Consider the following 144,179-nt stretch of genomic DNA (forward strand, 5'->3'; position numbering starts at 1 on the left):
ACTTAATTACCCGTGACTCATAGAAGGCGTTGATAACACTGTGCAGCTTCCAAGCGGAATGCAGGCCTCGGTGTGAAAGGGAAGCTGGGTACGAGCGGGCAGTCAGGGATGACCTCCACATGCATGAGCGCCTTTGGCATCACACAAGCGCTGGAATGTAGCAAAGCTTTAAATATTGTACATTTTGAAAATGGATGTTGAAATGAATTAATGGACTTGTCAGTATTTCCCTTTGAGATATGTATTGACCCTTACATAGGGGTGACCGTAAAACCCCAGATGCGCTTAACAAGCAAGTTTGATAGTGGAATGAATGAGGTCGTTTTGTTGTAGAGCCGAAAATAAAACCGTGCTGAAATATTTAGCCACTATTTCCAGAAAAGTCTCTCTCTACAGGACCGGCTGCATTGGGTTACATTACTGAGCTTTATCCAGGTTGACAGCTTTTATCAGCCCAGCGCGAAATTTTTCAATGTGGAATTCTCAGGTAAGTCTCAGAAGAACTGAAGACACGCAACTCCTCTGCTGAAAATTAGAGTATTTGCACAAACTGACTTATTTTGGTGCATTTTGCATCCAGTGAGAATAGACAATGTTTCCATGTGCAATATTATTTTAGACAGAACAATCTAAAGTGGTTCAGAGAACTCGCCAACAATTGTGATTGCTTCAGCGTCCTGTGGGTGCTTTGGTATAGAGAAACGCACCCTGGACCGCAAAGTGCTATTATTCATTTGATTATTCTTGCAATTAATAATAAAATGTTTAGGGCTCAATTCGTGACAGATTTGTAAATACCTACCCGGACTCTTAAGTTTCCCGAACGGGCGCAAGTTTATTCTTGTTTTCGATTCACAGACATTTCATGGAGTACCCGTAAAAGCTGGGCCACTGTCAGGTTTTCAGACACACTCCTGGAAAGGTGATACAACTCACTTTTCTTGCCAAAGGTTTTGAAATGTTCTCAATAGGGAATTATATGCACAATACTGTCACGCAGTGTTGAAAATCTCCGCTACTGATGTACTGATGAAGACATAGGGGCATATTATCAAGAAAGGGCCTAACAGCCGTGGTGTTCGAGCCGCTTGTCTGCCTGCTGTTGGGTTGCTTGTTACTGGATACCGGGAGAGTCTACTATCCCCACTGGATACCGGGAGAGTTTATTAATACCACTGGATACCGGGAGAGTCTACTAACACCGGGGGGGAACACAGATAGTGCCCACTGCTTCACGGGACTGCGAGGACCAGCCTGCCTTGCGGCGTACGATCAGCCGCAGCTGGTCCGCTTCCCGACACATCCCCCTGCAGCTCTTAACGGCTCGCCGCCCCCGCTCCGTGGGAGCCGCTCGCAGCCGTGGTGTTTGTCTGCCTGCTGTTGGGCTGCTTGTTACTGGATACTGGGAGAGTCTACTATCACCACTGGATACCGGGAGAGTCTACTAACACTGGGGGTGAACACAGACAGTGCCTACTGCTTCACAGGACTGCGAGGACCAGCCTGCCTTGCGGCGTACGATCAGCCGCAGCTGGTCCTTTTCCAGACACCCCCCTGCCGCTCTTAACGGCTCGCGGCCCCAGCTCCGCGGGGGCCACTCGCAGCGGTGGTGTTTCTTTGCCTGCTGTTGGGTTGCTTGTTACTGGATACCGGGAGAGTCTACTATCACCACTGGATACCGGGAGAGTCTATTAACACCACTGGATACCGGGAGAGTCTACTAACACCGGGGGTGAACGCAGACAGTGCCTACTGCTTCACGGGACTGCGAGGACCAGCCTGCCTTGTGGCGTACGATCAGCCACAGCTGGTCCTCTTCCCGACACACCCCATTTGACTTTCTATTTATTGTCCCTACTTTCCTGCGACTCGCGCGCGGGCGGAGCCCGGGCCAAGGGCGGGCTTGTTTAAGCCCGTTCAAGCTCGTACAAGTGCGAGGCGGGCCACCCTCAGTAATGTGTGGCTTCTATTGTTTGTACTGTGTACCCCCGTATTTGTATTTGTATTATTGTTTTGATATAATTGTAAATGGCAGACAAGGAAGCTAGTAGTAAGATGTCTAGCACAAACCTAATTGGTTCTATGGATAAATGTATCACCAGGGTGAACTCCGCCATCAACCAGAGTATTACAACTATGAAGATGCGGGTTTCTCAGGATCTGGCACTTGCCAGAAGATCTTCAATGGGTCCAATAGCCAATGTCAGGACTTCGGCCAATCACTACAGCCCTAATAATCCTGATGTACTTTCCTCCTTGGAATCTCTAATTTCTGACCCGCTGGTTTGTGATATTAACAATTTTTCTGAAGGGAACCAAACCACTGCTTCTGATTTGCTTTTGATAACCCCCCACGAACTACCAGCATAGCCTAGTCCGGCCAAAGAGTATAATACTAGACAACTTCGGGAAAGGCGTCAAGGGGCTATCCCAAAAACTAAACAGCGTCTGGTCACTACTAATGCCCAAAAGCTGGATAAAGTAACCAAACGTAAGGGAAAAGCTCCTATTGACAAAGGGCAGGCCACAGAGATCACAAAGGCAATTGTACACACTCCAAAGGTAATCTTGACCCCTGTGAGATTGCCTTTGGAGGTGGAGGGGCCAAACAATGGGGCACTTAATGTGGAGGATTCTTTTATTAATAAAATAGGAGATCTATTCAGACTTCTTCTCCGCCCAGTTGTTGAGAAGTTAACTAAGATCGAGGAAAAACTAGACAGGATTGGTACTGTGTCCTCTGACAAGGTTGATTCACGGAAAATGGCGAAAGTATCTAGGGTTGATGTCCCCTCTACTAACTCTTTGGGAACGGGAGCTGTTAATGATCCCATAACCCCGCTACCCAAGTCCTCAGACACACTGGTTGCAGCTGCTTCCTCTCTTAATATACAAGTAAAGGTTCCAGTTGCAACACAGAGTAAAACATCTCGAACAAATCTGGGAGATGGGACCTCGAAGAAACTATCTGCCAGTGAAGGAATAAATATTGATTTTCCCCCGGAAGTAAGTCCTTATCTGGTAGTTCTAGCAGGAGTACCAGTTTTGGAAAAAGATGACCATGAATCGTATGCATCTCTACGCAACAAGGTTGTAGCCTGGCTTAACAAATTTAGACCGCCACCTATGCATATTGTGAGTAGAATATTGATGGTTAAAAGGGTCTCATGGATGGGACACTCAGACAAGGACATAAGGGGAGATTGTGTTTTAGTCAACTTTGACGACCCCAGGACAGTAGGACACATTTGCAAATGGAAAAGCCATGGTCTGGGATCTTCCATTCTAGCCCTCCCATTGTCCTATTTTTATTCCTCCGGTTTTCTTCCTCCAACAGACGATGGTTGGACTTTAATACAACAGAGAGGTGGGAGATGTAACCTTGGGGGAAACATGAATCGCAGAGGTTTGTCAGGCCCACAGTTAGTTCCATCCTGTATTCCCTGCCAAAACCTTTTACAGCGGACTGGAAGCTGTTGACTGACTTCCGGTACAGGCAGGGGTTCCTCCTGTTTTGATTGCCCCTCCGAGAACTATTGTTAATAGTCCCCCCAGGTTACCAGAACTCCACGGTACTCCTCTCCCAACCCTCGATATTCCATTACATGGGGGTAATAAGGATAATGCCCAAGGCTTAGACCACCCGTTAGGCTTGACGATTTCCCTGGACTCCACTGTTCTGGTAGGAAGTGGTAATGATGGGCCCATGGAGCCTATAGTGCCTGTGGGTGGCGACAAAGGATCTGGCCAGGGGTCTGTCTCGCTACACGATGATGTTGCTCCCACTAATGGTTGCAACAGTAACTTTAATATTATTTCCTGGAATGTAGCGGGCTTGCGTAAAAAACTACCACTCCCTGATTGGACTAACCTTATTGATGAATATGACCTGTGCATTTTTCAGGAAACTTAGTGCCTTTAGCCAATGTACAAGTCTGGTTATTCTTCTTTTTATGTCCCAGCTATATCTTCTGGGCGGGTCATCCATCGGGTGGACTGTTAATTTGGGTCAAAATTGAGCTAAATTGTAAAATGACCCACCATCAAAGTACATCAATGGACCTGATGAGGCTAACGATTAGGGATCCTAAGGCTACTGTGACCCTGGAGCGTTTTAATATTATGCCAGAGGTCTGCAAAGGGGGGCTAAATCTCCGACTATCTCTGCATTGGCAGATTTACTCCTAAGCTGCCCCACTGACTCCCTGTCCTTGATTGCCGGCGATTTTTACTGTACTTTCGAACCGCTGGCAGTGGATGGTGCTGGAGGATTTCATGATGAAGATGTTAGATGGGGCATACCTCAACTGACGAACACGCCAATTAAAAAATGGACACCGATTGTCATACAAATGAATGCCTTAATAATGGAGCATGCCCTAGTAGCTGTTAATGGGCGTACGCCATCTGATTTTTTGGGAGCCCATACATACAACAGGGTTTCCTGCCCAAGCAGAATAGATTACATCTTGGTTGATAAGAGGCTATGGAAATTCGTGAGTGACATGACTGTCATACCATCTATCCATAGCGATCATAAACTCCTGTACCTTTGTATACGGAACCAGTTGCTCAATGGGAAACCTCAGTCTAGTAGTAGACCGAGGATGCTTACCAGGGAGATAATACCTTCTAATTGTAGAAGATTTATCAAATGGCATAAATTCATCCTAGATGAACAAAATATCAGCGCCCTTGGGGAGATCATAAGAGATCAGACTGAGAAGCTTTCCTCAATTTGCATTAATGAATTGGGACCCTGTCAGGCTGATATCATTTATGCTGAAACAATTGATAAGATGGGCGCTCTCCTCCTTGATACTCGGGTCACAAGCCAAGCCAGAAGCAGGAAACCTGCAGCCAAGTGGTATAATCAGGATTGCAGGGGGGCAAAATCAAAACTAATATCTGCCATTAAAACTCGCGATGCCGTTGAGGTTCGCTTAGCCCGATTCCAGTATAGACGAGTATTATTGGTGGCAAAGAGGGCTTGGGACGACACTCATTGGGAGGAGCTGAAGTTGGCTAGTCAATCTAAGACTGGTGAGCGGTTTTGGGCTTTGGTCAGAAGCTCAAATGGTGGCAACACTGATCCAATACCCAATCATATTACTAATGGGGAATGGTTTGACCATTTCAGGAGACTGTATGAAGGGGCCGGGGTAATAGATAAAATTGGGTCCTTTGAATATGACCCTTCACCCATGACAAACATTTTATCCTTCATTGACCCTGTAGGACAAAAAGAGGTCCAGGTAGCCATTAACAAAATTTAATCTGGGAAGGCACCGGGCCAGGACGGCATTCCTGGCAATCTATTCCGTGTCAATATTGACCAATGGGCTAAGTTCTTCTCCCTTATGATCAATGCCCTTCTTCAGGGGTCTCCGGTTCCGAGCTCTTGGAAAGGGGCCAAGGTGAACTAAATTTACAAGAAGGGACCAAGGGGAGACCCTGCAAACTATCGTCCAATCAGCCTAATTGATGCTGGCTAGAAGGTAGTTGGCAGGGTTCTTCTGGAGAGGATCCTTTCATGGGCGGAAGAGAACAACATCATCTCCCAATTCCAGGCAGGCTTTAGGGCGTGCACACGCACTGTTGACCAGGCATTTAGGCTGGTTTTGTTGCACTGGAAGATAGTAACCATTGGCAAGGGCGGTCTGCATTTGGCCTTTATTGACTTAAAGACCGCGTTTGACCTGGTTCCCAGAGAGCGCCTGTGAACGGTTTTGCCGGAGATGGGGTTTCCCTTGCCCATTTTGAATCTGTTGGCCCGTATGCATGATGGAAATTATGCATGCATCCGGTGGGGTACACAGGAGCAGAAAACTGATAAAATCTCGGTAAATAGAGGTGTCTGCCAGGGATGTGTCCTGGCGCCGACCTCTTTTCGTTGTTTGTTAATGGGGTTGTTTCATTTTTATCTGAAATTGACGCTGATGCCCCCACTCTGGCTGGTGTCAAAGTCCCTGCCATGATCTTTGTGAACAATACCTTATTGGTATCTAAAACACCAATGGGGCTCCAGAAGCTCCTAGATTGATTCTAAACATTTTATAAACTAAGGGGCTTGGTAATTAACACAACCAAAACCAAGCTCTTTTGTTTTAACCCTAGCAGGAAAGCCAAATCTACGCTTACGCTTGATGAGGTGCCCCTAGAGCGTGTTAAAATATTTGACTATCTAGGGATAAGAATATCAGATCAATTGAAATGGCATCCACACATTGAGAAAATGGCCATAAATCACAAGCGTGTTCTGGGAGTCATTGGGAGGGAACACAGAGCCTCAATTTCCACACCCATAGCACCTGCATTGGAGATTTATGCTGTAAAAGCAGTAGGTAGTGCATTGTATGGAGCTGGGCTCTGGAGTTTCAACAACTTTGATCCCCTTGTTACGGCTGAAAATAAGTTCAATCCAGTGTGACATGGGACGCCGATCAATTAAAGACCTTTTTACTTTGCGACCACTTCTCTATTGGGCCCGATTGTCGCGCACACCCGAGCTATCTAGTTATGCAGATGGACTAAGAGAAGTCATGAATATGCAGGGGTCCCATACAATTGTTTGGCTTACTAGGGTAAAGAAGTTTTTATTGGCTATCGGTTTAATATTGCATGGGAGTTAGGTGTATCGGTGTCAAAACTGGAAATTATGAGAGCTTATTGGACATGGATTGATGCCCAAGATTTTAGAGCTACCAACCTGGGCAGGTTGACAGATGAGTTCTGCTTACACAAGACAGTGCATCGTCTTGAACCCTACCTGGATTTCATTAGGAAACCCAGAGATAGGGCACTTTACATCCAGTTCAGACTGGGAACTCTTCCGGTCCGTGAACGCACTTGTAATTGGAAACCACCCAACCAAACACCTGTCGATTGCCCGTTTTGTACCGATGTACCCGAAACTATCCCACACTTCTTCTTTGCATGTCGCGCTTATAATAAATCTAGATCAAAATGGTTAAAACCTGTTTGCTGCCAGCTTGAGACCAAGAATCACTCAGAATTTTGCAGACAGACCCTAACACCATCCTAGCTTGTGAGGTGGCCAAATTCCTTAGTTGGGCGTGGGTGATCAGACTGAAAGACTTACGTTAATCTTACAAGGCAACCATTTCTTTTAACTCTGTTCAAATCTGTAATTGGTTTAAAGATTTTTTATTGTTGTACTCTTGTTTAAGTGCTTTTTTTGTCTTTTTTGAAAATGAATTGTATTTTTAACTGCAAATGTGCTTTTTAAGATATTTCATATCGAAATAAAGCTTTGTACTACTACTACTACCTTACATTATCGCCGCTTTTATCGGCAGGAAACTGCAGATAAAAGCGGCGATAATGTAATGCCTTTTCTTGATAATATGCCCCACAATTTGTTGGTTTGTTTTATCCATGTAGGACATCTGTTTTCTCTGATATGAAAGTAACACTGGTACTCACAAATGAGGCTTGTAACACATTTCATTGTTCACCCTTTATTTGGCTGCATCTGCACGTTCTTGACAAAAAACGTCAGAGATAAACCACTGGCAAGTACATTTTGAGTGCTCTCATACAGTGATGCAACGTAAAATGATGGGACCTCCCTAAGAAATGTGAACTTGGGTCCGAGTCTCCCATAGCTCACAGAGATTCATTAGTGTTGACGTAGAAGGTGCCTCCCCCTGATGCCTCCCCCTGAAGGATTTAGGTGAAGAATTTAGGGCCCCCTGAAATGCTGGGGCCCTCTGCACAACAGGGGCTTGCGTATGCCCCTGCTCTCATTCAACAAATATGCTGGTACTTCAATAGATAGATGTTTAATCAATATGATCCCTGTTAATACCACCCTGGCTGCTACTTACAACACTGTAATTCCTTGAAACGAATGCAAGAGCTGTATACATTTTGCTGTCTCTAAATAGCAACCTAAGCTGCTATGTGCAGTATCCCATCTCTGAACAACCACACCGGTTGCTGTGTACATCACCCAACCTGTGTACCCAGGCGATCATTTATGTTCAACAATTGTGCGCATGTAAGTACAACTCTCCTTCTCAATGCCCCCACCCATACTGTCCACAACTCTAACTATGTGTCAATCCCAGCTGCTATGTACCTCACTCACCAATTGCGAACCCAAACTGTTTCTCTGCATAACAGTCTACCTCTGCGTACTCGCCCCAGATGCTGTTACATCCCGCACATCCTAGTGTCAACGGGACGCTAAGTGCATATCATTTTTGCTGCAGCTCTTAAAGACTTAATTTGGAGCGTGACCACAGAAGTGAGGGTCGTCTTGAAAGCTCGGAAATAAATGTGTTTGTCAGCCTAATTACATGTTTGTGCACCTATGTGGAACACACAAATAGTGTGATGTCTGGGTGAAAAAAAGTTCTCATCCATTGTTTACTAGCCGCAATAATGCATGTGTGTTAGGCTGGGGGAACAGGACATATGAGATTTTGTGGCCGCTGTTTTTCCGCCGCGCACAATTATGAATTTGAAATAAAATCCACCACTTGCTGAACATCTTGCAGTTTTACTAAAACTTTATTTCCCAAATAGATCAAAAAGAAAGCGCCGGCTGTGCTTCAGTGTAGGGACATGCCTCTGCAAAGTTTAACTAATCCCTTTTCACTTGCTGACTGCTGTATTCAGATGCTAAACTGACACTAAAATGGTAGAATGTACCATACACTGATTTAATCACAGCTAAAATAGCACAATAAAACTAAATAACCACTGCTACAGATTGTGTCGTTTAATATAAGTCCCCGCACATAGTATGCGCACAACATGACATTCCCTCCTCCCCAAATTTCTTCCCCTTACTGCCCGCTACGCCCAAGAACTCTCAGAATTAGGACATGTTGTCTACAGCGTAGCCTTATATTCACATCAATCCAAGTGAATCATCATAGCTCATTGCTAAATAAAAGTATCCTTCTTGTATATATAAGAGCTATTCACAGTTTTCCACTTTATCTGCATCAACATGTCAACAGAAGTAAGGAAATTAGGTACAACATTACACTTTAACATTTATCTCGGCCATACACTAGAACAACTTGGCCGTACATTTCGAACTTACACTTTAACTTTTAGCTCGGCCGTACATTTGAACTTGGCCGTCTGAGCCCACTGCCATGTGGCGCAAATACATGCCCTTAGGGCATGTATGTGCGGCATATGCGCACACATGTTCATTTCAGGGGTGCATCAGGGTGTTCTTATGACACCCTTGAAATTATTCTCAGTTTACGATTCTCAAATTGCGAATTGCAAATTGAGAATGACTTCCCATTCATTCCTATGGGCCTCCTGGCCCATAGAAATGAATGGTAAAGTATTCCTTTATTGTGATTTCGCAATTTGCTAATTGCAATTAAGGAATACTCAGAAATCGCAAAAAAAATTGCAATTTTTTACATTCATCCTATTTTGCAATTTTCAAATAGCGATTCTCAAAAAATCGCTATTTGAGAATCGCAAACAGGGATTTTCATACATATAATCCAAAGACTGCTATAAAGATTCTTTCAGTGTTGTGAAAAACAGCATTCAGTGCAGTCTTTCCAAACTATTTGCAATTTTAAATGATGAGATCAAACAGGAAAGAATAATTGCTGCTGAGATAGCTAAGGAGAGTTTCCAAAGCAGTCAAAGTTTTGCACCACTGAGTCAAGATCCTCTTGGACAAGCCATTATTGAAAACAAAGCCATAATATCCATGAATGAGGAGAAAACTGCAATGTAACAAGAAAGACAGGAAACTGTTTATTTCAAACAGTTAGTTGGATGACTGAACAATTAACATAAGGAAATGTACATAGATGTAAAATAGAAAATAGAACACCAATTCCTCCATGAGAAGAAAGAATGCAAATGCTCATAATTTAAGCTAATACTAATTTACATCAGTGGTCAAGCTGGTCAGAGAGAAGCTTTTAATTAAAGTTCTCACCACTCACCTACGGCAGACAACAAAATCAAATTCATCTTGTAAAGTAACAGCACTCACTAGATTAGCTGCACACAACATTAAAGGAATTACTCTACATCAACTACTAATTCTACCTGTTGATCACGACAATAAACTGGAATACCAACAGTTATCCGGTGAACCTTGTCATGAGGTGTTAAGAGTATTGAAGAAGCTTAAGCTTTTGATCCTCAATGAGGTGAGCATGGTCTCAAAAATAATGCTTGCCCTCATACACTTGAGGATTTTAAAGCAGAGTATGACATTCTGTTTGGAGGAAAGCATTTAATTGTCTTTAGTGATCTACTGCAACCTACCCAAGTCAAAGGACAGCCTGTTCTGAATGATGAAAATAGGAATTCTTATTAGGAAGGAATAGGAAGTATTGGCAAAGTAAACATTTTGCTAAACTTCCATTACAAGGAACTTCTGAAAAATATGCATTAGGCATCTGACGTCGAATACAGAAATATTCTGAAAGACACTAGAGTAAGAGTACTGACTATGGAGGGGAAACATACCTTAGAACATTGCCTTAACAGGAAACATTTCTCCTCTAAGAGCACAGCTAATGTTCAATTTCATGGAAGAAGGGAAATTCATTGTCTGTTTAATGTCTACACTACCAGAGTATTCCAATTTTAATTAACAATTACTTAAACAGGAGAGACAAAATGGAACACCAGGGAATAACAGTATTGCTAAGTGGAAAGCTACAAGCAAAGTTGGATTCATTAAGGAAATCTGAATCCAGGACTCCAGTATTAGAAAAGTGTTTATGGGTGCGCAAAAACTTTAGAGTAGTTTTGCAGTGCAATTTAGATGTTGAAGAAGGATTAGTAAATGGTGCAATGGTTAAAGTTATTGATTTCATACATTTTCCAAATAGGGATGAGGTTGAATATTTAGCTATAAAATATGATGAAGTAAACTAATGTGTTGTACTTTTTTGCTGGCGAAAGACTTATATGTCAGGCGGCAGAAGTTTCCAGTGTCTCTGCCATACGCTGTAACTATCAATAAATCCCAAGTTTTAAGCGTTTACGCAGCTTTAATTAGCAATGGTGGCACTGTATTTAAAGAAGGTATGTCAGATGTTACATTGTCCTGAGTAAGAACAGTGTCCAGTTTGGTTTTGGTTGATTTTGATAACAGTAAAGTTAGTGCCAATGCCAGCCGTGTCAGAGTGTACAATCTGTTGAGAAATGTATACGTTCCTCATTTCTGAGAGTATCCCATTTATGAACCATTGATAATTTGCCCAAAGCGAAAGCTCACAAAAGAATGTATGTATGTTGCTGAAAAGAATGAATAGAAGGAGACCAAGGAATGTGTTAAGAAGAAAAAACAGAAAAATTAGGGAGATATTATAGGTTACAAGTTGTCAAACACAGCTGCGGTCAACTGCTATGCAAATGTTGTTCTCAATGTACTGTTTCATTTACCACATCTTATAAAAGCAATTAAACAGAAACCACAGAAGAGATTATGCTCTGCACTGTGTGCTTTGCTGCAACATTTACACAGTGATAGGACTGCAATACATTGTGCTTTATGCATTTGAGATCTAGTAGATATATGCAGTGGATCAGTACAGTTTACCCAGAACCTTCAACAAGATGTGCAGGAAATTGTAAGGGCCATACTTGGGGTTTTAGAAGAAGAAATGAATATGGATGACTTATTGAGTGAGTTAAATGTGGAACCATGACTGTGAAGATTGCTCTTTTACGTCTACCAGTCAAATAAGTTCTGAGAGATGTCTACACTTAACACTAGTGGATTCCCAAACAGTGCATTATGACTGATAGATTAAATTGTCTAACCACAATATGACTAGCCAATTTATAAATGATGTACATTCTGTATAAATATAAGTGGAAAATACCTTATATTAATGCTGGAGCGAGGCAGAGCAGACGGATCTAAATTGAAAACTAAAATTACAAGCTTCTAAGCAGACTTATTCTACTATGGCTATCATCATTCATGAAGGGATGAATGTAACATCTGGACACTATACTGTCAATTTAAATAGTGAAAATGGATGGATGGATTGCAATGACAACAATATATTCAAACTAAAACTGTTTTTAAACTACAAAATTCTTATCTTTTGTTTCTTCAAACGAAATTCTAAGGAGAATTACCGTTAAAAAATGGTGTATGGCATTTGTTCTATGCCAATCGTCAGTGTTTAAGACATCATTTGACGTACCAGTGGTGATGTATTTAAAAGGATCTTCAAAATGTAAGTGTGGTTTACATTTATTGATAGTATTATACCAGATGTCATAATAATAGAGATATTTTTAACATGGCTTTATTTAGATTAGTGTAGTAAGTGTAGGTGAAACAACTGATTAACAAATTGCAATGAGTGCAATGCAGTGTTGCTTATTTAGAGTGATATAGTTTATTTTCCACTAGCTTACCCGTCATGCGTTGCTGCGATCTCAGAAGAAAGGAAATTTAAGGAAACTTGTTATGATAATATTCAATTTACATTGTGTCATTTTCATTGAAACCTATTAATTTTAATATGGAAAATATTTTAAAGTATTGTTTTAATTCTGTTTATTTATTCGAGTGCTTGTGAATACATGGTATTTTTAGTTTTTCCGTCTGGTGCGTACACGGATAAATCAGAAGGTTTTCTGACGAATGAGCTGGCCCTATACAGTTGTCCATGTGAGAAGCATGGATTCTCCATATCTAGTCCACACACTTGCAGCAATTGTCCTTGTGCTTTGTTGATGGTCATTGCAAAAGCGAGTCACACCGGAAACTTTAAACGTTCAGGATTGGAAAGATTATGAGGGCCCTGGAGGGCTGAGGGGGCAGATATTTACAAATGTTTATTTATTTTTTGTTTTTTTGCCAGAAACCTTCGCAGGAGTGTACTCAACAACTTCCCAAAGTTTCATGCCGATCGGATGAATGGTGTACTAATGCATAAAGGACAAACAGACAGACATACTTTTGTTTTTATTAAGCGTAGGCGCAAAATCCGTTCCGTTCGTGGAATTTGCGGATATTGGGCAATTTCTTGGTCCGCGAATCACGCCAATTTGCCCAAAAATCCACAAATTCGCAAGCTGGCGGATTTTTTTGCTAGGTCGCGCTTGATAAATACAATATTGTGCGAGCGGCGTTGACTTATCCTGATTCTGAGTTCGAAGAGTTGTTTTCCTCCCTGTTTGCCTGTGCTGCACCATTTTGGACCTTGCTGCGTGATCGTGCGAGAGTTTTTCGACCGCGAGTAAGTAATTGCGGACCGCTATCTTGCACAGCAAGAGTTTGACAAGCTGAGTACGTGATAAGGGCCTGCGAATATGTATCGCGGGAGTAAACAATTGCGAACACATAGATGCGGCGCGCAGCTGACTTCCGGCGGGAGATTTGAACAGCTTGTGTTCCTGAACTAGCAAAAATTGCAATTCTGCGCAAGAAATCCACCGCAGGCAGCTTAAACCTTCTGAAAATCATGATTTTGATCAGAATAACTCCTCAGATTGACATTTGGCTGCACTTTTTTTGTGCAAGGAGTCCATTTTTTTGGGGGGGGGGGTGGGAGGAAGGAAGTGCCCCAGAGTCTCCAACTTTCTGTTCCTATCCAGCAGGCTCCTCCAAGTGCTTTGTCCATGTCCTGGTCACTTTTCATTTGGATCTGGAGCTGGAAGGATTACTTTTTGTGGCTGATTCTGGATATTTATATTTGAGGACTTTTTAGACTTTGGAGTTTGGATCACTTTTGGATTTGAGATTTTACAAGTTGGTTGGGGCATTGCAGTTTCTGCAACTACAATTTTAAAACTTTTTCACAACTTTAAAAAAAATATATCGTTGGGTAGGCACACTATTCAGTAGGCCCAGGGTTAGTCATGGGTGCATGATACAACTGTTTCTGTGAGTTTTGTTGAACTTAAATCTCATTTATGTCATGTAATTTTATCTCACTGTTATGTGTGTTTTTTTTTTTTTTTTATTTTGGGGTTGCCTGTAAAGCCTCACTAGCCAGTAGGCCCAGGGCTAGTGAGTGGTGCATGGACCAAGTCTTTCTGTGGGGTGCCTTTAATTTAAACATAATTGAGGGGATAGATGGCATTGGATTGTGGTGATTTTTGTCTGTTTTTCGACTTTTTGGGGTGTTCTTGGGGCCTGGCCATGTGGGTGGGGGCCATTTTGAGGCGTGGTCCAGGCAGGGCCTGGCCATGTAGCTGGGGGTCAAGGGGCCATTTTGAAGCCAGACAGTGTGCTCAGGCCTGCACGCAGTTTTCCTTTCTTTCATCCTTAATGCCCAGAGGTACGCAGTGGTGCATGGACCAAGTCTTTCTGTGGGGTGTCTTGAATGTAAACATCATTGAGGGCATGGATGGCATTGGATTGTGGTGATTTTTGTGTGGTTTTTTACTTTTTGGGGTGTTCTTGGCGCCTGGCCATGTGGGTGGGGCCATTTTGAGGCCTGGTCCAGGCAGGACCAGGCCATGTGGCTGGGGGTCAAGGGGCCATTTTGAAGCCAGGCAGTGTGCTCAGGCCTGCACGCAGTTTGCCTTGCTTTCATCCTTAATGCCCAGAGGTACTCAGTGGTGCATGGACCAAGTCTTTCTATGTGTCTTTAATTTAAACATCATTGAGGGCATGGATGGCATTGGATTGTGGTGATTTGTGTGTGTTCTTTTAATTTTTGGGGTGTTCTTGGGGCCTGGCCATGTGGGTGGGGCCATTTTGAGGCCTGGTCCAGGCAGGGCCTGGCCATGTGGCTGGGGGTCAATGGGCCATTTTGAAGCCAGGCAGTGTGCTCAGGCCTTCACCCACTTTGCCTTGCTATCATCCATTATGCCCAGGGTTACTCAGTGGAGCATAGACCAAGTCTTTCTGTGGGGTGTCTTGAATGTAAACATCATTAAGGGCATGGATGGCATTGGATTGTGGTGATTTGTGTGTGTTTTTTCTACTTTTTGGGGTGTTGTTGGGGCCTGGCCATGTGGGTCAGGGCCATTTTGAGGCCTGGTCTAGGCAGGGCCCGGCCATGTGGCTCAGGGTCAAGTGGCCATTTTGAAGCCAGGCAGTGTGCTCAGGCCTGCACCCAGTTTGCCTTGCTTCCCTTTCATCCATTATGCCCAGGGGTACTCAGTGATGCATGGACCAACTCTCTATGTGTGGTCTCTCTTCTATTAATTTAAACATCCATTTTGGATTATAATTGCAATTTTTATTTTGTGTCTTTCCGTTTTTGGGTGTGTTGTTGTAATAATAATAAATGCAATGCCTAGTTGCAAATATTAATTGAAGCAGGACATATGAAACATTTATTTAACTGATGTTCCTCTGGCTTCCCTTGCTTTTAGGTGCACAAGAGAATCACATCAGTCATCGTTCATCATCCGTGCCAGGAAAAAGTTCTGCAGCGGTGTGTGCAGCACAACATCAAGTGACGTCACGTGTGGCCACAGACAACTCTGAAACTCATGCAAATGCGGCCTGCTGTTCTGACATGTGAAGAAGATGGGCCCAAAGAAAGGTGGCCGTAGCACCTCTACGAAAAACGTTGCCAGTGCCACTGCCAGTAAGAAGGAGCAGAAGAAGGAGCAGAAGAAGCAAGTGGCACCACCTAAGAAGGGGACTGGTGTGCCCACAGACACCTTTTTTGGGAAAATAAAAACTACGCCTGCAGTAGCAGCGGTGTCCACCGGGGACCAAGCTGGGAGAAGCACCTCCGCTTCATTGGGCTCAGTGCCACCACACCGAGTTAGGTCCAAGCCAATGAGTGCTGAAGCGGCAGCCAATCAACACCGACCAGGGATGTTGGCTCATCGCAAGAAAGTAGCATCCAATCAATGTAGGGTGTAACTCATCTGACGAGTGTTCAACAACCACAGCCACAACGACAACAACAGGTGCAACTAGTACAAGCGCAAGTACAAGCACAAGTACATGCGCAAGGAGAGGAGCAAGTAGAGGCGCAAGTAGAGGTGCAAGTAGAGACACAAGTAGAGGTGCAAGGAGAGGCGCAAGGAGAGACGCATGGAGAGGCACATGGAGAGGCGCATGGAGAGGCGCAACTAGAGGCGCATGGAGCGGCACAACTGACCACAATGCTTGTTCCTCCAGAAGTAGGGGCACATCAGGAAATCGAGATTCAAGCGGAGCTATCATCGGAGGAAGCCACTCCTCCTGATGATGATCCATTCTCTTCCAGATCCCCAGCAAGAAAAAGGTCAAGGAGGGCTACTACAAGTTCTTCTTCAAGCCTCCTTCTTTCTGATGATCTTGATGTTGATTGGAACCCAGCAATGCAGTCTGAGAGGTAGGCACGCCATGAGCCGACAAAGGTAGCTAAGCCTAAAAGGAAGGTTCCCACAAGGCTTTCAATTACGGGTGTCGATGATGACGAACAAGAAGTGGTGTATTCTGCTGCTGACGAACAGTCTGACGACAGTCATCACAGTCGTCACTCCAGCCTCAGCAGGCATGCAGCAGACAGACATTTTGACCCTATCCCGAATTGATGCTCAGCGGTTTGTGGGCGGCGTGGCACTGGTACCACAACCAACTCAGTTAACTACTACACCAACACGACCTACAGCTTCCATATGTTCTCGTTAGAAGGGCCGGCAGGGACCTCCATCCAGCTCTTCCTCCATTACCTCAAGTAGTGGCGCTGTAAGTGCACAACAGAGTCAAATTCAGCCACGCCCATCCTCCACTTCATCTGGCATTGAAACTGAAAGTGGCACCTCCACCACCAGCAGACATCTCCATTCCCCAGTTTGGTACTTCGTCAGGTTAGCAAAAAGGCGGAAAACATGGGTGTTTGTTCGATGTGTAAAATAGTAGTTAGTCGGGGTAAGCTTGGTACCAACTATGGTACCGGAGGCCAGAGAGGTCATCTCCAAAAACACCATACTATTGAGGTTCCGTGACGGTTCCGTGACAACTTGAACCCGTGTTTTCAAGTTCGTCGGAAATACATAAAATTGGTATCAGTGAACCGCAAATGATCCATTTAGTATATCCTAGTGTTTTCGCTACGCTACGAGCAAGAGCACTCCTTCCACCGACACATTTCTGATATACACACGGCATCCATCTTAGATCATGGCCGCCATTTTGTGTTTCCTTGCCCTCACATATGCAATAGCCTCTGATCATTTCATTCACTCCACTTTGATTAAGGACACGTAGCTTTAGCCGGAGATTCACCTCTTACGTGACACGTGCACCTTAAACCAGATCACGCTGTAGCTGCATGACTCGACAAAGGCTGCCTCCTCTGCCCGAGGCCAGTCCTGCCAAACTGGTCTTCGTGTCCATTGTACCTGATCATGATTAGGCGGCCGAAGCCGGTAGCCTTGCCCATTTACAACCCACAAACATCTCTTATCCCGCTTTTCTATCTTCTGCACCTGGCTCTGCTCCTTTCCTTCTGGGCCTTTATTAGGGGGAGGTAACGAACTTTACGATGAGGCGGTCCGGCTCCTGAATACAATATTGACAAGGGATTGTGATGGACTGGTGGGAACCCCTCTTCGTGATGTTTGGTATCAGATATTATCGACAGTTCCTGTGTAACGCCAAATATTTATTGTTTAGAGACACAAAAGGTTTGGGAATGTACCGACATGTGAAATATTTGCCTAGAGCGCAATTTTTGGTATATAAGGAGCAACCCACTTTGTGCAAATCGAACAGGCTCCTAGTCTCTGCCCGTGTGTAGATTCTGTGACTTCTGTGTCCCTGCAGTAATAAACCTTTGGTCTTTGACGCCACCATCGAGAAGCCCGTGTTTCTGTTCATTTGTGCACCAAGGCAGGTGGGACTCCGGGGTCTTTGGGTGTTGTACCCTGACACCTCTGGACGGAACCAAAAAGTCCAGAACTCCAATTGGCGCCCAACGTGGGGCGACGTCATTCGGTACCGGTCCAAAAGCCTGAAGAGTTCGAGAAGCTTCGTGTGAAGATTCCTGAGGGAGGCGCCCCACTTCATCGATCCCGGCATATCGCAAAAGTGGCCCTGAAGTTCTCTTCCACGAGGATTCCCGTTCAGGACGGCTGCAGTGGGCCGTTGCCTTGACCGTCGCCCTGTCTTGGACCCGAAGTGGTGCAGTCCTTAGTACGGCGAAACGTGACGGGTTTCTCCTTGGTGACGTCTTCAGTGACTCAGTTAAGTATTTAGTGATAGCTAGCTGGTTAGTTACTTTTGTGAGGATTGTTAAAAATCCTTGATCGGTTCTTGGTTTGGTTTGGTTTCGTAAGATTATCACTAGTTGTTCTGGGTACGATAATCTATTTGGTTTAGTTTTGGGTATCGATACATCAGTTCGTTTTTGGTAGGCCTAAGTTCTTGGTTCAAGTGCACAAATTTGTTTCGTGTTTGTTTGTTTTGTGTTCCGGACTGAAAATGGTAAGTCGGAAAATGTTGTCTTGTTTTAGTTGCAACAGTGACTCACAATTAGAGGACTCTTGTCTGGTTCCTCCGATTGGGACTCCCCTATATGATTTATACTGTAAGTATGGTGTGGGTCCTATAACTTATAATGAGATATGGGTCCGTTATTGTAAGAAGGATGGTGTCCTTAGTTGGCCACTGCATGGTAGTTTTGAACAAGAGATTCTCGACAACTTAGAAGCGAAATTGTTTAGGAAGAAAGCCCGGCCGGCAATGTTTGACTCTTTTCGTTATTGGCGGAAAGAATCCAAACAGAGAGAAATGAAAAGGTTGAAGAAAGAGCAAAAAGAACAAGAAGAATTAACTCTAGAGCAAGCGACTAAACAGTTGCAGGCTAACGAGTGTGAGAAGGCCATAGATGTAGCCATTAGAGAGCATAACTTAGCGATTGACAAGTGCTATCCTGCCTTGCCATCGAAAATGGCTAAGACACTGGAGGATTCCGAAAACGACCCTCTGCTATCTTATCTGTTACGGTCACCTCCACCGTATGCACAAGGTGCTACGGCTCCACTCATCCCGAATGTTCAATTGCCGGTTGCTGGACAACCTGGTGTTCCTGTTCCTGTTCCTCAGAATCAAGTTCCTATACTTCCTGTGGTGAATGTAAATGTTCCTACAGCTTCTCCTCTTCCCACACTGCCAGCTCCTATACCTACCACTGTACCTACTGGTCCTCAAACTATTTTTCTCGATACTCCTACTGTTTCGTCATCTATTCCTACCTCTACTGCATTCTCTATGTCTGCGAGTGTACTAACTCCACTTTCTGTTCGTCGAAGAATCACTGATTCTGTTACTAATATGCTGTCTCCTATATATAAAACCTTGATTAAGACTCCTACTCCTGACTCTGTTCAGAGACGGAGTCAGCTTCCAAGTACTGAGGAACGGGGAGTTTTAGACTCCATGGCTCTCAGATGGATTACGAAAGTTAGAAGATATAATACGAGAGATGTGTTAGAGACATTTATGCAATGGGGAGAGCCAACGCAACGATACGTCTTCGACGAGATGTGCTCGTTGTTACGTGAGGAAATAGAAGAAGACGATGTCGAATCGGATTTGGAAGATTTAATTAAGGTTCAAAAAGAGTTTGCTGCAGGAATGATAGTGGGTGATAAAATACAGGAAGCGATGGAACTTATTTTGAGTTTTAGAAATGATCCATCTCTTCGTTCGCCGAGAGATTTAGAAAAAGGTAAAGTGAAGCCAAGTCGCCAATATCCTATGAGGGAGGTTCCTCCAATTTGGCGCGAAGCAGTACAACGTGATGATAATGCAGGTATTGCAGCTGCTCCAGCACAGTTCCAGAGAGTATGGATACATATTCCATGGAAGCGAGCGGAAGTGTTAGCAGTGAAACAGGCTTTGCCAGATCCACGTAAGAATCCAGCCGGATATTACAAGGAATTGACACAGACAGTTGAGGCTTGTATAATGAACTTAGCCGACATTGATATGTTGTTTGGTAATGTAGTTCCGCAACCAGTGTGGGCTAAAATTCGTAGAGAGGATCATCAGGCTGCTTTAGGTGGTGATTGGGCAGCTATCACTGCAGCAGATGCTCAACAAATAGGTGGTGCGAAACCCGAACCTTTGATTGCTAATCTGCCAGGTAGAATAATTGATTTAATGAAGACTCTGATGCCAGCATTGCGTGTTAATTGGGACAAGTTGTCAGCGTGTAGACAGAAGAAAGACGAAAGTGTCTCCGACTTCTTCACGAGGTTCGAAGAGACTTTTGTAGATCATAGTGGTCAGGATATGAGCACAGAAGGAGGACAGAGACTCTTTGTCGATAAATTTGTGCATAATTTGTTACCTGAATTATGCAATAAATTGAAAGACTCAGAAAGTGCGTGGGCTGTATCTACGACAGCGCAAATACTTGCGACTGCACAGTACTACGAAAATAGGGATAAAGAGGAAAAGGAGAAATCAGAGAAGAAAACGAAAGATTTAAAAACTAAAGTTCTTTTACAGCAGGCGTATCCGCCTCGTACGAATCAGACTAATACACAGCAAAACTCATATCAAAGGACAGATTATAATACATCAAGGCCTCAATATCAGTGGAATCAGTGCGCGTACTGTAAGAAAGAGGGTCACTATAAAAATGAATGTCCGATCTTAGCGCAAAATAATGCAGCAGCAGCTCAGAGAGGTCGTGGTGGTTTTGCGCAAAATTCTAGAGGTCGAGGGCGAGGTGCTATGCCTCCACAAAACAAATGATCGTCCTTCTAATCACTTTGATCAACGAAATGTACAGTCAGCTCAACAAAATAGATCTCAGCAATATCTTGTTGAGGATTATTGTGAAGTTGATGAGGATTCTCAACAAAATAGGTACTAGGACAGCCATGGACAGAGAGAGGGAGTAGTATCAGTTCCAGTGGATCAGAGTGGGCCTTATGTCGCAGTAGCAACATCAGGTGTAGTCGAACCGTTTCTGTTGGATACTGGTGCCGCAAAAAGTTCTATAATTCATGCGAAACTCCCTGGCGCACCTTTGTCTGGCTCAACAAATGTTTCCGTAGGTTTTTCAGGCGCCCCTGTGTACAACCCGATATCTGGTCCTTTGTCTATTTCTGTTGGACCGTGTCACTTGAAAGCACCCCTGATTTTGACGACAGGTTGTAATGAAAATCTGCTTGGTTTAGATTTGTTAAAACGACTATATGCGACATTGTACTGTTCTCCGGAAGGAGTACAGCTTACTTTGGGTAAAAGACTCACCTCTCCGATGTACTTGTCAATGGACGCACTCCCGCCGGAGCTACGTTCACTCCCTGATTCTCTTTGGGCGACTGGTCCCAATGATGTAGGTCTACTAGAAATTCCACCATATGTAGTAACTTTGAAAGCTAATGTAAAATTTCCAAGAATTCCTCAATATAAAATCTCGAATGAAGGGGAACGTGCACTCTTATTGATTGTGCAAGATTTGATTAAGAAAGGTGTGGTTGAAGAAACGCGAGGAAATGTCTGTAACAGTCCTGTATTACCAATCTTGAAACGAACTGATCCTACAAATCCTCCAGTCTATAGGTTTGTCATAGACCTTAGAGAAGTTAATAAGATTGTAATTCCGCAGTTTCCTGTAGTGCCAGACATTACTGCCTTATTAACATTGATTCCTGCCACAGCTACGTGGTTCTCAGTTATAGACCTCAAGAATGCATTTTTCAGCATTCCAATAGCTGAAGAAAGTAGGGATATTTTCGGCTTCTGTTTAGGAAGTCGAAGTTTCAGATTTAAACGCGCTCCACAAGGCTACTGTGAGAGTCCATCCATTTACAGTCAAGCTTTAAAAAGTCAGCTAGATTCTTTTGTCCTTCCTCCAGGTTCTGCCCTAGTACAGTACGTAGACGATCTTTTAGTGGCTGCCGATGACAAGGAAACTTGCAAAGCAGCTACAATTTCACTATTGCATCATTTGTCTAATTTGAATCATAAGGTGTCACCTTCCAAAATGCAATACTGCTGCCAAGAAGTAACCTACCTAGGTCACCTCTTATCAAAGGAGGGAAGGAAGTTGACCCCAGAAAGAATAAAAGCAATTATGCAGATGAGTGTTCCACGCACACAGAGGGAAGTACGTGCCTTTCTAGGTATTACTTCCTACTGTAGGCAGTGGATTCCAAATTTTTCACTTTTAGCGAAACCATTGGTAGCTTTGACTGGGAAAAATGTTCCGAGTCCGGTGCCATGGTCTGATGAATGTCAAGAGAGTTTTATTGAATTACGAAAAGCACTGTGTTCAGCTCCTGTATTGGGTACACCTGATTATAGCAAGCCATTCACGCTCTACGTTCACGAAAGAGAAGGTTGCGCGTTGAGTGTTCTGACACAGAAGTTTGGTGATAAACAACGCCCCTGTGCGTATTTCTCATCAACATTAGATCCGGTAGCTAGAGCGTTGCCTAGTTGTTTGAGGGCTACAGCGGCAGCTGCAGCTTCCATTCGACAATCTGCTGGTTTGGTGATGAACAATATGCTAGTGGTCATGGTTCCTCATGCAGTGGATACACTCATGAACCGAACGAAGACACAACACCTTACTAGTGCGAGATTATCTGGTTACGAGCTGACGTTATTAGCGAGTCATATTCAGATCAAAAGATGCAATATATTGAATCCAGCAACATTGTTGCCGACTGATCAAGAGTCGAGTGATTCTGAGCCACATGACTGTTATTTTAGAACGGAGGAAGAGACAAAAGGTCGCATCGATTTGAGGGATACTCCTCTATCCGACCCGGAGGGTACGCTGTATGTGGACGGGTCATGTTTTAAATTGGAGAATGGTGATGTGACTGCTGCCTACGCGGTAACGACTTTGAAGACGATTGTGGAGACTGCAAGAGTGAGTCAGAATTCTGCCCAAGCTGCAGAATTAATAGCTCTTACGAGAGCGTGTGTTTTAGCTGAGGGAAAGAGAGTGAATGTGTTTACAGATAGTCAGTACGCATTTGGCGTGGCCCATAGTTTTGGCCGTTTGTGGAGAGAAAGGGGTTTCATTACGTCCCATGGGACTAAGATTCAGCATGGTCAGCTAGTTAACGACTTGTTGGAATCTCTAACCTTACCGACTGAAGTTGCGATTGTGAAGTGCAGTGCTCATAAAGCAATCACGGATGATGTTGGTCGGGGAAATGCTTTTGCTGATGAAACCGCTAAACAAACAGCTAGAGACATGATGAGTAGAATGTATGTTGCTACGTCTGCAAGATGGATTGCTGAGTCTGGAATGTGTGAGGACACAATGGAAAGTGTGAAAGAGATTCAGAAAGAAGCGACTGAGGAAGAGAAACGTGTATGGAGAGAAAGTACGGGCAAATTGGACTCGAATGGATGTTGGATCGATTTGACAGAACAGCAGCGTTGGATGTTGCCTGATGCGTATGTGCTTGCAGTAGTGACGATGGCGCATGGAGTGGCGCACATAAGTTCTAAAGGGATATGTAAGATGTTGGCTCCGGTCTGGAAGAATGAGGGAATCAGTAAGTGTGCAGAGAGAGTGGTGAAAAATTGTATGGTGTGCTTGATGCATAATCCTGGCAAGGGAACTCCAACTCCAGCTGGTCATTTTGCTCCTCCTTCCTGTCCCTTTGAAGTGATTCAGTTAGACTTCATTCACATGGAACGCTGCAACAATTTAAAATACGTCCTGGTGGTAGTTTGTGCTTTTTCCAGGTGGATAGAAGCATACCCACTAAAGGACAACACTGCTCTATCTACTGCCAAAATTCTTCTAAAAGAATTTTTCCCTAGGTACGGAATGCCACGGATTGTATGGTCAGATAACGGAAGTGAGTTTATAGGGAAAGTTATGCAGAGTGTGTGTGCTGGTCTAGGATTGAAACAAAAATTTCATAGTGCGAACCATCCCCAGTCTGCTGGTTTAGTCGAGGGTTACAATGGCACCCTCAAGCTTAAAATAGCCAAAATACAAGCATCCACAGGTTTGGCTTGGCCAGACGCACTTCCCTTGGCTTTGTTATCAACGAGAGCAACAGTGCATTCTAGAATAGGGCTTTCTCCATATGAGATTGTGTTTGGCCGCCCAGCAAATATCTGGGGTGTGCCAAGGCCTAAACAGTTTTGCTCCATTGAATATCCTATGTTGATAGACTACCTTTACGACTTGACTGCTAAATTAAGTCTTATTCATCAACAGGTTTTTGATGCACTACCAAAGCCTCCGGAGAGTCCAGGGCATCAACTGAAACCGGGTGACTTCATTGTGGTCCGGAACTTCGCGAGGACAAAGAATCTTCAGCCTCGCTACATCGGCCCCTTCCAGGTCCTGCTGACGACGAGGACAGCTGTACGTGTTGCTGGTCGCAAGCACTGGATCCACGCTTCTCACGTAAAGCGTGTTCCACTGCCGCTGCCCTACGACGACTGGGTGAAGAAGGGAATTGGTGCCTCCGAATCTGAAATAACTCCGAAATTTGTCCCTTTCAGCGATGCCGATTTGATTATTGACACTTTGAAACTTGACTCTCCTCCTGAAAAGACTGCTTTGAACATTGAACATTTGTCTCCAGCATCAAAAGAAACTTTGCCATCTGCGAACTTAAACTCTACAACAACTGCTAGTGATACACTATTTTCCGATCAAACAGTACCAGCGAAGAAGAGATACAACCTTAGAAGCCATAAAACGGACAAATAAAGCAGGCAACTGCATATTGTGATTTTGACACATATATATATATATATATATTGAACTTTTGCTTTTCAGCCAGGAAGTTTGCTATTGTCTATTGTTTTTTTTAATTGCCTTGCCGTCTGGGTAGCCGTAGGGTCGTGGCTGTGTGCCTAGTTTGAATTTGCAGGGGTCTGACACAAGGTCGATCTTTCTGTTAGTTTTGGGAACTCCCAGGACTGACAGAGGCATTTTCATCTACGTACACATCATCAGTGGTCGCGAGCGGATTGTAGAAGATGGAACTTCCTGCGCTGCAACGAGAAAATGTGATTTACGTTCGCAGAAACAGACTAAATAGAATTCTTCACAGCAAATGTTTCTTGATGCAATGTGCCGTTACATTTTTGATTGTTTTAGCAACATTGGTGGGTGGAATTGTTTTTAGCATAAATTTGATTTTCGTGCCAGTTTCTACAGTGCCTCCCCTTGATCCAGCTATTTCTACTGTTTCTTCTATACACTCTTTTCACTCATTTCCAGAACATGAGCAAGCTCGACGCTCAGAATTCATCAACAACACTTTTGTACAGCTCTTGCACCAACACCAACTGGTAGTTAACACTACAGACTGCTGGGTGTGTGGCTTGATACCCCACACTATGGATAAAGGTATTCCCTATTTGGTTTTGCCTTACAGCTATAATGGATCATTTCAGGCCTTCCAAACCATCTTTGCTTATGCCCTTGAAACCTATCCTCCACGTCCACCACGTTCCACTAAATATAACTCTGCCAACAAAGCCTTAGTCCAGGGAATTATTGACATGGTCAAGGACGTCAATAATACTCCATCTTACCCTAGAGACGAATTGCGAGTATATTTAAGTTGGAATACTTCAGAGTATCGCCTTAGTTTAGGAGAAAGCAAGCGTAAAAGCTCAACCCCAATCTGGGTCGTACCTCACCGAGGTCAGGTCTGTCTGCAAGGTAATGGGAGAAATCCGAGAGCTCAGCTAGGGAGAAGTGAGTGCGTAGAGACTTATGTGTTTTCGGCTAACTCCTCCCCTGCTTTCCTCACTGCTAGGGGTACCTACTTCATTTGTCGAGACAGAGCTTATACATGGTTGCCTGCCGACTTCTCAGGATCATGTTATATTGCTCGATTGTTGCCTCCAACATACACTGCTTCACCGGATTACCACAGAACAAGAGTAACAAGAGGTGTTTTCAGCAAGGAAGATACCGCTGGCCAGGAAGCTGGAGACTTCTTCAAAGGCTTCCTTCCGTTCTGGGGGCCTATGGCCAATAGTAGAAACATACGTCAGCTAACACGGGTATCTACTATTACCGAAACTGCTGGTGCCCTTAGCAATCTGACAGCTGAGCTTCAGGCGGATAGGCTCATGACATTACAGAACCGTATGGTTCTAGATGTTATACTTGCAGATCGAGGTGGGGTATGCAGAATGATCCAATCGAGCTGCTGTGTCTTTATTCCTAATAATGCTCCAACAGTTTACGAGGCGATCTCTAAGTTACACAAGATTTCGGACTCCATACATGTAGACAAGGGAAACTGGTCCTTCATGGAGTGGGTTTGGACTCTGATCTCAGCGTGGGGATGGAAGATTCTAATGGTCATTGGTGTCATCTTAGTATTCCTATTCTCATGTTGTCTGATTATCCAGTGTGGTCCTGCTCTGTGTAGTCTTTGTGCTGCAACTTGTCTCAGAAAACCACCTGCGTTTGGAGAAAAGACACGAGAAAGGATGATGATACAACAGCATGTCACTGACCTGATGAACATAGAACTAGATTCAGACATAGATTGAGTAATTGCCTATGTAAGGGCAAAAGGAGGGTCTGAGGTTCCGTGACGGTTCCGTGACAACTTGAACCCGTGTTTTCAAGTTCGTCGGAAATACATAAAATTGGTATCAGTGAACCGCAAATGATCCATTTAGTATATCCTAGTGTTTTCGCTACGCTACGAGCAAGAGCACTCCTTCCACCGACACATTTCTGATATACACACGGCATCCATCTTAGATCATGGCCGCCATTTTGTGTTTCCTTGCCCTCACATATGCAATAGCCTCTGATCATTTCATTCACTCCACTTTGATTAAGGACACGTAGCTTTAGCCGGAGATTCACCTCTTACGTGACACGTGCACCTTAAACCAGATCACGCTGTAGCTGCATGACTCGACAAAGGCTGCCTCCTCTACCCGAGGCCAGTCCTGCCAAACTGGTCTTCGTGTCCATTGTACCTGATCATGATTAGGCGGCCGAAGCCGGTAGCCTTGCCCATTTACAACCCACAAACATCTCTTATCCCGCTTTTCTATCTTCTGCACCTGGCTCTGCTCCTTTCCTTCTGGGCCTTTATTAGGGGGAGGTAACGAACTTTACGATGAGGCGGTCCGGCTCCTGAATACAATATTGACAAGGGATTGTGATGGACTGGTGGGAACCCCTCTTCGTGATGTTTGGTATCAGATATTATCGACAGTTCCTGTGTAACGCCAAATATTTATTGTTTAGAGACACAAAAGGTTTGGGAATGTACCGACATGTGAAATATTTGCCTAGAGCGCAATTTTTGGTATATAAGGAGCAACCCACTTTGTGCAAATCGAACAGGCTCCTAGTCTCTGCCCGTGTGTAGATTCTGTGACTTCTGTGTCCCTGCAGTAATAAACCTTTGGTCTTTGACGCCACCATCGAGAAGCCCGTGTTTCTGTTCATTTGTGCACCAAGGCAGGTGGGACTCCGGGGTCTTTGGGTGTTGTACCCTGACACCTCTGGACGGAACCAAAAAGTCCAGAACTCCACTATCCAGTGGGAGGTGCACTTAAGGAAGATCCGGGAAGCCAAAGGAAAAACAAATCCTAATGTATTCATTCATATTGCATCTGATGATGACGAGGGGCTGATCATGCAGGAGGGAAGTGAAGAAGCAACAGACATTTTTTCTGGTACACCCAGTACCCCTGACAGCAGCACTGCAGTGATAGCGCCCACACCCTCTACCCCAGCAACATCTATGAGCCACACTAAGAGTCTGAGAGAGACACCAAAGAGAAAAATTACATCAATGAGCCCAACTGGTTTGAAGAAGTCTGCATCATCATCATCATCATCGCCTAAAACGGTGCGGAACACCATTATAAGCATGTTTTGGTCAGATGCGCAATTTGAACGCAACCACCCAATGGCACGTCTGTATAACACAAAGCTGGCTAAAATGCTAGTGCTGGACCTTCTCCCTGTTGCTTTCGTGGAAGGGGTGGGTTTTCTAGAATTTGTGGCAACAGTCTGCCCTAAATGGAAGGTTCCTAGCCGGTCCTATTTTGCCAGAGTTGCGGTTCCAGCACTACATCAAGATATGCTGGAGGTGATTGGGGCAGCTTCGCAGAAGAGTGCTGTTCACACTATCCACCTGACAATAGACATGTGGACCAGTTGCCAAGCCCTTGATTACATGTGCATCACTGCACACTGGGTTTCTTTTGCAGGGGTTAGAGACAAGATAAATGCAGGTGTTCACCCGGACACAATTTTTCAAGCTACTCGGAAAAATGCAACAGTAACCATGTTTGCCATGGAGAAATATCATACTGCACAAAACATTTTGGAGGAGTTTAACAGTAAGGTCTTTCAATGGCTGCAGCCAATAAAGCGCATGATTGGTCATGTTTCCACAGATAATGGCAGTAATATAGTTAAGGCCATGCATGAGGGTGACTATTTCAGAGTGCTGTGTTTGGCGCGCAGTATTAACATTGTTGTGCAAGATTTCTTGAAAAAAGAAAATATAGTCAGCAAGTTACTGACCACCTCCCAAAGAATCTGCACACATTTCAGCCATTCTTTTAACCACATTGCTGCGGCGGTAATTTTTCCGCTGTGCCGCAATTTACAAAAACCCGCGTTACATGACGAGCTCAGCTCGTCATCAGCACACGACCACCGTGGCTGATGACCAGCTGAGCTCGTCATCAGCAGCAAAGGGGTTAAGGACCGGAAGCAGCTGAGGAACATGCAACGTGAACGTAGACTGCCAGTCAGAGAACTTATCCAGGAGGTGGTAACATGTTGGAACTCAACCTTCTACATGCTTGAGCGTCTGTCTGAGCAGTGAGTGGTAATCAATCAGTATGTCTTTGAACTGGGTTCCACTATGAAAGACATGTGCCTAGAGTTGGAGGAATGGAAGCTAGTTAAAGGCCTGACAGACATGCTTCGACATTTTGAGGTCTTCACGCGTAAAGTGAGCAGGGAGGACTGTACTTTGGGCAAAGCTATCCCATTGTTGCGCATGCTAGAGCACCAACTGAAGGCGGTGTCTTCAACGTTCAGAGATGATGCTGAAAAGCAAGACGCATATCAGTTGGCGGAGAGGTTATTAAGCCGCCTAGTTGACAATGGAAGGCTTAAAAAAATACATACAGAACAACATTACATTTGTGCAGCTATTCTGGATCCATGGTACAAAAAGGCTGTGGCCAGCAAAGCATTCATTCCTTTCAATGAAGAAGATGTTTCAAAGTACAAACATTGGCTAGCTCTGTCAGCCACTCGGTTCGAAAAAGAGCGGCAGAAAATTGAAGGAACCAGCATAAGTACTACTGAATCAGCAGGCCATCCGGCTTCAAGGTCCACTTCTGAATCTGTGGCGGAATGGAGTCACTTTCCCTCACAGCTGTTCAGGACACCAGCAACCGTATCTTCATCCTCACCTGCACCAGGCCCAGCCATAATATTGTCGGACGCGGATTGGCTAACTCATCAAGGGTTTGCTTGTTCCAGTGATGCAAATGCCATAGATGGTACGCAAAGTGGAGCAACCCTGTAGAACCTTGAGTCAATGGGGCAGGCCTATCTGGATGACCCATCAGAGGTCTTTGTTAATCAGAACCCATTTCTGTATTGGTATGGGTAAAGGCCTCTATGGCGACTGATCACCATCCTGGCTCTAAATTATTTGTCTTGCCCACTCGCAAGCGTGTGGACGGCTGGTAATACAAACCATGAAGAGGCCAAAGTCGAGGGATCGGCCCAGAACACTCCAAATGACACAACTTGTGAGATATCACAGGAAGTCATGCCACACCATAAGCTGTCTTCTGTCAAACATGAAGACCTGAAAATATTTCTCCACCCCGAATATGTCTCACAGGGCAAGTGGGACATCCCTAATCGATGCAACCTTTTGAAACTCTGCGCCAGTATCCCAGGTCTAGAAACCATAAATACAACAGATATTGAAAGCATCTCCTTTTTGTCCCCAGGCCCAGGCGAGAGCAACAAAATTACTGAGGTGCATTTCTTTAACCTAGACATGGCTCAGGCATTAAAAAGAAGCAAAGAACAACTGGAAAATTGGGGCATAAAGATCACAAGCAGGCCTGTTCCTAAATATCCAATGTTCCTGAAACACAGCTATTCGAAGCAACACACCACCGCGCAGGATTTCGTCTCCCAAAAAAAATCATCATTGAATGACATATTTCACCCTCGGCCACCTGCAGTGTCTATTCTTCATGGAACAATCAGTGAAAAAAAAACAAATCCAGCAGGTGACGGCACAATCAAAGTAACTACAACCCGGGCCAAGGACCTCGGTCCTGCTCATTTGAGAATAATATCAGCCAAGACTGGTCATGGGTGCCAAGGGCCTTAAATTATAACTCCTAATGCCAGCTGTATCAGAAGTAAGAAAACCTTACAGTTCCCGCAAACAGCCCCTTCTAATGTTCAAAGTGTAACAATCATGTCTTGGAACATAGCAGGGATTTTAAAGCTACTACAAAACCAAGCGATACTGTCGTTCCTAGCTGGAGTGGACATAAACTGAGTCCAAGAGACGTGGGCTACCAAACCAACATCAATAAGAGGATTTGCGGAACACTGTAAACCAGCAACAAAGGAGAATATATTTGGTAGACAATCTGGAGGTATCTCGATATACACCAGGATTTCACGGAAAATACAATTTATAGAAATAAAAACATCATCAAACAGTCTTATGGCAGGAATCCTGAAAGGCTTATCGACAAACAAGGGCCCTTTAACGATACTCCTAATTAATGTTTATTACAATCCTCACAGGCCGGGAGACAAGGACCAGTTGCCTGAGTTAGTAAGTCATATAGAAAACCTTCTTCTGCAGTACGCACATATAGAACCAATAATACTTGGGGATTTTAACACACATAACATTGGGGTTAAGGTAGCACTAGGTCCCCGCTCCATGGCCACCGAAGCCTTTAATGCCCTTATTTCCTCCTACCAGCTGTCTACAGCTCACTCTCTCTTCTTGAGGGACACCCCAGGAGCCCTCTTCCCACCAACATACAATAACCAAACTACTATAGATTATATGCTATTAAGCAGCTGGCTACAAAACTTTATGACAGACTACAAAGTTGACCAACGTAACGAAAGCGACCACGCTGCACTAACAATCACGTTAAAACTTACAGTAGACAACTGTTACACTTTACAATGCACTGGGTCATCAAACGGAGATGAACTGTTCACACTGCCGCGAAGGATCAAATGGGACCCAGTATCAATTAATAAGTTCGAGATATGGAAAAAAGAATGGGCAGACGAGCAACAAAGCGACAACCATGGGGGCGCGCGCAATGGAAGAATGGGTTTATTTTGCACGCAAATTGCTAGTGCTACTTCAAGGAGGTTTAACAACTAAAACCCCTCCATATCCTTGGCACAACTTCGGACACACTCCTGCAATTAAAGAGAGTGCAAAACAATTAAGACTCAAATGAAGGTCCTACCCGAAAACTGGCACAACAACTGCTAAGAGGCTATGCCAAGAGGCAGCAAAAATCCACTCGAAGAAAGTTTGGGCAGCAAAACGGTCCTGTATTGAAGCTAAATGGCTAAATATCTTTGAGCTATTGAGACCCGGCAAGTCCCAAGAGTTTTGGCAATACTTAAACTCCTTAAACCAAGGAGTCAACCACAGAGAGAATGTTCTTGATGCTGACACTTGGGCAGTTCACGTGAAAAACTTGTATCAAGAAGAAGGAAGTACAACTCCTCGGAATAAAGACTTGGATGAGGTTGGACGCCCTGTTGTCTGCACCCATTCTTCAATAACTGTGAACCACTCGAATTTTTCAGAAAAAAAGGTGGTTAGCACAATTAAAAAAAAAATTAGGCTCAATGGGGCACCAGGACTATAGGAGCTGCCGGGCTCCCTGTTCAAGAAAGATAGAGACTTTTGGACAGTAAAACTAACCACGCTATACGCTGAATGCCGATTCCTCGGGGACGTACCTGACTCTTGGAGAGGGTCGCAATTGCACCCAATATACAAGAAAGGACCAAAATCAAACCCTCAAAATTACCGCATGATTGCTCTGCTTGACATCGACGGCAAGGCTTATGCAAGCACCCTGTTGGTGGAACTTTCAGAATGGGTCAGCAATGAGGGCCTCTTGCCATTTTATCAAACAGGGTTTAGATCTGGAGCATCAACACTGGATAACATCATAGCACTTTCATACCTCGCACAGAAGGCTGCATCACGAAAAAGTTGACCGCTGTTTGCATGTTTCATTGATTACATGGCAGCCTTCGACAGGGTTGATCGTTTGATTCTCTGGCAGTAGCTTGCAAGCTGGAATATTGAGCCTTCTTTACTACAAGCTATTCGATAACTATATTCAAGAACTTGGGTCAGAATCAAACTTTCAGCAGCCTCGGCCACAGAGAAAATTGATACAGACCGTGGCCTGAAACAAGGATGTGTATTAGCTCCGATGCTGTTTAATTTATACACTGCCGACATGGGCCAAGCCCTGACTGGAGCATCACTAGCAACACAGAGGATCGGTCACACTAAGATCCAACTATTTCAATACGCCGATGATTTGGATCTCCTTGACCACACCAAAATTGGCTTACAAAAAGCTCTATCGGCCCTTGCAATTTACAATGAAAAGAACAAACTGACTGCCAACCAATCTAAATCAAAAATAATAATCTTTGGGCACTACCCGAAAAAAAACTGTCAAAATGGAGGCTAGGACAGCTGACTCTGGACTACATCGCACCTTACAACTACTTGGGAGTTTGGCTCACTGAAACAGGGCGCCCTGGAGTTCACCTTGACAAAATACGCACAAAAGGAAAAAGCATCACCTACGCCCTCGGCAGGCTTTACGCTACGTTACATAGCCCCACTACAGCTGCAATTCAAAGAGTCTTGAGGGCGAAGTTAATACCATCACTTAACTATGCACAACTGGCCTTCCCAGGGAAATTTACAAGTGCTATAGAAAAAATCCATTGCTCGGCATACAAAAAGATATTCCATCTACCCAGCATGCACCAGAAAAAATCTAGTGCGGTTAGAATTTAATCTGAACCAACAAAAACTGGAAGAGATGGCTGCCCTGAGAAAATACTTTTTTCTCATCACGATGGCAACTGAGAACAAAATGAAGTTTATCTTAAAAAGTATCTTTCTGGAGCCAGACAACCCCAGGGCAACTAATCTATCTATCGCCAAAGAAGATCTGAGTCTCGCAGTGGAGAACTGGGACCCCAAGATAACCAAATACACCGCCAGCAAAAGAGCGATAAAAAAACAGGTTCGCCTGTGCTCTCGTACCTCAGACCTGAAGTCACTAGAAGTCAGAGTATTCCACGAAACCCAAAGCCTTCCACATACAGACCACAAGTCTAAATTACATCTTACACAATCAGTGGGAAGACAAGCGCTACAAAGGATCATAGCTTTCAGGTTACATCCTCTCCCCCTTAAAGAACTTTATCCTACAAAGTCGATAAGGACGGGGCACCTGGAGTGTCGGCTATGCAAATATAAACAGGAGAGTTTGGCCCACATTTTACTTTGTTGCCCGGCCTTGGGCTTGGAGCGCAGACTGTACCTTAAGCCAATTTTATTACAACAAGGGATCAGAACAGTAAAGGAGGCTGTACAACATCTGTATACACTGGAAACAGTGAAACACATGGCCACGTTTGGCAAATTTTTTCAACAGACTCGATGGAAACTGATGGACTCTTCCAGCTAAATAATCAGGCCAGTTCTTGGACTGAGGTAATAGCCTGTCGAGACTGCACAGCTCACCCTACTAAGAGCAGGGAAGAGTACGGGCTGAGAACAAACGGACTAATGATTTCAAGATTTTAACGACTCTTCTGTTAACACAGCCTATGGTTTTAACTACTTAATCTTTTTTATTAATGGACTGTGTTTTCTTGTCCTATTTTAATGGTTTTGAGTAACCAGAAATAAATTATTCATTCATTCATTGATTCATTCATTCATTCATTCATTCATTCACTCGCAAGTGTGTCTTCTGAACGTGTGTTTTCAGTGCTGCTGGTGCCATTGTAACTTCAAAAAGGACCCGCCACTCGCCCAAAAATGTGGAGAGGTTAACAATGATCACGATGAATCAGCACTCCATACCACCAGATTACAAAATACATGAATGCACGCAGGAAGAAGAGGACACCGACTTAGGTGACAGAAGTTATTCTCTGTTAGATTACCTACTCCCGTATCAATTTACAGAGTTTGAGGACAAGCTCTACTTCCCTGACACAGAGGCCTGAAAATCAGCAGCACTGTCTTCATCTTATTTCCTTATTGATTTGTAGGTGCCGCAGTCTACATTTCGTTAGGTTCAAAAGTTCACAACTCAATCATGCTCCTCTATCCTCCTCCTCCAGACTCCCCTCTATCCATTTCCCTCAAGGCAGATGGCTGGATTACGCAGAATCAAGAAACTTTGTCTTCGTAGACGAGTCCCCTCAAGTGGGACTGGAATTACTGACTACATGCCGATTGCTGACAGTTACTTCTGAAATTGACAGGAGAGGCTGCCCTGTGGGCCTCCACTTTCTGAAGAAGATGCGGACAAAAAGTGGAACAGGTAATTAATAATGAGAAGATGGCATGCAGTGGACAGCAATGGCTGTCTGGCTCTGATGAAAGCAATTGCTGTTTGTTTGTTGTGCATGAAATGAATCATATGTCTTCTGTTATTATTTAATCTTTTACACACTAAATGTAACTCAAGTCTACTCTGCTTTTTTTTACCTTGTTTAATTCAAATTGTACTTCGACTGCAGGGGCCCTTACGTTGCATTTTTCAATATGCAAAATGTCCTTGGACTCACTGTTTACCAATATACCATGATGATTGATGATGAGTGTTGATGATCAAAGTTAAATAATATATCTTTTTTCTTTACAGTCACTCACTGGGATGGATGGATCATCATCGTCGGTTTACGGAAGATGGCCTATGGCCAATTCGTAAGTGGCAAACAGGTAAACCAGTCTATAACAACTACTACAGCAGAACTACATGTCTGTCTAGTCAGGGTATGGAGTGGTCGAGGCATTGTAGTGTTGTTATGCCAGGCAGAGTCCAGACAGCAGTTCATGTAAAATTGGGGCTATGTGGCTTGCTGCATACAATTAGATTTGCTTTGTCTGTCTGTGTCAAAGAGCCTAGGTATGCTACATCAGGTTGCTTTACTCAGTGGGGCCTGCCTTGACCGTCTGCATGGCCTTGCCGCAAACATGGGCCAAAAATCTGTTCTGCTCGCGAAATTTGCAGATATTCGCCGGCAAATACGCAATCCGCAAATCTCGCGAAATTGCCGAAAATTGCAAATTTGCGAGCGCGCGGATTTAATTTTTTTAGGCCAGCTCAGTGTAGAGTTGAGGGCTAGGTTTGAGGGAATTTGGGTGTTTTTTTAGGGTTTAGGGCTGTTTTGGGCGTTCAGTGCGGTTTACTAGGGTTTTTTAGTTGAATTTGGTAGGGTTCCTGGAGTCTAGGGCTCAGGGCCCAATGCAGGCTCGTTCATAATGATGTTGGGAAGGTTTCAGGGGGGTTTGGCGTTTTTTGGTCCAGAATTGGCCGAATTTCAGACCTTTTAGATATTTTGCAGGCGCGTGTGTTTGGGTGAAAAGTCGTACACCTTCCAGTGGATCGATTTTGTTCTGCCTTGATGAGATTCTCGGGAATTGGTGGAACAAGTGTCCTGGTCAATTTCAAGAGGATCGGAGTAGTGGAAGTGCTGAAAACAACAAGCACTGCTGGGAAGGTCTAATTTTGATTGCAAGTGGTTTGAAGAAAAACCATGGTAGAAAAGGGGTGTTTTGGGCCTAGTTTCTGGGTGCATTTTGGCACGATTTTGAATAGGCCTCTTGGGTATAGCAGTATTGCGTGTTTTTGGGGGGCTATTTGCGGGTGTTCTAGATTTTTGGGAGTGGGTTTAGAGGTCTGGGAGGCCCGGTGGGAAGGTCTAATTTTGATTGCAAGTGGTTTGAAGAAAATCCATGGTGGAAAAGGGGTGCGAGGTAGCAGTATTGCATGTTTTTGAGGGCTATTTTGGGGTGTTCTAGATTTTTGGGAGTGGGATTAGAGGTCTGGGAGCACTGTTGGGAAGGTCTAATTTTGATATTAAGTGGTTTGAAGAATATCCATGGTGAAAAAGGGGTGTTTTGGGACTAGTTTCAGGGAGCGTTTTGGCACGATTTTAACATAGACCTCTTGGGGATAGCAGTATTGCATGTTTTTGGGGGGCTATTTGGTGGTGTTCTAGATTTCTGGGAGTGGGTTTAGGGGTCTGGGAGCACTACTGGGAAGGTCTAATTTTGATTGCAAGTGGTTTGAAGAAAATCCATGGTGGAAAAGGTTTTTTTTGGGCCTAGTTTCAGGGTGCATTTTGGCACGATTTCAACTTAGACCTCTTGGGGGATAGCAGTATTGCATGTTTTTAGGGGGCTATTTGGGGGTGTTCTAGATTTTTGGGAGTGGGTTTAGGGGTCTGGGAGCACTGCTGGGAATGTCTAATTTTGATCGCAAATGGTTTGAAGAAAATCCATGGTGGAAAAGGGGTATTTTGGGACTAGTTTCAGGGTGCGTTTTGGCACGATTTTAACATAGGCCTCTTGGAGGATAACAGTATTGCATGTTTTTGGGGGGCTATTTGGGGGTGTTCCAGATTTTTGGGAGTGGGTTTAGGGGTCTGGGAAAACAGCTGGGAAGGTCTAATTTTGATTGCAAGTGGTTTGTAAAAAACCCATGGTGGAAAAGAGTTGTTTTGGGCCTAGTTTCGGGGTGCATTTTGGCACGATTTTAACTTAGGCCTCTTGGGGGATAGCAGTATTGCATGTTTTTGGGGGGCTTTTTGGGGGTGTTCTAGATTTTTGGGAATGGGTTTAGGGGTTAGGGAGGCACGGTGGGAAGGTCTCGTTTAGGGGAAAAATAGTAGTGTGTCTGTAAGTTGAGGGGAAAGGTGATTTGGCTCTGTTTCTAAGGTGCATTTCGGCCCATAGGCTAACATTGCCGGTAATGCGTTATTGCAGATGTCACTGGAGACAACTCTTCTGGCATTTTACGCAGCTGTAGTGTAGGAAAAGCACTATACATTTACCCAACAAGGTAGCACTCACTGGATTAGCCAGTAGAAAGTAGTCCAGTAATAGTTAGGCAAATCTCAAAAAAATCTGCGAGTTTGCGGGAAAATCCGCAAATTCGCGTATTTTTTTGCGATTTCTCGCAAATTCGCGGACTGCAGATCCGCTCAATTCGCCCATACTTACTAATTACTATCCTTGAAAAGGAGACTCAGAATACGCACTTTCGAAATGATGTTTGTATGTAATACTGTCACCTCTGTGAAACTGAAAGTGTTATTTTTGCACTACACAGCATACCTGATATTTTTTCTCCGTGGTGTTTTAATATCACTTCCTGTTTTTCTATCAACAATTACAGGCTGGCTTTTACCCTGTGCGATTGGAAAAACGATTAACCCAGGCTTACCATTAGCGATCCGCAATTCCGCATCCGCCAGGCAGGCAGTGGACAGTGTGTCTGGTCACCAAGATTGATCGACGGAGCGACAAATGGAATGGAGGAGTACCGCGAATTAGAGAAATGGCTGGATGCACGCAACTTCCCAAATTCAACAGGACAACTACAACATACAGTTACAGTATCCTCTTTACTTCTCCTTATCTTTTAAATAATGTTATTGTAGTGAACTTCTATGAGTGTGACTCTGTGCATTTGTTTGCTCTCTGTTTCAAATTCATCCCTCCAGCCATTGTATACGTTTTTCTTTGCTATTTTTAAAACTAATTTCATGTACTAAGTGGTGTTTATTCTTTCTGAGGGCAGATAGGCAAGTGAAATTGCATAATTACTGCAGCCCTGTACTGTGACATTGTTTCTTCATAGTTAGTAAGTTGTAGAAAGTACTACTTAGTTTAAGTAACCTAACCATCCATTTAGCAATCAACTTTATGCATGCAGTAGTGCATGCACTTCCTTTATGTCCCTTAAAAGATTTATTGATATCTTCGTATCCAAAGATTTGTTTACCTTCATTTGTTGTTTGTCCATGCTGTGTTTTTTATTCCTCTCTTCACAAAACTTTCCCAAAAACCCCATTCCCATACAATTTTCAAACCCTAACCCTCTTTCCCCGGGCTGTGTGGTTTTCATTGAGGTGTGACCAAATGACAACAATAATTCCACGCACTTGCTGGGGAGGATAAGGTCAAAGCAACAGAAAATCAATTTCAAGGCTGGTGAAGAAATCAGAGGAAATATTCTTACTCAGCTTGACACAGACCCATGACTATTTGCACATCAAATCTGATTTTCATGGGCACCATCAACGGGATTGATCATCAAAAACCTCCTCCTCCCACACATGGCGAATGATTACGCTGCTGTGTCTTACTATTTCTTGTAGTAGACAAAGCCAAACTCCACTCAACTAGTAGTTATACTTTGAATACTTTAGCATTTGTTAGGCTAAATTATGGCACTGTTCTTGTGTACTGTGCTATCTATCGTACTGTTACAATGCTCCGCTCAGGCCACTTAAGGTTTCATTTTCTTTGTTTTCATATGCTGCTACTGCCACTCTGTACCATCACTACTACCACCACAATGAGTGCCATTTCATCCGCCCAGGATTTCCAACCTTAATCGCCATTTGCCATGCAGCCAGCCCTGTGCCTAGCCCTATTTTCAAACAGGAATCACAGGTAAGATAAGCGTTTGGGGGGAGGAAGAATAATGGAGTAGGAGGCGAGAGGAGAGAATGACGGTAGTACTGGTAAAGTAGTAGGACAATTGAATTCACTAACTCTGTGAGTGGCACTTACTTTTGTAAACATTTGGGCGATAACAGACAATTTGAATCAAGCAACTAGTTAAGTTTCAGGAAAACAAACGTACAGTTAACCCTTCGCCTCCCCCGCAAAACAGTAAAAACGCGTATGCTATGTTTAAGTTGAAAGTAAATTATTATTTTTATCCCTAACAAAAACAAACTATCCTGCAAGACCCGAACCACCGCCCTCCCTAACCCTAAAGAATGTCCGTGAAATAAAAAGTCCCCAAAGCAAAAAACCCAACTCACAATTCCCACCCCCCAAAAAGTCTTTAAAAAAGAGGCAAGGGACAGTCTCTCCTCCTCTTCTGCCGCCGGCGGTGTCCTTTGGCCAGGTTGTCCCGTTGCTCCCTGCGGAGGTTCTTCTTGGGCAGGGTTTTAACTCTCTACATCTCCTGCTCAAGGTTGGACACCCTGAGGGTTAGGCGGTAGATGAGTGCCTTGCACTTGCTGTGGGGGGCAGCTGATTTTTTGGCTGCTTGGCGGTGGCGGGTGGCTGCGGTGCCACAGCTCCGTACCGCTGGAGGCTTGCGCTGACTGGCTGACCCAGGGTGCGCGGAGGAGGATGCAGCTGTTGTGATGGATGTTGTGGACTGAGACTGCGTGTCCTTCTCCTCGTGGGCCAGTAGCCGCCGATATTCGGCAACAATCGCCTCCAGCTTCCTTTTTTTCCGGGCCCGTCTAGACAGCCCCTTCAGTGTTAGTCTGGAAGGAGCATCTATATGAAGAAAGAAAAACATACTGTAACCAATGCTCTTTAAGATTAACTCAAAATAATTCAGCAGAAAGTTGTGTCACAGTAACACTAGCAACCTGCAAGCACAGTACATAACATTTGTGGCCTGTATCTATCTAATCTCCCACTTTGTCGGCCTCTGCTCTAACATTAGTGGGAGTTTCAGGAATCAATTCTAGTAGCACTATATGGACTCACTACATTAGACTCAGACAGTACACCAGTCTTCTTCTTCTTCTTCTCTCTTGTTTAGCGAAATTGGTACGTAAACTTCTGGAAGCCGGCATAATGCCAGCGCAGTCAACTTGCACCCGAGAAAAACAGACGCAATCCATAATGACACAGACTTGCGTTACTGTACCACTCTAGTCGATGCAGGTGGTGACGCTCTTACTTTTCTATTAAAGGTGGCACTGGCCATACTCTGTTACAAGGGCTACTGCTTAATTAATTTATCTTTTACCCTGCAGTGCCAATGACTACTATAAAAGGAAAATGAAGAAGATAAATATTATGATTATCTATCCCTTCACAGGATATTTGCTTATATATGGGATGACTTTAGGTGCTTTGTTTTTTATTGAGTGAACACTGATAGGCCACACATGAATGACAGAGTTGTAATAAAATTATTAACAGGTAGTGAGTGGCCCCCGTAATCGCAGGATATATGATGTGCTTGCAAACTACTGTTACTAGTCATGGTAGTATTCGGAAAAATTACAACTTCTTTTCCTCTCCTTTGCTACACTGGAATGGACGTGCGGGTGCGGTGTTAAATGCTCTTCAAAGTAACACTTACTTCATCCAGTGACCGTCTACTCTGTCTACATACACCTATGCTATCTATGAGTAAGATAGTACCATGATCCAGGCATCCATCCATTCAAAGTAAATGTCAATCATTCTTCTTAATGTCTCAACTGGACAAACCTTAGTTTTTCTCACAGAAAAACAACCTTTTTATTTTTTTTTTGGAAACCGCCAGCCTTGCATCCGTGCTTGACCTCGCATTTGAATTTGAACCAAAGGATATATTGCGCACACATACAGTTTCTGTTTCACCCACCCAGCCAATCCTCTTCCCTTTCTCCTTCCACCCATCCTTGCTTCAGCCTTCAACCGGCCATGCATCATATTCCCAGCCACCTCGGGCAGCTATCAAAAACACGTATCATTTTTTGCCAGTCATTACTTTTAACTCGCTCATCCTTCCTTGCACCCTTCTTTCCCTTTTCGTTCATCCCAACCTTCAAGTTCATCTCTGATCTGAACTGGCTTCTCGATAAAACTTTCACAGCTCAGTTGAAGTCAAATTTAGAGGAGGCCATTGGTTACTCGTCAACTCCCGCCGCTAATGCTATTGCTAATGCAAAGTCAAGGGTGAATGTCTTCTACCTGGTTGACAAAAACTTAGTTCTAAATTTGTAAGTCTTCTTAACAGTAAAGTGTACTTGTACTGTACAACATATACACCTGTGCAGAGAGCACACTCAGTAGTCTGCAATCTCAATAAGTAAGGAATGTTAAAGCTTACCACTGCCCGCCACTCCCGGGGGCATCCCCCACAGCAGTTCCCGATGGCTGTTGCACCGCCTCTGCCCCAGGAGTGCCCACCCTGTGCGCTGGCCCCGGCACTAGTGGATGGCTGTGCCGATGTTCCACCTAGAAAATGCATTTCATATTCTTAGATGCCATATACACCACTCCCTATTTTGTCTAGGAATTACATTTTTTTACTAGTACTACGCAACCAAATTTAATAATTTGTGTCTCTCTAGTCGCTAAACTACAAATTTCCCTTTCTTCAGGGAAGGGTGTTTTTTATTTATGCTTAGACATAACATGTCTTGCTACACTTTTTGGCACAACTGATGAATGCTTGCTTTTTAACACGCACAATTTTTCTCATAACAGACAGAAGCTTCCCTTCTAAGAACAAGAGCAAGATCAGATCATCACTTGGACGGAGTCAGCAATGATTCAACCCCACAAAGAAGACTTTGAAGTTCCAACCAGGTGAGGGCTCTCCCACAATTAATGTGTGAAATCAGCCACTTTTCAGTTTTGAATCCTTCACCGTTTATCTTATATGATGAAGTTGATGTTAATAAATGTTTTTACTTTTAATAAAGCTTTAAAACTTACATAGACTCTGTGGTTTTTGGTCATGAGTGAGTGAGCGAAAGGGTTTGCAATTTGCAAGCATTAGTCAGAGAGGTCGGGACTCTGACTCTGTAGTCCTATGTCCTGGGTTGTATAATCATTGGGGATCAATCATCGCTGCATTCGGGAGATAAATAAAATGACTTTGACACACTAGCTAGTCAGTAAGGAGATTGGGGGTTAAACTTCTGTTATGACTGAGGTATGTGGAAAGTCTAACTGCGCCTATTATAATTTATAACCAATGCCCTATTTCTTATCCATAGTTCTGTTTGCGGAGAATAGTCCCTGCAACAGTAGTAGTATGGATTGTCCTCCTACCAATCACAAAGTAAACTAGTATCTTATTCTTGGTGGCCATTGACATTTTATTGTTGGGAATTGTCAAAGCATAAACATTTAGATTAGAAGACTTCAATAGACATTATGGACAACCCAGAGGACTGCACTCAGTGCCTAGAGCTATTGCTGAATAGAATAGGAGTTTAGTTTAACACCTTTTGCCAACTGTGCAAGCTTAGTTAGCTAGACAGACAGACTAATAATAATCTAGTAGTACCACAGGGAGTCATACTAGAGGCAGGATAATAATTTAGAAACAGTCTACAAGAAGATCAAAGATGATTTAGGAAAATGTAGAATGAGGAACGTTTTGAAAAAATACAGTTGCTATAAAAGATAGGGAAGTATAATTATTAATATAAACAGGAAAACCTACTGAAGCACTCGCCGGACCGATCCTGGCATTCCTGCTGTTGGTTCTGCTCTGCCGTCGCCGCTACCTCCTCCTGTGTCCCCTTGCCCCTGGGGGGAGCTAATGTACAATATGAAAGAAAGACACAAACATAGATGATTGTTGCCAACCACATCAAACATTTTAAAAAAACAATAACAAAAGATTTCTGGGAAATAGAAAACAATTGCACTAAATTTATTGACCCATATCTGATGTGGTCTTCTAGGATATAGTATTGCTGGATTCGCGGACCGTCTACTTGGAAAGTTATGTAACTCACTAAACCAACTACAAAAAGGTTCTACTAGGACTGGCAGGCAGCATTACGCAGCATGCGAAGTGCAAGACACAGTCCGTCATGATCACCACCACAATCTCTTCCTAGTGGCATGAGTACAAAGGAGGGACTGGACTTGAGTCTCAAATGTCTAGCATTACGCAGTTCTGTAAAGTACACTGATACATAATCATCACCCAGGCCAAATGAGCACAGAATTGAAAACAAGTAAGCATAGTAGCACCACCAGTGAGCAGGCGACCACCTGCAATCACAGAAGCTTTTGAAACATAATTTACCTGCAGTGTAAACGGCAGCATTCTTGCTCCTAGGAAAAAACAAATATTTGCAATATCATATTAACACAGACAGTCAAGAAAACAAAGTAGTGATTAAATAGCTACTACTACTCACCAAGCCCAGGGATCTCCACGCCAAGCAGGTCGTGCAGGTCGTGTTCCCAGTCCAGGATGTCGGACCACCGGTGCGTCGCCTGGTTGTAGGTGCGCCGGACCCCAGACTCCCGATACATGGCCTGCACACCTTCCCCCATAGCTTGCGACGCTCCCGGAGCCCGTACCCGGCACCGAGCCTGACGCCTGCCGCGACGGTCTTGGGGAGGTGGCGCTGGGCAAAAAAAAACAGTGCGGACACCTCCACCGCGCTGAAAATCTCCCAGGCTATTACTGCCTCACCCCTTAAGCGCCCGCATGGGAGCCGGGTACGCGGTGCGAGTCTACTCCACTTGCTCTTCCTGACTCCCTTTGCCATGGTCCTGGATCCTGGAAAGGAAAGTTAAATAAAAAATAGGAAAGAATAGGGAAAAAGGGAAAAAGTAAATAAATGAAAAGAAATAAAAAAGTAGTTTAAAGTAACCAAAAGTAGAAAAAAACACAAAATATAGATGTAGAAAAAGAGAGAGATCGACAATGAGTAAAAAAGATCCCAAAAAAGTTCAAAGAAACAAAGGATTGCAAAGATTAAGGGAGGATTGAAAAAGCATGCCCAGAACCATAGCAATAAATGAAAAACAAGCTGGCCGCGCCCATTGAGGACCGCGTGGGTAAGTTTGCGCGATATTTCCCCTGCGCGCATGCAAAAACGCACACGACCACGTAATCGCGCCCCAGGCACAACGCAAGCATGCAAATAGTGCCCAGAAATGGAAATACGCAATGGGAACTAGATGGCCGCGCCCATGTACAACTGCATGGGTAATTTCGCGGTCGGCACGCTGCAAGAGGCCCGCGAACACGCAAAGCGCCCTGCGAACACGCAAAAAAAATCCGCAAATTCGCTTTCGTGCAAATTCGCAGACCGCGAATTTGCGCATTTTGTCCATGCTTTGTTTTTATATATATAGATAATCAATCAATCAATCAGGATTTTTGAAGTGTGTTACTCACCTGTGAGGGTCAGGGTCTCAAGGTACTGGGAGGGTAGGAGCACCTCCGCCAGTCATTCAAAGAACCACGTCTTGGGGCCCTTTCTGAATGGGTGCAGTGTCAGGATTCATATGATGAGGAGGGGGAGTTTGTTCTAGGTTTTGGCCATGGGGTAGGAGAAGGATCTGCCACCCGCTCTGGCCCTGTGGACGCGGGGACCCGTGGCTAGGGCTGGGTCGGCAGAGCGGAAATTTCTCTGGGTATGTGGAAGGAGATTCCTTCATTGAGGTATTGAAGTCCGGTGTTATGGAGGGCTTTGTAGGCATTTGTGAGTAGTTTGACAGTTTTCCTTTTCTATGCAAGGAGCCAGTAGAGGTCGCTGAGGTGTTGGGTCACGTGGTCATGTTGCACGATGTCAAGGATTAGTCTGGCTGTGGCGTTCTGGACGATCTAGAGTTTGCTGAGGAGTTTTTGCTGATTCCGGCATGGAGGGCATTTCTGTAATCCATTCTGCTGTTGATGATGAGTGCAAGGGTGATGGTCTTCCTGGCATCAGGGGGATCCATTTGAAGGTCTTTCGAAATATGCGGAGGGTGTTGGCAAGAGGAGGATACAGTGTTGATCTGGTGGTTCATGGTGAGTGAAGAGTTGAGTATGATGCAGAGTTTGCTAGCCTAGTCTGTTGGGCTGGGTGGATATCCAAGGGTGGGAGGGCCAGCAGGTGTTTTCCCATGTGGTAGGGGAGGAGCTGAGGATGAGGACTTCTGTTTTCTCGGAGTTGAGCTTCGGGGAGCTGCTGCTAATCCAGGTTGTAACATTTTTCATCCTTCCTTGGAAACTGCGCATGATGACGTCGGGTTCCTTGGTGAGGGAGAGGATGATTTGGCTGTCCAGAGAAGCTCAGCATTCAACTAAATGAGCTGTTCTCTGGAATCATACTGCATGGGAAGTACCCCGTGGCTTGGAAAACAGCTTCCGTTCTTCCCTTGCTAAAAAACCCCACCTGAACCCCGGTGATCCCAATAGTTATCGGCCCATCTCCAGAATTCCTTTTTTCTCTAAGGTTCTGAAGAAAATACTCAATATCCAGCTTTCTAACTTCATCAACACAAACAATCTGCTAGATTACTCTCAAAATGGATTCAGAGAAGGCCACAGGACTAAATATGCCTTAATCACTGCAAGTGAAGAGCTTAGGAAATCTCTTGATGGAGGCCGAAAGCCGCCTTGATATTATTAGACTTATCGGCGGCCTTTGATACCGTCAATCATAATATACTAATTACGAGATTGACTGAGCTGGGTGTCCACATTTCGTCTACAATGCTACTGTCATCTTATCTCTCTGAAATATCTTTCAGAGTAGAAGTAGACCGAACAAGCTCACAAACCTTCAATCTTCATTGAGCCCCAAACTCTTCAATGTTTATGTGGCCCCTCTGGCCGCATTGATCAGACAGTTTGGGTTCTCAGTAATCAGCTATGCAGATGACACACAAATTGTAATGTCAATCACCAACAATGAAGAAGAGGTGGCAGAACGCTTTAACATCTGTATGTCCCACGTTAACAACTGGATGCAATCCAATTGCCTAAAATTAACCGGCAGCAAAACGGAAGACCTACTGCTGGGTGCCAATCCTATAGGTTGGTCTCCAAAATGGTGGCCCATTGAGTTGGGTGAATGCCCTCCACCAGTTTCCAAGGTCATAAATCTAGGGGTGATTTTCAACTGTCGGTTAACCTTTGATAGCCAGATCAATTGCCTTATGGCAAGGTTCTGGGCTACAATAAAATTGATCAGAAAGATTTGGTCCTTTATTCCCCCGGATGCCCTTAAAACCGTGGTAACTGCCCTTGCAATCTCCATGCTGGATTATGATAATGCTCTTTACCTAGGGATCCAAACTCAACATCTGAGCAAGCTCCAACACCTGCAGAATGCAGCAGCCAGACTGATCTTGAACATTCCCAGGCAAGAATCAGTGTCCCAGCGGCTAGCAGCTCTTCACTGGCTGCCGGTTCGGAAAAGAATCGTATTTAAGTCACTTTGTATTACGTTCAAGGCACTCCATGGAAGAGGACCCTCTTACCTGACTTCTAGAATAAAATACTATGTTTCGTCCAGGAATCTCAGATCCGCACAATTGAAACTGCTTCAAGTACCGAGGTTTAAGCAGGTACATTGGGGAGGTAGGAGTTTTCTGCTAAGAGCGGCCAAACTCTGGAATTTCCCACCTTTCTCAATCAAAAACAGCCCGAATCTCACCTCATTCAGAAAATCACTAAAAACCTGGTTATTCCGAGCAGACCTCTAACTCGCCTGCACCTATCCTGACTTGACCTCTTAGTCCTCAGTGCCAAGACGCCTCTGGGCATTCGTTGCGCTTTATACATTTAAAAATCAATCAATCAATCAATCTATGAGACTATGTTGAGTCCTTTTTTTCTGATGATGGTTGCGAGGGGGGCCATGTAGATGTTGAAGAGCATGGGAATGAGGGAGGATCCTTGGGGTACTCCACCTGTGATCTCTGTAGGTTCAGAGAGGAAGGGGGGAGTCTTATTCTTTGTGTTCTCCCTGAGAGGAAAGATCGAGCACAGTCTAAAGTTGTTCCCTGGATGCCAGCGACATGGAGTCTGGCAGCTAGTGTGTGGTGGGCATACAGTGTACAAGGCTGCTGAAAGGTACAGGAGAATGAGGGCTGCTGTGTGGCCTTGGTCAAGGAGGGCACAGATGTCTTCTGTGGTGGCTATGAGGGTGGTCTTGGTGCTGTGGTTGCTACAGAATACAGATTAGTAGGAGGAGAAGATGTTGTTTATTTCTGTGATGTAGGCTAGCTGGATGTTGACGACGTTCTCAATGACTTTGGCGGCAAAAGGGAGTAGTGAGATGGGCTTGAGGTTCTTGAGATCTGTCGGGTCTGCGGAGGGTTTCTTGAGGAGGGGTTTGACTTTGGCGTGTTTCCAGTCATCAGGGAATGATGTGGTCTTGAGGGAGCAGTTGATATTTAGGCGTAGTTTGGGTGCAATGGTGGTGGCGACCCTGTGGAAGATGTGCGGTGAGCAGGGGTCAGGATGTGCTCCGGAGTAGATGCTTTTCATAGTCTTTGTGGTGTCTTCTGTGGTGAGAGGGGTCCAGGTGAGGAGGGTCTGCTGGATGGCATCACTGGGTGGGGTGTTGGGGCGGTGCCATGGTCTTGGTCATCGAAGGTGTCGTAGAGCGTGGAAGAAGGAGCTGAGTTTGTTACAGAGATCTTTGGAGGGAGGGACGTCGGTAGTTTCGCTGTTGGGTCTGGTGATTTCTTGTATGATGGCGAAGAGTTCTTTGGAGTTGTGGGAGTTACAGAGGAGAATGTCTTGGATGAAGTTTCTTTTTATTGATTTGATGATTTGGTGGTGTGCTGTGGTCGTGGCCTTGTAGGCGGAGAATGCTTCCAGAGTTTTGCTGTTTCTCCACGTTTTCTCCAGTCTTCAGCAAGAGTGATTGGCTTCTCAGAAGTCTGTGTTGAACCAGTTGGCTTTTGTGTTTTGTTGTACAGTGGAGTTCGGGAGGGGGGGAGGGTTGGCGAAGTTGGCAATCCAATGGTGGGAGTTGCTTGCTGCTGTGTTGTTGTTTGTCATAGTAGGGGAGGAGGGCAGCTAAAGGCAGAGGTGAGGTGTTCTTCCGAGACTTCTTTCTAGTTTCTGCATGGGACGCATGGCATTGGCTTGTTTGCGATGAGTTTCGATAAGCAGAAATGGTGGTTGTTTGTCAGAGGGAGCTCTTGTGGACGATGGCAAGGCCTCCTCCTGGGTGGTTGGAGCGATCTTTCCTCAGGATCTTATATCCATCTGGGATGGCAGTTGTGATGGCTGGGGCAGAGCTGGCATTGGTCCAGATCTCTGTGAGAAAGGCGACGTCGGGCGAGTGACTGATGAGGAGGTCCTACATTTCCACGGCATATCTGTGCATGGAGCATACATTGAGGAGGATACAGCTCAGGGGCTTGTGTGTGGTGGCCTATAGTGGGTTGGGGTGGCAGTGTAGGTTTGGAGGTGGGTGAAGGTGTGGAGGCAGTGTCGGCAGAAGATCGGGCCAAGGATCTTGTTTGGTGTTTAGAGCTGGCAGTTGTTGTTGCGTCCTGGGTTCAGTGCCTGGAGAGTGTTGGGGTCATAGTGGCAGGGGATTGCTGGAACCGGGGCCCTGGCACTGGTGACGGTCGGGTCGAGAATGGGCACTATCGGGCTTGCCTTTGGAACACCAGTGGCACACTGCGCAGCAGCTGCCATTAAATAAGGGTCGGGAGGAGCGTGAGCAGCTGGGAGGCAAGAGTGGAAACACACAGGGGGGGAGGGGCTGCATGGATAGCAGCAGTGGGAGAAACTGCGAAGAGAGGCAAAAGAGAAAAAAAGGCTAAGAATTAAAAAGACACAGGGAAAAAGGCAAAAAGAAAAGTCACTACAGAAAAAGACAGAAAAATCTGACACCCATAGAGTGGACTAGCAGAAGAGCAGGCTCTTCCACTTGACCACCAAAGGATGAGGAGCAGGCAAGAGCCTCAGGGTGGAGGAGTGCCTCGAACACCTACCTGGAAAACCAGAAGGCACTAAGGGCAGTGCCTTAATGGTGGAACTGTACGAGGGAAGAGCAGTTACTCTAACTAGGAGTAGAATCTATCTGATTGTTTTTCCCCCACTCTTTCCAGGATGAATCTTCATATAGTACATCATTTATGTTGTACTAGTCTGAAAGCTAAGAACAGAAAAAAAGGGGAAATTAAATGTTTTACTATATTGAGATATACTGTTACAGCATAAGCAATATATACTGTTATGTTTCTGGAAATTTGTCAATGAAAATACTAACTTATGTACCTATTCTTTTTCTTTTATAACAGAGTTAGGAGTAATACGTCTGTAGATGTGACAGCAGACTTGTACTTCCAAAGAAATATTTTTTGACATACTCATGAAGAGAGTCTTTATGCACAAAGAGCACTTGACATTCTTTGCCACAAATTTCTTTTGTCAGAAGGGGATGGTGCAAAACTCCAATGCAATTGATTGTCGCTTTGTTGTGCTGTGGCAACTGATCCTCACTGCCATCAGATGGCATTTTATTTGCAAATGGTATAGAAAGCAACAAAATAGAGTTTAGAAATTGAAAAGAACAGGTGCTGAATTGAGAACAAGGTATTTTTTAACAATGTTTGTGATTGTTTTTCCCCACTGGGACATTTTTAAAGTATATACATTATGGTATACACGTGTAAAAGCTGAAAAGCATTAGAAAGGGAAAAGAAATATAATTAATATAATATAAAATAATATTACAGAACTAACAATGTCTACTATTTAGTTTGAAATATGAACTTACACATTGTAAAAACTAAAAATGGAAACACTAAATTGTGCAAAAGTACTTCTAACTTATGTTTATATTCTTTATACTTTAAAACAGATAAATGACACTCTCTAGTAAAGTAAATTACTTTCCTAATGTCTCCTTTCTGTGTAGTTCTACACACTAACATTGTCAAGCTATTCACCAGGGAAAAGCATCATAGAGCTACCAAGATATACAGACACACACTGGTAAAGCCACTCATACACCTAACTTGTAACATATTCAGTTACTCACACACCCACTCACATACTCATATAGCTACTAATGCATGCATTTAAAGCATCCACCTACTCACACAAGCAGTCATTCATTCATCTACTCATTTACCCATATAATCATTAACCCATCCAGTCATTTTCCCATGCAAACACTGACAAACCCAATCACTCACTCACACAGCTACAAACATATCCACTCACAAACCCACATATCAACTTACCTACACACACTCTCTCATATGCCACTAAAGCACTTAGTCACTCACTCATACAACCTGTCATGCACCATTTCGCTTACGCATACAGATATTTGCTCACTCAATGATACAGCAACTCACTTAATCATACAGCCAGACACACCCTGTCACTAACTTGTACAACTAGTCACACTCACTTAACTCATATAATCAGTCATACACACACTCTTTGACCCATAGAGCTGCTATTGCACCAACTTACTCCGTCATACAGTCACTGACACAGCTACTAACTCACTCATAGAGACACTCACACACCCAGTCAATCACTCATAAATGGAACTACACAAACTACATCAATAGTTGCAGGGATTCTGTGTAGTCACAGAACTTAGCTTTGGATTATGGGACCTTAGTAGGCAGGGACTGAGTCAACCTACCACTTGAGTACCCATGAACTTGGGACCGACTACCTATAATGTCTCACTTGCCCTCCTACTCGCTCACAGAGGAACAAATGATTAGACACCCCAGAAAACAACACTTCCGAACCTCTCATGAATCGTGTTTGCAGGACACACCCTTTCACTCAAACACTCCTACTAGTCCACAATAAGTTTTGAAAGAGACACAAGGAAAATTTAAAATGTTTAACTATTGTGTATGTATTTTACGTGACACAACAAGTATAAGAATGCCTGACACAAATATGGTTAGCATAGCAAATGGTCCATAAATCATAAATGGAGCTGTCATTATATATGACAGTGTAGGCTAACCTCCCACAGAAGCAAAATTATTATATATCAGAAGATCTCTAGGCGTTAGCAGCAGACTCCGTACCTCAGTATACACAGATGGAAGTTTTACATCCCTGACGTTGTCATAATCTTTTCCCTGGATAGGTCCCTTTCCAAGTGTGTGTTACTTATAAGTGCATACCTATATGACTTATCTGGTGTCTGCTACGGCAGTTCTTGTTGGTGCAAGGTATTGCAAGAGTCCCGGGTCTGCCTCCAAACACAGCGATTTCCAGGGCGGCTGCACAGGGGGCCGTGACTTCACGACGGATGGAAAGCAGTACTGACATTTCTATCCCTGCCTGGCGGACCTCTGTGAATGCGAGGTGGGAACGGAAAGGGGACCGGAGGAGACGCTCAGCAGTTAATTTCTCCTGTATTTTGACTGGGTTGGATCTCTTAGACTCTGCCACAATCCGCCATTCCATGTGGACACCCAAAAAGCAGCACTTACCTGGACAATGAATTCTGGGGCTTGTAGTGTTGACGACCAGCAAGCGGTGAGCAGTAATTCCAAAAGGGGTGTGGCGACCCTAAACCAATGGGACAGTGGCAGGGGGAGTACATAACAGTGAACCAGTCTACAGGATTATGTTTTTAAAAGGCATCCGAGGAAGGCCGTTCCAGGCGGAAATGCATCATGCCGATTTTTGCAAATAAAAGTGTCTCCAACGGTATCCCCGCTGTGGCCTCTGCTTCTTCGGTTTTGGGAGGAGTTCCAGTCATGTTTTGCGCGGTGTCCAGTAATGCGCTACAGAGGCCCCGTTCTATCAAAAGGCCCGGGCTTATCTGGTGTCTGCTACGGCAGTTCTCGTTGGTGCAAGGTATTGCAAGAGTCCCGGGTCTGCCTCCAAACACAGCGATTTCCAGGGCGACTGCACAGCGGGCCGTGACTTCACGACGGATGGAAAGCAGTACTGACATTTCTATCCCTGCCTGGCGGACCTCTGTGAATGCGAGGTGGGAATGGAAAGGGGACCGGAGCAGACGCTCAGCAGTTAATTTCTCCTGTATTTTGACTGGGTTGGATCTCTTAGACTCTGCCACAATCCGCCATTCCATGTGGACACCCAAAAGCAGCACTTACCTGGACAATGAATTCTGGGGCTTGTAGTGTTGACGACCAGCAAGCGGTGAGCAGTAATTCCAAAAGGGGTGTGGCGACCCTAAACCAATGGGACAGTGGCAGGGGGAGTACATAACAGTGAACCAGTCTACAGGATTATGTTTTTAAAAGGCATCCGAGGAAGGCCGTTCCAGGCCGAAATGCATCATGCCGGTTTTTGCAAATAAAAGTGTCTCCAACGGTATCCCCGCTGTGGCCTCTGCTTCTTCAGTTTTGGGAGGAGTTCCAGTCACCTATATGACAAAGTACATGTTCCCAAACAACAGCTGCATTTGAGTGTTTTGTCTAGGCGCTAGGGACTGACCAGACAGAATAACAAGTGGCATTGTTGTTCAACCTTGTCTATATGTTCAGACTAAATTCCAGGAAAAGAACAGAGTGAAAAAGAACAGCGTGTTTTGTGTGAAAGTACATTGTAGCATGAAGCAAAATATATCTGTACAGTAACGTGCACAATCAGAGGACTGCAACATGCTCATGCCAACAGACGGAAAATGACAATGAGCCTACACAGGACTCATGAAACAATCACTCATTTACCCATAGAGCTGCTTACAAACTCACTTATTCACTCATACAGCTAGTCAAACACTGACTCTCTCATTCAATGTATTGTTTAACCTTTTGATTAATTCAAATCATTACAGGAAAATATCTACAACAATTCGCCCCTCCACCTTCTGACCTTACTGATATGAAATCTGTAATGACCTGCTCCCCAAGCATGCTTATGAGGTGGTTTAAATTGCACTTAGAGATGCAAAAATGGCAAATGAGGATACCAGTCCATTTGTTAATATCGGTGTACATTCCTGTGTAATTATTTGTTTGACCTAATAAGGCATGTCACATACCAGAAAATGAAATACAAATTTAAAAATCTTCAATTATTTACAACAGAATATCAAGTTCGGCCCTTACTGCGCACACCTGTATAAAGCACATTACATCCTAAATCTCATAAAGAATAAACATTCCAAAGTTGTTTAACCAGGTAACAGGCTCTTAACGTGAAGGGAGCATACTATACTATAGCATTGAAGGGATAGGCTTAAGAATGCAAATTTAAAGTGCTATGTACTAGCCTGTCAAAGACTGGAATTAATCTGTGGGAGCTCATGTGATAACACCCTTTGCCGTAATGAAAAGAGGCTATGTATTTCTTATCCTGTGTGGCATTTAGACACTTATCGAGGGCACCTGGAAAGGCCAAATGTCAGTAGTTGATTGCCCGAAGAAGTTTTGCTTTTAAAACTGACAGCATAGGCTCTTCGGTTGGACTAGACAGTTTAATGTATGGATATCATGGTTGAACGTTATTTGCAGATCTCCCAATTGCCAGTGAGATTTCCTTTTATGTGGATGTTTTCCAAACACTTTTACCTTGGTTTTACACTGGTTGACCTGTACATTGTTCTCCTAGTTGTAATGGTAGAGTGCATTGAGGGCTCTCTGTAGGCTTGCTCTGGTGTGGTCTATGATTGCCATGTCATCTGCTTATCGCAGAATGCGAAGTTGCACCCTGCCCAACCTTCGAGTAACTAGGCTAGCGCCTTGCAGGGCGGCCCTCAAATCAGTGGTATAAGGATTAAAGAGATCAGTGGTATAAGGATTAAAGAGGAGGGGAAGCCAAAATACAGCTCTCTTTAAGCCTGTTGTTTGTGGCAACTCTAGAGGTTACTTTTTCGAGCTGAACCCATGTTCCCTAGGGTAAAGATGTAATTGCCTTCAGGAGCTTGGGCGGGATCACTCCATCCGGTCTGTTTCCTCCATAATCTTCAATGATCCACCCAGTCAAAAGCGGTGCTGTATTCTTTAAAACACACGACACAAAACATGCCTACACCACCCTTATTTTTACACAACACAGTTTATATAGGTCAAAAAAATATATTTATTAAATTTCGACCTGGTATTTTTATTTTATACCATTCATTTATTCTCTTTCAAGACTTTTTTTAAACATTAGATTGCAAAAAACAACTGTACATTCATATATTTATATTATTGTTTTTTTTTATTGAGATACACAGAACATGAGCACATGATCCAACAAAGAACTTCTCATCATGTAAATGTGGATTAGAACAAGTGGCATACATAATACTGTGGAACAAATGTTTTAGAACCCCAAATAAAAAGAGAAAATCAAAATTACGGCTTAATTAATGGAAAATTCCTCTTTCTCACACATTTATATAATTTATGCAAAGCAATAGTACACCATGATAAAGCCATTGTGAGAAAAGCAGAAAAAGAAGAGAAAGAGGATATTAGGCAGAAGAAAACAACAGAAAATCACAAGTATATATATCAGAATACATAGAGGGGCCCTCCCGGGGTGATCAGCCTTCTACAGCCATATATGCACAAACCGAGCCCCAAATTTGCTGTCCTAATGCCCTTTTCCGTCTCCCTTTCAAAGCATACAGATCATATTCAGTATTATAAGTAAAAAGGAACCGGATCCGCTATGCTTCAAATGAAGGAGGATCGCTTTGTAGCCAGCACGAGGCTATGCACAACCTTAAAACTGCTGTAGCTACAAATATCATATACACAGTATTGTTTGGGGACACATTTTGGTCACTGCCCGAATCCAGACCCAGAGGGATCTGCGTAAGTGACAGCTGGAGAGGAACACCCAGTATCTCTGACAGGAACTTATTGACATGCCCGAACAAATCCCTTAGTTTAACACAGGTGCCAAAGATTTGAGTCACGTCTGCCTGTGCAACATTACACCTGAAGCATTTCCCATCTAGGTCGTCACCCCATTTGGATATTTTATCTGGTGTATGGTAAAGATAAAATAGAGTTTTATAATGTTGCGTGACAAGGTTGGCAGACATAAGTACTCGCCCCACTAGTTCAATTGAGCTCTCAAACGGAATCCCTTGGCAGCCTAATCTATTCTCCCATTTACTTGCGTGTACTTCTAAATCATTGGGCAAAGCCCTTAGCATTAAATTATAAAGTACCCCTATCCGGGCTCCTTTGTTATTGGCCTCATAAGAGGATTGGAAGACATGCATACTCAAGTTTTCGATAAGTAATCGCAAATTTGCAAATACTTAAAAAAATGTGTCGATGGGAGATGATATTGTTCCCTCAACTGGCTGAAAGAGTTTAGCCCATCCCCTACATGTAAATCTCCTAGCATACTTAGGCCACACTTTCGCCAGTTCACCACTATATGATCCCAGAAAATACTAGGAGACAGAGTCGGGGCAGTCAATGGAGTGTATCTAGAAACTTTTTCCATTGTATATAGCTTTTTAATTGCCTTCCATATTTTAAAAACAGCAGCAATCACCTTAAATCTAGTGCGTTTATAGTAATTCCAATCTATATTAAGAAAAAGGCAATTCATGGCTTCTGATCCAAGGAGTAGGGTATGTTTTGAGGGTTGTAGTACTAGATCCAAAGGTCCTACCCCTGTAAGTATAATTTCATGTGCTGAAGCATACAAGCGTAGTAATATAAAAGGAAATCTGAAACCCCCAGCCACCGACCACCCTTGGTAAAACCATGTATTTTTTTGCATGCTGTTTCTTTCCCCGAGACCACAAGAATTTCATACAGACCGACTGCAATTGTACAATGTCAGCCAGAAGGGATCTCTAATGGTACGCAGCGATAGAAATAGAGAATCTTAGGCAATACCATCATTTTTAGAATGTTACATCTACCGACTAGCGATAGATGAAGACATTCAGCCTGGTCCAATTGTTTACGGGTCCCAGTAAGCAGCCTTTGCCAGTTAGATTGTACAGTGGCCATGGCAGAGGCTGCGATCTGTACCCCTAAGTATGTTACCTCTGTCAGGACCCTGCAATCTTTGAAAGACTTGATGTTAACACATAAAATCTGCGTCTTAGCAGTGTTCAGCTTATATCCAGATACCGACCCATATACTGCTGCTAAATGCTCGATCTCAGGCATCGCCACTGCAGGCTTAGGAGAAAGTACGGCAACATCATCAGCATATGCGAGCACTTGATATAGTTGCTAGCGTAACATTATTTTTTTTTTTTTGTCCTCATACATGCCACCAGTAGATGTTAACTCTAGATGAGCTTACTCCAGGCCACTGGCACAAATCAACCGTTCCGGCCCTTGAGTTTGTGGATAGCCGACGGAGATTGCCCAGAGGTAGGTCGTTTCCAATCCCACTCCCATTCACGATGTTACTTGCCACTTTGGGAGGACAGGACCACTTAACCTCTGGCATAATCATTGGACTCATTAGTATTATTTCTCACGCCATGCCTTTAATACAGACCAAAGCTAAATAGAATTTTCCCCGCCACACATCATGTCTAAACGGCTCACCACCATGATGTTTCTTAGACAGTCTGCGAATTTAGGGGGATTTTCCGACTTCCACTCCTTGCAAATCTCCCTCCTAGCAATGACAACTACGTAAAAAATGAACTGTGAGGTACTATTTCTTATATCATAATCATGGGGAAGTCCAAAAAGAACTAATCAAGGACTACAAGTTATTGGTAATGACACTACCTCCTCTAGGAACCCCCACACCTGTCTCCAATAGCTAGCGATTTTTAGGGCATTCAACAAACATATGCCCATCATCTGCTGCTGGAAACATGCATCTTGGGCATGAGTATTCTTCTATTGAAATCTTAGAAAGTTTTGCAGGAGTCTAGTAGGCCCTATATGCCGTGAACAGGTGGTTTCTTCTCAGATTAGATGGTTTTATAATTTTTTGAGAAAGTGTGAAGGAGTCCGCCAAACCTTTAGTAGGTCTCCTGAGATCTGTACTGTGGAATTGTCCCATAACTTAATGGTTTCGGCCTCTAAATTGTCTTTTTCTCCCACCAATGTGTTGTACCATAGTACAACCTCCCCCTTCCATCCCCTCTCCCTGCTTATTGATTCAAAAATAGGGCTCTCCTCATCATTGCCCAATTCTGTCTCCCCCACCAAGAAGATAGCTGGTAAAATTTAAATCTTGTGAAGGTGCCTTCTGTTAGGTTTGATAGCGATTCCCAACTTAGTAATGTCGAATTATTACACAGATCCCCCCATTTCGTGAGACCTGCTGTTCTCAGTGGAAGGGCCAGTTGGTCCAATAAGCAATCTGGTGTACCAGGAGAATCCCATATTGGGGCCTGAGGGTGGTACTAGGGGATGTCTAAGATTCTTCGTATTGATTGCCAATTGTCTAGTGCTGTCCATAGGAGCTTCAGATTAACCTTTTTGAAAAACTTCTGATCTCCAAATTTATAGAGAAAAAAGTCTAAGCCATGTGACAGGTCTGATAGCATAGCCTGAAAAAGTCTACCATGAGAAGAGGAGTCCAACTTGTTAGCCAGGAGTCTGAAGTTTTTGAACTGAAAAGCATAGCAATAAAAAAGTAAATCAGGAAAGGCCAACCCACCCAATTTCAGTCCCCTTCTCAATTTCCTCCAGGCAATTCTAGGGGACTTGGTAGCCCAAATAAAAGAGCCAATCCTCCCTTGTAGATTAGAAATATCCTTTTTATTGAAATTTAAGGGGATGGAATTAAATAGAAAGGTAACGTTTGGCAAAATTATCATCTTGACTAGGTTCACTCTACCATAGATGTTAAGAGGTAGAGTGTTCCATCTAGTCAAGAGCTTCCTAACTTCCTTAACCACCATTAGCCAGCTAGTTTTAAGACTTCTTCTAGGTTGTGGGTGAGATAAATCCCTAGGTATCTAATTTTTGATTTAGCTTCTGGTATCGGGATGGGGTTGTTCCAGCTCATTATGTCCGTTTTATCTTTATTAATTCTATACCCCGACACTGTGCCAAAATCTTCGGCCAATTCAAATAACCTAGGGATAGCCTCCACTGGGTTCGATGTATAAAGAAGAAGGTCATTGGCATAAAGAGCCGTCTTAAGCACCAAGTCTAAATGGTTTGATTACTGGATCTTGTCTCAGGGAGCAGACAAAAGGCTCAATATAAATATCAAAAAGGAGGGGGGACATGGGACAACCCTGCCTCGTTCCCCTAGAAATGGTCCGCCAGTCAGACAGACTACCGTTGACCAGTACTTTGGCCCGGGGAAGCCTGTATAGTGTCTCAATCCCTTTGATAAATACATCTGGAAAGCCAAACTTTGTCATGGTCTTCCATAAAAATAACCAATTAACTTGATTGAACGCCTTTGCAGCGTCGATTGCCACAATAGTAAGCGGCATCTCCCTCTCAATTGCTATGTCTATCGCTCCGATGACTTGGAATGTGAGTTCATTTAGTTGGCAGCGGGATATGAACCCCCTCTGATCAGAATGAATTATAGACTTAATTATTTTCGCCAGTCTACATGCAAGTATGCCAGAATAGATTTTTGAGTCTGAGTTAAGGAGAGAAATGGGTCGATAAGACTCTATTTTTGTGGGTCTTTGTTGGGTTTTGCTATCAGGGAACTTGTAGCTTCTGACCAGGAGGCTGGGGTGTGCTCCCCCTGCAGGAATATTTTATTAAAGAGTCTCAATAATGGGGCTAGAACTTCTTCTAATTTATCTTTATACACCTCAGTCGGCAATCCGTCAGGACCAGAGTCCTTGTTTCTGGACATTTTTTCAACTGTGACCGTACCCCCCCCTCCGTGATCTCAGTGACTAAAAAGGTTTTATCAGAATCGCTCAACTGAGGTAACCCTCTCAAAGCCCACCATTTTTCCAACTCTTCCAACCCCAGTCTATTCTCCTCCTGATATAGTTCCTCCATAAAACCTCTGGCCTCTCCCTTGATCTCTATGTCTTCTACTAGAGGCAACCCAGTACCACGCTGTGTTAAGGAATTGATGTTATTTCTACTCCTCTCTGTCCTTGCCTTCCAGGCTAACAGGGAGCCACACTTCTCTCCATACTCAAAGTTACGGAGCTTGCTTACTTCCCACTTATCTTTGATTGTCTTGTCGGCTCAAGCTTTAAAACCTGTCTGTAACTCTAGAATTTCTTTTTCAAGAGACAGAATACTAGCTCCATCTTCCAGAGCTGCCAGCTGTAGTTGTTGTTCCTTCTTTTTAATTAAGTCGAGATCGTGAATATCTTTTTCTTTCCTGAGTTTTCTATTTAAAGCCATATGTGAGCCACAAATTCCTCTTAAATAGGACTTGAGTGTGTCCCATACAGTTGGATCAGAAGCCGTTCCATCATTAAACTGAAAAAACTCCAACAAACTCCCCCTGATTTTATTTTGATCTCATCATTTAGAAGGATGGTTCTATCAAGTGTCCACCTATATCCTGAGGGGCTAATTTTAAAGATTATTTTTAACTCGACCACCGAATGATCTGACAATCCTACTGGGATATGTGAGATTGAAACAATATTGGACAAAAACGATTGATCTAACAAAACAAAATCTATTCTGGAAAACTGACTATACTTTTTACTATAAAAAGAATACTCCCTGAGATTACCATGCTTAACTCTCCAGGCATCCTGTAATGTAAAGTCTTTCATGATATTCTTCAAAGCTAGAAGGGGTTTATTTGGGGAATTATATTTAGCTTTAGAGGTACGGTCTAATTGGGAATCCAGTATAAGGTTAAAATCGCCTCCTAATATGTATGTTGTATCATATACTGCTCTAACCTTTGAAGAAAGCAGGAATTATCTTCATTAGGGCTATAGTAAACAGCACAAAGAAAGCTAGAGCTACCGATGGAGAGGACAGCCACCATCCATCGTCCAGACTGATCAGTACCCCAGTCATGAACCCTGATTCCCTTATTAGCACGTACCATTATGGCTACCCCTCTTGTAGAACCCGTTTGCTTAGAGCAAAGAATTTCCTGAACCCAGTTGAGTTTTGAAAATACTTTCCTACACACTTCTGCTTCCAGGTGGGTCTCTTGTAAAAGGTAAACATGAGCCTCAGTATTTTTCAAGAATTCACAGACTCTTTGTTGTTTCTTCCGACTCCCTAAGCCATTCAGATTCCAGGAAAGGAATTTACTACTAGATGTCATATTTAGAACCATTGTACAATAGTTCCGCACCTATAACCAATAGTGGCCTGTGTTCATAATTAAGTTTAAGAGCATAAGAACTTATGGCAAATGAGGACATTTTTATTTGTTTCTTCCCTTCCCTTCCCCCCTGTGACCCCACCCTTCCCACCCCCCGAGGAACCCAACCCTCCTGTGAGCATGCCTTAGGAGACCCCGCACCCTTAACACACCTTCTTAAGTGAAATGAAACAACAGTCTTTTCCCCCTCTCAATCTTAAAGTCTTACCATTTTACATTTTTTTCCAATTCCTTGCGTAAGGTTTTTTTTTTTTTTTACCCAAGTTATTTCGTTTTGTTAAATAGACTTTTTTTTTCCATTCTCCAATAAGCATGTTTTAACAGGGGATTAACTATTTTCTCATTTTTTATAGTAGATCATCGACTTCTTCTGGAAAATTACAAATGAACATCTTATTATTCCACATTACTTTAAGTAAAGCAGGGAACTTCATCTGGACTTGGGCTCCCAATGAACGTAATTCTGGCATCCTAGAGCCCAGCTCCCATTGCCTTTGAGCAGTCTTTCCCCTATGTCAGATCTAATTTGATAGGGGTTGGCACGATAATGGAGAGAAGTACGTGCTGGACACCTGCTGAGAATTAGTGTTTTAACCCTGTATGTTTGGAAATAAACAAGGATCTTCCTTGGTGCCTTACGATCCGGATGTAGCCTGAAAGGGTCTCTGTGCACTCGCTGAATCTCAGCTTCTAGGTCAATATCCAGCCGATCCTTTAGTATATCCTCTCGGCGTAGCCTACATACAAATCCCTTTATATCTTCAACTTCCACCCCTTCTGGTATTTTGTGAATTCTGAGGTTATTGCACCGACTTTGCGTTTCCAATCTCTCCAAGTCCATCGTAAGAGTTCGATTTTGAGCTTTAATAACTTCTATATCCTTGGAGTTCCCTTTCGAAGTTTCTGAGAGTGCAGTAACTTTAGTCTCCAATACACTGGTCCGGGCAGTAATTTCCTCTAGCTTAGTCTCTAAGACATCAAATCTATCATATAACCCCCTTTGGTTTCTCTCAGAGATCTCAAACTTGCCCAGCAGGTCCTCTCTCAATGTTTAGAATAAAAAACCAAGTCTGTCCCTCCTCAATCTCAACCGGTCTGTCAGTGCCGCTGGGTTGAGGGACCAAACTATGTGTAACATGAGTTGGGGGGAAAAGGGATTGAGACTCTGCCTGAGCAGTATGAAGAGCTAGGGAAGAAGAAATCGCTACAGAGCTCAATGAGGCATGGGCTGTTGAGGAAGTAGGTAGAGCGGAGATCACACTCACCAAGGCTACTGGAGCACCTAAGCCCGGATCGCTTTCGCGGTTAGTCTGTACTAAGACCTCTAGTTCCCCCTCATTGGGGACTGGCTCCAGCACTGCATACTTATTGCACAGGGGTAAAGTGGGGGGGAAAGAGGGGGTAGGTACTCTATCTGGCCGGGCAGTATCAGCTACTTCAGCGCCTAACTTGACTTCTGCCTTGTTTATTGTGCCCTCCTTAGAATTCACTGCTTGCTCCATTATCTTGAAGTAACTTTTAAGCGAGGGAGTGATTTTTTGCGTTTGAAGTTGTTTAACCACCTTGGCTGACCCTCCCTTTCTAACTCCCCCTTTTTTTCTTTTGTTTGTATGGAGACACGGCGTTGGCCCCCCTCTTTCTGCAGTGTCAGCTGAGTCCCAGACTCCCTGCTTCCTCAGATCCTGCTTGGATCTTAACTGATACCTATTCCTTATTTCTCCCACTCTTCCTTTAACTGCAGAGTCCTGTTTTTGATGGTAATCTACAATAGAAGCCGCCCCCTCTGCACAACTGCCACCCTTGATGCCCCTGACTGTCTTGTCACAATCACTTTGGCAGACTGTTTTTGTATTAACTGCCTCCATACAGTCCACCCCTCCAGGAACCACCTTACCGCTTACATGGGCCCCCCAGCATACCGGACCTCTCACTCGAGAAGAGAGTGCCCCCCTGGAGGGAAGCCAGAGACTCCTACAACTGACTCAGGACTCTCGTTGTTCGCGCTTAGCCTCCGCCGTCCCAATGCAACCAGCAGTCAGCTTCCGTGACTCGCAACTCTAAGCCCGGCTCAGCTCTCCCGTCTCGGCTTCTCTGACGTAACGCCGCGCAGGCATCCCGCAGGGTCCTAGCGCCCTAGAACGCTCGCCAGCCTCAGAAAACCTCCAGACCTCCGAACAAACAAACAAGGGGGAAAACTTAATAGTACCCAGAAAAAGAATTGTAGAAAGGGATGCCCACCCGTCCTCACTGCATAATTAGACGAGATCCTCTCTCAAACAGGAAAAGACCATCCAGAATGCTGCTCGAAGTGCTTCAGAGTGCGGAGCACCGCAGCAGCCGTCAGCCTGCCGCCCCCATGTTCCTCCTCCTTTGATCTAGGTCCGCTGACATAACATTACTGGCGGGATCCGGGGATTACTCTCCAACATCTTTAAAAATGGATCGATATAAAGGGCAAATAAGAGGGGGGAACACGGGCAACCTTGCCTTGTTCCCCTTTGTATTGAGACATGTGCCGATTGGAGCCCCATTGCATATATCCGAGCGGTTGGCTGTTGATATAATGTCTGTACAGATTTGATATAATTTGGCCCGAACCCGCAAGACTTCATCACGTCCCATAGAAAAGCCCATGATACTTGATCAAAAGCCTTCTCGGCGTCCAATAATATGAGGCTCAGCGGTATTTCCATACCATTTGCGTAATCAATTAAGGCAATCACCCGGTTGACATGATCAGTTGTACCGCGTTTAGGGATAAACCTGTGCTGATGCACAGAGACCATTGGAGATATCACTCCAGAAAGCCTTGCCGCCTGTATTTTCGAATATATTTTCCCGTCAGTATTTAATAATGAGATGGGTCGATATGAGGCTGGCTGATCAGCGGGTTTCCCCTTTTTCCTAAAAACCACAATGCTCGCCTCGTCCCACGTTTTGGGGTACACTCCGGTCTGCGCGAGCCTGAATGTGGCGAGCATATGATGTTTTAGAGCATGAAAAAAGATGTTATACATTCGGGGCCCGCTGCCTTCCCTGTTGGGAGTGCTTTAATGGCCGCCTCAAGTTCAGACATCAATATTGGGGCCTCTAGCTTGGTTGTAATGTCACTGTCCAGATCTTGCTTACAGAATTGCTCGAGTAGAGGCACGGCCTTACTACTGTCATAATCTTCCCTGGTATATGATCGAGTATAAAACTGTCTAAAAACTTCAACTATTCCAGTCTCACTCTCTATCACTTGCCCAGATATATCTTTAATGCTACTGATTCTTTGTGCGGCTTTTCTCGTCCTCAATTTCTGGGCCAAACACTTGCCACTAGCCTCGCCATACTCATACAGGAGCTTCCGTTTGATAGTGTAAGTTTTTGCTGCCTCTTTGCTCCATTGATGGTTTACCTGTGCCTTGCACCGGGCAACCTCTTCTGCTGAGCCCAGAATTTTTCTACTCGAACGTATATCCTGTACTAACTGTTCCTCTGACTCAGCTAAATTACTATATAGCTGTTGTAGCTGAGCTCGTGCTCGCTTCTGTGTGTATAAGCCATAACTAAGGACCTCCCCTCTGAAAGCAGCTTTGAAAGTGTCCCACACTGTCCCCATCTCAGCACTGCCCCTGTTATGATTAAAAAACTCTACTATCCAATCCATCATGTCCTCCTTGAATTTTGTATCTAATAGCAGTTTACGGTCAAAGGTAAATTCCCTCGGTTTACTAACAGGACTGTTAGTTACGATAGAGAGGACAACAGGGCCGTGGTCGGACGTAACTCGTGGGAATACCTGTATTTGTGCACCTGAGAGCATACCTTGTGGCACAAAGAAATAGTCGAGGCGCACCAGCTTCTGATGAGGTGCCGCAAAGAAAGTATAACCAGGGTTGCGGCACCGAAGATAGGACCAAGCATCGACCAAGCCATGTAAGATGAGAAGTGATCGCAATGACCCTTATACCTTTGGTTTCCTGTCGACATACAGATAATCATCATTGTGCCATGACCCCGATTGAACATTTATATTTAAATCCCCACATACTATTACTGGGGTAGGCCACATTGCGAATTCAAAATTGAGATAATCTAGCACGGCTGACTCGTCTAAATTAGAACCATAGATGGAGCATAGTGTACATTTAGAGGAGCCTATAACACATACTATAATTACCCATCTACTGGCACTATCCTCCAAAACCCTCCCTGTGCAAGTGACATGATTTTTTGCTAATATGGCTACCCCGCGGGACATACAAGTGTTCTTGGTATTTGCTAAAACACTATAACCAAGTTCGGTCAAGATATTCCGTTTCGACCATGCTACGTGCATCTCTTGGAGACAGATGATATCACAGCGCAGCCACATCAGTTCCCTAGCCACCGGCTGTCTCTTAATAATGCCGTTCAGACCCCTAACGTTCGACGTACCTAATCTTAACATTCTAGCTGCCATTCCAGAGTTTAAATTATTGTACATGATACTTTACAAACATGAATCCAAAAATCAATATATACACTAAAGAAAATCAATGACATCATCCATACCAAAAACAATTCTTACACAAAAATGACACGTATTATGTTCATATATATTTGATATCAGGGAATGAAAGACAAAATCGAAAGATGAGGAATGGAGTCAAATGAATGAGATTAGTCAATACTCTCTAGACTAGCTACTGCTAGTTTCTACTGTAATAAACAATTTATTCCTCCAATCCTGGAATCTCATCAGGGCTTTTTCTTTTGCCGAATTCTTTTTAGGCGGGGGACTGCGGAGAAGCTTTCTTTGTTCTCAAAAGGGCCTTCTCTCTTAGATTCATAAAGCGATACGCGCTGATTCCTTCTTGTATAAGCCACACTACTCTTTCTTGTGGTGCTTGTTCTTTTAATGTTTTTCTTTTAATGCTTAAAGCTCTTGTGTTCGTTTACACACTGACAAACGAGGCAGTTATCCCAGCATGTTGCCTCTCATAAGGTAACTGTATCTGTCTTATTTCGTGTATTGCCTCAGTGTGATATTTAGGATGCGCTCGAGTCCTTTTAAGCGAGTATCACCGCCGTCTAGATCCCATTCGAATCAAGATGTTTTGCTTCTTTAAACCAGCAAAACAGGGATGGATGCTTCCTCATGACAGAATCTGTGGATAAATATGCCCACACTATGATGTTGTCCATGGTTGAACAGTATGGCCTGAATCCTGACGGAAAAAAATGGGAGGAATCATTTTTCCTTTACCCATGACTCCCGCCTTGGCCTCTAGGTCAAGCAGGACAACAAGCCTCTTGTTTGCTGGATTGGAGTGATCACTTTTCTTTAGTTAGGAAAGAGAATTGTACGTCTTCATGAGCACGGTATAGTGGAGGTGATAAAGGCATGATTAAAAAGAGGAGTTAAATTTGACGCCCATTCCGGTTTAAATACCGAATCAGAAATCTCATTCAGCCCTAGTGCCCCATCTTTCCTATTTTGTTGTTGGTCACAATTTCTGCATCTTTAGTGATTGAAATGCCTTGAGAGGTGCCAGAGGCTAGTTCCAAGCAACTACCTCATATATACACGTACCTCATAAACGGGAACTTCAACAATAACGGACACTGGCCAGACACTGCATACAGACAATCCTAATTGTGTTTTACTTGGCTCACAGCTAACAGTGCCGGGCACCTTAATTCCAAGCAAGAAATCACTTGTAAAGAGCCCCAATTCGAGGTAGGAATTTTTTAAACACGCAGTCACTGAGTCTGTATTAAGATCAATGTTCTGCAAACACTATATTAAGATTAATGTTCTGCAAACATTATAGTAAATACAGGCAGCCCTGATACAATATTTTGTACACTTGCAGATACAGAGTACCAGAGTGCCTCGAAAAGAACATTGTTGCCCTACAAAAGCGACATTTCAGGTACACTTAGATCTGAATGAGGTAATTAGAGGTATAGAAGGGATCAGTTGTCCTTCCACTATCTATCTTTCTATTACACTTCACAGTACAGGACAGTCTCCAGTCCAGGTCCTGAGGAGAGCCCCTCATTAATACGTGGGTTCGAAACGCATTGACACACTACTGGAACAAGATTCAGGAAGGGCATGTCAGGATTTTGATTGTGTACATTATTTTACCTGTTCTATGACCCTATTATTCGCTATTGTTCCAGTACAAACAAACAAGCAGGCTAGCAAAAATATTTAGTGCCTCTTGGTTGTCTATAGGTTGTATATCAGGACTGGTGCCTTAAACATTGATTGACAAAAGACATTTTTTGTTTGTGTTTTATGTATATACCGTGTAAATATAAATATGTTTCATTCATAGTGATTGTCTAATTTATGTTGTGAAAAGTGTAATTCTATGTGAATTTTGCTACTGAAACTGTATCGTTCTCTTGTCATATACGAATTCTGTGGAAAATGAAAAAGAGTAAAAAATACTAAATGAATAGTGTGTCCGCTTAGATCAATTGGGTAAGTGGTACCTTAATTCGTTGTTATAATTAACCTACCTTGCCAACATATTTTTGTTGTTGCAATTTGAGTGGTCTAGGTCAGGTAGTGTATAGACCCAAGCCTTCCTTGTTCCCTTTATTTACAAGGCAGCGTTAAGCCAAGTTAAGTGGCTTAACTCTGTCGTGTAAATACGGCAATGCCCCCATCACCACCACAATGTCTTAAAAAGTGACGGTGTGGTGTCTATAGGGGCTTGTACATATGCCCCTGAGTATGATGAAACTATGACTAGCACTATAAAAAAATTATATGTTTGCCAGAAAGGTGCTATAGAGAGATGAGGTGCATTGTTGGTGAGTGGTAGCGAGGGAATTCATGGAGAAGGAGGAAACACTCATTGTTTTGAACATTATTTGCTGGATATGGCCAGGGATATGCGGGTGGTGGTCGATTATGTAGTGTACCAGATTCCAGAAATTTCCGTCAGGTAGTGGGGAGGCCCGACATTTAAAAAAATTCAGCTGGGGGGGCTCAACCTTCAAAAGTTTGTAGACCTCTGTTTTAGAGCCTACTATTTTTAAAGCATGTTTCCAAAAGACAGAAAAACCTCCAGATGTCTTTCAAAAATTTTCAGTTTGGAAGCTGCAACATGAAATTCATAATAGCCTGCAAGTGGTGGTGTGTTCATAGCGCAGGTCTCCTTAAGGCACACTATGTCGCATTTGGATAGATAGTCCTGAACAAAATTGTCCTTGGTGACTTTCATAATCCCTGCTATGTTCCAGCAAACAATTGTTGGTCGGGGGCTTCACCCTTTCCCTCTCCCTAATCGACTGATTGCACCTGTTGTTAGGAGTGCTGACTCTGTATTCTTTGAACTTCTGTGGATGCAGACGAAGGTACACATAGATGAGCGGCTTGTAGGCTATTACATACTGAGGAAACCCCCTTCACCACATGAATTGGGTTGAGGACATGCAGATATTTATGTATGCCGAAGTGTTTGAACAACTATACCCCAATTAGCTAGTTGTTGTGTTTCCCCTAGCACTGTGAGTTGAAATCGCTGTTGGCAGAATCCCACCTGGGTCGACTTGCCATGAGTGTCCCCAGGGAGGTTCAGGAATCTTACCTGCTATAAGTCATCTGAATCGATTCATGCAAGAGATAGCACATGTTTGAATAAGCAAAGAGTGTTACTCCTATTCAAGATATAAAGATGGCCTTTGATGTGATATCTGGGAGTACGTATAACCTCATAAATGCAGGAGATTTTGTTGGAGGATTGTGCTTCTGCTGTTCCTGAGCCCATCCTTGCTAGGTAATTGGATATTTTTTTATTTTTTTTATTTTACAGAGTTTCATAAAGCCCGAACTTGACCCAAATCGGGTATCATAGCGTTTTACATAGCACCAGCATTACATGAGGACACAATCATTTTTGTTAAGCACGGGGAGATTAAGTGATTTGCCCAGAATCACGGATGTTCAGCGTCTTTGCAGAAACTCGATCCCAGCTCCCCAGATTCGAGGTTGACCTCCTAAGCCATTAGGCCAACTCCTCTCCAGTAGCCAGGGTGAGATGGAACCCTTAGGGAATCTCTGGTTTGATGGCTGGCAACGCTCCTGAAGTAGGGCCTCAACTCTATATCATCATCGATCTCTGCTCTAAAAGTATGGGAGACCCTTGCCTGGCATATTGGTGCCTCAACACTTGAGGTGTTAACTGCCAAGACCTGACTGCTGGCCTGTCAGGGGCCTGGGGATCCTGTGTGTCACTGGGAAGAAGCAAAGGTAATAATTGATGAGAGGAATGCTGAGCAATGCAAACATTCACCCCCAGTCACAAAGATCTAGGTTTAATTCATTGTTCATTTGCTCACTGCACCACCCCAGTTTGGACCCAGCCATATGCAAATCAGTCTTGACCCCGCTCTTCAAGGAAACAGTCCAGCCCTAACAGTAGCTCCATGGACCAGAAACAAGCAAACTGGGAACGGTTTTGGGGCATCACCCCTCATCAGCCAGGCTAGCTTGAATCTAGTGGTGCAGTGAGCACAGGACCCACGTCTGGGCATACCCTTCCCACTTAGCCTGACAAAAAAAAAAGGAGCAATTAATGGACGGAATGTTGAACAATGCAAACATACACCCCCAGTCGGGCTGGATTGTTCCCTTGGGGCACATCACAGGGTCAAGACTGATTTGCATGTGGCTGGGATTTAACTGGAATGGCACGGGGAGCTAAAATGTGATGGATTTAGGCCCAGATCTCTGTACTCGGGTGAATGTTTTACATTGCTCAACATTCTGTTCATCAATTGTTCTTTTTGCCTCTGTTACTGGGGATAAGCGGGGTCTTCAGCCCTTGAATCATTCCATCTTTTGTTGCCCCTAGTTTGGCCCCCTGTTTAACAGTGAAATATTAATAAAGTGGCTTATTTTTATTATGGCTTCCTGGAGTGTGTCTTTTCAAGGTTTGTGGCAATATCATCCTTCTTTTAACTTTGGCCTGTTTTTTGCTGCTCTTTCACCTTTTTTATAGTTTTCCAAGTTAGAGGGGCATCTGGCGGCACAGAATTGGTTAGTGCCACTGTGTGGTGACTGTTCCTTTTCAATCAATCAATCAATCAACAACATTTGTAGAGCACACTACATACCCGTGAGGGTCTCAAGGTGCTGGGAGGGCCGCTACTGATCGAAGAGCCAGATCTTGAGTAGCCTCCTGAAAGTCAGCAGGTCTTGGGTCTGTTGTAGGTTAAGTGGGAAGGTTTGAACTAATCCACTTCATAGGAGCTGGCCGTGGGAGGGTAATTGCCACTTCATGGCATGGCACTGGGTTCTAAGGACCCTGAGTAGACTTGAGGTTGGTGCAAGCCTTTATGTTTGGGCTTGGGGGACTCTTCTTTGCCTATCGAAGCCTGGGAGAGATGGTCCGGAGCTGTTCATCTGGTAGTTGCCGGAGTGCCCTCCTACCCCTTAGATATGACCACAATGTCCCCTGGAATCTCAGTGAGAGTGGCCACCTTATCAGTAATTGCTGGACATGAATAGAAGCAACACCTTATGCCATGTTTCTAAGAATTGTGTCATTCATTGCCTCCATACTGGAGCTTAGATTCACCAGTTGCTGCTCTATCGATTGTAAAAGGTCTTGAGCCTCAATTTTTGTGGGCTGCCATATTAAGGCAATTGCTATGGTGTTTTGTGCTGCTTTTATGACTGTTGAGTGCAGGTCCTGAGTGCAGGTCTCCCTTGCCATGAGTTAATTGTATATCGGATTGGTATGGGACATTAGTGATAAGCAATATCGACCTAGATAATGCAGGAACAAAGGGGCTCAAAAATTCAACAATTACTCTAATAACCATTACACACCATGAAATGTAGTATTATTTGCTACTAATGAGCCTTATGATATTGGTCAGAATGTGTGAGGATCTGATGAAAGGGATGAGAAGTGTCTACATATGACTATCACAGGTGATTTGTTTACGTATTAATGCATTTTTGTTGTTTTGGGAATGTTATAACATAATCCTGGTTTGTTTGTGCAAATGGGCGAGGGATTAGGCACTCACTGCACTAAATGCGACCTTGAGTTCAGAGCCAATGCAGTGCAGAATTTTGGAATGGTATCCCCAAGGTAATTAGAGGTGCCAGGAAAGTGGCCTTGGCAAGCCTATACAGAGCTCAATTTGAATGTCATATAAGGGTACAAAACCAGATTGAAAATAATGAAATGCACTGGGCAGTGTTTGGCAATATAATGTAATAGTCAGTTACAAGATAAATGTTTCGAACGAAAACAAACTGAAATTTACCACTTGTAGATCTAACTATAACGTATGCCCTTTCCAAGCACTGCTTATGACTTCACATATTATATCACTGATGAGATATTCTGTAACGTGATTTAGATGAATCAGTACTTAATTTGAGAAAGTGGTTGCTGGTGGGGGGCCTCTAGCACTCTATTTTAGGGGCTGGCACTTATTTTTCAGTGCCAGTCATTTCCTGAGGACAAGAGTGGAAAAAATATACAAAGTCGAAGATGGGGGAAGTGATAGATGGAAAAAACGTCACACAGGAAGAAAGAATGTGCCTGTAAGAGTGCCTGGGAGTGGAGTAAAGAGACAGTAGGTGGACTTAAGTCTATGTAGCCTTGACATTTGGTGTTCTGACATTTAATTGCACAGCTGCAGGGTTCTGAACAGAGCCTTAGTCACTCACACTCATTCATTTACAATTAGAGCACTGAGATTAATACAGCATCTGTTTTGGAGTCAGTAAAACCGAATGTGATATACTGATACATCAAGGCAGTTTTGGGCATTATAACAGGGCTACTGGACTCAAGTAGCAAAGAATGACGACATTGTATGGAAAGTTTCATTAAAATATACTGCAAGAAATATATGCAGCACATTCTGTGGCAGTGTTAATTCTTTATTTTTTCCTTTTTTTAACTCTCTCTCTGATTGTCATTTCAAGCTAATAAATTAAAGCAGAAGAAAGAAAAGCAACATTCCCTTTTCATTGCTTTAAACAGCTGCTTGAATTATGATCTGTGACCTGACCTGCCTTTCAACTCGGCTGCTGGCTCTGGCAGCAGGCATTGTGATGCCAGAACTTGACTGTAATAACTTATAATAGTAAAATTCTGAAGTATTTTTTATAATCAGTGAATAGGTGGGTCACAAGTCACCAATTAAAAAGAAATGAGAGACTGGCATTTATACAGGGATTTCAGAATCCCATGTATCACAGATAAATTAGAGACAGACGTGTATACAGGGATTGCAGAACCCGATGTATCATAACTGTAGTTTGGCAAGAGGTGCAGTTGAAGCATGCTAAATTTGATTTCTACACATATTTTGTCTTAGTCTTTAGCAGTAATAGGTATTCACAATGTTACACTGTTTATAACAACACATACAGAACTTAGAAGTTGTATAACTGTGAAAATTACAATGAAACATAGGATCATCGTCAAATAAGCTTTATTTGGTAAGTAGGCAAACCATAGAAGCAAGCATACATATAAAAAATATTTAAAAGAGGGTAAATCCCATGACAAACTAGGCAAGCAAGCAAAAAGCTACAATTTCATATAATAAACAATACAAAATGTCACAATGTGGTCATTATTTCATTTAAAACATAAACCACTCCCAAAAATCAGCTTATTGACCCCATAAAAATAGGCATTAACCGGGAGATGCCTTTCCCATTAAAATACATTAAAAAATATACAACCATTTAATCCACCTCCTCATTTAGATACATGTAATAAATCAATCTTGCTATACATTACTATACAAGCTCATTTGAAACATGCATTGTATTTTTTACTATTGTACAATTATATAGCATGAATCTCTCATAAAGAGTTTTGGAGCGCTTTACATGAGAACAGTTGTGTACACAATAATATTGACAATTTGTAAAAACTGTTTGTTTCACTTTACATAAGACGTGTAACTAGTTACAAATAAGCAAGTCCCATTAGAGAAATTATATTCTTCTTTGGTGGAGGTTTCCCAATGGTGAGGATTTCTTTACATGTAGAGACAAATTTCCTAAAAAGTCACACAACACAGTGCAGTAATCTAAGTTGCTGTACTGCATTGCGTGAAAGGGTGCAATAAGAACAGTGCCATATCTTCTAAGATGATATATTATATGCTCAAGATATATAAAATGCACAAATGCCCATAGGTGTCTACGCGCTGTAGTCTTGCTATGCTGCACAGTGCACTATTATATAACGTTGGGTTTTTGTATGCCTACCTAAAGAGCAGGTTTTTAGTGCCTTTTTTAAAGGAAGATACAATTTCATTGATGTGATATAGTAGGGAAGATTATTCCAGAGCCTTGCAGCTGCAACTGATAAGGCTCTGCCTCCCCATTTCTTCTTTTTGACCCTGGGGACAGTTACCCAGTTTTGGTGTGCTGAGTGAAGATTCCTCTGATGCCATTTGAGCTTGCACCGTAGATGGCTTTATGTAAAGTGCATATTGACTTAAATCGAATACGCCTCTCTAGCGGAAGCCTGTGCAGTTCTCGTGGAGTTTTCTACACCAGATTCTTCTTACAAATATCCAACATCCAACTTCGCGTTGCATTCTGCACAAATTGCAGTTTGATGGGGTTGACTTATTAGTCTTAAGGTAGACATTGCAGTAGTCCATCCTTGAGAAAATCAAAGCAAGAGCAAAGTGTTCACGGGCTGGAAGGGCCGTAAACCGCAATATCTTCCTCAGCATTTTGATCATGTAGAAGCAGGATGACAGTGTATGGTTCATCTGATGGTCCAGTGACAGCTCACTATCCAGAAGAACGGTAGGCAGTCTAAATATCGAGTTGTTAATTACCATATTATCGAGTCCTAAAAGTCGATGGTTAGAAATATCGACAACCAAAATATCGTTGTAGAAAATATCGATTTATGTGTGTGTCAATATTATCGAAGACATGAATTTCGAAATCAGTAATATCGAAGCTTAAAATATCGATAGTCAAAAATATCGATATGTAAAAGTGATGTTTTAAAGTAAGTTAAGTAATGATATAGTAAAATGTTGTCTATATATAAGGTAATTTATATATATAATTCCAATAATTTTAGTTATAAGTGTAGGAGCGGGATGTAGAGTTTATAGGGGATAAGGGTGGGTAGTGTTTTAAAAAAGTATAGTGTAATTATGGAATATTAAATTTCGAATTTTAAGTAAAATTGTACATTTTCGAAATTTGATTTAAATATTTGTAAAAGGCGAAATTTTATATAAATTTATGGAGTATTGTTAAATTAATTGTAGTTTGATTTTGTGTATGTAGTAGAAATTTTTGAAAATATATATTGATATTTAAATATTTACGAAATAATTGTATAATAATTGTTGGAGCGGGATGTAGAGTTTATAGGGGATAAGGGTGGGTAGTGTTTTAAAAAAGTATAGTGTAATTATACAATTTAAAATTTCGAAATTTCATTTACATTTCTAAATTTCGATTATTGAAATAAATGTTTGAACTTTTCGAAATGTTATCGAAATTTTGGGAGTATATAAATAAAAATTTAAATGTTCTTTTGTGTATGTACTAAAAAGTTTAGAAAATATTAAACATTTTTTTAAATTTTATAAATATTTGTAAAATAATTTTTGGAGCGGGATGTAGAGTTTATAGGGGATAAGGGTGGGTAGTGTTTTAAAAAATATATTTTAATTATAGAAAGTCGAAATTATATCGAAATTTATGAAGTATAGTACAACATTTTTTTGTTTGATTTTGTGTATGTACTAAAAAGAATTGTAAATATAAACTTTTTATATATATTTAACATATATTTGTATAATTATTTTAGGAGTGGGATGTAGAGTTTCAAGGGGATAAGGGTGGGTAGTGTATAAAAAAAGTATACTGTAATCATACAATAATAAATTTCGTATTTTATTAAATTATTTCTACATTTCGAAATTTTAAATACATATTTGTTAAATGCGTAATTTTATACACAATTATGTGATGTTTTTTATTTTTGTGATTTTGTGTATGTAGTAAAAAGTATAATAAATATATATTTTCGTAGATATTTAATAAAGAAATGTATCATAATTTTAGGAGCGGGATGTCGAGTTTATAGTGAATAAGGGTGGGTAGTGTTTTTCAAGGGAAATTTTTAGGGTTCAGGGTTAGTTTTTAGTTTGTGGGTAAAAGGGTATTTTAGGTTTCAGGGTCAGTTTTTAGTTTGTGGGTAAAGGGGTATTTTTAGGTTTCAGGGTCAGTTTTTAGTTTGTGGGTAAAGGGGTATTTTTATGTTTCAGGGTCAGTTTTTAGTTTGTGGGTAAAGGGGTTTTGTTAGTGTTCAGGGTCAGTTTTTAGTTTGTGGGTAAAGGGGTATTTTTAGGTTTCAGGGTCAGTTTTTAGTTTGTGGGTAAAGGGTTTTTTTAGAGTTCAGGGTCAGTTTTTAGTTTGTGGGTAAAGGTGTTTTGTTAGTGTTCAGGGTCAGTTTTTAGTTTGTGGATAAAGGGGTCTTTTTAGGTTTCAGGGTCAGTTTTTAGTTTGTGGGTAAAGGTTTTTTTTTAGAGTTCAGGGTCAGTTTTTAGTTTGTGGGTAAAGGGGTATTTTTAGGTTACAGGGTCAGTTTTTAGTTTGTGGGTAAAGGGGTATTTTTAGGTTTCATGGTCAGTTTTTAGTTTATGGGTAAAGGTGTTTTTTTAGAGTTCAGGGTCAGTTTTTAGTTTGTGGGTAAAGGGGTATTTTTAGGTTTCAGGGTCAGTTTTTAGTTTGTGGGTAAAGGGTTTTTTTTGGGTTCAGGGTCAGTTTTTATTTTGTCGGTAAAGGGGTATTTTTAGGTTTCAGGGTCAGTTTTTAGTTTGTGGGTAAAGGGGTATTTTTAGGTTTCAGGGTCAGTTTTTAGTTTGTGGGTAAAGGGGTATTTTTAGGTTTCAGGGTCAGTTTTTAGTTTGTGGGTAAAGGGGTATTTTCAGGTTTCAGGGTCAGTTTTTAGTTTTTGGGTAAAGGGGTATTATGGTGTTCTGGGTCAGTTTTTAGTTTTTGGGGTACAGGGGTACAGGGAAAAAATAAATTAAGATTAAATTTAAATTAAATTATTTAAATGAAATTAAAATAAATTATATTACATTACTTTTTTTTTATTCATTTAATTTATGATAGTAATTTACATTGAATTAATGTCCAGCACTTACTCAAATTAATTGGTGATTGGAGTTAGAATAGTAAATTAAATAGGTTCTGTGTCCTGCACTTACCCTAATTAAATGGTGATTGCAGTTGTAATAGTAAATTATTACAGATTTTTGACAAGCAATTACCTAAAGTAAATGGTGATTGGAGTCGGAATATTATATTTATTAATTCTGTGTCCTTCAAATATTGATATTATATGTATATGGGTGTATGAATAATAACTGTTATAGGTTCAGTGTATAGTATGTACTCTAATTACATGTGGTATATAGAAATAGATAGAACATTACAGTTATAATACATTTGCAAAAATATATAAAAATGATTTTGTAATAGGTAATAGAAAATAATTACACAATTTTTGTTGACTATAATTTTTTTATTGAACAATTGAAAAATACGATCACATATACATTTTATCAAGCTATGTTTGGTATAAATATTAAAAAAAGAAGGACAATGTTCTTTTAATAATCACATTTTTGAGTAGTTTTCTTGAAAAGTACTTTTAATTTGTAGAGAAAAAGTGGTTAGTTAACATAATGCAATATATGATATTATACATACATAATATAAATATTATTTCTTAATAAAACATTAAACATGTGTAATGAAAAACATAAATCACAGATTTTCTGTAAATATAGTGATATACAGATGATGATATTAATATATGAACACTTTTAAATGTATAATATAATATAAATATCTTTATTAGAACATTTACATCATCATCAATGATTTTTTTAACAATACAATATTGTTATGTATAATTATTATTATTAATAAATACGTTTTAATAATAATAATATTCACATATTCGTCATATTGTAAACAAGTAAATCAGGAAAACAAATACAATATTACACATTTAGTTATATAATAATTTTAATAAATATTACATTAAATATTTCTACATTTTTATACTTAATGTAATACATATTAAAAGTATGTAAAATATAATTAATATACAGCAAAAAATATGTACATTTCACAATGTACTATGCAATTGTTTGTACATTACACATAATTTCGAACCATTTTTATAACAATAATGGACATTTATAGTAGTACTTTTCACAGTTACATATAATTCGGTTCTTTTATTTTGTAACCACTCTTTGTTTTTTTGCGTTATTTTGGGAAAGGGAAAGTCGCGGTTGGAAGCAGGTTCACGTTTGAGTACGTACGATTCTACTTTTATCTTTTTAAAGTATTGTAATTAAAAATTAAAGGTACTCCTCTGTTATTTTGGGGTTGGTAAATAAAGTATGATATAATGGAGTGGACTCAATACGTATTTTCGTTAACGAGTTTTTGGGCCATTTGAAATAGTTGGAGTTATTGAGTATGTGGTATCATTTAATTAAAATTAAAACAAATCGGAATGTTATGTTTATATACTATGGTATACTCGTTAGTGTTATGTCGGTGGGATTGTTTTGATTTTTTTTGTCTCGTATTTTGAAACAGCTATTTCCGTTTCCAATTACTCTTTTTTTTGGGAAAGGAAGTGTGTTTCAGTTGTTAGAACGGAGATGTATAACATTCTTCCTTCATATTTTGAGTTCTCTGAAATATTTATCACAGTTTTAGATAACTGTCGTCATTTTCAATGGCATTTAAATAGTCGTTTTATTTGGATGATGGATAGTTTTAGCACAGTTAATAGAAAAATATTTAATGATTTGTTGGATTAAGTGTTTGAGATTTACACATTGCATTGTCGGTAAAGGATTAATCTTTATGATGTTCTATTTAAAGGTAAGTTATTTATTTTTATTATTTTGTTTGGATGGAAACAGTATTTAAAAAAAAAAATCATATAATGATATATTTATTTAGTCTTTTTATAATAGTGTAAAAAATTAATTTTGACTAAATAAATATAGATTTATTATATTAGAATATGTGTGTTATCATATTCAGGATATTGTTTGATGTCTATCCATTGATTTACTTATTGCAATTAGTTTAATGTTTTGGCTATCATTTTTAAATATTCCAGTCCTCTTGTTGTAGGATATAGTTGGACTTGCTGTTGAAGATATAGATACATTTGAGCAGTTTGTCTAGAGATTTTTGGTTTTAGTTGTATGACAGATTGCTCTATACGTAATTCCTGAAAGCTTTGCTCTTTTTGTATAGCTGTGAGTAGCTTGTGTAATGTGGGTGTTGTACGTCCAGTAGAAGAGAGGAAGGCATTGTGCCAACCTTCAACAGCATTGTTCGTTTTTGCCTCTTGGTTCAGCGTTGGTAGATACACATTCCACCAGGGAATTAAAAATTTAGGCTGGCGTCTGTGGCCTGACCTATGTAGTCTTCCTACCCAGTTGTCCTCAAAGTAATCTAAAAGTGGGGCGAGTCTTTGCTCATTTTGGGTGTAGAAAGGACTTTCAATTAATAGATTGTAATGTTCTGCCACATCAGTTACTGGTACATATGCCAGAGCAATGAGATGTTTGATTTGGTATGCAAAAGTTATATTTGTTGCATACTCAACACTAAGGGCAGATTTTTGTAAATGTCTCCAGAGACATTGATTGAAATGAAAATAACATCCTTGAATGGATGTGTGTGGGTAACTTTTCAAAATAGAATTAATCATAGCTTGTTCGAAGTCTATGATGATTTTCATTGGGAAGTAGTCAGAAGTTTGTTCTTTTATTTTTTGCAAAATTTCTGAGTAAGTTGTGGCTTGTTTGTTCGGTAATAAACAGTATATGAAGGGGATACAGGTATTATGATATTGCCCATGAATTGTGTATAATTGGTAGAAAGGTTTTGGACATATAGAAAAAGTTCCATCCATCATCCAAGTAGCACTTTCTGTTAATTTTTTCATATTGTTATTAGTTGCAAACATTATTATTCTTTTGTCCTTGCTATGATTATCATACAAAATAAATGGCTCGTCATTATGAGTGATTACAAGCTCAGGCGGAATTATGACTTCCTCAAAAGTTTTAGGAGTTGGTATATTGGGTCTACTTGCTTTCTTTGTCCTTGCTTTTGTTCTTTTAATGGAAGCAATAGATGGTAGCTGACCTCTTGCTTCTCTGGGAACTTTAGGTAGTAATTCCTTCAGAATTACGTTGGTAGGTAGTTCTGGTCTGCTACTTAATTCTTTGATATTCTCGAGAGTGGATCTCACTTCGATTTCCGAGATGTTTGGTGGGTGATTATGTTCAGTGGTATTAAGAACACTAGTTTCCCTTGTTGTAGCACGGCCATAGCATTTATTGGAGTAATATTTCGTACACTTCCAATTTACTTTTAGGTCTTTTTGTTTCTCCTGAGTATAAATGTAGCCCATATAGCATAACAAAAATTTGCCTTTCTGAGATGTAATAAATCTTGCATCATCAGTCATTCTTGAGTTCTGGTATCTAGAAAAGTTAATATATAAATATTAATAAAATGTGAAATGTATAAAAGATTTTAAATAAAGCAAGTACTCTTATAGTAATTTACTTACCAGCAGTAATGTTCTATGTATCGAAAGTAGGTGCTTGTTGAGTTCGATGTTGTTGTTCTATTGCCATGGGCTGTTGAAAAAAAATTAAGTTTGTTATAGGAAAAGTTACAATTTTTTTTTTGGTTACATTTTTGGTAGTTTATAACGTCTCTAAAAATACTTTAGTTTAATTGGATTTTAAAAGAGACATTTCCAAGATAATATTAACAGAAGCATACAAAGAGTCATTTTTTGTTCGAGTATATTCTATAGAGTTTATAAGGACTAGTTATGTTTTATTTCTGAACTTACCTAGAGAATTAGAGTAGTAGCAGAATGTTTGTTCTTTGATGGGAAGTATCTGTTTTCTGTAGCTTTGAGGTCTGTTTAGAGAGAAAGTTTATGAAAATTACCAATGCGTTTATATGTCCCATAAACAATACACACTTGTTATAAAGCATTGTTACTTATTTGCTGAAAAGAACATGGGATGACACATGTATTATGAGTTAAAGCAAAAGAAACATATTTAAGAACAGGATTAAATAATTTTTCACACAGCATTGTAACGTTTTTTCCCCAAAACATTCTGGCTTCACAATATGTATTAAGAGTTACAGCCGAAGAAACAAATTAGAGAGTTAGAAATTAGGACACTAATTGTCAAATAACGTTAAGTAAATACTAAAAATATGTAGATACCTTTTTTAAATGTAAAGTGTCCAGTATCTTGAAGTTGAAGTATAACTTTATTTGTTTGTAGAGTCTGTTTAAAGGCAAAGTACATAAAGAAACAACAATTTAGGTTACAAATCTTGGTCTATAAGTAATAGTAAAAAAGATTAGCATTTATTAACAGAGCTATATCATTACTTACTTGTAGTTTCAGGACGAATTTTCTTGCACAGAAGAATATAGATGGTGCTCCCAAAATTGGCAGTATGTGGTCACGAAGAATATTCCCTGCAAGTTGTATGGCTGTTTGTGACTGGTTTATATAGTCTATGTGTAATTAAGTTTGCTATCTGATTGGTCAGATATGTAAAGACGAGTTACTATTGGTTAGTTTGAATTTTTTTTAACTTAAACATTTAAGATATATCTTCTTATATTGTTTATCTAGAGGAACTGAAATGATATATTTATGTAATAAAAAACTCTTGTAATTAATATAGAATATGTACAATGAGTACTAAGTCTAAAAAATGTATGTTTACAATGACTTTATATCCAAATATCGTTAGTGTGCGAAAACACAATTTTTTACAGTTTATCTTACTTAATAATTAGAAAAAAAATAGTGAAGTCTTTTAAAATGTGTGTATTACTAAGAGAATAGATTTATTGGTGTTATATATTAAAAATTGAGTATTATTTAGCAATCGATATTTTTATATAGACGAAAATAGTGTTATCGATTTTTTAGTATTCGATATTATTGTAGTGTGCTATATGTAGTATTGAGTGTCGATATTATGGTAGTCGAAAATACTGTTAACGATATTTGTGTCGACGATATTTTTGTACATCGATATAGTTTGCTCGATATTTTTGTCGTTTTCATGTTAAGTATAGGGTGTCGATATTAGTGATATCGATGTTTGAGACTCGATGTTATAGTAGGTCGATTTTTGTGTAATCGAAATTCTGTCAGTGATTCCAGAAGAACACCTAGGTTTTTAGCAGTGTCAACGGGAGTGGGTAATGGGTCTAGCATCTTAAGGGAAGAGGCCTGGAACTAAGGGAAGAGGCCTGGAACTAAGGGAAGAGGCCTGGAACAACCTGACTAAGGCAGTGGATCTTAAGGATACCAAGCTCTTCTGGTCCACTGTCAATAGTCCCTTCCTCCAAAATGAAGAAGTCCCGGTAATGTCTGCCCAGGTATCTGAGGAACAATGGGTGGCTCATTTTACTAGTATTTTTAACCCCGAAGGACTAGCTGTAGGGGGTGATAGGGAAACCCTGGCTTTTATCCCCATACCTCTTAATATCACAGTCTCTGAGGTGGATGCTGCCATCCGGGTCAGTAAGGGGGGAAAGGCGCCGGGCCCTGATGGGGTACCCGTTGACCTTTATAAAGCCGAGGTTTCCATATGGAGCCCATTGTTAACAAAGGTTTTTAATGCTGCTGCAATGATTGCGGCCCCACAGACTTGGGGGGAATCAATCATTATCCCGGTGTATAAAAAAGGGGAGAGGGGTGAGGCAAAAAACTACCGCCCGATTTCTCTCCTCACTGCTTCCCTAAAAATTATGAGTAGGGTATTACTGAGTCGCCTGGAGGAATGGGTAGAAGATAAAGGGATCCTTGCGGATTCTCAGTACGGATTCCGCAAGGGGTTAGGCACCATAGAACAGTGCATTAATTTAGACCTTATTATATGCAAATATACACGGGCTAAACAAGGCTCGTTGTTCCTTTGCTTTGCCGACCTGACCAGTGCCTTTGACTTGGTTGACCATGGCCTTCTGTGGTCAACCTTGTTGGACATGGGTGCTCCACAGGATATTATCTATTTCTTGGCCCAACTTTATAGGAATCTGACGGCTAAGATACGATACGGGCAATCGGGGGAGTGTACATCCAGTATTAAAGTAGGTTCTGGAATTAGGCAGGGATGCGTCCTTGCACCTCTTCTTTTCTCCCTTTTTATTAATGCAATCGAGTCGGAACTACGGACCATCAGTGCAGATGCACCGACTGCTGGCGGCTTTTCCATCCCAATATTGCTTTACGCGGATGACGCGGTTCTGATCTCACAAACCCCTCTAGGGTTGCAAAAACTTATGAATAAATTTGCAGATTTTATTAATGGGAGAAAACTAAAAATTAATAATTCGAAAACTTTTATAATGCCCTGTGGGAAGAAAATTAAAAACTTAAGGCCCTTCACAGTTATGGACCAAACTATAAAAGTGGTGGACAAATTCTGTTATCTGGGTATCACTTTTAACAGTGGGGGGATGTGGACACCTGAAATGATTAATGTAAGAGCCAAAATGGCCAAGTGTTCTTTTGGCATATTTAGGTTTGCATCCAAGTTAGGCTCAAGACGGATACCAGACATGTTGTACCTATATCGCCATAAATGTGTTGCTCTGGCCCTATATGGCTCAGGAGTGTGGGGCCATTGTAATAACAACATGCTCCAGGTTGAGGAAAACAAATTTGTCAAAAAACTCCTGTGTTTACCATCTTCTGCCTCAACAAAGCTGATCCATCAGGAGGTTGGTCTAGAACATCTATCTGACTTGATCAGATTAAGACCCCTGTTAGTATGGAGATCTATATGGGCAAAGGAACAGACTGGTTTTACAAGAAAGATTATTTTAGATTGTCTTCACATGGACAAATGTTCCCGCATCCCCTGGCTTAACTATATTATCCGAACATTTAATGATGTTTTTAATCTCACGGTGCGTGATAACCCTTCTTGTGTTTTAGATATCCCGAAGAGTGAGATTAAACATGAATTTCTGAGGGTTAGCATGGTGAAGCGTAACGCAGCTACTGCTCAGTTCTCCTCACATGTTTTTTACGACAGATACACTAAGGAAGAAATGGGGCTTTCAGGATACCTTAAATTGGTTACTATCCGATCCCACCAATATGTATTGACAAGATTACGGATGGGGATTGTTCATTTGCTTGTTGCGTATCCTGTAATGAAGACCTATACTACTGCCCCCTGTCCGTGTGATGGGACCACAAAGCAAAGTACGGAGCATTTTTTATTGTTATGCCCTCTTTATCTCCACCTTCGAAAAGTATATCTGAAACCGCTTTTCAAAAAATATAATGTATCCACTATTGTATCGGCCATGGGGCTTTTATTTGGACTTAATTCACAGGACATCTGTTTTTTTACTGCTGTATATATTTTAAAATCGATAAGCTTGAGGAAAAGCACCCTTTTTTGATATGTGATTAACTTAAAACCTGCTGTACCCTCATGTTTTATTACTTATGTATGTATGTACTTTTATGATTATTAATCAATGATCGAATAAAGTTTTTGAATTGAATTGGGTCTAGCATGTCTAACCACCAGGTGCTGTGCTGTGCCAAATCAAAGGTTGGCCTCCAAAGAGCAATGCCTCCAACTTATATCTGTTCAAGGTCGAGTAGTTTGTGGCCTTCCAAGCTCCTACCACTCTGATACACAAGTTTAAATTAGCTGCTGTGTCCTTGGTATCTTTAGAAATGGACATGACTATCTGAGTGTTATCGGCATATGACAAAGCCTTTAGCCCGAAGGAGCGTACAAGCATGGCCAGTGGGGAAACATAAAGATTGAATAGTGCTCGGTGATGAGTGCTGAGGTACCCCACATGGCAGCAAGATTAACTGTGAATGGAGTCATTGCCACCCTTTGAGACCTTTCAGTAAGGAAAGAGGAAAACAAATTCTGGGCTCTTTCTTTAATATACTGCTCCTTCAGGCTCTCTGTCAGCTGGGTCAGAGAGATGTTATCAAAGGCTGTGGAAAGATACAACAGGATCCAGGCTGTAGCCTGCCCTGCATTGATTAGGCATCTGATGCTATCCGTCACTGCAATCAGAGCTGTTTTAGTTTCATTACTACAGAAGCCGTGCTGTGTAATATCTAATGCCGTGCGACCCCCCCACACCGCAGCGGAATTACAGCCGTGTCCAAGCGGTTAAGGAAATGTGATTCAGATACTTCTCATGTCAAAGGCATGAACACCTCCACATCTGCACATGCTTCTCCTTGTCCACTTCAGATACCAATCAATTCCGCTGTAACTCCCAGCTAATGATAGATGAACTGTTCTTGCTAAATTATTGGCATCCAACCCCATTTCAATGTTTACAATGTTGTGCTGAAAGAAATTTGCAAGTTTATGGATAATTCTTGTGAGCACTCTATTCCTAATCACTTTGTCTTCTCTGACGGCAAGTCTTTAGTCCCTGAGGGCTGCCTTACACTAGGACCTCTCCTGCTCCCCATAGAGTCTCCTCCAGGCACGCTCCTGGCAGTGGCATGCCTACCTGTTAAGCCTAAGCCATTCAGTAAACTAGGAGCCAGTCATCACTTTTCTCCACATATCGTATTCCCATAGTTACCAAGTCAGTTGCAGTGCACAGCAATGTTAAACAGCTTTCTGCCCATGTACTGTCCACATCCTCATGGACAGTACATGGGATACTATCAATACTATCAAGGACATTGACAAAGAACTCAGCTGAGACATCCCTTCCAGTTCCTGGCACAGGTCTCCTTGCCTGGTGTATTGTCCCTCCTATGAGAAGGGAAGATAATAAAGGAGACACTGCACTGAAATCTGACCATGTAAGTGGTAGTACCTCTTGTACTGGAGATGTGATGCTATTCTCTTTTCCTAAACTGGTGCACTTTTGGTGGCCATACACCACTGTTGACAAACTTGCGCCATAGTGCAAGGGTGTCTGCGTTTACTGTTTATTCTTGTAAATATCTTGTTAATTAATAATAATTGGTAATAAATAATGAATTGGTAATTAATATGTGTTAATTAGTTAATTTATAATTACATCAATGTAATAATATTAATTGATAATAATTGATTAATTGATATTTATATTATTTGTGTTTTTTTGTATGTGTAGTGTGTTGTGTGTTAAAGGGGGAGTAGTGTAGGAAGTACATTTTACCCTCATGCTATCCAACGCTTTCCCTACTGTTGCACCCTCTGGAGTGGGAATAGTAATTTTTACCCCTACGCTATCCAACGCTTTCCCTACTGTTGCACCCTCTGGAGTGGGAATAGTAATTTTTACCCCTACACTATGCAACGCTTTCCCTACTGTTGCACCCTCAGGAGTGGGAATAGTAATTGTTACCCCTACGCTATCCAACGCTTTCCCTTCTGTTGCACCCTTTGGAGTGGGAATAGTAATTTTTACCCCTACTCTATCCAACGCTTTTCCTACTATTGCACTCTCTGGAGTGGGAATAGTAAATATTACCCCTACGCTATCCAACGCTTTCCCTACTGTTGCACTCTCTGGAGTGGGAAAGGTAATTTTTACCCCTATGCTAGCCAACGCTTTTCCTACTGTTGCACCCTCTGGAGTGGGAATAGTAATATTTACCCCTACGCTATCCAACGCTTTTCCTACTGTTGCAATATGTGAAGTAAGTATATATATTAATTTATATGTAGAGTTTTTAATTTATTTTAAATGTATATGTATTAGTTATTATTTTTTAAATGTTTTAATGTTTATATTCATAATTTGTTAAATTATTTGTATTTTTAAATTATTTTTACATTATTATTAGTACATTTAAAAAAACGATATTTTTAACTTTGATATTTTTGTACTACGATATTTTTGTGTCAATATTTTTGTATGTCTATATTCTGTCTGTCGATGTTATGTCATAGATTCCTCTAAATTATAGGTTTGGGACTGGATGTAGTTCTAATACAAAGTAGGAAAAACAAGGAAAAAAACGAAAATGTGTTACTGTTGCGCCTACCTTCAGGCGGCGAAAAATATTGAGGCAAATCCTCGTCTATTATTCTTTGTAAATAGGGATTTGTTTCAAAATCCATGGGCGGTTGAATTGAAATGTCCACCACCCGTGGAATGCCTTCTTGACGAAAAGTAATGCAAGGCAGTGCACCATGCGACCTAGCGTTATTTCAGGTCATTGTCTAAAACAAATTCAGTTTTGCATTATATAGTAAATCCCACTTAATACTTTTTGTTGTGTTCATGATACAAAATATATGAAAACCTGAAACCCTGTGGTAGGAGATCTGGGCCAGAGTCAGTCCCTGGCTATACAGAAAATGAAGACTCAAAGTGCATCTAGGTTGAAAAATCCACGTTTCCAGTAAAGTCATCACCCACATTGTCAGCCACATGAACATCCAGACTCCTTGCTGTTGTCGAGCCTTTCATATGATATTCCAAACATATTGTGAGATGCTGGATAGCAATGGGCAAGTAATTTAAACCTAACAGACGCCACTGCTAGACGTGTTTTGTTGAATCCCACTCTATAGAACCGTGATCATGGTGACATCATTTTTTTTTGGGAAGTGCTAAAGGCCATGATTATGAGAGTGTTCGAGATGTAGGTTTCACACCTGAGAATCTGTATTATTTGTGATAACTTTGAGAATAACGTGCTTACCACACAGAAATACGCTTGCTGAGGCAATTACGATGGGCCTAATTATGACTATTGAGTGGATGGGTGGCTCAGCATAATCTGTTGGCTGTGCCAACAGATTATGACCTATTTTGTGGTCTGCACATGGGGGGGCACATGTTGTGCCCCCTGCATGCATCCCCAGGCTGAGAGGGAACACAGAGCCCTATAGACACCCCTTCTTTTCAGCACCGGCAGTCTTTTCATGACTTACAAATCCTCGTCACTTTACTATAAGTCCTGTGAATCAGGGAGTTAGAATAAACAGGTAAAAATTAAACACATTTACTTTTTTATAATAACCACAGACTCAGGGAAAGTTTTAAAACCTTTATCAATGATAGATTTTCTGAATCAAATGAAAAAGGGCCACAATCTTGTAACCATAAATTATACAAACAAGAATATACCCAGTAGGACATAAAGTTTGTATCACAGTAACCCCTTTAGACATGAGTACCTGGGAAGGGTGAGAATTGGAAATAGCACAAGGACACACCACACAGATTCTATTTACCTATAATGGTGCAATGACCAAGCCTGGCCACGGGCTGGGGCAAAATACGGACCAGGACCAGGCTCCCGACTGATCAGGTGCCCACGGGACAAGACAGGTGCAGATCAGGACAGGTGACCTCAGCTAAGTTCAACGCCAGCATCACATCCCTCTCTCTAGAAAGCCAATTAGTATCCCGATTTGGGTAATTGATTCTTCTGACAGAGGGCTCCGCCAGCACCTCTGCTCTCGATCGCCTATTGATTGCGTTGGGTCAGTGACAGGTCAGCTATTCGGACAAGTCAGAACAAATTCTCTATCTAAGCCTACCTTAGTTATACAATTTCGAGGGCAGTGTACCTCCCCTCAATGTTACAAATCTGTGTGTTCCCTTTTGTGATTGGTTTGAAAGACAAGGAGAGGTCATCACACCCTACTAAGATTATGTAATTTCAATTTGATTCAAATTGATTGAATCCCCAACCACAATGTACTTTCCCTTGACTTTATTCCGCCCAACAATATTGGTACACATTTTGAATACATTGTATTTGGTAGCTTCCTTTCTAGAGGTCAGATGAGCAGGTTCCCAGGCTCATCATGGGAAAAAAGTGGGCTGGCAATCATTCAATGCCAATGCTTCAGCACTTTCGGAGGTTTAATGCGCATGCGCAGAATCGTCCAAGATGGAATATGTGTCAGTGATCAGGTCCAAAGTACGAGCTAGTAGCAAAGTCAAAAAGAAACACATTAGAATACAAAAATAAATGAATACACTGTATACCACTTATCTCTACTCAAACCCCCTTACTTTATTTTAACTTGTGCACTAATGGTTAAGCAGAACGAACTAGCTTAGTAGAAGCTGCAGCAGAGAATGTGAGATGCAGGATTTTTGAAGTCTTTAGAATCAGAAAAAGCGATTTTGGAGTCGTAGATTAACTGAAACAAGATGGATTGAGTATCACTGACTGGTTCTCAGCATGTGGCACACACAACCATTGGGTCAGAAAAATTATGTAAGGATTGATGGGAGAAATTGAAGGGGGGCAGGCACACATTGCTTGAGGAACTCCATGAAGCTAAGTGTAGTCCTCTGCGATCTCACTTTCGAGCTAGATCTATATAGTTATATATCTAATATGTCTAGAACAAAATTAAAGCTCAAAAATTTCAACTTGGTTAAAATGCATGAATGGTTATATCAAATATTGATTGGAATTGAGTTACTGGAAACACTTCCAGAGTATTCCTTCTCCCTAAAGACAAGCATATTTAGTTTTCTAAAACAAGTCTGAATCATTTTCATAGTCGAACTAAGTTTTTTCACTGACATCTGGAAAATTATTACTTATTTTGCAATTTTTAGAACATGCAAATGCCAGTGTATGTGAACTGTGCGCTGGCAGGATGGAAATGGCTGAAATGCATTTACCAAGGCAATATAGATGGAATATTGAGAATAGCGAGTTTGTGAGCAACAAAGTAATTTCAGTATGCAGATCAAAAGGTAGAGAATTCCTGCATCCACCAGCCTGGTAGGAAGAAAAACAGCCATGGACCTGTTATGTAATAGAGAGCTTCATCAAAGACATAGGCTGTTAGACTTGTCATCATTATAATGGCTTCACCCAAATATTTTGCCTACTCACTTCCAAATGTATTTTGTTTTTGTTGGCCTCAAGACTCTGTGCACGTTACCACTGCTAAAATCCTTGTGCTCACTCTCCTAAACATGGTTTGATTAGCATATATCTAACTGGCATAAATATTTTAATTATAAGTCCCCTGTAGTGTAGTATACCATATACCAAGGGACAGTCACACAATACAGATGTTAGATGTGCATGAATGGGCCATTTGATACCAGGATGGGGGACAGATCTGAGCATAGCCCCAGTTACACCTAAATATCCTTTGCTCTGACTTCACAAAAAGGGCTTAACGATTCTGTATTGTCACTGCAGGAGCTAGGAGCAGTTCACAGTTGGACATATAGACTGCCTCTTAGAGGATTGCCTACTGATGTGACCTGCTGTGCACTCTGCCAGACTTCTGCTGTACCTGGTAGTGTTGCTTTACTGCCTGGAGACAGTTTTATACCCTCAGAGGCTAGCCCTGTTGCTAAACCCTTCTTTTGCCATGCACCCAGGACTTCTAGAAACAACTCCAAGGGCTAATTTGCTGGGCCCCTGTTCAGAGCCACTGGGACATAAAAGGCTCCCCCCATGATCCTGCACCTTGACCCAGCCTTAGTGAGTCATGAACTAACTAGTAGTGTCCCATCAGACCTGGAACCTTGGTTATGGTGCTAAATGAGCCCAGAAGACTAATTTTCAAAACAGAGGACCTAAAAAAAATTTGGGCAAAAAGTGATCTGAGAACCAGGAGGAAACTGGGACCAACATGCTTGACTACGTGCCAAGGTGCATTGCTGGTCCGATTGACTTTGCGGCCTCTTCCACTACATCCTTCTCTGCAGCAGCAAATTCCTTTCAAGCAGTACTTCATCAAAGGGGTATCAGAACTTGCAGAACTGTCTAGGGACACATATCGCTATGTTGGTTTAGCGGCGATATTTTTATCGCCGAGCTGCTGCAATTTTTATCGCTTAGGAACCTTGCTATTATCAAGGTTTATCTCCTAAGCGTTAAAAATCGGCCAAAATGCATGAATATCGCTGAAAAGTCAGCGATATTCATGCATTACCGAGCTAATGCTCTTAGCCATGTTATCCACATACCATTGGATAACATGGCTAAGAACTGCTCAGGAGCAGGTGTTAGCTTTTGGAGATATTCGCGCTTAGCGCGAATATCTCCAAAAGTTGGTAATAGGAGATAGCGATGTTAGCGACTGTTTCCTTTTTGCATGTCATAAGTGATAAATAACACTGACATGCAAAGCGGGGCCCAAGATGGTCGCCATCTCCTACTAGCTGTCGCTAACTGGTGTTAGCGGCAGCTAGGTAATAGGGAGATAATTATATCTCCGCTTTCTTGGCTTTTAAAGCCAAAAAAGCAGAGATAAACCCCTTGATAATATGCCCCAAAGTACTTTGCTTTGTCATGCTGGAGTTTTTCAACTTCCTTTTCGGGGGCCCAGCCTACACATAGAAACTTCACTGCAGCTTCAACCTTAGCCATCTGACGACAAAACTCCATTATCGGACACATCCTGCTGCCTTGCCCTGCTGAACTATACCTTCTTTGACATTTTCAGTCAAGAATTTCTCTAAGTCAAAAGGTAAGCACTTCATGCTTTTGAATCGCACACCATCGCGGTCAGCCTTAACTTTTGACGTTGATCCAGTATTGCACGACTAGATGGCTGTGGTCGGTGCTTTGATTTCACATAAACTTTACTAAACTTAACTACAATCCTATTAAATGGACTTTTGTTGTTTTGATGTCAAATTATTTATTCAAATGTACTCTATTTTTCTATTTAGGTCTACGCTTTTTCTCGAATTGTGTTTTTACTGTATTGCTGTTCGTGTGCTGCATACATTCTTTACACATTTCCTCTAAGTTAAGCCAGACTTCCTTTTGTTCCAAGTAAACTGGGGTTAAGCATAGGCTAATATAATTGTGGTTCACCCTGCAAGGGATTATGGTGGTTGCTTGAACAGGGCTCACATCCAAGTCAACCAACAACCCCATTTCTCAAAAAAGCTAAAACAATTTTTGTAAGAAAATGGGTCAATGACATTGATAGCCTAGTAACAAAAAAGGGACTCTTGAATAAGGACATGTAAACCCAGATAGACAGTAGTGTTTGGAGAGTCTAAGAAAGATAGAAGATTTATGAATTGAGCCAAACAAAGATAGTTAGATGAATTCTCTATCAATTGAAGCTGTGTTAAATAAGCAGTAAAAGCTAAACAGAGCGAGGCACACTAAACCAGAGAAACCAATGGCCATCCAGTTACTGTCAATCAATGCAATAAGAACAGCAAAATAAACTGATCAAATCAAAAGCCACCCCAGTGAAAGTAGCCACAGAAAAAGGGGGTGACCCCTGATTATAAGGCCACCAGTTGTTTCACCAAAGAAAAGGGTAAAGGATCACCAGTCATTATGTGGCCCAGTTCTGAAATGTTTTGTTCTTCTAGTTGGCAACAACAGAAAAATATGTTGGAAATTGTTTTAGACAGTTAGACATTTGACAGAGTAGAACTATAGGAAATATGGAACTACATTACCTTGTCTGTATAAACTGAAACTATGTTACACATAGTCTAGAAAAAGCTGAAAACATGGCTATTCTCATCACAATTGATACATTTTGGCATATGATGTAAAACCCTTATCTCCTGGACTATCCCCATATAGACTCATTGGTGATAATCGGGTCTCCATACTCATAAGTCACTACAATGACTCAGGTCCATTGAATTTGTGCTGCTGAAGGATTGCTAAGAAACTCATTGTGAGGGAATGTTATGATTATAAATACTACTAAGTAAATAATTAAGATATAGTTTTCAATATGTGAACTATATAGGCCGTATATGAAAGAACAAAATAGCTAAGAGCAGATGCCAAAGGAGTTATGTATAGTTTAAAGGCCTAGGTATCATAGTTCTATCCCTTTGAAATAACTTCATTAAAAAAATATTGTCCAGTGATTTTCCTTTTTGATTTCTGTTTTTGTATCATTACAGAAGTAATTTAGCTTGGGTAGACATTGCTAATAAGGGCCTAATTGTTGTAGATGAAATGTTTTGTTGCAGTGATGATGTAATATTTCAGGAACCATGAGACGTACATACTTTTAATGTCAAAACATAGATTTTGGTGGTCAAGTAGTCTTATAGAGACAAAAAATACCACCTCAGATTAACCCTTTTGCCATTTACCAAAATGGAAGATCTATAATGATGTGTTTTAGCTATCATATTGGTAATTAATTTTAATATTATTTTTGTTTCGGGTTGTCTACTGATTCAAATTAGTATTCATGAGCAAATCAGCTGGTAGCAGAGGATCATTACCTCCTGACAGATTGTCATTTGCCAAAGTAATCTTAAAGAAAAGGTAACATCCACTGTGATTGGGTAGAAAAGAGTTTGAGATGCTGCTGAAATATGCAGAGATGAAGTCCACAAAAGATTGAAACTGATTGCTGAAGAGGATGCAATATTTTATCACTGTAACAACAAGTGCAACAATTCATATACATTGGAAACAAAGCCTGAAAGTTTTTTTGCCAAAAATATTGGAAACCAGTGCAACACAACAGGAATCTGAGTCACCTGAGAAAGTGACAAAAACCAAACTCAATGCCCATCTATGTAGAAGATCGATGACTAACAACTGATCAGAGAGCAGAGGATATTCAATGTGTTAACTGTGGTTTATCTAGAACAAGGGCCAAATGGATTGACAAATGAACAAAGTACAGAGTATGTTAGTCTCAAAGGGCAAATATGTTTTTATCTGCAGCTAGCTTCTTCCAAGATGAAGTTTGCAGCTGAGTAACTGATCTAAACAGCGTGGTGAAAGTATTTGCAGCAGATTTGTATGCCCACTAGAACTGCCTGCATGCATACATTTGAAAATATGATTGTACAATGAGCTCCTATCAGCAACATAACCACCAGCCTTCAGTTAAGTTGGCACTCTTTGAAAACTCATATCAATTTCATTTCTCAGTTTAGGTTCAGTAAGTGGGAAGGATTTGATGCAAATAAAGCCTGTCCATAGATTGGGGACATGGCTTTTTCTAAACAATTGTATACAGATTAAACACTCTGTGCATTAAGAGTTTCCCATATATTTTTGGTTGATTGGTTATGTGAACTATGCTAGCTGTAAAATGTATGGTATAGTGTCAATATTACAGATAATTCTTGTTTTCAACACCTAAGGGAGTTGTTTATATGTGTGTAGTAATGATGCCTGATGTTCTGACCAATTTTGTACTTACTGTAAGACCTCTAATGCCATAGTAATGTATACACAAAAAATAACACTGGAAGGGTTTGGACCCTAATCAGTGAGGCTGAGCCCCAATAGTTCAAAAACAAAAAAAGTTCCAACACTTATCAGTTAGTTTCTTTTCACAAGTAGAACATCGAAGACAACAATGTCACCACGAAAACTCAATTTCCATGTGAATTAATCAAAATGTACTTTCATATTTCCAAGAAATCTGCAAAGATACACTATTACATTTCTTTTAAACTTTTTAAATCTCACACCTCAAATCACACACATATATCTCAATCCTTCTCATTACCTTCACACTCATTCAGCATTCACCTAATTTTCTGCATTCATTCAACTGACTTAAACCACACCAGTTGAACAACAGTCTCAGTCATATTACCCTCACAAACAACCTAAACGCTAGCCCACTACCCAAAAGGGGACATTTTTTCCGAACATAAATACATATCAGTCACAAGATAAATCAAAATTATACAGCTGTTCAACATTTTGAATTATTTGAAAAATATGCACTAAACAATTGGCCAAAAAACAAAGGTCGACCCATTTCGAACCCTTCCAATTATAGGGTTCTCTTCGGGTCCAGTACGCTGTAACAACACAAACAAATGACAAACAACTTTTTAGTTTCGGATTCATCACATCACTAACCCTCAACCCCTATGCCTTACCCTAAACAGGGATTACCTCCTACTTTGCATCATTGTAATCACTGGATCAGCCGATCCAAGCCACCAGTCTAAATTGCCTGCAACGACAACATGAACTCTACAGAACCTACCACATGGACCCGATTGTATAATCGCTATCATTATAAAATAAGTGCTAAATGCTTACAGTCCATGTGGAATGAGGACACGCAATTTTCAAAAATGTATGTCTCCTTGCACCGCTAACTTCTTTGATTCAAAGCTAGAAAGGAAAAGCACAATCAAACTGGCACTTAGTGAAGAATTTACATCAGTCACTGCGACTTGACCCACATTTTGCTTTTATAGAGGACAGGAACATTTCAAATCAGAATGTTAGAGCAGCATTGCCAAAACAAAAAACATGCACAATGAGAGATTTTGTTGGTTTACCACTAATAACAGGCCATCATAAATGTGTTTTTTTATCTGAATCTATTTTAAGTGTGTGATTACTCACTAGAGTTCTATATTTTGTTTTAATCTACTGCTTAGGGTTCTTTTTCATGTGATCAATTATTAAAGAGAGTCATTAACATATGGTTCTTTTATTAATTTATTTCATTTTTTTTTAAATGGTGGTGACTCGTAGAGAATGCTTGCAGGAGCTCAAGTGGGTGGACTCCAAGAGGGCTGTGTTTCCTGGTCAACCAGCTCCCTAAAGTGTACGTTTGGGATTAAGTTAAAAAAAGTGTTTAGCTGTAATTCTGAACAAAGTAACAGATTACACATGTTGATTATATTAGTAACCTGTATTATGATTTGTTGCACTGATTATATAAAGCAAAATTAATTTTACGATCTCACAAGATGCTAGCGGGAGTCGGACATGCAATCCCCTACATGGACTCCAAGTGGGTTGTACTTCCTGTTCGGCTATTGCGCTCTGCCTCCGAGAATGTTCCTCTGGATTTAGGTTAATAACAGTGATTTTTTATAATTGTGAACAAATTATCTGATCTGTCTGACTTTAGAGATGTTGATTAGCTTGGAAAAATTGATTATGAATTGTTCCATGAAATTTATAAAGCAATAATATTTTTAGGATCTCACCAAATAGACTAGTGAGAGGTCTGGGAGAGAACAACCCACTAAGGAAGGATTGCAATTGGTTCATATGGATGTCTTTATTAAGAAAAAAAAGATTTCATCCTTTTTGTTTATTTCCCCATTGGATTTTAACAAGGGTAGACAATTCTGACGTTTTCTCCTTTCCTGTTTACCTTAAAAACACAAAGATGTCTTCATCAGATTCTGATGAGCAGCTAAGGGAGGCTCCACCAGCTCAGCCACTTCAGCCTCCCATAGAATCCTTAGTGTAGCAGTTCTTTAAATTGCGGCCAAGTGACAATGCTTCTGGAAAGTACATCATCTGTAAAAAATTAGCAAGATGGAGTTCAGCAGGGGGAGCAGAAGTAAACAGTATAGTATGATTACCCCAGGCATGTGGAAGCACCTCAGATCTCTGCATCCACAAATGCTTACTTGGGCAGGGTTGGCTTGTGCTGCGAAGCTAGACAACACTTCAGGGGCTTCCACAATATTTACTCCGGCAGATAGTGTGCCTGTGCAGGTAGTAAGTGCATTAGCACACAATAACCCCACTTATCTGAATAAAGCATTATTTTGCTGCTTATGTAAGCAGTACATTCTTTCATCAGAGAGAAGCTAGTCTCTTTTTTCCTACTCTATTAAACATGCTTTAAAATAGTAAACAAATGAGAAATGTTAGAAAACACAAAGAAATTGTATATTTGTTGAAATCTGTTAAAAATAGCTCCTTTAAGAGCTACCCTATAGTTTCATGATCAATGTTATTTGGGCTAAATTCCCCCTTTTTCCTTCTCTAAATCTCTCTCATGACACTCTTGGGAGACCCAGAAACCCCCACCATAATCGGTGACTCTTGTTAGCCTGCAGAAGCTTGTTAATGATTCTTGCTGGATTGTAGCACAACTTGAAAATCACGCAATAAAAAATCTCCTCCTGTTTAATAAGTTACTAGGCACCATACAAACAGCAGTGGGTCAAAAATTAAACTACATTTCTAACTGCCAAAATTCTACCAATTATATTTATATCTTCACCCACTTCCATTCTTTCTCTTCTCTTGTAAGTCCACATTCCTTCTGCAACTTACTCATTTTGTTGAGTACTCCTCTTGTGACTGACATCTTTATACTGTACCATGGTTTGTCTCTGGATTTTAAGACACAGCTTCATTCACTGGGCTAGATAATATGCCACTCATTGTGGTATTGACAAGAATTTTGGATTTCCAAACTTGGACATCCCTTGGGTTGACCATATAGGTCTGAAGTGGCATCAATTGTTACCAATGGTTAAGAGCATTTTGGACTGTGGGCACCAAAACCTACCTGATGATAGTGCACTGTGGTGGCAATGACTTAGGCACAGTCACAGGGACCTTTTCACAATTGATGTATCTATCTCTTTCCTCACACTGCCTTTGTATATTCTAATTTAAGTCAAAGGCAAACATCACAATTGTCATAAGATTTTTGTCCTCAGATTAAGAAACTCTGGAAGTATGTCAATAAAACAGTTTCTGCTTTTCTTTGTGACCATGAGATGGGTTCTATATATCCTAAAAATATAAATTTTTATATGCAAGTGTCTATTGGTGAAATGGAGGCCACTTCACTGCACAAAGTTTCAGGATTTTCCTTAATGTCATTAAGGAAATAATCCAGTTCTATGTGTGACTGAACACTATACACTATAAACACAAATGCTCTTGCCAGGGTCACCCTATTCCTACATTATCTGATTCTTTCATTTTATTACTAATATTTTTTGTAAGCATACTGACACCTGCTAGACTCTTGTGAGAGCAGGAGCACTCCAACACTTGCTCCACCCGTATATTTCTTCTACTCATGTGAGAGTCTGGCCAGCTTAAACACTTAGCACACATCTCATGGATAACAGTCCTGCATTCTTGGGTGTGGGTAGGAGAGTGTGCACACACTTAAGCCTGTTTGCAGAGACCTCTTTCTTCATACTTTTTCTTCCTTCAAGAGTTTGATGATATTGTAAATTTTGGGGAGGTTTAGAATGCTCTCTTTGATTACAGTACTTATACTCTATAGTTCTCACTACAAGGGTTGAAGAAAAAATGGACTCCCCTCTCAGAGTATAACAGGAGTATATAACAAGGTGCTAGGAGAGGCAAACCTCTCCACTGACACCTCTCCTTAGGTGGACCAGCATGCATAGCATTGTGTGGGAGGGCCTGGCCTCTCCGATGAGACTTCTCACTCAGATCATGGGTGACAATAGTAGGGTGTTTGAAAGAACTGGCCTCTCAGCTCACATCCTTCACTTGGATGATGTGTGCATGTATTAGGGTGTGGGGAGGGATTGGCAGTCCATTTAGAGGGATTGGTCTCTCTTTTCAAACCTCTCTGTCAGATGGCAAGTGTGCATAGTAAGATATTTGAAGGGACTGGCTTCTCCACTGAGACCTCTCTCTCAGGTGAAGGGTGTTTGTAATAGGGTAAGGGGAGAGACTAGCCTCTCTGTTGAGACCTTCCTCTGTGTTGATGGGTCTGTGTAGTAGGGTGTGTGGAGGGACTGGCCTCCTTGCTGAGGCCTCTCTTTTAAATGACAAATATGCATAGTAGAATGTGGAGAGTCACTGACCTCTCCTTTGAGAGCTCTTTGTTGAATGACAAGTGTCAATACTAGGGTATGTGATGGGACTGGGCTCCCTGCTAATGACTATCTCTGCATTTCTTAGGTGCGCATAATAGGATGAGGAGATATACTATCCTCTCTACTGAAACCTCTATCTGGGCAGAAAGGTGTGCATGGTAGAGTATGTGAAGGGATTGGCATCTCAAGTGACAACTCTCTCTGGGATGACAGGTGTGCATTGTGGAGTGTATGGATAGGCTGGATTCTCTTCTGAGACCTCCGTCTCGGATGACTGGTGTGCATGGTACAGTTTATGGAGGGGTTTGCCTCTCTGCTGAGACCCTTCTCTTGAATGAAAGATGTTTATAGTGCAGTGTGGGTTCTGACTGGCCTCTACATTGACATCTGTGCTCATACCTACTCTCACCATTGATGGGTATGCATAGTTGTGTATGGTGTGATACTGGCCTCTCTGCTGATACCCTTGTCTTGGATGGTGGTTACAAGTAGTGGGGTGTGTGGGGGAACTGGCCTCCATGTTGAGACCTCTCTCTTGGATGATGGGTGTGCATAGTAGGGTGTGAGGAGGGGTCAGCTCACACCTCTTCCCAGGGTGACAGATGTGCAGGTTGTGGGGAGCTATTGAACTCTATGCTCAGTTCAGTCCTCTCTCTCAGATGACAGATGTGTGTAATAGTGAGTGGGTAGGGACTGGACTCACGTATCAGACTTTCATCGCAGATGACAAGTTTTTGTAGTAGTGTTTGGTGACTAAGAGTCCTCTCCTTTCAAACCTCTCTCAGATAACAGGTTTTTGTAATGAGGTGTGGAATCTACTGGTGTCTCCTTTCAGACCTCTCACTCAGATATTGTGTGCACAGCAGTGTAGGAGGATGGACTGGCCTCTCCTTTCAGACTTCTCTCTCAGATCATGAATGTGCATAGCAGTGTATGGGGAAGGACTGCCCTCTTCTGTCAGACCTCTATCAGATGACAAGTGTGCATAGTAGGGTAAGTGTATACACTGGCTTCTCCTTTTAGACCTCTGACATGTGTAATTAGTATAGTGTGTGAATGGACTGACTTTTCAGACCTATGTCTCAGATGATGAGTATGCATAGTAGAGTGGGTGGAAGGTCTGGTCTCTCCTTCCAGACATTTTTCTCTAATGACAAGTGTGCTTAGTAGGGTATGTATATGAGCTGGCTTCTCCTTTCAGACCACCCTCTCAGATGACAGGTGTGAATAATAGGGTGTATCAGAAATGAAAGACCTCTCTCCCAGATGGCAGTGTGCATAGTAGGTTATGTGTGGAAAGAGTCTGAACTCTTCCCAACCAATGAGCCTAAATAGAAGACTCTGATTAACACCACCTAGAGTAACAAGTGTATAGAAAGATCACCTACTCCTTCCTACTTTTCCTGAAAGAGTCTCACAAGATTGTAAATCTTTTTAGATACATTTTAAACTTCTACTCATCACACTCTCATACATACTTTCTCTCAAAAACAAGGACCACAATATGCATTCCTACTAGTGGATTGTACTGAGAACATATCTACTCCTTTTTATTATTCATGATCCTGTGAGAGACCAGGGAGTTTGTAAAGATTTGTTAAAACAATATCAATTAATTTTCTTCACAGTAGTTAGGCTTTGACACCTTTTCCCTAAATCTAAGTGGAAGGTACACCCTAATGCTGCCCCGAATATCGTTTTTTGAACTTAATCACCATAAAACCTGCAGTATTTCATAGTAAACAGTAAAGGTGGCAATTTAATTTCTAAAACTCTAGCATCCAGCATACCAGAAAGCTTGCTCCAGGGGGACTCGCTCTCACGGTCCCGCGAGAGCGTGAAGGCTGACTGGAAAAACAAGACACTCACCAATAACAGGGCTCCATTTTTTTAATTTGCACACTCTTGGGTGGCTCAAGAGACTCTTGCAAGCTGAACTGTTCAAATATCTATATTTTTTCAGGTCTTATAATTTCAAAAGTAATGAACGGATTTGCAGAAAATAAAAACAATCACAAGCTGCGGACCAAGATCTAGCTTTCTCCTGAATTTGGTTCTGTTCAACAGTTTTTCTGTAGCCCGTCTTAAAGAAAAATGGTCCAGGATTTTTCTTTTTGGTACCCCTTAGGCCCAGCTTTGTGGTCAGCTGCATGCAGAATCGGTGCAGGCTGCACATATAACGGTGGGCCTAGGGACTGGCTGTGGGCCAGGCCCCATTGTCCAACCCACTGCACAAAGACCGAGGCTGCATACAGCAGGCAATGGCCACATGCTGCCGATGATACCCTTTAGCCAACCTTCAGCTGTGCAAAAAGGGTTGAGCCAGAAAATAGGATTTGAGTCCAAGCATCAGACACAAAGCATGGAATGGCTTTATCTCGTAGGTTGGGCAGATTGCCCAACTGGAGACCTTGCATCTAACTGTAGCTGTCTAATGAAGAAGGCATAGTCCAGCTGGTGTAGACTGTCTGCAGCCAACCTTGTGTTGTGTGTGGTCAAAGACAATACACACTGATGGTAGATCACCCATAGCAGATTGGAAGAGACCTTGTGCACTTTCACTTGCTTTCTCAGAAACCTGATTTCCTAGCCTGACAAGGTCCCACATTGTTGAATATCCTGGGGTAGTATGACCTGGCCCTCTGGAATGGAACTCTACAAATCTTCTGAGGCACCAGTTTTCAGGAGTGGTAGGAGAGGTCCAATTAGACACACCCAAGGTTCATAAGATCTCAGAAATGCAATTGAGAGTCCAAAAGCACTTCAGCAGAAGCCACAAGCAGGTTTCAGTTCAGGACCATTCAGTATTGGTCAGCAGGGAGCTTCAAGACTTTCAGCTTTTGGTAGCCCTTTAGCCACATAGCAGGCCAGTCAACTAACCCTTGGAGTCCACGTCTTTGTGCTGGGTACACAATGCAGAAGGATACATATTTTAGTGCTTTTTTCAGGTAACAGACAGCAAGTGGGTGTGGATGACTCCTGGCCCTTCCCAAACCAATGTGGGAATTATTTCCAGGAATAATCCTACCTATGTCTGCATCAGTTCCTATTTCTATCAATGAACAACAATCTAAAAATGTCCCTCACTCCTAAAATCCAAGATGAGAAAAACACTTTTCCTCTTGTGCAGAGCCTATGTGCCCACTCAGAAGTGTGGCCAGCATAATGAGAAATGCTCTCATCCTAGATCCCTGCAAATCAGTTCTAAAGCAGCTCTCTCCCCACACAGTTTGGTGCCTGCCTTACTGGGAGGTAAAGGTGTCACCTAACATTTGCCTGTGACTGAAAATGCCCCTTTTGAAGTAAGTTTAGTTTCTGGGTCCATTCCAACTGGTCTTTCTGTCGATGGAAGAGAAAGCATCTCCCCAAGGCATTTTCCGCTGCTCTGGGAGCAGTTTTTACCACTCATCAGGGCTAAGTAATGCACATTACCCTTAAGGAGTTTCAGACAGGGAAAAGGTAACTTTAAAAAAATTACTTTTTTTCCTTACTATTTCTTAAAAATCACACTTTCATTGAGATGGGCTTGTAATAAAGTTAAACATAATTGTTTAATCATATAACTATATATATATATATATATATATATATATATATATATATATATATATATATATATATATATATATATATATATATATATTTTTTATATATATATATATTACCTACTGGCGATCGCCAGTAGGTAGTTATAGTTAGGATCTACTTTCCTTAGGTAATCCGCAACATTCTATTGGGAATAACTTTGGCGCCGGTGGACGAATCTTCGCGAATTTGTCAAAGTTCGTGGCCCGTTCCGCTCCTTCCCTGAAAATGTGAGGGGGATTCGTCAAGCGGGGGCCGAGATAAAAGGGGGGTCCCAAAACGTGTTTTCTCCATGTTAATTTCCATAGGGCGGTCAAACTCACTTTTAGCCCGAACGGCTGAATGGATTTGCACCAAACTTGGCAAAATTGTACGGACTGGTAGCCCGATGTGCCTTTGCTATGTCTCAAGATATGTGCTCCAGTGGTTTCTGAGTAATTTAGGTTAAAAAAAATATATATATCTATGGCAGCGCCCCGGTACGTGCACCGGGGAGCGCTCTGGGCGCGCCACGTGAGGTGCGCACGGAAAGCTTATTGGCTCTTGGGTGTCTGTAAACATTCGAAACAGTCCGGAGGGGCTGCCATCTTGTGTCTCGGTAGAATTGAGGCACAAGAGGTGGGAAAAACAAAGGGGGAAATGACCATAAGGGGGAAGAGTAGACCCCCCTTGACCCCCTAGGTTTGATGTGGGGGCTATAAAAGGGCCCGCGGGGCAAAACAAAATTTTGTTTTTGTGATTTGCGCGGGGGGAGCGCCCGGTACGCGCACCGGGGAGCGGCCCATGGGAAAAGAAGAATGACAGTTATTAAAAAATTTAGCATTTTTTTATAAATTGGAGGTAGTTCTAAAAAGAACTGTATTTTTTCTTCTTTTTGTTGTTTTATATTTTTTTTGTGTTTTTGGAACATTTTGTACTTTTTTTGGCTTTTATGAACTATTTTAAAAAAAATTGGTATTTTTATGGGGATAAACGGAAAAACAGGGAATTGAAAATGGCTCAACTGGAGCAGAAAAAAAATAAGAAAAAATTAGGGTTTTTTGGGGAATTTGTGGTTGTCCCCAGCAAGGACGATGAGCTTTATGCTCAGTTCACCATAGGAGATGGTCTTACCACAATGTTTACATGTTATACGGAAATCCCCAAACTGTGGCTGAATGCAAGGGATCGTCTCCGTTGCCTCTGGTCCCGTTGGAGTGGGTTGAGTTCTTTGGGAGGTGGAGCTTGAAGATTGGGGAAGGTTACTGGCCAGTTCCCTCATCTCTGCAGCAGAATCGTTGATTGGATGCCTGCGCTGCATGTGGCGAATCATGGTGTTGCTTCCGAAAGAGTATTTCTTATTAGGGTTTCCCCTGGAAAGTTCCACGCCACAGATTAGGCAAGTCACCTTGGCCGCATTTACTTTTTTCTTGCCCTCTGGGATCGAAAAAACTCCCATACAATGTGTGGTTTTGGCTGGTCTGGGGTATTGTGTTCTTGCAGCCATCTTCTCCTCCCCTCCTCCTCCTCCTTCTCCTCCTCCTCCTCTTGTTGACCACCAATGTAATCTTGTGGTGGTCCTCTTGGTGGTTGTGGTGGTGGTGGTGGTGCAGATGCTCCAGCTGCTGCTGCTATTGAAGCCATTTCAAAGTACAACATTTACTTGAAGATTGCAAAAGAGGTCTTCCTAAGTCAATGGACAAAGTCAGAATAAGGAAAAAAGGTGGGGTCTTTCATCATTTGGAAAAAAAAAAGGCCTGAACCAATGAGAAGTGTTATTTTCAGGTCACAAGACCAGGGATTTCATCATTATGAAACCAAAACTGTTCTGCACCAAGAAAAAGTGTTATTTTCAGGTCACATGACCGACGCGCTTACATTGCGCGATCGTATTCGCACGAGTGCTTCCGGGTGCGCTTACGCTGTGTGTATCACGTGGACGCGGCTACGCGATACGTCACAATGATGTTTTCGTTCGCGGCAATAGCACTCACGGGACGCTTTCCGGAGCGCTCCCTGGGGCGCTTCAAAAGACTACGCTTTCCGGAGCGCTCACCGGAGCGCTCCAGGGTAAAAAAATATATATATATATACATTAAAAAAATTGTTTTAAATACAAATAAAATATAGGATTCATTCTTTTTAAAAAATATTACATTTTATAGCTATAGACATTTGCCATTAACAAAATTTTGAAATTCAAAGAAAAAAATATAGGTTTGGGGCCTTATATATAGTTAGGAATTAGCATTTAAAAAACCTATGAAATTCACTGAAAAAACCATAGGTTTCACATCCGTTATAGTTAGGAATTAACATTTAAAAAACCTATGAAATTCACTGAAAAAAACATAGGTTTCACACCAGTTATAGTTAGGAATTAGCATTTTAAAAACCTATTAAATTCACTGAAAAAACCATAGGTTTCACTCCAGTTATAGTTAGCTGGAAATTTTACTGACATAAAACCATTGAAATTCCACGTTATAGTTAGTTGGACTCACTATAACTTGCGCGTGTAATGCACTGCAGATGACGTCACATATTACATCACTCATGACATGGTCAGTGACATCACTCATGACATCACTGATGACACCATCCTTGTGACAGAGTGACAGACCTCCTTTCACTGTAATCCTTGAAACACATATTCAAAAATAGAAACTACATTTTCAAAAAAAAAGGAGATACCCATACCAGTTACAACAACCAATTCAGTAATTTCACCATTTATATACACATCCACTAATTCACCAACAGTTCTATATAGTCACTCATACATATACTCACTCATCATATGTAGTGATACACAAATACATCCTGTAACACATCGACAGTCTTCCAAAAGTTGCTCACACACATACTCACACATGCAAATAAACTATTGAACATCCATTTATTTGCATATACAGCTATACACACACTACCACCTTACTTCTAAGGAAACTTACACATACTTACTCTCTTAAACAATCACTTATAGAAACACATACTTATTTAAACAGGAGCTCTTACAATCTCTCACTCTCACATATACTCACTCATATACATCAATGCTCACATATACTAGATTAAAACATATGTAGTTACTGATAAAGACACTAGTGAGACAGTCATTCACTCACTAACACACACATATACACACTCATCCATCCATACAGTCCTGCACATATGCCGTCTTCCAAACACATACAAACAGTGAGTCAGTCATTGATGCATCTATGTGCTAAGTAATACCCCCACCAAACCATACAGACACTGATACTGATACTAAAAAAAAATCTAATAACCCATATACACACACATGTAGCTACTCACCAACCCATGCAGCCACTTATACACAAAGTGAAACACTGATACAAACATTTAAATATTTTAACAATATAAGCTAATATATGTATTCACTAAAATACACTTAATAAGCCAGTTAACCAATCAATTTTTTTTATAAAAAAAAATGCATTAAGACACTTATTTAAACATTTATTCTTCCATTGACCTTTACATATACATATATAAAACATATTTATTTTTCAGAAAGGCACACATTCACTAGATGTGTCATGAGTGATGTCATGAGTGATGTCACTGACCATGTCATGAGTGACATCATCAGCAGTGCATTACACGCGCAAGTTATAGTGAGTCCAACTAACTATAATGTGGAATTTCAATGGTTTTATGTCAGATAAAGTTTCCAGGTAACTATAACTGGTGTGAAACCTATGGTTTTTTCAGTGAATTTAATAGGTTTTTAAATGCTAATTCCTAACTATAACTGGTGTGAAAGCTGGTGTGAAACCTATGGTTTTTTCAGTGAAAAGGGATTTCTGAAAACTCTATGTTGATTAACTTTGGCGTTGAAGGACAGAATTGGCTGAAATTTTCAAGAAAATGGCATATTTTGTTTCTGAGTGTCCCCTGAAAGTTTGGGGGGGTTTCGTGAAGTGGGGGCCGAGGAAAAAGGGGGGTCCCAAAACATGTTTTTAACACTGAGTTTTCCATAGGGCGGTTGGACTCACTTTTAGCTCGAACGGCTGAATGGATTTCTATGAAACTTGGCAAAATTGTAGGGACTGGTAGTCCGATGTGCCTTTGCTAGGTCTCAAGATATGTGCTCCAGTGGATTTTGAGTATTTTAGGTTCAAAAAAATATATATATCTGTGACAGCGTCCCGGTTAGCGCCCCGGTGCGTGTACCAGACGCATAACGGAACTTCGCGAGGAGAAGCGGATTGGATTTCCGGTGACTGTGAACATTCTAAACAGTTCGGAGTGGCCGCCATCTTGTCTCTCGGTAGGATCGAGAGACAAGAGGTGGAAATAAACGAAGGGGGAAATGAATATAAGGGGGCAAGGTAGATCCCTCCTGACCCCCTACGATTGATGTGGGAGCTATTAAAGGGCCCCGCGGGGCAAGAAAAGAAAAAAAAACATTTTTTCGATTTTTCGCGGTGGAAGCGCTACCCGGTACGCGAACCGGGTAGCGTAACGGGAGTCCGCCATCTTACGTTAGGGTCTAATTTGGACACAAGATGGATGATAAACAATGCTGGGATTGTTTAAAAGAGGGCAAGGGAGACATATCCTGACCCCCTAGGTTTTGTGAGGGTGGATGAGTAGGCCCATATATGCCCAAAAAAAAAAAACATTCAAATTTTCGCGCTTATAGTTAGGATTTTTTTGAATAGGGATTTCTGAAAATTCTATGTTGAATAACTTTGGCGTTGAAGGACGGAATTGGCTGAAATTTTCAGGAAAATGGCACATTTTGTTTCTGAGCGGCCCCTGAAAGTTTGGGGGGGTTTCGTGAAGTGGGGGCCGAGAAAAAAGGGGGGTCCCAAAATGTGTTTTGAACATTGAGTTTTCCATAGGGCGGTTGGACTCACTTTTAGCTCGAACGGCTGAATGGATTTCTATGAAACTTGGCAAAATTGTAGGGACTGGTAGTCCAAGGTGCCTTTGCTAGGTCTCAAGATATGTTCTCCAGTGGATTTTGAGTATTATAGGTTCAAAAAAATATATATTTCTGTGACAGCGTCCCGGTTAGCGCCCCGGTTCGCATACCAGACGCGTAACGGAACTTCGCGAGGAGAAGCGGATTGGCTCTCCGGTGACTGTGAACATTCTAAACAGTTCGGAGCGGCCGCCATCTTGTCTCTCGGTAGGATCGAGAGACAAGAGGTGGAAATAAACGAAGGGGGAAATGAATATAAGGGGGCAAGGTAGACCCCTCCTGACCCCCTACGATTGATGTGGGGGCTATTAAAGGGCCCCGCGGGGCAAAAAAATAAAAAACAATTTTTTTTCGATTTTTCGCGGTTGAAGCGCTACCCGGTACGCGAACCGGGTAGCTTACCGGTAGCGTAACGGGAGTCCGCCATCTTGCGTTAAGGTCTAATTTGGACACAAGATGGATGATAAACAATGCTGGGATTGTGTAAAAAGGGGCAAGGGAGACATATCCTGACCCCCTAGGTTTTGTGAGGGTGGATGAGTTGGCCCATATATGCCCCCCAAAAAAAAAATCAAATTTCGCGCAGTTAGCGCCGGGTGCGCGAACCGGGTAGCGCTCCGGAAAGCGTAAATCGTGAAAATTAGTACAAAAAAAGTTACATTTAAAATTTATTTAGAGTGTTCATCGTTAGGGTAGCTCTGAAAAGAGCTTTTGGGTCTGTGGAAGATTTAGGTACTTATAAGTAGGTACCAATACACAGTCTTAAATTCTGGATGAAAACTCTGTTCCCCTCATCTGAGAAGTGCACACCATCTCCTCTGTAGATATCTTGCATGTAGTAACGCAAGTTATTGTTGTAGATGGAGCCCATTTCACGGTCTCTCATGTAAGCCGAAACAGACTTATTTACATGCTTCCTCGCTTTCTCAATTTGTGGACAAAATTGATTGGACCACCTCCATTTCCGTCTTTGGCATATATTTGAATATACCAAGGCAGTTTGAGGAAAAAGTGCCAACAATTGCTCAAAGGTGTCCTTTAAAAGCATTTCCAGACCTACCCGAGTCAAAGTGCCCAAATCATTTCCTCCACAGTGCACTATTATGAGGTCAGGGTTTGGCAAATGCAAAAAGGTTTTCACCAATGGTATCAATTGGTGACATCTCAATCCTCTTTAGCCAATCCAGTTGATTTCCACATTTTGTAAATTGAGGTTGTGTAAATTTCTGTTATTAGCATACCTGTGAGCCCAGTGGATGTAACTATGTCCAAGAATCCAGACAGAAAACATGGTGAGAGGAGGATCTGCTGCAGTCAGATGAAGTGTGGGAATGAAATGGCAGTTGAAACAGTAGGAGTTTGTAATGGAAAAACTGTGGAGTTTCAGTGCTAATGATTCAGTAGCAGTGATTGTTGGATTTTGATTGCTGAAAACAGAAAGTTAGGGTGCATGGATGTGTTCTTTGAAAGATGTAATTCGAATGGTTAAGAAAAAATCATTTTAAGAAACATTGCACTGGATAAGCAGGTGTACTGAGAGTTCAGAGTTCAGTTGAAACATTGTTGTGTGAACTTGTAAACATGAGAGGTCTGTCAGGAAGTAGTTGCTATGGAAAAAAGGCAGAAAGGGCAGAGAGGGGAAGGGTGTTGATTTGAAAAAAGTGAGGGAAGAGTTTTGATTGGATGATATGAGAGATATGTGTCATGAATTACAGCATTTCTGTGCCATTGTTGGTTGCAGCCTCTGGAGTGCATACCCTTTGCTCTGCTAAAGAAAAATTGGTGTGTGTCTGAGACTGTTTTGAAATTCAAAAAGCATTTGCTAAGGTGAGAAAAGATTCATTTAATTTAGATAGAGACTAGTATGCTTTAGGGAGAAAATTAGGAAGCAAGTTGTGTATTTAAAATGTTGCTTTGTGTCAAGTGTTTTACAAAAAGATTTTGTTTCTTTGAGAAATTGTAATTGGATATAATGTGAAGTATTAGTACTGACATGGTGTGCTTGTACATAGGAGCTGTGCTGTGTTTTAAAATTATGACTTGAAAATCGTTTTTAGGGAAAAGGAATGCTTTTTAAATTTCTGAGAAGTAAAAAATGGTGTCTGCTTCTTTAAACAAATATTTCACTTGCCCCATGAATCAGGGAGAATAATTTGCTTACTTGATGTGGTTAAAAACGTTTTTTGATGTCATTTAGGTTTCTTGATATGTACTGCTAGAGTTTCATAGCCAGCATGGGGCATATTTACAAGGACTTTGAGCCACTTTCACGTTATTTTCCCCATGTTAAAAGTGACGCAAAAGTGGTGCAAGGGCCTTGTAAATACGCCCCCATGTGTGTTAGGGCATTTTAAGTCATTTCCCCATGAATCTGGGAGAATATTTTTTCCTCTGTTATGAAGATTCTTTCAATGCAGCCAAGGAGTCCATAGAATGTCCTGTTTTTCCAAAATATCTAGAAATGTTGAATGCAGAAATCAAGCAGGAAGCAACAATTGCAGCCGAGATTGCTGGAGATAGTTCTCAGGACAGTCAGAGTTCCACTTCATTGAGTCAGGATCCACTATCGAAAATGAAGCTGCCACTGCCATGATTGAAGTGGAAAGAGCTATGGCACATGCTCAGGAGGATGCGGTTAACTAAGATTTGGAAAGACAACTCAACGTTGAGCAGAGGAAAATATATGATGAAGTTACCAACCAAATTGATCATGGATTAAGTGATGAGAAGAAAGAGTGCTCATGTACGTCATTGAAGCCTGTCCGACTGTACGTGAGTGGAGAAGCAGGAACTGGAAAAAGTTTCCTCATTAAAGCAATTTCATGTTATTTGCAGAAAAGGACTGAGTCATCGCTGTCTTGTGTTGTAACCGCTCCAACTGGACTGGCAGCACATAACATTAAAGGTATTACTTTGCATCGTCTACTGATGCTGCCAGTGGAGCATGATAACAAATTACAATACCACAAGTTATCTGGAGATGCTTGTTGTGAAGTTTCAAAAGTCCTAAAGAAGATGAGACTTCTTATCATTGACGAAGTAAGCATGGTTTCCAATGTTATGCTTGCCTTTGTGCATTTGAGAATGCAAGAAGTTCTTAAAACAGAGTATGATGTGTTATTTGGTGGCAAACACATCATTGTTTTCGGTGATCTTCTGCAGCTGACACCAGTGAAAGGACAACCAGTGTTTAAACTACTTACGCATGAAGATACCAGGAAGTGCCTAGGGAGCATTGGCAACGTTAATATATGGTTAAACTTCAATTATGCTGAACTGCGTGAAAATATGCGTCAGGCGAAGGAAGAAGATTATAAGAATATTCTACAAGATGTTAGAATCGGAAAAGTGACCGAGCAGGGAAGGAAGCTTTATATGCACGATTATTTTCAAATTTGTATCCAGATGAAGACGTTCTGCCAGAGAATATTTTTCAGAAAATTACTGAGAAGAAATCTGGGATATGTTTGATGCCAACTCTGCAAGAATGTTCCATCTTCAACAACAAAATGTTGAATTTAGAAAACAAAGACATAGTGAAACTGGAAGCTATTGACAGAATTGAGCATATGGGAGCAACAATTATTTTGTCTGAAAATTTGAAATCTAAATTGGATTCTTTAGGGAAGACTTTATCTAAGACTGCTGGTTTTGAAAAGACTCTGAATGTGTGCTTAAATTGCCTTAGTATTTTGAGAAGGAATTTAAATGTTGAAAGAGGTCTGGTAAATGGATCAATGGGTAATGTTGTTGATTTTGAGAAATACAGAAATAGAGATGGAATTGAATTTATAAAAATTAAATTTGATGGCATTGAGGATGTACAGCAAATTGGTCGTTGCTCTGCCAGGTTTTTGCTTGTTAAAGACTTATATGTTCGCCGTAAGCAGTTTCCTAATTGCTTGGCATATGCGGTGACAATCCATAAATCGCAAGGTTTAAGTGTAGACAGTGCTTTGGTGAATATTGGCAGTTCTGTGTTCAAGGAGGGTATGGCTTATGTAGCATTATCACGAGTCAGAACTTTATCTGGATTGTACTTGATTGAGTGTGATGAGACAAACATTTGTGCAGATCTAGATTGTGTTAAGGAATACAATAGGTTAAGAAGAGAGTATGCGCCACATTTGCCTCAATATCCTGTGTTTGAAAAACGTGTGGTAGGCCGGAAACGAAGAAATGTAACCAATAGTAGGGAGGTTGTAGCAAAAACACGAAAAGTCGATGAACCCAAAATTGTAAGCAGAAAGAAAATGGATGCTGTTCAAGATGTTGTTGGTTTTCAATTTGAAAATAGTTCTGGTGTCAACTGCTATGCTAATGTAGTGGTTAATGTTGTCTTTTCTCTAGAAACATTAAAAGAACAGATTGTGGTCAATTTGGATCAAAGATTTTGCTGTTTGTTAAATTTTGTGTTAGAGAAATGTAGCACTGATAGAAGAAAAATAGAAAGTGTGTCTGAAATTCGAAATCTCTTAGACAAATGTTCAGGTCAAACGCAATTCTCTAAAAATATTCAGCAGGATTGTCAGGAGTTTTTAATGTATATGCTTGATGTATTGCAAGATGAAGGTGTAGATGAAGATTATCTGTTTGGCCTTTCTTATCAATGGCAGCATGACTGCGAGAACTGTAGGCTATCAAGTACTACTAGTGTAGACTCAGAAAGATTTATATATTTAACTTTGCCTGACAGTAAATCAGTATCCTTTAATAAGCTAGTAAAAGCAGCTGATCAAAACATGGAGTGTAGCCAATGTAAGTCTGCAATGATGTCCATATTATTTATACGAAGTTATGGCCAGTATGTCATTTTAATGTTCCAACGATGTAGGTCTGATGGAACTAAATTGACAACTTTAATTAAAAATGTTGTGACTTCGCAGTTGTCAATATCAGGAAGGACTTTTGTAACTGCAGCAATTATATATCATGACGGTCCTTCAACAACTTCAGGAAATTACACAGCTTATTTAAAATCTGGAAACGGCTGGTGATTCTGCAATGATTCTGTTTTAACTTTCAAAAAAAGTTTACCTTTTGACTTAAAAAATTCTTACCTAGTGTTTTTACAACCAAAATTTTAGGGAAGGAAAGTGGCCTACGAACATTGGAGCAGTTGATACATTTTAGTCTGCTGTTTTAAATTGCTTTGTGAATTAGAGTGATCATAATAAATAAAAATGTAAGGTAGTCATAGAGGTACATAACTGGCCTATATTGATTCAAAGAGTTGACATGATTTACTCTGTTGTTTTAAATTGCTTTGTTAGTAACTGAGATCAAGAGAATGAAAACATTGGAAAAGTCATAGAGGTAGTGTAAGTGTGCCTCATAGTAAGTGGTATCAATGTTATAGGAAATGTGAAACATAAGTAAACTAGAAGGGGAGATATTATTAGTACAAGATTGTGAAAGTGATTTTGGACGTTTTCTTTCTGAAAGTCGGGAAAAAAGAAAATGACGGGATTTGCTTTGAGGAATTCGAACAGTTTAAAATGGCTCTTACACGATTTGGCCTTGAGGAGAAGTGTGGTAGAGAGTGAAAAGTCATTTATTGTTTCTAACATATTACTCAAAAAGAAAGAGCTTTTCTTTCAGAAAGTGGAGGGCAAGGATTTTTTAGAGCACAACAGAGCATAAGCTGTTCATAGCATATCATTCAACGTCATGGAAAGTAAGTGTACTTTTGATGAGTTCTGATTTCTGATTTGTTATATTATATGGTTTTTTTAAACACAATCATTTTGATTGTGTTTATTTTTCCCCGCTGTTATATGATGAATACCTTCAACTCACTGTTTTTAGTGAAATTTGATATATTCTGAGAACAGCAAAAATAAACCATTTAACATGTATAATTAATTCTATATTTTGTATTGTGATTTTTAATTTGTACTCGTCTTGTCTCATGCTCACTTGTCTTTTACTACCCTATATCAATCCTCTTTAAATACTCACATTGCCTTTTGTTTTATTCTCTTTCACCCTTGTTCTCTAACTCCACTTATCTTTCAACCTTTGTTTCCTTATTCCAACTCTGCTTTTTTCTTTTCTCTCATGCACCATTTTCTAGCTTTTAGACCCTCTGCTTCGCTTCTCTTTTCCATCTTTTCTCCCTTTGTTTTCGAAATTAAATATTTTTGGGTTCTCCTTTTTTGTTGCAATCAGTTAGTATAACTCACCTTCACTCCTTTATCTTTCTTTGTTGCTTCACTCAGTCTGTATCTGACACTCTTTCCTTCACTTTCTCTGTCCCCTCTCACCCTCACTCTCTTTTCCTTATTCACCCTTTCCTTATTTAGTTTACCTTACTCACATTCTTTTAGTATCTTACACATCTTCAGTTTATTTTTCTCTTCTATCCTTCTTTTCTGTCACTGAATCTATCCTCCTTTTTATTCTCTTAGTAATTTACTCTATTTCTATTTCTTTTTGACTCTGTCTTTCACTGTTACTTTATTTTCCTTTCTGAATGTTTATATCTAACTTTCTTTCATTGTAAAATTGTATGATTTTCAACCTTATGCCTTGTCTTTTCTATTTTTTAAATACGTTTTAATATTTTTCAAATTTTTGTTCTTTCTTTCACAGATTGAAAGTAAAAAAATTATAAGTGATGGAGTTAACAACAACTATAAAGTAAGTATTTAGTACTCTTTCCCTTACACCTCTATTACATTCAACTTCTATTAGTTCCACTGCTTTATTTCCTTAACCCTCAGTTTCCTTCCTTTGCTTTTTCCCTCATTCCTTTTCAATGACTTACTTACTCCACACCTTCTACTCCTTTTGTCAGTCCCTCTGTTCTCACAGTTCCTCACTCCTTTTCAATCAGTCCGTCTCTCTTACTCTCACTGTCTCTGTCTCTTCACTCTTTTACTAGTTGTTCATTATGCTTTCTCCCTGTAGTTCAAGCACAATATCTTATTTACATTTTTTTGCTGCTTCAATTATTCTTTTTCTGTCACTTCTTCTTTTCTTCTTTCTGTTTTTTCTCTCTGTCATTCCACATGTTTTAACCTTATTCACTATCAAACACCTTGTTTTAATCCTATTTACTTTCACTCACTGTTTTTTTAACACCTTCCCTCAGGGTTGTTGTTTTAGTCTGGTTCTATCCCTACCTCTCACTCCACATCCTTTACTCACTTTCTTTTTAATTTGAACATTCACTCACATTCTCCAAGTAACTCTTGTTTATTATTCATCTACTCTCTTTTTTTCTTTCACTTCCTTATCTATTTTCTTTTTCTCAATTTTACCCTCTTACATCTTTTCTTTGCATGATTATCTATTATACAGTATCTCTGTGTTACTCCCTCTAGCTGTCTTTCTTTTAACATTATTCTCTCTGTCTCCTTCCCTTATACTCACTCTTTATTTTATTCCGAACCGGGAAGCGAATCAAAAAAAAGAGATTGCCAGAGTGCTAAACATTTTAGCAATTTTTTATAAATGGGAGGTAGTTCTGAAAATAACTTTTTTTTATTATTTTTGTTGTTTTATATTTTTTTTATTACTTTTCTGAACATTTATTTTTTTGTATTTTTTGACCAATTTAAAAAAAAAATAGTTTTTTTTGAGGGGGAACAACGAAAAACAGGCATTAGAAAGGGCTCAACAGGAGCAAAAAAAAATAAATTACTTTTTGGGGCGTTTAGAGCACTTGTGGTTTCATATGCTCTATTCATTAAATTGACACTCCTCTCCCCATGACAAAGTAGTGCACCACAATAAATGCACACTAGCTTTATGTGTGCAAAATTGTTCTGAATGCTTGGGACTGTCTCCCTCGCCTCTGGTCCCGATAGACTTTCCTGTGATGAGGCACTGGCCACAGGAGTTGGTGGGTTTTCTTGGAGGTGACGCACCTCAGCAACACTGTAGTTAATTGGATGCCACCTCTGCATGTTTCGGTGCATAGTATAGTTTTTGAAACTATACTTTTTGTCTGTGCCTCGGGACAGAACTGCTTTGCAAATGAGTCATGTCACATGTCGGGCATTGACCTTTTTTTTTGCCTTGAGGGAAAGAAAAAAATTGCCAAATAAAATTGTCTTTGTGGTGGGATTGCCGGGGCTGTTCAGGCAAGAATTGTCTCTGCTGTACCTCCTCTTCCTCTTCTTCTTCCTCTTCCTCTGGGTTAGGAAGGAACTGTGTAGGTGGTCCTTCCTTCCTAGGTGGTTGTGGTGGTGGTGGGGATCCACCAGCTGCAGCTACTACTGATGCCATCACTGAATAATGAGAAACAGGTCTTCCTCTCACAAAGTTGAAAGTCAGAGTGAGGAAAAAAGGTGGGGGCTTTCATCATTTGGGAAAAAAAAATGTTCTAAACCAATGAAAAGTGTTATTTTCAGGTCACATGACCTTTTACGCTTACGTTACGCGTCCCGCTACGCACCCGGAGCACTTCCGGGGTGCTGCGCTTCGCGCCTCGGTTCGGGCTCCAGAGCACTTCTGAGTGCGCTAACGCGCCGCATCATGAGACGCATTACGCGGCAACGCGATACGTCGCGCTTACGCGACGCGTCACGATGTTGTTTTCGAACGCGGTAGTTGCGCTACCAGAACGTTTCCCGTTGCGCGGAGCGGGTCGCGGCACCAAATTGAGCTAACGGGAAGCTACCCGGTGCGCGGACCGGTAGCGGAACAAAAAATAATAATAAAAAAAAAATTATATACATAAAAAAATTATATTAAAAACATATAAAATATATTTTTCCTCTAAAAGAAGAATACATTTTACAGCTTTTGATATTTGCTATTAAAAAACCATTGAAATTCACTGGAAAAACCATAGGTTATAGACCATATATAGTTAGGAATTAGCATTTACAAAACCTTGAAAATTCACTGAAAAAACCATAGGTTATAGACCATATATAGTTAGGAATTAGCATTTACAAAACCTTATTTTACTCGCACAAAACCATTAACTTGAAGGATCAGTTGATTCACAGTCATTGCAAAACTAACAAAAAGAAAGACTGGCTTAAAACCACTGGCTTCGTGAAATGTTATGGTTGCAAAATGTGCCAAATTGCCAAACAAACGAAGGAATGGAAAGGGGCGACCATTCGGTCCCCCCGAACGTATGGCGGAGTACCACGAGCCCCCCGGGAAGCCATTTTTGGGCGGGAGGCGAGCCTCGGCTGGTATGCCCGAAGCGGCGTAGCCGGGATGCGCTTTTTCCCGCCCTAGAGTGGGCTGGCCTAGACACTGATGCGGCCGGCCACGCGCTAGGGGCAGGCGGGGGCGGGTTTATGCCCGCCCTGAAGACGGATAAAAGGAGCAACAAGCCAAGAACGCATCCTCTTGTTCCTGTGCTCTGAAGCTGCACCCCCTCGCTGCATGTGAGCTCGAGACGGAACGAAGAGCCAATTTTGAGCGTGTTAATCTTTCTTGTTTGTCTTACAGATACTCTGTTGGAGAATGCCTAAGAAAGTTGGAAAGCGAATGACTACCGACCAGATGCTGCGTATGCTTATGAAAGAGGTGACCGACCTAAAGAAGCGAATGGCGGATAAAGACGGGGAAGGGGGACCGAAACGTCCTTTGGCGGGAACAGCTCCGGGAGGAAAAGGCAAGAGGCCCAGAAGGGGAGCAGCTGGGGGAGACGTCCCGGTTCCCTGTACCCCACTCGAAGGGCCAACTCCGGTGCCGGCAGAGGGGAATCCGATTCCCGTGGTGGTCACCCCCGTGTCCGGGGAGGATATGCCGCCCGAGCTGGCAGCACAATTAGCAGCGTGGTTGGGTAAAGATTGCGAGGGCGCCACGGCTGACGACGCACGGGTGTTGATGAAGCAACTGCGCGAAACGAGGGAGGCGGCGAAGGCAGCATCGCCAGTTATCGCGCCGGCTGCGGCAGTAGAAAAACCACCTGGGACAGGCTCAGCCGCAGATACAGCTTCTGGTTCAGGTAAGCGGCCATTGCCGATTGCGAGGGATGAGTCTGCACCTTCACGAAGGGAAACGTTGGGTCAACATGTCCCTATGGCTATTAAAGAGAAGATATGGGCAGATGAGTATGTAAACATCTTCTCGTTGCTTACCGATCATTATGAGATGGAGCATGTTAAGAGCCAAAAGGAACTCATGCACCCGAGTGTTTGGCGCGCAAAGATGGCCGCCTTTAAGGTAAATGAAAACATTGGCAATTGGGGCAAAGCGTGGGGGATTTTTACATCCATCCTGGGTGAACGTAGGCCCGAGTTACTGTCCGAATTGCCGATTTATCAGTCACGGATCATGGGGTATTCTGTATCATATGGGGGCAATCAGTGGTTCTGTTACGATAATATTTTCAGAAAAACGAAAGAACATGATAAAAACTTAACTTGGGATTGTTACGATTCTGTGTCATGGTCAAAAATGGAGGATACTGGTATGTTGAATTTGCCATTGGTAGGGATAGTTTGGGCGAACCCTCCCGCCAATATGCTGGGACGCCTTTTCGATCAGGTACGAGTAACGACTACCACTCGAGGCCGAACGGCACCACAGGTAAAAGGGGGATTTGTTGGAACTTTAACAAGGGTAAATGTACGAGGCCCCACGGGTCATGCAAATTTAGGCACGAATGTGGTGGGTGTGGGCAATCATCCCATCCTGAGTCCATGTGCAGAGCCAAAACGGGTGATAACGGGGGTAGAGGAGGCGCCAAACAGGTCTGAAATAGTCCGAGGGGCGCCTTTACCTACTCCGATTGATACCATGGCAATGATTCCTTGGCTCAGCGAATACCCGGATCACGCTTCCGCTGGGATGTTGCGGAACGGGTTTTCATATGGTTTCCGCATCCCAGTGGGGGACTTTCAAGGTGTAGCGAAATGTAAAAACCAACTATCAGTCTTGCAACATACGACCGTGGTACAGGAGAAGATTGGGAAGGAGGTGGCTCGAGGTCGAGTCGCCGGTCCATTTAATGTGCCACCGGTTGCTAACTTTGTTTGTTCCCCCTTAGGGGTGGTGCCCAAGAAGGACCCGGGTGAGTTTTGGCTGATACATAATTTGTCAGCCCCACGTGGTCTTTCCGTAAACGATGCGATAGACCCGGAAGTGTGTTCGGTGCGGTACGCATCTTTCGATGAGGCCGTAGCCATATTGAATCGCCTAGGGCCCGGTGCGCTGATGGCAAAATCTGATATCGAGTCAGCGTTCCGGTTGCTCCCGGTACATCCAGACGATCAGCGTCTTCTTGGTTTCATGTTTCAGGGTCACTATTACATGGATAGATGTATGCCAATGGGGTGCTCTATATCTTGTGCCTATTTTGAGAAATTCAGTTGTTTCCTGCAATGGGTCTTCACAAGGAAGACTGGGTTTCAACAGGTTATGCATTATCTCGATGACTTTTTGTTTCTGGGGGCAGCCGGGGATCCGGAATGTGGCCAGGCTTTGAATGAATTTTGTGTCTTGATGAATCATTTTGGTGTGCCATTGGCACCAGGTAAGACTGTGGGTCCTTCGACTTGCCTCGAGTTTCTAGGGATCGAGCTCGACTCAGAGGAAGGTTGTTTTCGTTTACCGGGAGACAAAGTGCTAAGGTTCAGGGCATCCCTGGAAACGTGTATTAGTGAGTCCAAGGTTAAGCTACATCAATTGCAACAATTGGTGGGACAGTTGAATTTTGCCCTGAGAGTAATGCCAATTGCCCGCCCCTTTTCCCGCTCGATCGCTCAGGCCATGGTCGGCCTGAAGGAGGGTCATCATCGCACGAGGCTCTCGGCAGAGGTTCGCCAGGACATGCGCATTTGGTTGGCATTTCTGGCGGATTTCAATGGTCGAGTTGTCTGGAACAAACCGGCGGTGTCCTCCGAGGAGCTGGGGCTGTGGACAGATTCGGCGGGGAGCATTGGTTTTGGTGCCATATTTGGCACACAATGGTCGGCTCAAAAATGGCCATCATGGTGGCATGAGGGTGGGCTGACGAGTAACATTGCTTTTCTAGAACTGTTCCCCATTCTGGTGGCCCTGAAAACTTGGCCCGAGGGGTTCAGAGATCACTCTGTGGTGTTCTGGTCTGATAACATGACCGTGGTTGAGTGTATCAATAGCCAGGCGGCACGATGCAAATGGATTCTGAGACTGCTCAAAGAAATTGTTTTGTTGTGTATGCAATTGAATGTGCTATTTAAGGCAAGACATGTGCCGGGGGTGATGAACCAAGCGGCTGATGCGCTTTCTCGTTTCCGTATGCAGGCCTTCTGGGGTTTTCTGCCCACAGCGGACCCGGTGGCGGCACCCTTTCCCGAAGCTCTCTGGTCTCTCGGTGCCCCGAACTACGAAACCTCGTGGGAGAGAGTTTAGCACCCAGGACGAGGAAGGCATATGAAGGGGCGTTCCGTTCCTATTTGTCCTTTTTGGGGACTGCTAGAGGGGAGCTTTGGGGCCAGGAGGAGTGGGTAGTAAAATTCCTGCTGTCTTTACATCAGGCAGGCAAATCAGTGGCTACGGCCCAGAGGCATCGGGCAGCCATTTCCTTTGTGGCAAGGGCTTATGGGATCCAGGACCCGACAGCGTCTTTCGTTGTACAAAAAGCGCTACGTGGGTGGCAACGCCTTGAGGGTCGCAGAGTAGATGAAAGGCGCCCGATAGGTCTGGATAGGCTGGCCCTGTTATTATCGGTACTCCCTTCAACGTGTTCATCCCAGTATGAAACAGTGTTATTCCGAGCCGCTTTTGCGCTGGCATTCCATGGGGCTATGCGGGTAAGCGAACTAGTGGCGAGGAACAAGCGGGATGTGATGGGGGGACTGTGCCGAGAGCACGTTCAGGTCAGAGGGGAGACAATGACTGTCTCGTTTGTCAGGTCCAAGACCGATCAGGGTGCGATGGGAGACTGCATAATCATACAAAGGATTCCCGGGTCCTCCATGTGCCCGGTAAGTTGCGTAGAGGAATATTTAGCGCAAAGGGTGGCATCATGGGGGGGGACCTTGTTGAGACACGCTGACGCCACCCCACTGACGAGGTTTCAGTTTCAGCGGGTGCTTGCGATGTCGATTTCCGCTGCGGGCTTGAACCCCGGTGAGTTTGGGACCCATTCCTTTCGGATAGGGGCTGCTACAGAGGCTACAGCCAGGGGTCTGAATATCGAACAAGTTAAACGTGTGGGGCGTTGGTCCTCCAACTGTTATAAAAGGTATGTGCAGTTGCACATGTTGTGAAGCTGTAATGATGTACTCACGCTTCTTGTTTTTGTTTGGTTTTCAGTTGCGCAAGCCTACGAGGCGGGGCGGACTATGCAGTCGACCCAACACCGGGCCAGCGGTCAAACATCACCGGCTGTGAAAAAGGAGGTGTGGGTCGTGGGCCACTCATACGTGAGGCGTGCCGCGGACGTATTCAAAGCAGGTGACATGATTCACGTGGCTGGGGAATACGGGTACAGTGTGTCCTTCTACGGAAAGGGCGGGCTCTGTATTGACCAGTTTCAATCATTTTTCGAGGGTTTGTTAGGGCGGACGAGGTCACCGCCGGCTATAATCATAGTACATCTTGGGGGCAATGATTTGGTGACCGCTGGTAGACGACTTCTTCTTGAGGCGATGCTTTCCACTGTAAGTTGGTTAGCGAGAAGAGTTCCAGGGTGCACGATTGCATGGTCCCATATGATCCCACGAAAAGTGTGGCGGGGGGCTCTTTCAGTTTCTGCTCTGAATCATTCAGTAAGGAAGATTAATAATAAAGTGAGTAGATTGTTCCGTTCAAGTACACTGCATTCTATTTCGCATGGTTGTATTAAAGGGGACAGTATGTATTTGGGGGATGGTGTTCACTTGTCCCGGGTGGGGAACGAGTTACTCATAGGAGACCTGATAGCTTGGCTGAGGACTTTAAGACATGACCTTTAGGTAGGAGTGTGTGGGGGGTCCGGATAGCCGGTCAACTATCCAGCCTGTGGCGGTAAGGTCATGATCGGTGAGCACTAATTGGAAGATCCCTATGAGTGGGCGTCACCCATTACGGATGGGAGCGCTCGAGGGAGGTGGCCATTGGCCCCTCAACGGGTAGGCGGTTCCTTCTAAGGATGGGCCGCCGAAAGGAAAGGAAAGGCGGTCAAGGCCCCTTCCTGGGTAGGAGGGGTTACAGCCCCCTCCTGGGGAATTTCCCGGGGCCAGGATATCTGCGACGGCAGATGTGGTAAGTTGTGTGGGGTTTGGGAGGGGGTCTACGCTACCTTCTAGATACCTCACACGAGTCCTCGGACGACCTTTAAGTGGCGTCGAGTTTATTGGGGCCCCCGTCAAGTCAAGGGAAATTGGTAGTTGCACTTGAGGTACACCTCTGTGCGGTCGCCCCTCACAAGTGAGGGGGATATTTCTGGTTTAGGGATCTTGACACCGGTTACGACCTTGCCGTTGGCCCTTAAACGTTAGGATGTACAATTTCAAAATTTCAAGTTAATGTTTTGTAGGATGTTAGTTCGGCTAGGAGAACCTTTGTATTAGAGAATATGTTATGGTTAGCCAAACATCGCAATGTGGTAATGAAATTGTACATAATATGAAACTGTTATTTTAATGTTTTAATTTTGTTTCATATTTTAATAAATACGGCCGGGAGGGTCACTCCCTCCCGTCTTCCAAAAGTTCAGAACTGTTTCCGGTTTCCCATCCTTGGGGAGTGTGTTGAGAGGGGGTGGCGGGTATCTCAGCCATATGGAAAGGGGCGACCATTCGGTCCCCCCGAACGTATGGCGGAGTACCACGAGCCCCCCGGGAAGCCATTTTTGGGCGGGAGGCGAGCCTCGGCTGGTATGCCCGAAGCGGCGTAGCCGGGGCGTGCTTTTTCCCGCCCTGGAGTGGGCTGGCCTAGACACTGACGCGGCCGGCCACGCCCTAGGGGCAGGCGGGGGCGGGTTTACGCCCGCCCTGAAGACGGATAAAAGGAGCAACAAGCCAAGAACGCATCCTCTTGTTCCTGTGCTCTGAAGCTGCATCCCCTCACTGCATGTGAGCTCGAGACGGAACGAAGAGCCAATTTTGACCCACCCACCAGCCCCTGAGGACAGCGAGTGGTTTTTGAATAAAAGTTTGATGTGGTAACGCTAATTCTTGCAGGTTGTGATGATTATCGTGATAAGTTTGTTTATGCAATAAAGAATGGTCAATTCGTAGTATTTTCTCAAATAAAGTAATCCTGCACTAGTGTTGATCCGTAATCTTGCTTGTTGATAAGCTGTTTGTTACTGTCTTTTAGTAATTTAGTCATTTTAGTAATTTAGTTAGAATTGTCGTATTTATTTTGGTCGGGCGGTAAGGTCATGATCGGTGAGCACTAATTGGAAGATCCCTATGAGTGGGCGTCACCCATTACGGATGGGAGCGCTCGAGGGAGGTGGCCATTGGCCCCTCAACGGGTAGGCGGTTCCTTCTAAGGATGGGCCGCCGAAAGGAAAGGAAAGGCGGTCAAGGCCCCTTCCTGGGTAGGAGGGGTTACAGCCCCCTCCTGGGGAATTTCCCGGGGCCAGGATATCTGCGACGGCAGATGTGGTAAGTTGTGTGGGGTTTGGGAGGGGGTCTACGCTACCTTCTAGATACCTCACACGAGTCCTCGGACGACCTTTAAGTGGCGTCGAGTTTATTGGGGCCCCCGTCAAGTCAAGGGAAATTGGTAGTTGCACTTGAGGTACACCTCTGTGCGGTCGCCCCTCACAAGTGAGGGGGATATTTCTGGTTTAGGGATCTTGACACCGGTTACGACCTTGCCGTTGGCCCTTAAACGTTAGGATGTACAATTTCAAAATTTCAAGTTAATGTTTTGTAGGATGTTAGTTCGGCTAGGAGAACCTTTGTATTAGAGAATATGTTAAGGTTAGCCAAACATCGCAATGTGGTAATGACATTGTACATAATATGAAACTGTTATTTTAATGTTTTAATTTTGTTTCATATTTTAATAAATACGGCCGGGAGGGTCACTCCCTCCCGTCTTCCAAAAGTTCAGAACTGTTTCCGGTTTCCCATCCTTGGGGAGTGTGTTGAGAGGGGGTGGCGGGTATCTCAGCCATAATATCATTGCGTAACAACAAAAAATGGCAGATTCGACAACTAATTTCATGTAAAACTGAATTCAGAGTTTACGGAATAGAATGTCCATGCCCTCTCATGTACGTGGGTAGCACCAAAGGAGAACTAAAAAAACGAATAATGGAGCATGTGAGAGCCACAGTACATAAGGACTGAGCCAACGCAGTGGCAAAACATATGGAGCTAAAACACAACGGAGATTGGTTAAAACTGAAATTCTTTGGAATAGAAACTGTCCCAAAGAACACACGTGGAGGAGATCGCGAAAAAATTCTGAGACAAAAGGAGTCACGCCACATCCTAAATTTTAGAACTTTAAGCCCGCACGGCCTGAACCAATCAGAAGAGTTATATATTCATCTCTAACATGGACAAATAAGAAACAAAACAAGTGAACTGGTGAGGTTGAAAACCATTTCAAAAACAAGACTTGATGACCCGATAAATAATGGTATCCTCATTAACAAATAGTTGACAATTCCCACTAGAGGGATGGAAAAGGAAAAAGTGTTAACCGAAATAATGGTGCAAAATTATAATGTCAGATATCACTATGCGTGCATGAAAGTTAAGACTAAAAATAAGGGATCCTTAATAACAAACAGTCAACAAATCCCACTAGAGGGATGTAAACGGATTAGAGCTAGCGATAAATCACAATGTTAGCCACTGTCATCAAAAAAGCATAAAAGCAATATGTTGATTGATGTCTTTTGATTTCTTTTGTCAAATGGTTTAATTTCACTTAAAGATCCTTTTTAAAAATAATTTGTTAAAAAACCACAAATACCAGAATGCCTAGCGACTAAAACCAGGATGTGATGTATCATCTAACACTGAGATTGCTTTAAATGTGTAACAAAAAACTTGACAAAGTGATCGTGAGCAAGGTGCTAGGAGCACTGAAATGCGCAGATCGTGTTGTTTTCTTTGCTGAAGAGATCTAAGTAAATCAATTTGTGGAACTCAAAGGGAGTGCGCCCATTACTTTCGTCCAAGCGGCGAAGGAGTGTTAAATATATATATATATATATAGCTCCATCAAAAGTGGCTCCCGTCCGGGCTCTCAAGCGGTCTTAGGGCGGTGCGTGTCAGGTGCAGCAGAGCCTTGCTGCTCGAAAATGCATCAGTTTTTTGCTCACTCCGCAAATAAATCCAGCGCACTCCCGGTTCCTTTTCCACCATAAATGACCAATACTTCAAATTGTTCTTTAGTATTTATTACATAGCAGCATTCCCAGCAACACTGCTCGACGCGTTTTGCGGCACACGCCGCTTTATCAGTCTCGTGATAAAGTGGCGTGGGCCGCGAAACACGTCGAGCAGTGTTGCTGGGAATGCTGCTATGTAATAAATACTAAAGAACAATTTGAAGTATTGGTTGTTTATGGTGGAAAAGGAACCGGGAGTGCGCTGGATTCATTTGCGCGTGAGCAAAAAACGGATGCATATATATATATATTCACTGAAAAAACCATGTCATGAATGATGTAATATGTGACATCATCAGCAGTGGATTGTGGGTGCGCGATATATAGTTAGTGCAACTAACTATATATGCGAATTTCAATGGTTTTGTGCGAGTAAAATAAGGTTTTGTAAATGCTAATCCCTAACTATATATGGTCTATAACCTATGGTTTTTTCATTGAATTTTTAACGTTTTGTAAATGCTAATTCCTAACTATATATGGTCTATAACCTATGGTTTTTTCAGTGAATTTCAATGGTTTTTTAATAGCAAACATCCAAAGCTGTAAAATGTATTCTTTTTTAATGCAAAATTATATTTTATATGTTTGTAATATAATTTTTTTATTTATATATATTTTTTTGTTTCGCTACCGGTCCGCCCACCGGGTAGCTTCCCGTTAGCTCATTATTGTTCTGCGACCCGGTCCGCGAACCGGTAAACGTTCCGTTAGCGCAACTATCGCGTTAGAAAACAACATCGCGACGTATCGCGTTGCCGCGTAATGCGTCTTATGACGCGCCGCGTTAGCGCACCCGGAAGCACTCCGGAACGCGAACCGAGGCGCGGAAACAAAGCGCCCCGGAAGCGCTCCGGGTGCGTAGCGGGACACGTAACGTAAGCATAACAGGTCATGTGACTTGTTCATAAAACTTTTCATTGGTTCATTTTACTTTTGGTTTCCTAATGATGTAAGGCTAGGTCATATGACCTAAAAATAACACTTTTCATTGGTTTAGAACATTTTTTTTTCCCAAATGATGAAAGGCCCCACCTTTTTTCTCACTCTGACTTTCAACATTCTGAGAGGAAGACCTATTTTGATTCTAAAGAAATGGCTTCATTAGTAGCTGCAGCTGGTGGACCCCCACCACCACCACCACCTCCTAGGAAGAGAGGACCACCTCCTCAGGTTATCCTTCAGCAAGAGGAGGAAGAAGAGGAAGAAGAGGAAGAGCAGCAAGGGACTAGGAAGTTGTTACCTGAACAGCCGAGGAAGTCCCATGTAAAAGAAAACTACATCTGGCAATTTTTCACATTTCCCTGGGGCCAAAAAAAGGTAAATGCCCGCTACGTTACCTGTCTGATCTGCAAAAAAGATCTTTCAAAAGGGACTGAAAAAAAATACAGCTATGGCAATTATACCATGCATCGGCACATGGACAGGTGGCACCCCATAAATTATAGTGCTGCGCAAGTACGTGACCTGCAGGATAACCCCCCACCTGTGGCCAGTACATCCCATGAAGAGGCACTGACGGGACCAGAGGCGAGGGAGACGGTCCCAAATATCCAACTGAATTTTGGGAATGTGAAGCATGTGTGCATTTTTTGTGGCCAATTGATTTGCTGCAGGGAGAGTAGCATACATTTAATCAACACAGCTATTGACAATCACAAATGTCCAAAACGCCCCAGAAAATAAATTATCTTTTTTTTTGTTGCTCCTGTGGAGCCCTTTATAATGAATCATTTTCGTTCCCCCCCCCCATAAAAAACAAAAAAAATATAAAACCGTTCAAAAAATACAAAAAAAGTAAAAAAAGTTCAGAAAAATAATAAAAAAATATAAAACAACAAAAATAATTTTAAAAAAGTTCTTTTCAGAACTACCTCCCCTTTATAAGAAATTGCTAGAATGTTTAGCACTCTGGCAACCTCTATTTCTTTTGGTTCGCTTCCCGGCTTGCGCGCCGGTACGCGAACTGGAAGCGAACCAAAATTAAAAAAAAAAAATCAAAAAGAAGAGTAAGTATAAGGGAAGTAAACAGAGAGTAATGTTAAAAGAAAGACAGCTAGAGGGAGTAACACAGAGATGCTGTTTAAAGAGGGACTGAGAAAAGGAGTGGAAGGAGTAGAGTAAGTAAGTAATAGAATAAGGAACGAGGGAAGTAGCAAAGGCAGGAAACTGAGGGTTAAATAAATGAAGCAGTGGAACTAATAGAAATTAAATGTGATAGAGATGTAACGGAAAGAGTACAAAACACTTACCTTATAATTGTCGTTAACTTAGTCACTTGTTATTTTTATACTTTCAATCTGTGAAAGAAAGAACAAACATTTAAAAATTGATAGAAAGTAGTAAAAGATGAGTGAGCATGAGACAAGATGAGTACATATTAAAAATCACAATTCAAATTACAGAATTATTTAAACTTATTAAATGGTTTATTTTTGCTGTTCTCTGAATATATCAAATTTCACTAAAAACAGTGTGTTGAAGGTATTCATCATATAACAGCGGGGAAAAAAAAACACAATCAAAATGATCGTGTTTAAAAAACCCATATAATATAACCAATCAGAAATCAGAACTCCTCAAAAGTAACTTACTTTCCATGACGTCAAAGGATGTCCTATGAACAGCTTATACTCTGTTGTGCTGTTATTATTTTCTGCCCGACACTTTCTGAAAGATAAGCTCCATCGTTTTAAGAAAAATTAGACATACAAAGCAATTTAAAACAGAACACTAAATTACAGCAAAACCTAGAATCATTATAATCCAGTTACCTACCCTAAATTCTCACTTCTGAAAACAAGTCAAAAGGCAACATTGCTTCATACTCAAATAGTAATCATTGCCGAAAGACCAGCCTTTTTTACATTTCAAATAAGCTGTGTAATATCCTGATGTTGTCAAAGGACCATCATGTCATATAATAGCTGCAGTTACAAATGTTCTTCCTGAAATCGACGACTGTGTAGCCAAAACATATTTAATTAGACTTGACAACTTATTTACATCCGGTTTATATAGTTGGAATTGTAAAATGACATTTCACCCGTAAGTTTCCATAAATAATGTGGACAGCATTGCAGACTTACATTACCTTTACTCCTTCTTTTGATCAGCTGCTTGAATTAGCTTATTAAAACAAACAATTTTCGCTCTGTGCTAAACTTATGCACAAGGCTATATAGTGTAGGAGCCATTAGAACCTCTTGAAATTCCTCTGAACAAATCCCGAGATTCCTTCCCTGAAATTTTGGTTGTAAGAACACCAGGTAAGAATTTTTAAGGTGAAAAGGCAATCTTTTTTTGAAAGTTAAAACAGAATCATTGCAGAATGACCAGCCGTTTACAGACTTCAAATAAGTTGTGTAATGTCCTGTTGTTGTTGAAGGACCCTCATGATATATAATTGCTGCAGTTTGAAAAGTCCTTCCTGATATTGACAACTGAGAAGCCACAACATTTTTAATTAAAGTTGTCAATTTTGTTCCATCAGGCCTACATCGTTGGAACATTAAAATGACATACTGACCATATCTTCGTATAAATAATGTGGACAGCATTGCAGACCTACATTGGCTACACTCCATGTTTTGACCGGCTGCTTTTACTAGCTTATTAAAGGATACTGATTTAGTGTCTGGCTTAGTTAAATATATAAATCTTTCTGAGTCTACACTAGTAGTACTTGATAACGTACAATTCTCGCAGTCCTGCTGCCATTGATAAGAAAGGCCAAACAGAAGATCTACATCTACACCTTCATCTTGCAATACATGAAGCATATACATTAAAAACTCCTGACAATCTTGCTTAATATTTTGAGAGAATTGTGTTTGACCTGAACATTTGTCTAACAGATTTCGAATTTCAGACACACTTTCTACTCTTGTTTTATCAGCGCTACATTTCTCTAACAAAGAATTCAACAAACAGCAAAAACTTTGATCCGAATTGATCACAATCTGTTCTTTTAAAGTTTCTAGAGAAAAGACAACATTAACCACTACATTAGCATAGCAGTTCACACCAGAACTATTATCAAATTGAAAACCAACAACATCTTCAACAGAATTCATTTTCTTTCTGCTTACAATTTTGAGTTCATCGACTTTTGGTCTTTTTGCTACAACCTCCCTACTATTAGTGACATTTCTACGTTTCCGGCCTACCACACGTTTCTCAAACAAAGGATATTGAGGCAAATGTGGCGCATACTCTCTTCTTAACCTATTGTATTCCATAACACAATCTAGATCCGCAGAAATGTTTGTGACATCACACTCAATCAAGTACAAACCCAATAAAGTTCTGACTCGTGACAATGCTACATAAGCCATGCCCTCCTTGAACACAGAACTGCCAATATTCACCAAAGCACTGTCTACACTTAAACCTTGTGATTTATGGATTGTCACCGCATATGCCAAGCAAACAGGAAATTGCTTACGGCGAACATATAAGTATTTTACAAGCAAAAACCTAGCTGTGCAACGACCAATTAGAGGTACTTCCTCAATGCCATCAAATTTAATTTTTAAAAATTCAATTCCATCTCTATTTCTGTATTTCTCAAAATCAACAACATTACCCATTGATCCATTTACCAGACCTCTTTCAACATGTAAATTCCTTCTCAAAATGATACGGCAATTTAAGCACACATTCAGAGTCTTTTCAAAACCAGCAGTTTTAGATATAGTCTTCTCGAATGAATCCAATTTAGATTTCAAATTCTCAGACAAAACAATTGTTGCACCCACATGCTCTACTCTGTCAATAGCTTCCAGTTTCACAATCTCTTGGTTTTCTAAATTCAACATTTTGTTGTTGAAGATGGAACATTCTGCAAGAGTTGGCAGCAAACATATTCCCGATTTCTTCTCAGTAATTTTATGAAAAATATTCTCTGGCAGAACGTCTTCTTCTGGATACAAATTTGACAGTAATCGTGCATGTAAAGCTTCTTTCCCATGCTCAGTCACTTTCCCGATTCTAATATCTTGTAGAATATTCTTGTAATCTTCATCCTTCGCCTGACGCATATTTTCACGCAGCTCAGCATGATTGAAGTTTAACCATATGTTAACGTTGCCAATGCTCCCTAGGCACTTCATGGTATCTTCATGCGTAAGCAGTTTAAACACTGGTTGTCCTTTCACTGGTGTCAGCTGCAGAAGATCACCGAAAACAATGATGTTTTAAGAACTTCCTGCATTATCAAATGCACAAAGGCAAGCATGACATTGGAAACCATGCTTACTTCGTCAATGATAAGAAATTTCATCTTCTTTAGGACTCTAGATACTTCACAACAAGCATCTCCCGATAACTTGTGGTATTGTAATTTGTTATCATGCTCCACTGGCATCATCAGTAGCCGATGCAAAGTAATACCTTTAATATTATGTGCTGCCAGTCCAGTTCAAGCGGGACAACACAAGACAGTGATGACTCAGTATGGCTGAGATACCCGCCACCCCCTCTCGACACAAATCCCCAAGGATGGGAAACCGGAAACGGTTCTGAACTTTTGGAAGACGGGAGGGAGTGACCCTCCCGGCCGTATTTATTAAAATATGAAACAAAATTAAAACATTAAAATAACAGTTTCATATTATGTACAATTTCATTTCACATCACGATGTTTGGCTAACCTTAACATATTACTAATACAAAGGTTCTCCTAGCCGAACTAACATCCTACAAAACATTTAACTTGAAATTGTACATCCTAACTTTTAAGGGCCAACGGCAAGGTCGCAACCGGTGTCAGATCCCTAAACCAGAAATACCTCCCCCACTTGTGAGGGGCGACCGCACAGAGGCGTACCTCAAGTGCATCTACCAATTTCCCTTGACTTGACGGGGGCCCCAATGAACTCGACGCCATTTAAAGGTCGTCCGAGGACTCGTGTGAGGTGTCTAGAAGGTAGCGTAAACCCCCTCCCCACCCCAAACAACTTACCACATCTGCCGTCACAGGTGTCCTGGCCCCGGGAAATTCCCCAGGAGGGGCCTGTAGCCCCTCCTATCCAGGAAGGGGCCTTGACCGCCTTTCCTTTCCTTCCGGCGGCCCATCCTTAGAAGGGACCGCCTCCCCGTTGAGGGGCCAATGGCCACCTCCCCCGAGCGCTCCCATCCGTAATGGGTGACGCCCCCCCATAGGGATCCTCCAATTACTGCTCACCGATCATGACCTTACCGCCCGACCAAAATAAATACGACAATCTAACTAACACTACTAATTACAAAACAACCCTAACTATTTTTCGTATGATTACCGATCAACACTAGTGCCAACACACTTTATTGGAAAAAACATACTGTAAATGACCATTCTTTATTGCATACTCAGAATACACGACAAACATCACAACCTGTAAGAAATCGAGTTACCACATCAAAACTTTATTTCAAACAACTGGCTGTCCTCAGGGGCTGGTGGGTGGGTCAAAATTGGCTCTTCGTTCCGTCTCGAGCTCACGTGCAGCGGGGAGGTGCAGCTTCAGAGCACAGGAACAAGAGGATGCTTTCTTGGCTTGTTGCTCCTTTTATCCGTCTTCAGGGCGGGCGTAAACCCGCCTCCGCCTGCCTCCCTGGGCGTGGCCGGCCGCGTCAGTGTCTAGGACAACCCACTCCAGGGCGGGAAAAAGGCGCGCCCCGGCTATGCCGCTTCGGGCATACCAGCCGAGACTCGCCTCCCGCCCAAGAGGGCCTCCCGGGGGGATCGAGGTACTCCACCATACGTTCGGGGGGACCGAATGGTCGCCCCTTTCCATATGGCTGAGATACCCGCCACCCCCTCTCGACACAAATCCCCAAGGATGGGAAACCGGAAACGGTTCTGAACTTTTGGAAGACGGGAGGGAGTGACCCTCCCGGCCGTATTTATTAAAATATGAAACAAAATTAAAACATTAAAATAACAGTTTCATATTATGTACAATTTCATTGCACATCACGATGTTTGGCTAACCTTAACATATTACTAATACAAAGGTTCTCCTAGCCGAACTAACATCCTACAAAACATTTAACTTGAAATTGTACATCCTAACTTTTAAGGGCCAACGGCAAGGTCGCAACCGGTGTCAGATCCCTAAACCAGAAATACCTCCCCCACTTGTGAGGGGCGACCGCACAGAGGCGTACCTCAAGTGCATCTACCAATTTCCCTTGACTTGACGGGGGCCCCAATGAACTCGATGCCATTTAAAGGTCGTCCGAGGACTTGTGTGAGGTGTCTAGAAGGTAGCGTAAACCCCCTCCCCACCCCACACAACTTACCACATCTGCCGTCGCAGGTGTCCTGGCCCCGGGAAATTCCCCAGGAGGGGCCTGTAGCCCCTCCTATCCAGGAAGGGGCCTTGACCGCCTTTCCTTTCCTTCCGGCGGCCCATCCTTAGAAGGGACCGCCTCCCCGTTGAGGGGCCAATGGCCACCTCCCCCGAGCGCTCCCATCCGTAATGGGTGACGCCCCCCCATAGGGATCTTCCAATTACTGCTCACCGATCATGACCTTACCGCCACAGGCCGGATAGTTGACCGGCTATCCGGACCCCCCACAACAACTCCTGCCTAAAGGTCATGCTTTAAACCCTTAAGCCAAGCTATGAGGTCTCCTATGAGTAACTCATTCCCCACCCGGGACAAATGGACCCCATCACCCAGGTACATACTGTCCCCCTTAACCTGTGGGGGAACAGAAGATGGTGCCTTCGCAGCCTCTCTAGATTCCCACAGTTGTCTCATTACTGCCCTGGCGTCGTCAGCCGTGGTGCCCTCACTATCTTTTCCCAACCACGCTGCCAGTTGTGCTGCCAACTCGGGAGGCATATCCTCTCCGTTCACGGGGGTGACTACCACGGGGATTGGACGCCCCTCCTTCGGAACCGGGGTAGGCTCCTCTATCGGTGTATCGGGAATTGGGGCCTCCCCCCCAGGTGCCCCCCTCCTGGACCTCTTGCCTCTCCCGCTAGGGACTACTCCCGGCAATGCTGGTCCGACGATCCGCTTCGGTCCTCCATCCCCATTCTTTACCGCCATCTGCTTCTTCAAATCGGCCACTTCCTTTATGAGCATGCGGAGCATCTGATCGGTCCCGACCCGCTTTCCGAACATTTGTCTAACAGATTTCGAATTTCAGACACACTTTCTACTCTTGTTTTATCAGCGCTACATTTCTCTAACACAGAATTCAACAAACAGCAAAAACTTTGATCCGAATTGATCACAATCTGTTCTTTTAAAGTTTCTAGAGAAAAGACAACATTAACCACTACATTAGCATAGCAGTTCACACCAGAACTATTATCAAATTGAAAACCAACAACATCTTCAACAGAATTCATTTTCTTTCTGCTTACAATTTTGAGTTCATCGACTTTTGGTCTTTTTGCTACAACCTCCCTACTATTAGTGACATTTCTACGTTTCCGGCCTACCACACGTTTCTCAAACAAAGGATATTGAGGCAAATGTGGCGCATACTCTCTTCTTAACCTATTGTATTCCATAACACAATCTAGATCCGCAGAAATGTTTGTGACATCACACTCAATCAAGTACAAACCCAATAAAGTTCTGACTCGTGACAATGCTACATAAGCCATGCCCTCCTTGAACACAGAACTGCCAATATTCACCAAAGCACTGTCTACACTTAAACCGTGTGATTTATGGATTGTCACCGCATATGCCAAGCAAACAGGAAATTGCTTACGGCGAACATATAAGTCTTTTACAAGCAAAAACCTAGCTGTGCAACGACCAATTAGAGGTACTTCCTCAATGCCATCAAATTTAATTTTTAAAAATTCAATTCCATCTCTATTTCTGTATTTCTCAAAATCAACAACATTACCCATTGATCCATTTACCAGACCTCTTTCAACATGTAATTTCCTTCTCAAAATGATACGGCAATTTAAGCACACATTCAGAGTCTTTTCAAAACCAGCAGTTTTAGATATAGTCTTCTCTAATGAATCCAATTTAGATTTCAAATTCTCAGACAAAACAATTGTTGCACCCATATGCTCTACTCTGTCAATAGCTTCCAGTTTCACAATCTCTTGGTTTTCTAAATTCAACATTTTGTTGTTGAAGATGGAACATTCTGCAAGAGTTGGCATCAAACATATTCCCGATTTCTTCTCAGTAATTTTATGAAAAATATTCTCTGGCAGAACGTCTTCTTCTGGATACAAATTTGACAGTAATCATGCATGTAAAGCTTCTTTCCCATGCTCAGTCACTTTCCCGATTCTAATATCTTGTAGAATATTCTTGTAATCTTCATCCTTCGCCTGACGCATATTTTCACGCAGCTCAGCATAATTGAAGTTTAACCATATGTTAACGTTGCCAATGCTCCCTAGGCACTTCATGGTATCTTCATGCGTAAGCAGTTTAAACACTGGTTGTCCTTTCACTGGTGTCAGCTGCAGAAGATCACCGAAAACAATGATGTTTTAAGAACTTCCTGCATTATCAAATGCACAAAGGCAAGCATGACATTGGAAACCATGCTTACTTCGTCAATGATAAGAAGTTTCATCTTCTTTAGGACTCTAGATACTTCACAACAAGCATCTCCCGATAACTTGTGGTATTGTAATTTGTTATCATGCTCCACTGGCATCATCAGTAGCCGATGCAAAGTAATACCTTTAATATTATGTGCTGCCAGTCCAGTTCGAGCGGGACAACACAAGACAGTGATGACTCAGTTCTTTTCTGCAGATAACATGAAATTGCTTTAATGAGGAAACTTTTTCCAGTTCCTGCTTCTCCACTCAAGTACAGTCGGACAGGCTTCAACGACGTACATGAGCACTCTTTCTTCTCATGACTTAATCCATGATCAATTTGGCTGGTAACTTCGTCATATATTTTCCTCTGCTCAACGTTGAGTTGTCTTTCCAAGTCTTCTAAGTTAACCACATCCTCCTGAGCATGTGCCATGGCTCTTTCCACTTCAATCATGGCAGTGGCAGCTTCATTTTCGATAACTGGTCCTCCTAGGGGATCCTGACTCAATGAAACAGAACTCTGACTGTCCTGAGAACTGTCTCTAGCAATCTCGGCTGCTATTGTTGCTTCCTGCTCGATTTCTGCATTCAACATTTCTAGATATTTTGAGAAAACAGGACATTCTATGGACTCCTTGGCTGCATTGAAAGAGTCTTCGTAACAGAGGAAATCTCCAAGCAGTTCCTCTTCTGCACGCCAAGGCTTGAAAAGTTGCAAAAGAGCTAAATAGAAAAACTCTTTTCTTTCTGGAGATTCGCAATCCAATTTTCGATGATTTACCAATAGACATTTTTTTTGCTTGACCAGACATCCCTCACTTCCAATTACAGCATACACTCCTTTATCAATATCTTCTGTGATGTTCCTCTTGAAAATGTAATTTTTTAGAACCTCATACAGATAAACATTCTCCAGGTGACTGCTTCTATTTGGATAATATGTATCCAACATGTTGGTCTTCAAAATATCTGTACTGCTTGGCTCCTTCTCCGCCAAATACTCAATTTCCCGTACAGGTTTGAGAACTCAATTACGCATTGCAGCAAGACCAAGACTTGCCTAAATGATACTCCTAGATTTGGCATAGAGACTTGCTGAGGATAACCGGTCAGAACATTCGTAAGCTCCGATTTCTCGATGAGACAACATCTTCAGACTGAAACTGTACAACTTCTTACTGAGGCTCTTTTCATGGGAAATGTCCTCCCACATATCCTTGAGTTCTGTCTTTTCTTTTTTCGTGATGTAAGACGTCACATACCGAGCCACAGCCATACAGTTGTCAGCCACAAACTGTATATCCATGTTAGCATTCCACATGGACAAAATCACTGGGTTGTAGTCATTGATGTTCTTGGACTCTTCGTTTCTCTTCAAATTGTATGTATTTTTGGGTGATTTCCTCGTCACATTATGTCGCAGCGAAGACATCAATTTGTTCACTCTTCCTTTAGATATCACCGATCGTGGAAATCCAAAACGACAATTTGTATAGTAGTTGTTCTTGTTTCTGAATTTACAACGACAGTACTTTCCACAACGATGGCTTTGAAACCGTAAAACTTGTTCTCTTAGACTTTTGTCTTCCTTTGTCTTTGGAACAGCACATGTAGAATACTGTTCTATGAAATTCATCACAAAGTCATCCGGATCTGTTCCAAATTTGGATGCATCTTTGATCCATAGCAGCATATGTATATGAGGAGCACCTCGTGCTTGATACTCCTTTCTCCAGAAGAAATCCAACACCTCTCCAAGAGGTGGATTTTTCTTGTTTGTGATGAAAGACATCATAGCTTCAAATCTATCATTGAAGTACCTGCATCCATTCACTGGATCCAAAGAGCACAGTTCTCAGGGTGTCTTGAATTCAATATTTTCAATGTTTCCATTTGCCTCTCGTAGAAATTCAAGTAAGTCTTCCCAGCCATACTTATACAATAGATGAAACAAATAGGGAATGCATTGACGAAACCTAGGATCTTCTGCATACAATCGTAAAGTCCGGTATTCAGAAGCAGGAATTTGATCAGGTCGCTCATCATATAGTCCTCCTCGACCTGTGGGAAATAACAGTGGAAAACAATGAGCTTTGGCTTGTTTCATTTGAAACAACTCAATAGCATTCCCCATGACTTTTTTGGAATGCAAAGGATGAACACTATAATGTTCATATATTTCTTCATTTTTAGAGGCTTCTACTTTCTCAATTTGTCCAGCACACAATTCGCTGTCTTCTTCTTCACTTACTTCCTCTTCTGCAACACATACATTCTTGTAGTACTCATTGTTTTTTATCAAATACAATGATGCCTTTTTGACTTTCCTTACATCCACTAAATCTTGCCAGATTTTCTTACTCTTTGTCGGAACCCCATTAACTAGGATAATCAGAGGTTACTCTTCCACTTTCTCTACTCCAATTGTATTAATGTTTTTCTTCAAATCTAAAGGCAAATAAACAACTCTTTCCTTTAATCCTCTCTGTAAATCTGATGGAGGCAATTTCCCTGTCTTTGGCTCCATTCGTACAATAGCCTGAAAGGGATGCACACTTTGAATCAAAATAGATTCATAAGTATTTAAATCCTTCAATTCAGAAGGAATGTCAACCAATTCCAGATTATTATGAACCGCTCTAGCAGGCATCCGGTTTTGGTTTAATTTGTTAAAACAATAAGTACGCATACGTTGGTCCGATCCCAAATCAAAACAATTTTCTACCATCAAGTATGTGGCAAAATCCTTCCACTCACTATTGTTTTCCATTTCACTTTTTGCATATAAATCCACTAACTTAGTCTGATTCTTATATTAAGTCCGTCGACAACACACACAAGTGAAATTAGGCCTCTCACTTGATTTCACCTGAAAGATGGAAATTTCCTTGTGAAACTTATCTATATTAGAAATCTGTACACTCTCTTCCACATTACCTTCTTCTACTGGGTCAATTTCAACATTGTTCTCTTTACTAGCAAAGTAACAGAACTCAATTTCTTCACAAATATTTTTCACATGTTGTTCTGAACCATACAAAAGAACACTGCTCAATTGTTTAAGCATAATTGCTGGACTCTTAGCATAATACAACATTCTCACTAATTTCCTCACTTTATTATGATGCACTGCTAGCATCCTGAAATGATGAAAAACACTCTGGCATACTCTTCTGGAAAGACAAGCCAGTGAATGCCCATGCACACCTGTTACTTCTCTCACTCTGCAAGGATCTAATTCTGCAACAACTTCATTTACTGTTTTAAACTTTTCTTATTAAATGTACGTACAAAATCACAAAACAAATTGATGGATTCCTGTCGCGCACTACACATACTACCACATTTCCAGGTGTAGACTGGTCCCTTAGGACGTCTTCCTAAAACCTCATCACCTAATACCTCTTCTGCATCTGCAGACACAAGTTTTTCTTTTTCAACCGGACAACCATCTTTTACCTCATATGCTCGACCACTGGTGTCAACTGCATGCACCAAATCATTGTCCTGAAAGTAACTCTCCTCATTGAAAAATGCCTCACAACTTGAACTATGCATCCATTCTCCTGAGAATACTTCACAAAAATTCCTTTGATTAACTACTCTCTTCCATCTACTATTTGATTTGAAATCAGAAATTACCTTGTTTAGTTTCCTAATTCTATTGATTAGCAAAATAAATAACTTTCGCTTAATTTCGAAAGCCTGATCAATAATTTTCTCTACATTTTTCTTTTTCTTATAAAATGTCACTTTCTGTTGGCCTTTCTTAAAAAATGTTAACAAATTGACAATTATCCTGTTGCGGAACATTCGCCTACGAATGTCCCTGAATTGATTTTCCCTTCTTCTGCCATGCACAGACTTATCTCCTGCTCTAGCAGAAACTTTTTTGACGGGACTTTCCTTTTCCTTTAAATTGTCTCTATTCTTATGCACTAAAACATGTTCAATTCTGGTATTTTTTTGTCTGCAAATTGTTTTAAAAAATGATATTATTTTCTTACCCCGAGCTTTTTTGGCGACTTGATACGATTTAATAGTAGAGGACTGCTGCAAATCTTTACCAAGATGGAGTGTAAGTCGCTTTGCTTCTTTTTGTTTTCTCTGCCTTGAGGGCATTTTTTAAGTTTTCTAAAGATCTTCAGTTAAATCTGTAACAACCAATAACAGTAGGCAAAAAATTAACACACTAGTTGTCAATTCCATCTACAGTAATTTAACAACATAGACAAAGGGGGCATATTTACAAGGCACTTGCACCATGGGGGAAGTGAGTTAAAATTCCAAGAACACATAGGGTCGTATTTACAAGGACCTTGCACCAGGGGAAAGTGACTTGAAATGGCCAAGCACACATGAGGGTGTATTTACAAGACCCTTGCACCAGGGGGAAGTGACTTAAAATTACCAAGCACACATGAGGGCGTATTTACAAGGCCCTTGCACCACCATAAGGTGTGGCCTATCCAGAGGTATGCTGGATTGACTGTCTGCCATGGTAACACCAAGAAATATCTAGGAGCAAAAAGGCAGGTCTTGCAGTCACAAAAGTTTGTTTGAGGTGAGGCCTACTCAGGGTTGCAGATGAAATTTTGGCTTGTTGAAGAGTACAGAGGACATAATACATGTGCAGGCCAACAGATGAAGTGAGTCATGTCCACTGCACACTTCAACAAAGGCCAGACCTCCTCTGTCTCCCTGGACAGGCCTAAACCTCATCTGCATAATGTGATTAGTAATGTTAGGAAACACAGGTGATTAATTGAAAAACGTGCAAATATTTTTGCTCATTTCACAATCACATCACCTGTGTTTCCTCAGCTTAGGTATCTCATTGAGCAGATATATTCTAGCATATCCAAGAGTACGCAGAATGTGAGGACTGTATGCAGCAGTGCAATGTACATAATTCTCCTCCAATGACAATTACAGAAGCCTCAGCATGTCCATGCCCCCTAAACAGTCCTAAATGTATAACATAATTATCATAGTGACTATGAAACTCTAGCAGTACATATTGTGAAACCTAAATGACTTCAAGAAACGAGTTTTTAAACCATCAAACAAGCAAATTATTCCCCCATATTCATGTTGAGAAATGAAATATTTATTTAAAAAAGCAGAACCCTTGTTGTCCTTCTCATAAATGTGAAAAGTATTTCTTTTTAAAAAAAAAACGATTTTCTGGTCATAATTTCAAAACACAGCACAGCTCCTATGTACAAGCACACCCTAGCTGGCTTCCTTATTTTCTCCAAAAAGCATACTAATCTCTTTCTAAATTAAAGGAATCTTTTCTCACCTTAGCACGATTTTTAAACACATCATGTAAGCAAATTAGTCTCCCAGGGAGAAGTACCTTAAAAATGTCTAGCACACATAGGGGCGTATTTACAAGGCACAGGCACCAGGGGAATATGACTTAAATTTGCAAAACACTCATGAGGGTGTATTTACAAGGACCTTGCACCACCTTTAAAGTCACTTTTAAAATGGGGAAAATGACGTGAATGTGTCTCATAAGCCTTGTAAATATGCCCCCATGTTGACTATGCAACTTTTGCAAAACATATTGTGAAACCTAAATGACTTCAGGAAACGAGTTTTTAAACCAACAAACAAGCAAATTATTCTCCCATATTCATGTTGGGAAGTGAAATATTTATTTAAAAAAGCACACCCCATGTTATCCTTCTCATAAATGTAAAAAGCATGTCTTTTTGTTAAAAAACGATTTTCTGGTCATAATTTGAAAACACAGCACACCTCCTATGTACAAGCACACCCTGTCAGTACTAATACTTCACATTATCTATAATTATAATTTGTCAAAGAAGCAAAATCTTTTTGAAAAAAATAATGAAAACACTTGACACAAAACAACATTTTAAATGCACAGCTGGCTTCCTTATTTTCTCCATAAACTATACTAGTCTCTATCTAAATTAAATGAATTTTTTTCTCACCTTAGCAAATGCTTTTTGAATTTCAAAACAGTCTCAGAAACAAACCAATTTTTCTTTAGCAGAGCAAAAGGTATGCACTCCAGAGGCTGCAACCAACAACGGCACAGAAATGCTGAAATTCATCACACATATCTCTCATGTGACCCAATCAAAACTCTTCCCTCACTTTTTTCAAATCAACACCCTTCCCCCCTCTGCCCTTTCTTTTTCTTTTTTCCATAGCAAGTACCTCCTGCCAGACCTCTCATGTTTACAAGTTCACACAACAATGTTTCAAATGAACTCTGAACTCTCAGTACACCTGCTAATCCACTGCAATGTTTCTTAAAATCATGTTTTTTTAACCATTCAAATTACATGTTTCAAAGAACACATCCATGCACCCTAACTTTCTGTTGTCAGCAATGGAAATCCACCAATCACTGCTACTGAATCATTAGCACTGAAACTCCACAGTTTTTTTTCTTTACAACTCCTACTGTTTTAACTGCCATTTCATTCCCACACTTCATCTGACTGCAGCAGAACCTCCTCTCACCATGTTTTCTGTCTGGATTGTTGGACATAGTTACATCCACTGGGCTCACAGGTATGCTGATAACAGAAATTTACACAACCTCAATTTACAAAATGTGGAAATCAAATGGATTGGCCAAAGAGGATTGAGATATCACCAATTTATACCATTGGTGAAAACCTTTTTGCATTTGCCAAACCCTGACCTCATAATAGTGCACTGTGGAGGAAATGATTTGGGCACTTTGACTGGGGTAGGTCTGGAAATGCTCTTAAAGGACACCTTTGAGCAATTAATGGCACTTTTTCCTCAAACTGCCTTGGTATATTCCAATATATGCCAAAGACAGAAATGGAGGTGGTCCAATCAAATTTGTCCACAAATTGAGAAAGCAAGGAAGCATGTAACTAAGTCTGTTTCAGCTTATATGAGAGACCATGGAATGGGCGCCATCTACAACAATAACTTGCGTTACTACATGCAAGATATCCACAGACGAGATGGTGTGCACTTCTCAGATGAGGGAAACAGAGTTTTCATACAAAATTTAAGACTGTGTATTGGTACCTACTTATAAGTACCTAGAACTTACACAGAACCCAAAAGCTCTTTTCGGAGCTACCTTAACTATAATTACTCTTTTATTATTTCGAATGTACCTTTTTTCTCTAATTTTCACTCATGTTCGCTTCCCGGTTCGCTACCCGGTTCGCGTACCGGCAGCTAACCGCGCGAAAAGTTCAACCTTTTTTTTTTTTACATATATGAGCCTCCTCAGCCACCCTCAGAAAACCTACGGGGTCAGGACACGTCTCCCGTGCCCCATTATACCCATTTCCCACATTATTATTCCTCCATCTTGTGATTAAATTTGTCCGAAACACAAAATGGCGAACTCCCGTTACGCTACCGGTGAGCTACCCGGTTTGCGTACCGGGAAGCGCTTCTACAGCGAAAAATCGATTTATTTATTTTTTGCCTCCCGGGACCCTTTAATAGCCCCCACATCATTCCTAGGGGGTCAGGAGGGGTCTAACTTGCCCCCTTTCATTCATTTCCCCCTTCGTTTTTCTCCACCTCTTGTCTCTCGATCCTACCGAGAGACAAGATGGCAGCCGATCCGGACTGTTTAGAATGTTGACAGACACTGGAGAGCCAATCAGCTTCGCTTCGCGAAGTTCCGTTACGCGTCAAGTACGCAAACCGGAGCGCTAACCGGAGCGCTGTTACAGATATATCTGTTTTTTAAAACGTTAATTTCTCAAAATACACTGGAGCACATATATTGAGACATAGCAAAGGCACTTCGGGCAATCCATATCTACAATTTTGCCAAGTTTCGTGTAAATCCATTCAGCCGTTCGAGCTAAAAGTGATTCCAACCGCCCTATGGAAAAATGAATGGAAAAAAACGCGTTTTGGTACCCCCCTTTTTTCTCGGCCCCCCTTGACAAAACCCCCCCAGATTTTCAGGGGCTGCTCAGAAACAAAATGTGCAATTTTCCTGAAAATTTCAGCCAATTCCGTCCACAAACGCCAAAGTTATTCAACATAGAATTTTCAGAAATCCCATAGGAAAAAAACCCTAACTATATATACCTACTGGCGACTGCCAGTAGGTAATATGCATATATATATATATATATATATATATATATATATATATATATATATATATATATATATATATTACCTACTGGCTATCGCCAGTAGGTATATATAGTTAGGATTATTTGTCTATGGAACTTTTGAAATTTCTATGTCTAATAACTTTGGCGTTTGTGGACGGAATCGGCTGAAATTTTCAGGAAAACGGCACATTTTGTTTCTGAGCAGCCACCGAAAATTTGGGGGGGTTTCGTCAAGGGGGGGCCGAGAAAAAAGGGGGGTCCCAAAATGCGTTTTTCCCATGTTAATTTCCATAGGGCCTTTGGCCTCACTTTTAGCTCGAACGGCTGAATGGATTTGCACGAAACTTGGCAAAATTGTAGGGACTGTTAGCCTGATGTGCCTTTGCTAGGTCTCAATATATGTGCTCCAGTGGATTTTAAGAAATTAACGTTCAAAACAAGATATATATCTGTAACTGCGCTCCGGTCCGCTTACTTTTCGCGAAACGGAACTTTGCGCGCAGAAAGCTGATTGGCTCTCCGGTGTCTGTCAACATTCTAAACAGTCCGGAGCGGCCGCCATCTTATCTCTCGGTAGGATCGAGAGAGAAGAAGAGGTGAAAAACGAAGGGGGAATTTAATGAAAGGGGGCAAGGTATACCTCTCTTGACCCCCTAGGAATGATGTTGGGGTTATTAAAGGGTCCCGTGGGGAAAATAAAAAAATATATATTTTTCACGGTAGAAGCGCTTCCCGGGCCGGGAACTGGGCCGCAAACTGGTAGCGAAACGGGAATTCGCCATTTTGTGTTTCGTTTTAATTAAATTACTAGGTATAAGGGGGTGCGGGAGACGTATCCTGACCCCTTATGTTTTCTGAGGGTGGCTGAGGAGGCTCATATATGTTGATACATGTCTTCCAGCGGCTGTGCGTGAGCTTTTTTTTTTTTTTTGCTGCGTGACGTCTGTTAACGTTCGATTCGATGGAAATCAGGAAGTGTTGACCGCCATTTTCACACTGCGAGTAAATATTTTGTTATAAATGAATCCTTATTGATAAACATTGTCTGCGCCATCTTGCCTTTTTGTCCAATGCCACAATTTTGTCGTGCACGGCAGCCATTTTAGATGCCTTGACCAGACCCACTCTCTGCACGCTGTCGATTCTCAGCACGGCTCCCCACCCTCGCAAGCATCTCCCCCACGCACTGGTCACCCCCGCTCTCTCTCTCATGCATGGGCCATATACTTCTCCCCATCTGCGCTGCTCTTCCCTGAGAATCACACCCTGTGCCCGCCCGACACCTCCCTTTCACCCTATTCACTACCGCACCCTCTGACACTCCTCTTCCTCTGTGTCCGATTGTCCAGGCCGGACCCAGGCTATCACCTAGCCCTGCGGATGTAGTTTATGGCCCCAGCTGTAGAGAATCCAGACATACCAACCCTCCCGATTCAGGCGTGAGACTACTGATTTCAGTGCTAGTCTCCCGCCTCCCGATTTCTGCAAGCAAAAACCCGGGGGCATATTACCAACAACTAGCGATAATTTCTATCTCTAACTTGTTTAGAGACAAAAATTATCGCCGCACATCGGCGATTTTTATCGCAGATAAACCTTGCTATTAGCAAGGTTTATCGCAAATGCGATAAAAAACGGCCGCAATGCATGAATATCGCTGAAAAGTCAGCGATATTCATGCATTATCGAGCAAATGCTCTTAGCCATGTTATCCACCTCCCATTGGATAACATGGCTAAGAACTGCTCAGGTCAGGTGTTAGCTTTTGGAGATATTCGCGCTTAGCGCGAATATCTCCAAAAGTTGGTAATAGGAGATAGCGATGTTAGGGACTGTTTCCAGTCGGTAACATCTTGGCACGCCCACTTTGCATGTCATTAGTGATAAATATCACTGACATGCAAAGCGGGGCCCAAGATGGTCGCTATCTCCTTTTAGCTGTCACTAACTGGTGTTAGCGACAGCTTGGTAATAGGGAGATAATTTTATCTCCGCTTTCTTGGCTTTTAAAGCCAAAAAAGCGGAGATAAACCCCCTTGATAATATGTCCCACGATTCCTCGGGGGTTTCAGCTGACAGGGCTTGGTATTGTGTTACGTGGTAATTTTTCCAGGAAACGTCAGAGGGTCGATGCAGTGGTTCTAGAAGGGGTGATAAACCATTTAAGCCTCATGAACAAGCGCATGGTCTTTTAATGATCTGTGAAGTACTCGGGGCGGCGGTGTGTGTGTGTCCTCTTTCAGGAGCGGGCGGGGGGGGGGGGCACTGCCAGCAACTTGCCAGGCCAGGCAGTGTTCAACACTTGCATCACCCTTTCTCTGCCTGCTATTGCGCTCCATGCTTCGGAAAGGTAAGAAAAAGAACGTGCATTTGAGTTTGAAATGTCCGATCCTGTAGCAGTACACTTGCAAAGCCCACACATGACAATAACCCGATTCAAGGCCCCATTCACCCGATTTTTTAAAAATATATAGCACTCCAATAAAGTGGGATTATAAAACTTTATTAACTTTTAAATATAACGAACGGAACAAAAACTGTAACAAACATTTAAACATTTTTGACAAAAAAAGCAACAATGGTCAGAAGCTGTCTTTTGTGCGAATAGTCCCAAGGCAGCACAACGTGCTGAGTTCTGGACGGCACCCAGGTGATGTCACCTGGGTGCCGCACTGGTTTTTGGGATCCTACAATGCAGCAAAGAAAAACAGCGTGGGGCGTCCCGGGTGGTGCGGAGGAGGCCTCGTCAGTAGCGGTCTGTTGTGCAGAACGCGCTGAGATGTTGATGGCACCCAGGTGATGTCCAGTAAACTGCTGCACTGGTTTTGGTATCCTACAATGCTGCTCCGAAAATTGGCGTGGGGCGGCCCGGGGGGGGGCGTGGGGGAGGCGGCGTGAACGGGCCTCCCCAGGTGGCGGCCATCCAGCTGAGTTGCGCCCGCTCTTGCGGCTACAGCGTCTCGCTCACCATGTTGTTGATTTGCTCCCACTCTTGCAGTGCAGCGATAGGCGGCTGCCACATGACTCTTAAAATGGCGGACGGCTCTTCGGTTTTGGGCCTGGTCCACTAAAATGGCCCTGGGACACCTTGGAACTCGGACGCTTGCCTGCTAGGGCTTGGGCTCCATTCTCGAAAGCGTCCCCTCAGCCGTGAAGATTCTACAAAAGTCTTGGGGGCCCTCGACTCCTGCAGGCTTCCGGTGGGGAGCGGCTGCCATGATTGCTCGCGGAATGACCACGACGGAGCCACGAGATGGTGGTGCTCTCATGCTGACGCCAGCTTCAGTCTGAATCATCCAGAAACAAGGTGGGGCTTTCATCGTTTGGGAAAAAAAAATGTTCTAAACCAATGAAAAGTGTTATTTTTAGGTCATATGACCAAGCCTTCCATCTTTAGGAAACCAAAAGTAAAATGAACCAACGAAAAGTTTTATAAACAAGTCACATGACCTGCTATGCGGCATAGGGCTACAAAAAGCGTAGAAAATCCGTTGGCACGTGAGGCGGCGTCAGTAGCGGACCGATGTGCGAATAGGCCGAAGGCAGCACAACGCGCCGAGATCCGGATGGCACCGAGTTAGTGTCCAGCAAGTTGCTGCACTGGTGTGGCTATCCTACAATGCTGCGCCGAAAGTCAGCGTGGGGCGCCCCGTTGGCCTGTGAGGTCGCGTCAGTCAGTGGGGGCTGTGCGTCTCCCCCAAGATGGAGGTTCCTCGGCTGCAGTGCGGCGCCCCTTAGCGTTTCACTCGCCGTCCAACTGAGTTGCGTCCGCACTTGCGGCTACAGTAGGCCAAAGGCAGCACAACGCGCCGAGATCCGGATGGCACCGAGGTGGTGTCCAGCAAATTGCCGCACTGGTGTGGCCATCCTACAATGCTGCGCCGAAAGACGGCGTGTACAGCTGAGTTGCGGTCACTCTTGCGGTACAGTGACTCGAACGCGCAGAGATCCGGATGGCACCGAGGTGGTGTCCAGCAAATTGCCGCACTGGTGTGGCCATCCTACAATGCTGCGCCGAAAGACGGCGTGTCCAGCTGAGTTGCGGTCACTCTTGTGGTACAGTGACTCGAACGCGCCGAGATCCGGATGGCACCGAGGTGGTGTCCAGCAAGTTGCCGCACTGGTGTGGCCATCCTACAATGCTGCGCCGAAAGTCAAATGAATTCAAGTGAGAGGCCTAATTTCACTTGTGTGTGTTGTCGACGCACTTATTATAAGAATCAGACTAAGTTGAAGACTGTCTGAAGCTTATTTGCACCTGCTGCAGCTTCACTATTGCC

This window comes from Lissotriton vulgaris, chromosome 4_1 (assembly GCF_964263255.1).
Source record: "Lissotriton vulgaris chromosome 4_1, aLisVul1.2, whole genome shotgun sequence".
NCBI lineage: Eukaryota > Metazoa > Chordata > Amphibia > Caudata > Salamandridae > Lissotriton > Lissotriton vulgaris.